General features: G+C 34.9%; 15 protein-coding genes across 24 annotated transcripts; 9 read left to right on the plus strand and 6 right to left on the minus strand.

Annotated features, from left to right (window-relative positions):
- Positions 1 to 6,870: 6,870 nt before the first annotated feature.
- LOC144573795 (ras-related protein RABE1a) lies at positions 6,871 to 10,662 on the minus strand. Of its 2 annotated transcripts, none has more exons than XM_078323547.1 (9): positions 10,526 to 10,662; positions 10,260 to 10,401; positions 9,663 to 9,735; positions 9,470 to 9,570; positions 9,073 to 9,138; positions 8,868 to 8,965; positions 8,700 to 8,762; positions 8,132 to 8,224; positions 6,871 to 7,167 (listed from the first exon to the last, which is right to left on the minus strand). In XM_078323547.1, the coding sequence occupies exons 2-9, from the start codon at positions 10,330 to 10,332 to the stop codon at positions 7,084 to 7,086; spliced, it is 651 nt and encodes a 216-aa protein (XP_078179673.1). In that variant the 5' UTR covers positions 10,333 to 10,401; positions 10,526 to 10,662; the 3' UTR covers positions 6,871 to 7,083. The 2 variants fall into 2 exon arrangements, with proteins under 2 accessions (XP_078179673.1, XP_078179679.1); XM_078323553.1 differs by having other exon boundaries at positions 10,521 to 10,655.
- Positions 10,663 to 12,105: 1,443 nt separating this feature from the next.
- On the plus strand, positions 12,106 to 12,816 carry LOC144547687 (protein MIZU-KUSSEI 1-like). Its single transcript, XM_078296375.1, has one exon. The coding sequence runs from the start codon at positions 12,106 to 12,108 to the stop codon at positions 12,814 to 12,816; it is 711 nt and encodes a 236-aa protein (XP_078152501.1).
- A 2,032-nt stretch (positions 12,817 to 14,848) lies between these two features.
- Positions 14,849 to 16,653, minus strand: LOC144573809 (histone H2A.1-like). The gene is made up of 2 exons (XM_078323565.1): positions 16,306 to 16,653; positions 14,849 to 15,372 (listed from the first exon to the last, which is right to left on the minus strand). The coding sequence occupies exons 1-2, from the start codon at positions 16,510 to 16,512 to the stop codon at positions 15,109 to 15,111; spliced, it is 471 nt and encodes a 156-aa protein (XP_078179691.1). The 5' UTR covers positions 16,513 to 16,653; the 3' UTR covers positions 14,849 to 15,108.
- Positions 16,654 to 35,355: 18,702 nt separating this feature from the next.
- Positions 35,356 to 40,922, plus strand: LOC144573864 (signal recognition particle-related / SRP-like protein). The gene is made up of 13 exons (XM_078323635.1): positions 35,356 to 35,498; positions 35,716 to 35,782; positions 35,874 to 35,984; positions 36,098 to 36,293; positions 36,596 to 36,681; positions 36,818 to 37,013; positions 37,350 to 37,461; positions 37,554 to 37,681; positions 38,344 to 38,547; positions 39,620 to 39,729; positions 39,816 to 39,945; positions 40,141 to 40,287; positions 40,408 to 40,922. The coding sequence occupies exons 1-13, from the start codon at positions 35,423 to 35,425 to the stop codon at positions 40,627 to 40,629; spliced, it is 1,785 nt and encodes a 594-aa protein (XP_078179761.1). The 5' UTR covers positions 35,356 to 35,422; the 3' UTR covers positions 40,630 to 40,922.
- Positions 40,923 to 44,654: 3,732 nt separating this feature from the next.
- Positions 44,655 to 48,017, plus strand: LOC144573817 (putative glucuronosyltransferase Os03g0107900). Its single transcript, XM_078323576.1, has 4 exons — positions 44,655 to 45,050; positions 46,007 to 46,846; positions 46,937 to 47,181; positions 47,390 to 48,017. Exons 2-4 carry the CDS (start codon positions 46,211 to 46,213, stop codon positions 47,838 to 47,840), a joined length of 1,332 nt encoding a protein of 443 aa, XP_078179702.1. The 5' UTR covers positions 44,655 to 45,050; positions 46,007 to 46,210; the 3' UTR covers positions 47,841 to 48,017.
- Positions 48,018 to 51,906: 3,889 nt separating this feature from the next.
- On the plus strand, positions 51,907 to 57,052 carry LOC144573871 (serine/threonine-protein kinase AFC1-like). Of its 2 annotated transcripts, none has more exons than XM_078323648.1 (12): positions 51,907 to 52,262; positions 53,200 to 53,380; positions 53,489 to 53,515; positions 53,774 to 53,927; positions 54,016 to 54,064; positions 54,180 to 54,294; positions 54,737 to 54,828; positions 54,926 to 55,061; positions 55,158 to 55,222; positions 55,326 to 55,423; positions 55,514 to 55,619; positions 56,672 to 57,052. In XM_078323648.1, exons 1-12 carry the CDS (start codon positions 52,143 to 52,145, stop codon positions 56,828 to 56,830), a joined length of 1,302 nt encoding a protein of 433 aa, XP_078179774.1. In that variant the 5' UTR covers positions 51,907 to 52,142; the 3' UTR covers positions 56,831 to 57,052. The 2 variants fall into 2 exon arrangements, with proteins under 2 accessions (XP_078179774.1, XP_078179781.1); XM_078323655.1 differs by lacking the exon at positions 56,672 to 57,052 and adding an exon at positions 56,462 to 56,530.
- Positions 57,053 to 60,443: 3,391 nt separating this feature from the next.
- On the plus strand, positions 60,444 to 63,766 carry MTP11 (Cation efflux family protein). Of its 3 annotated transcripts, none has more exons than XM_078323666.1 (6): positions 60,444 to 60,763; positions 61,222 to 61,337; positions 62,026 to 62,271; positions 62,463 to 62,543; positions 62,637 to 62,870; positions 63,276 to 63,766. In XM_078323666.1, the coding sequence occupies exons 1-6, from the start codon at positions 60,607 to 60,609 to the stop codon at positions 63,624 to 63,626; spliced, it is 1,185 nt and encodes a 394-aa protein (XP_078179792.1). In that variant the 5' UTR covers positions 60,444 to 60,606; the 3' UTR covers positions 63,627 to 63,766. The 3 variants fall into 3 exon arrangements, with proteins under 3 accessions (XP_078179792.1, XP_078179804.1, XP_078179800.1); XM_078323678.1 differs by lacking the exon at positions 60,444 to 60,763 and adding an exon at positions 60,819 to 60,917; XM_078323674.1 differs by lacking the exon at positions 60,444 to 60,763 and adding an exon at positions 60,919 to 61,042.
- Positions 63,767 to 65,810: 2,044 nt separating this feature from the next.
- On the minus strand, positions 65,811 to 69,803 carry LOC144573828 (ruvB-like protein 1). Of its 5 annotated transcripts, none has more exons than XM_078323586.1 (13): positions 69,598 to 69,801; positions 69,315 to 69,503; positions 68,854 to 68,985; positions 68,171 to 68,320; positions 67,561 to 67,602; positions 67,307 to 67,462; positions 67,085 to 67,219; positions 66,935 to 67,000; positions 66,743 to 66,849; positions 66,562 to 66,661; positions 66,389 to 66,480; positions 66,218 to 66,287; positions 65,811 to 66,102 (listed from the first exon to the last, which is right to left on the minus strand). In XM_078323586.1, exons 1-13 carry the CDS (start codon positions 69,676 to 69,678, stop codon positions 66,013 to 66,015), a joined length of 1,410 nt encoding a protein of 469 aa, XP_078179712.1. In that variant the 5' UTR covers positions 69,679 to 69,801; the 3' UTR covers positions 65,811 to 66,012. The 5 variants fall into 5 exon arrangements, 4 of the variants coding, with proteins under 4 accessions (XP_078179712.1, XP_078179729.1, XP_078179720.1 ...); XM_078323603.1 differs by having other exon boundaries at positions 69,315 to 69,475; positions 69,598 to 69,725; XM_078323594.1 differs by lacking the exon at positions 67,561 to 67,602 and having other exon boundaries at positions 69,598 to 69,803.
- Positions 69,804 to 76,690: 6,887 nt separating this feature from the next.
- LOC144573855 (ankyrin repeat-containing protein ITN1-like) lies at positions 76,691 to 79,184 on the plus strand. The gene is made up of 3 exons (XM_078323626.1): positions 76,691 to 77,191; positions 77,487 to 77,896; positions 78,199 to 79,184. Exons 1-3 carry the CDS (start codon positions 76,765 to 76,767, stop codon positions 79,030 to 79,032), a joined length of 1,671 nt encoding a protein of 556 aa, XP_078179752.1. The 5' UTR covers positions 76,691 to 76,764; the 3' UTR covers positions 79,033 to 79,184.
- A 9,263-nt stretch (positions 79,185 to 88,447) lies between these two features.
- Positions 88,448 to 89,783, minus strand: LOC144549660 (putative membrane-associated kinase regulator 4). The gene has a single exon (XM_078298434.1). It carries the CDS (start codon positions 89,685 to 89,687, stop codon positions 88,623 to 88,625), a length of 1,065 nt encoding a protein of 354 aa, XP_078154560.1. The 5' UTR covers positions 89,688 to 89,783; the 3' UTR covers positions 88,448 to 88,622.
- Positions 89,784 to 93,332: 3,549 nt separating this feature from the next.
- On the minus strand, positions 93,333 to 98,692 carry PAH1 (Lipin family protein). 2 transcript variants are annotated; one of them, XM_078323689.1, is made up of 11 exons: positions 98,552 to 98,692; positions 96,357 to 98,030; positions 95,505 to 96,121; positions 95,347 to 95,420; positions 95,166 to 95,250; positions 94,877 to 94,963; positions 94,715 to 94,787; positions 94,541 to 94,584; positions 94,248 to 94,376; positions 94,058 to 94,159; positions 93,333 to 93,648 (listed from the first exon to the last, which is right to left on the minus strand). In XM_078323689.1, the coding sequence occupies exons 2-11, from the start codon at positions 98,020 to 98,022 to the stop codon at positions 93,595 to 93,597; spliced, it is 2,931 nt and encodes a 976-aa protein (XP_078179815.1). In that variant the 5' UTR covers positions 98,023 to 98,030; positions 98,552 to 98,692; the 3' UTR covers positions 93,333 to 93,594. The 2 variants fall into 2 exon arrangements, with proteins under 2 accessions (XP_078179815.1, XP_078179819.1); XM_078323693.1 differs by having other exon boundaries at positions 96,357 to 98,115; positions 98,552 to 98,665.
- A 3,344-nt stretch (positions 98,693 to 102,036) lies between these two features.
- LOC144573936 (protein CANDIDATE G-PROTEIN COUPLED RECEPTOR 7-like) lies at positions 102,037 to 104,618 on the plus strand. Its single transcript, XM_078323718.1, has 3 exons — positions 102,037 to 102,673; positions 103,206 to 103,656; positions 104,078 to 104,618. The coding sequence occupies exons 1-3, from the start codon at positions 102,180 to 102,182 to the stop codon at positions 104,456 to 104,458; spliced, it is 1,326 nt and encodes a 441-aa protein (XP_078179844.1). The 5' UTR covers positions 102,037 to 102,179; the 3' UTR covers positions 104,459 to 104,618.
- Positions 104,619 to 113,369: 8,751 nt separating this feature from the next.
- LOC144573919 (uncharacterized) lies at positions 113,370 to 122,960 on the plus strand. The gene is made up of 17 exons (XM_078323700.1): positions 113,370 to 113,521; positions 114,122 to 114,280; positions 114,711 to 114,857; positions 115,467 to 115,604; positions 115,785 to 115,913; positions 116,079 to 116,225; positions 116,520 to 116,713; positions 117,156 to 117,253; positions 118,095 to 118,212; positions 118,689 to 118,870; positions 119,108 to 119,496; positions 120,280 to 120,492; positions 120,863 to 120,926; positions 121,447 to 121,505; positions 121,654 to 121,762; positions 122,211 to 122,324; positions 122,571 to 122,960. The coding sequence occupies exons 2-17, from the start codon at positions 114,131 to 114,133 to the stop codon at positions 122,690 to 122,692; spliced, it is 2,373 nt and encodes a 790-aa protein (XP_078179826.1). The 5' UTR covers positions 113,370 to 113,521; positions 114,122 to 114,130; the 3' UTR covers positions 122,693 to 122,960.
- Positions 122,961 to 129,518: 6,558 nt separating this feature from the next.
- LOC144549669 (uncharacterized) lies at positions 129,519 to 131,343 on the minus strand. Its single transcript, XM_078298445.1, has 2 exons — positions 130,893 to 131,343; positions 129,519 to 130,550 (listed from the first exon to the last, which is right to left on the minus strand). The coding sequence occupies exons 1-2, from the start codon at positions 131,341 to 131,343 to the stop codon at positions 130,516 to 130,518; spliced, it is 486 nt and encodes a 161-aa protein (XP_078154571.1). The 3' UTR covers positions 129,519 to 130,515.
- Positions 131,344 to 138,540: 7,197 nt separating this feature from the next.
- On the plus strand, positions 138,541 to 140,747 carry LOC144549678 (ABC transporter G family member 16-like). The gene has a single exon (XM_078298455.1). The coding sequence runs from the start codon at positions 138,696 to 138,698 to the stop codon at positions 140,745 to 140,747; it is 2,052 nt and encodes a 683-aa protein (XP_078154581.1). The 5' UTR covers positions 138,541 to 138,695.
- Positions 140,748 to 141,178: the final 431 nt, after the last annotated feature.

Below are 141,178 nucleotides of genomic sequence, written 5' to 3' on the forward strand. Positions count from 1 at the left end.
GAGTCAGTTTTATCTCTTTAAAAATATCAATTCTTATATTTCACCATCTTCGAGGAATAAAAAATTGACTCGTGAGAAAATAGAGGGAACATATTATAAAAAACAGGAATTTAACCATAAAATTTCAAACTCATTTCTACTTTTTGAATTTACACAAAGTAAATCAATTACATTCTAATTCAGCTGAAATAGAAGTTATATTCTTAGGATATGTTTGGTTGGCTTGAGAATAAGTTATTTTTGAGAACAAGTTATTTGATATATAACAGCTAGAATAGAGAGCCAAATTTTATTTGTCTTATTATAACAAATTATTCTCACAAAAAATTAGAATAAGCTATTCTAATAAGACAAATACTATTCTAAAATTATAACCAAACATACCATAATAAATTTTCCTATTCCTCTTGAGCTGAGCAAACCCTAATTTACGAAACGACCTCTCTAAATAGTAAATATCATTGAACTATCTTCGTTCTCCATATATATGCATGAAAATATTCGTCGTCATGTTACCCTTCGTTAATTCCTTCTGACAACCATACCAATAAGGTACAGGTTCATAGAATAACCCGCTCACCAACAGTTATACACCACAACCAGTTTAATTTCAGGTGCTATGCTATTGGTGGCTATATATATATTTCATTTATCCTTATTTTTCTTTTGTATTTGTGTGGTTGTAGAGAAGGTCAATGACCTCGAGCGTATTAATTTACAATGAATTCATGCCTGCTAGAGACTAAATTAAAGTTGTAGACTTTGAACCTACTCTGTTTTTAAATGTTTGGTTTGACTCATGAATTAATAGCCAGCTAACTTTAAATTAATTATACGTCCAAATTCATATATATATATCGAAAGAAGTGCATTAGGCTACTAAATTTCATACTCTCCTGTTATATTAATTAATAATGTATGGTTGTGTCATAAAGAAAAGAGGGTGAAAAAGAAAATATGCGGTGCCACACGAAATAGAATAAAGTCTCAATCGAATCATAAAAAATTTGGACCTATTTCAAATATAGGAAGCTCACTTAAGATTCGTACAAATTTATATTAAACGGACCAGATCTAACCTGGTAGAATCATAGAATCAGGTACCTAACATGATCTGTATTTGAAAATTTGCAGAGGGGGATAAATTCCTCTTCTAAAACCTTTCAATTAATTATCTCCCTTTCGAATCAATGTAAAATTAAGGAAGTTCATTATGTTGAAACAGATTTGTGTAGCTCATGCTAGAAGTATGTATTTATTTATTGTACAGTCAGTATTTAATTCAAAATAATCATGCATATTTGCTTTGGTTTTAATTTAGGTTGTCCAATTTTATATTCTAAAACATTTATTTCTCTCAAGAGAAAGATTATTATTTTTTAGCATATGTGAAAATGGCTTTAAGGTACATGCGCCTGTATATATCTCTTCAAACTTTCATTGTCATATATTTTTTTTATGTACATACCAAATATTTTTCACTGAAAATAATGAATATATAAAAGAGTTGTAGAACTAATAGGGTGTTCCTAAGTTCACCAATAAGTTACTTTGTGAACTCAATTCTAAAATCTATCAAATTAATTTTAAACAACGAATTCAAACAGTTGAAATTCTTCTATCTTACGAGTGATGTGTCTACATACAAAAAATTTAGAATTTTAAAATAATTTTGTATAGAATTTTGACCACTTAACTTTATATTAAATTAAATCGAAACATTAAAATTTTCACATGTAGTCACATCACTCATAAGGTAGAAGAATTTCAATAGTTTGAATTCATTGTTTGAAGCCAATCAGATAAGTTTTAGAGTTAAGTTCACAAAAAATACTTAATAAACTTAAGAACACCCTAATTCTACTCATGAAAGAGTGCTACAACTACCAACGAAAATAAATCTGCTGTGATTCTTTGGGATCGTAGGGACCCTGCAATTCTACATCTGCCCTTTTATTTATTTTGAGAGTCGTGCAAAGAAAATAATTGCTTTTAAGATCCGTAGATTCCACAAAATAGATGGTGAAATTAAAATTACAGAGTCCCTGCGATCCCAAAGAATCGCAGCAGATTTATTTCCACTACCAACTCACACCACAATTCTCTCCATACACCCAAATTATTACTAGCAGTATCGTACCTAACCAAATCCCCACTTTAGAGCATAGTATCGTACATAACCAAATCCCCACGTTAACTAGAGAAGAAAAGAAACGTACCGACGAATCTTGATCCAACAACCTGGTAGCATGCATGGCATGGCGTCAACTTTCCTCAGCTATTAATTCTCCAACTAAATGTATATTTTAACTTTGTAACTATGCCCCCCCCCCCCCCCCCCCCCCCCCCCCCCCCCTTTTTTTAAGGGGGGATTCCATGTATATCCCTCAAAAGTTTTAATATTACGTATTTATCCCTCAAAAATCAATAATTACATATTTATTCTTAAAAATTGTAGAAACTCACATATTTATCCAATCCATTATATTAAACACTAAATTTATATGTATTCCAATTTTACCCTTCTTTTATTTTCCCTTCTAAGATCAGTGTGTTAGAGAACAATATTAAATCGTACCAGTACCAGTACATAGCTGTACCAATACCCTCTTTGCCTGACTAATTTATTTCTCAATAGGAGCTTGTAGCCTAACTAAAGTATCTTGTTCCTCAATAAGTTTGACTAAAGTATCTAATTAGAGCGAAGCCTTCTGACAAATTTATTGTAGCTACTAAAAATATATCAAATTAGAGCTTGTCTTCTTGGCTTTCAGATCCTCATTGCCCTTTAATTGAAAAAAACCCGGTATCTATTGTGTTGTGCAGTTTCTGTTCCTGCATGAAAATAGAAACCGGTATTCCCTATATCCTTCCTTCAATGCCACTGCCATGTGCTATGTATCCCCTTGTTCCTTAACTGCCATATAGCACTTACTGGTACCTAACAAAAAATCATGATTGATACCCAACGTACGTATCAGCCTGGTAGCTAAATTGCAAATTAATGAAGGCTTAACAAGACAACTTCAGCCCTCCGAGAAAGTTTGAGAGAACAGGCGGGGCGGGAGATTATGTTAGCGTGTTTGGAGAGAAGTGGCATGAGGTTTTGGCGCTCCCAAGACTCAACAGATTAAAGGGAGAGAGGAAGAAAGGGTATAGTGGTCATTACAATGTTAATTAATATTGTAAAGTAAATTTTAATATTTAAAAAATATTATTAAATTATTTTTGGAGATATTTGATATATAATAGAGTTAGATTGGAGAAATATGTGAGTTTCTATAATTTTTAAGGATAAATATGTAATTATTGATTTTAGAGGAATAAATACATAATATTGAAACTTTTGAGGGATATACATGAAATTCCCCCTTTTTTTGTAAAATGCTAAGGCATATCGTCAACTACTCTCTGAATTCGGATCTGTAGACATGGCGTGATAATTCGTTAACTTGATTTGTAGACATTTGTACTCTCTGGCCTCTGGGACGTAAATGACAAAATTAAATATTTTGTTGTTAAATAAATTTTTCTACTGCTTTTCCATAAACAAAAGAAATGTTATGTTGTTACACCATAAGGAGTTTCTTTTAATTACACATGCATATTGATGAATATATTTTATTTTATTTGTTTTTGCTCTTGGTTTTTCACGGGTCCCACCAATTGCAAGAACAGGGCTTGCATAAGAATAACAAAAGTGAGGGTTAGCGAGATCATTGGAGCCTACACAGCCATAGATACGGTGTTTCTCCTCAAGTGGACAATAATACACATGATCTCCCCTCAGATGGTATAGCTCTAGTTCTCTAAATGGCCGTGGCAGCTCTGGCGTTTGGCTTAGAAGATACACCTGTAACAGATGTTTAGTGATGTGAAAAAACTTTTTTTTTAATTAAGGTGCCATTTAGAAGTTAAAATTGTATAAGAGAGATCATGTTATGATAAAGGTTTAATCATATATATACTGCATTTATTACGTTACAAAGTGCAAACTATACCCAAAAGTTTCTGATCAAGTATTCAAGTAGTGAGCAACTACCAGCATTTTTCAAAAAAAAAAAAAAAGTATTCAAGTAGTGCCCCCCATTTATAGAGGGGTAGCTAAATGTCAGCCGACATTAATTGAAATTAATTTAAAATATTGCGGGAATAGTCGAGCAACCAATTTGTTCAAATTGCTCTAGAATCACTTAACTGCTTTTCTGGAAATTAGAGGGTGGGCCTTTGGGAACTCTCTACATGTACCCGTCTTATTCAAGAAGACATGTAGTGTAAAAACTTGCTATATCTTCTCTGTTAGAGAACAAAGTCCCTTTTATAACCTCGAGCATGTTCACATCATGTTCATCCTTTTAGTTTAGCCACAAACTCACTATATATTCTGATAAGAAAAACTTCTATGTGAATGGTTGATAATCTTAACTTCAGTTAGACATTTTTTGGTGTGGCGATCTATTAGATGCTGCCAGGGCCTATAACCATGGCAGTGGATGAGTAGAGACGAGAGAGAGGAAAAGAAGAAAGGGGTGAGGGAGGAAGGGTATTTTAGTCATTAATTATTTGGAGTGGCAAAATTAAAAGTTAACTAAGTTTAGAGTGACATTATTACAATTTCTAATTTGGAGATGGCATTTTTCAAATTTGAAGGTTTTGGAGTGGCAAATAACCAATTTTCCTTAAAAAAAATAAAGTATTGACCGAACAAATTTGAAAACCAATTGAAGGAAAATTACATCTTTGCAAGACTTGGCAACTACATTGAAATGCTGAAAAAAAATGTTTCTAAAAAAACAATTGCACGTTATCTTCACAAAATGAAGATGGTAATTAGTAATTACTAAGGCTTATCAATTCACAACAATATAAGAAAGTAGACAAAGTCAGTAATAATTAATAAATGTTGAATATATAAAGAACTGGTCTTTGGTCAAGTGATTACAAATTTATGCAGGGGCAGATTCAGGATTTCTGCTAGGGAGGTGCAAGAAAATAATGAATTGGGTTTGAACAGTTAATCAGGTTCAAATCCATTAGCTAATTGGGTATTAGATAAAAAAAATGCTCTAATTTCTAATTTCCAATGCTTTGATTTCTAATTTTCAACACTCTGATTTCTAATCCTAATTACCAATTAGAATTCAAAAAATTTATCATAACTTTAACTCTAAATTTAACATTAAATTAAATACCAAAAGTTCAGAGAGGGGCAAAGTCGGACCAAACCTATAAATTTGTAAAAAAAATTCAAAATTTAGGAAGGGGCAGTTGCCCCCCTCTAGAATACACTGGGCCCGCCCCTGAATTCATGTAGGAGGTCATAGGTTCAAAATTCGAGTGAAAATCTCTTAAAGATATTAATAATTGGGTAGATTAACCCCTTTCCTTGCAAAAAAAAAATGTTGAATATATATTTCTCTAGAGCTCATGGTTTGATGAATTAATCTCTGACTCTCTATAGCTGGTCAATTAATACTTGAATAGTAGTACTGCTTTTTGGTTGTGAGATCAATACATGCTGTAAACAGTTTGTCAATGTTTAACCAACCAAGGTTGAATCAGCACCCCTACAGTGTTTCTTTTTCTTGTGATTTTGATCTCTTCGTTGAATTATGAGGGAAGAAAATGTCAACACCATAGGATGTCAAATCATATGTGAAATGTAATTAAATTGCTAGAAAAAGCCGAAAAATAAAGTCTAGATGCATTAAACATTTAAGCTGTACTTTATCACCTAGACTAATTGCATTCAATCCAAGCATTTAATCATAGAGATTTTTTTATAAAGCCCGTAGGCAGTTAATTAATATTTGCTGGTTGATGGTAGCCTGGTATCAGGGACAGGCCCAGGTACATTCAGGGGAGGGGACAGCTGCTTCTCCGGATTTCGAGTTTTAGTGGAGATCTAAACGTTCCGATCGGCTTTGTTCCCTCTTGAAAAAAATTTTGCCCCCCCTCTGATTATTTGATTTGTAATTCAGATTAAATTTAAACTTAAAATTAAAATAAATTTCTTGAATTATGATTAATAATTAGAATTATAGGTTATAAAATTAGAAATTATAAGTCAAAGTATTGAAAAGTACAAATTAAAGCATTGTTTTTTATCGAGTATCTAATTAGTTAACGGATTTAAACCCGATTAGTTATTTAAATCCGATTGCCTCCTGATGAAAATCCGAGGTCCACCCCTGTCTGGCACCGTGGTATAATACTACTATTTTAAGGCAGGAATCTGCTCTCGGTCCCATGATTTAACTAGTTCAACTTAACTGGTCTATCAAAAGAAAAGGTTAGAAAAATTAAATGCTTACATCAAATGAAGAGTTGAACAAATAAATTCTAATAGTTAATCTGTATCTACATCATTACTTCATTACGTGTGTATTTATATTTCCAATTTGTAATCTTTTCAGTTTGTTTTGTACATTATCAAGATATTGAGAAAATGAAATTGAAAAGTAGGGGTGCTTATTTTCCAAATAAATCGACATTTTAATTTGATAAAAAGCAAATTCAAAAAAGTAAAACTTGTCTGAGCCAACCTGATCTGAATTCGAGCTTTAGTCGTTTCATTTCTTCCGTGTTTAACAATAGGTCGTAATTGACACACAGCATATCCTTTTATGTTGACACTTCAAAATGAACAATTAGAATTGCATGTGCGCAAACTACAAAAGGACCAAAACGTACGAAATTGAATTCACCTCGCTTGAAGTTTACTACAAAACAGCACTCATTGAAAGACCAAAAGAAAAAAGAAAAAAAAAAGGGAAAGATAAACGCAGTGCACACTTACCTAAAAACACTGCTGTCACCGGTGAATCCTGAATGGCAAAAGAAAACACAAATACTAAGGAGATTCACCAATTGCAAAAACTACTACATCACATAAAAACCAAAAGTAGTTGTTGCAAAAGAATTGGAGTTTAGTGTAGAAACTACAAGCACAAGAAACGTATAGTCATAATAAGATTCGAGTACAAGGAATGTGATTTCCCTATAGCATGCAAATTAGAACAACAAATAGTGTGTCACATTTTAACCATCATATCCAATCATCGCTCGGTTCTTTAACGTTTCTTAAGAACCACAGCAAGCTGATCTTGTCGTAGCTGTAGTCTCGGCTGCCCCTTGGTCTGGTTTATTAATCTTAATGGTCTTTTCCTGAAAGCACATGAAAAATATGAAAATCACCATTTCCTAGTGTAATACTTTCAGGCTTTCTACCATACACCTTACAAAAATAGGAATTTACAAAGACCCCTTCCATTCATTATCTCTAAAGCAAATCAATTTAACCGTATACAAACGTAGAGAAGGATTAATAGCTAGTTTGCATGGAAATCCAGCAGAAATTAACAGGTCACGGCATCAAAAACACGGTTTCTCCCTGGATGGGTGTGCACTACAAGAGAGAGAGGACTGCAAAGATTTCAAAAGAAAAGAGAGAGAGGGGAGGTCCGGCCCCCAGAAATACTGGCATATGAGATAGCTCAAGAGAGTGAGCTATGGAGACAATACTGTTGAAAAATTGTTTTTTTTGTTTTTTTGGAAATTTCTGTTTTTATCCTCCTCTTCAATTTTTTATGGTGATTGTTTTTTTGCTGTTTTTTAGGCTATTGGGTACTTAGAATGGTCATTGCATGTAACCTATGTGGAAGGTGCATGATTGAGTTGTAATGAGACTGTTTAAATTTTTCTAATACACGTTGGCAGCATCTGCCAATTTTTCAAAAAAAGAACAGAGAGAGAGAGAGGGAGAATGGGGCAGTAGCACAGTTGGCTAGGAAAAGTTTCTAGGGCTGTTGGATGCCCAAAGGTCGAGGGATTGAGCCCCTCACAACCTTGCAGCCTCTGCGAAGATTTCAAAGAGAGAGAGAGAGAGCAGGGAGGGGGGACATCTGACTAGACCTGAAAAACCTAATAACACGAGAATATTGCGAATACTTAAGCCTGACTATGACCTAACTGGTATAATACCAAACACCTTAAGCAACTTCAGCCTGATCAAATTGAGATCCAAGATTAACTTACACTGAAACAAATTTATTTACTTGAATCTAAAACCATGTTTGACCCAGCTCAAATCATACAGCCTGTCAAGAGAGACAAAAATAAAAGGTCATACCTCAGGTTTAGCATCCGAATCAGCCAGCCTCTGCTTGATATCTCTAGCTATAGAAAAGAACACCTGCTCCACATTTAAATTTGTCTTTGCACTCTGCATACAAAAAAAAAATGAAACAATTCAATATAATAAAATGGAAAAGAAAAATAGGGTAGAACTTGCTGAATTATAAGGACGCGTTGAAAATTGGTCTCTATTGTTGTATTGCTGTTCAACTCCGCCTATGTAGTTTCTACGCAGCCTGTCCCAAGCCAGGGAAAAGGAGGAGGGTTCATGATAGACTTGGCGAGCCAGCAGTAAAAAAACAGCCTCTTTATTGAAATAAAACCCTCACGAATTTGGCAGTAGTACTAGGATGGGTGACCTCCTGGGTAGTCCCTGTGTTGCTGATTCCGGTTGGGTTTCATTTCTAGCCTACCCCAACTTGTTTGGGAGTAAAGGCTTTGAAGAAGAAGAATTGTTGTATTGCTGTTCAGTGCTTCACACCTGGTGCTCATATGAACCAGGTACAGATCAAGTAAATAATTCCTGTTACAATTCAAAATATATGTAAAAGTAAATTGCTTACAGTTTCAAAAAATTTAATGCCATACTCATCAGCAAGAGCTTGCCCCTTAGCAGTTGGAACAGCCTGCATTTCAAAAAAAAAAAAAGAATAACCAGAATAAAAAATATAATCAACAATCCTAAAATACGCCTCATAACAAAATAAATAAACCAAACAAATGAAACCCACCCTTTTGCTTTCGTCCATGTCAGCTTTGTTGCCGACCAGGATTTTGTTGACATTGTCAGAAGCATGTTGTTCAATGTTCCTAATCCAGTTTCGAATGTCTGCATAGTCACATAGGTTCAATTAGCAAACTATTTCTTCAGAAAAATGCAAATAAATAGGTTGTAAAATCCAAAAATGTAAAGATATTATCAAGAGAAAGCAGCACTGTTGAAAGACGACTCGTCAGTCACATCATAAACAAGCAAAATTCCCATGGCACCTCTGTAGTAGGCTGCAATGAAAAGAAAATCTTAGTTAGCCAACATCTAATTTAAACACACCAATTTAAATGTTGCACTACAGTCTGCAGAAATGACCTATGACCCATACAAGATCTAAGTATTGCTAGCAAATTGAACATAACAGGCTGAAAAAAAAAATTGGTACTAGTATAAACTGGTAGAATAATACTGTGTTGCTACAAGCATGTGCCTGGGCCAAAGGATCAGAACTAATCATGCCTGAGTTTTGTATTTATTTCCTTTTACCGGTTGTCACATACTTGTGTTAAACACTAGAAAATAAAAAAATTGAATATATTTACATAAAAGAGGAACACGTACCAGTAGTAATAGTTCTGAAACGTTCCTGGCCAGCCGTGTCCCAAATTTGAAGCTTGATGCGCTTGCCATCCAGCTCAATTGTTCTAATCTTGAAATCAATTCTACAAACAAACAAACAAACAAAATCGATTGAAATAAACACCGACAAAAAAGAAAAAAGAATACTAGAAAGAATTGATTAGAAACTACACACCCGATAGTGGTGATGAAGCTGGTGGTGAAGGATCCATCGGAGAATCGCAAGAGAAGGCAACTCTTACCAACACCTTGAGTCAAACAGAAGCACAAGTATTATTCAGTTCAACATGAATCTAGCATACTAAATTAGAAATTATTCCCCAAATCAACTTATTCAACTTTTTCAACTCCACTAATATGGTTTTAAATGTACAGATTGCTCTCAAATAAACTCAAATCCAATATGCCCCAGGGTCCTCAATTCTGTCTATAAAATCCCCGCCTAAGCATTAAGAGGTGGTCATTTCTTGACCTAATAGTTTTACCAATGTACTGAGAAGAAACCGTTCTAGTGGTCAATCAAAGAGAATGTTATCTCGACTCGAATTGATAACAAAAATGTACACGAGGAATAATTTTTTTAATTGGCATGATTCAAATAGATTAATCCAAAAATAAGATTCCTCAAATTTGATGATTAGTAATAGCGCAATTATCCTAAAATTCTAACAGGATCCACTATAAGCTACTCAAATGGTACAAAAATCCATCGATTGAGAGTCAAAATCGAAAAAAATAGGCATTAGACAACAAAATAATTCACAATCCATACCGCTGTCACCGATCAGGAGGAGTTTTATGAGGTAATCATAATCCGCTCTAGCACGCGCAGGTGGTGCCGCCATCGCAAATCAATTACTAAATCAAAAGATGCACGACAACCCTCGATCTAATAACAATCCCTCGCTCCTGAGCTGAAACTCCAGATCAAACCAAAGTCAAACTACAGATCGAATCGATCGATCTACGGATCGACCAAAGAAAAGGGGAGCAAAGATTGATTGAATCGGAGAGAAGGAAAAAATGAGTGTACCGTACAAGGGATGTAAAGGGGTCGTGAGATGGCACGTCGATTGAAACGGTCTAAATAACTTTATTTTAAGTCTAAGATTTGCGAACACAAGCTGTAATAGTTTGATCGATTCTTACACAGATTTTCTGAGTCCCCATCAACCTCTACATTAACGCACCATTTGAGTTTATCTTCTTACCGTCCGATCATAATTCGGTATGCACAGGACTCTTTAATATTCGTGCGGATTTACATTGAACGGTTTCGATCTAAACATAAAATTGGAGTTAACTCAGTGGATACGAATTCAGATTTTGTTGCAATAGCCTGTGTCGACCTCTTTCTTTTCTTCTCTTCGATCGAAACTAGATCGCTTCTCTCAGTCTCAGGTCCCAACGAGATCGAATTCGCTGTATCATCTAAGAATTACTAAAATTTTGTGTCGATGCTAGTGACACAAGGGACCTACAAAATTTTCTATTTGTTTTGCGTGGTTGTTCGGATGTCCCACATGTCAGTAAAAGACAATACAGTTTTACGTTCTGCGCGGCTTTATCAAATTAGGTCTTTAGTCTCAACGCGGTTTGATCACCGCCCGGTGCATTTTGAAGTTATTGTTTTAAGCACGCAATGCTTTATACTAATAGCTGATGTGGCAGTATTTTATTGGTGAAAACCATTTTCTTCCTTCAACTTCCAGGCATTAGTATTAGTGCGTGAGAAACAAGCACTACATTTTGACCAACTTCTTTTTATCTTTTATCCATTTTCACAACTTAATGGCTAATTACATGATGCCAAGTGGAATAGAATTTTTCTCTTTTTTTCTTTTGTAAGATTAGTTGCATTAAGAAAGAAATATGATGCTATTTCTTTTGAGAAAGAAATATGATGCTATTTCTTTTGAGAAAGAAATATGATGCAGGCGTTATTAAGCGCAAAAAAAGAAGAAAGAAAGTTGTAATTAGGGAATTCCAGCTGCCAACTTACATATCAGGTTATACCTATAATAGGCCATAGGGGCATCATCAATAGATTATAAAATTGTAAGAATGTCAACAAAAAAATTTATAAAGAAAAATTTGTAAAGACGAGATTGTCAAAACAAAAGCCTTCCTGCCTTGGGCCCAATTCCTGACAATTCGGGCCTACTTTGGTATTTTACCAAGTGGGTGTCTACAAACATGGATTGTAATGGGTATCCTCTCAAATACACACAGGTGTTGGTATAATGGTATTTTTTTTTTTAAAGGTTTGGTATAATGGTATATTAATTTCATGTGTCATTATAATCAATTAAATGTGGTTTGAAAGAATTTTGATATGATTTCATTATTAAAATTATAAATTTGTTCATTTTCATGTTGATTTGCATTTTTTTTTCTTTAGCTAACACAAGAAGCCAAAAAATACATATATATATTAATTATTAATCCACTCCGATAAAATGCAAATTCAAAAATTATGGAAACTATTTTCAAACTCAAAACAAGTTTCTCTCCTTAAAAGACCTCCTCTTAATGCCTGGAACATTTAGTCGCAGTATAAAACAAAATCACCTATTAATTAAGTACCTTCCAAATTACCTTTACAAACCAATCCAACCATGGAATGTATTCAGTATGGAGGTAAGAAGCGCCACGTCTTCAACCAAGAAGAGAACCAACCCGACCCGCAACGCTTCTTGGCATGTCATATGCTTCCTTCATGCCTGTCTCCTTCCGTTACCCGGCACAACAAACTGAAGCACCCCTTCCTCCTGCCGGCGTGTGCAATGAAAATTGGTTCATTCTTCTTTCGTAACGACAAGAAGCACCAACACTCCCATACTGAACCGGTGATCGGTACCTTATTCGGGGAGAAAACTGAACAGGGACATCTTCATTTGGTGATCCAAATCGAGTCTACATCACCACCTCTCGTTGTGCTTGAACTGGCCTCAAGCACCGACTTCTTCATGAAAACCATAGTCAATGAACCGCTGCACTTCTTTCTGACATGTGTCAAGAAATATACCAGTATGTCGATCTGGGAGGAGTGGAAATGGACAGAACATGCCAACGGTCGATCCATAGGTGATGCATTGCGATTGATCAGTGAGGTGACGAATCTTGAGTTTCTTGAAGTGATTAAGCATGTGACATGTGGAACCGGTGTGATACCAGATTATGAGGATAGGGGGCTAAAGGGGGAAATGTTTTACATGCGTGCGAAATTTGAAAGGATGATATGGTCGTTTGATGCCGAGTCACTTTCCATGGTTAGGTCAGACAGCATGGGTTGCGCAGATATCAGCATCTGTTTTAGTAGGGTTTAAGGAATTTCTAGTATTTATTTTCCTTTTTTTCTCTTTTCCATTACTGTTCTGTTCATGGTTCTTGCCTTCTTGGTTTTGTTTGGATTGTTAGTAGATAAGTTGAACATGGGGATCTGAGTTTTGAAGTTAGTAAACTTCTTATTGTGTTATTATGATCAAATAAACTTTCAAACAACATCTTGTTCTTCTTCTTTTCATTTTGTTTGTATTAATTATCTGATACTAACTTATGAAGGAATGTGGAAGTTTTAGGATCTACTTCCACATGTTTAATCATCTTAAATGCTTGCGATATGATATCGTGGCTCAGGGCGAATCCATATATATTGAATTGGGATCAATTGACCACCATTCATTTTCAAAATTTATGTGCATATACATGATTTTATATATAGTTTAAGAGTAAAATGTTATGAGTATTGTAAAATTGACTTCCATACATAGCATGAAAATTTTATATAATTGATCCGTAGCTTGAAAGTGATAGGAAACTCGTATTTGTTGGCAGTTGATAACTGAAGCTCATTCAGAGAGAGGCATTAAATCTGAAACACAATACCTATAGCATGGGTTACTAGCATGATTTTGCAGATAAAATCGAAGTTTTTCACATACAAAATGCAGTATTCTGTTAAAACCTGTGTACCTTTTGGTTTGCGTCCAAAGTAGTTGGGACTTGGAGCTTGGTTGTGAAAGGTACAACTTTGTCCGAATTAATTTTAAGGTATCAGTGATTAAAGATAAAATGTATATTGTATTGATACAGTAAATAATTTGTTTTATAAATTTATATAATTGCCTAACAGAATATGTACAAATTTATTGCCTAATGATTATATCAAATGTTTTGAGAGTCACTCAATTATTTTTTAACATAAAGGGCAAGTGTTGCTGGAAAAAGGATGAATCTACATTAATAGAAACAAATTTATGATGTGTATAAAAATAATTTGAAATAATACAATTATACAAAGATAAAGAAACAAGTACATTGTATAAACTTTGTTTTTTAACCGTAGCCAATATATCATTTATTCGGAATTAAATGTTACTGCAGAAACAATTTTGTTGGAAAGCAAGTACATCTTATTATATTTCAGTAAATCTTCTCTACTACAAACCCATGCAGTTTCAAAATTTAAATTTGAAGATATATTAATATTATAATAGGAGATCAATCTTTATTTCAATTTGAATGGCAAACGTCGCCGGAAAAATATTCAAGTAACAAGAAGAAAAGTTGATGACGGTATCTTCTCTACAATAGACATTCAAAAGAAAATAACACTATAGTTTTAGTTATTAGCAGCAGCAACAGCAACAAAGCTTTTAGTCCCAACTGGTTTTAAACAAGTCGGGATAGGTTAGAAATGAAATCCAACTATAATCTTGAGGAGGATTTCATTTCCATAAAAAGATTGTATTTTATGCTGGTTCACCACGCCTATCACAACCCTCCTTTTTCCTGGCTTTGGGACAGGTGGTGTAAAACAACACATGAGTTACAATTGAAAGTATAAAAATTTGAGAGCAATTTGAAACAATTTGAACAAGACACAAAATAATTTTAATGTCGCAAGCACAGACAACCTGGTATAGGTTGCTGGTATTATCTGCCAAGATTGCAACTTGCATAGAAGCCGCCGCTCACCAGAGGGTTACTGTAAATTTTGTCAGAAACTGATAAGAGTACATGCAGTTACCTGTTTAGCCCCAAAAAAGAATCAGCAAGAGATTTCATACATTCAAAATCAAAGAGGGCAAAGGCATATGACAGACAAACAGAAACCAAACAAAGGATTTATGTTTGACTCAAAAAGAGTTTATAAAAGAGTCAGAAAACATTCAACATCTCTCTACCCAAGAACAAAAAACCCTACAACAATCAGACTTCCAGTAGGACTGCATATAAAAATGCACTAGTAATACGAGGCAACTCTGTGTTTACCCGTTGGGTGCTCACACCAGCAATAAATGTCTACTGTAAATTACCTAACATGTACGACCACAGAAGAGCCCGGGAACAATAAAAGAACATCAAAGTTATTGTAAATTAAAACTAACAAAAGTTACTAACACCAACAAGAATCTAAACAACGAACACATACCATATTACAATAAACTTTCAAATTAGAACACAGGAAGAGAGAAAAAAAAATGTTAATCAGTCAAATGTTCCCCTTCTCTACTTCAACATTTACCCCTTGAAACAACCTAAACAAACACTCCACAAATTTAACGCATACAAACATCGATGAGGACAGACCCACAACTGAACTCTTAACCCTTGGTTTAGGCCTTCTTGGGGGATTTGGTAGTGGCTTTGGAAGGAGATTTCGACTCCTTTGGAGATTTGGGAGTATTGCTTTCCTTGCTACCAGATTTCTTTGGCAAAAGCACAGGGTTTATATTTGGTAGCACCCCACCGTGAGCAATTGTGACACCTTTTAAAAGCTTTCCTAACTCTTCGTCATTTCTGATGGCAAGTAAGACATGGCGAGGTATAATACGGTTCTTCTTGTTATCACGAGCTGCATTTCCTGCCAACTCCAGTACCTGTCAAGTATTAATGTATTGAATACCTTCAATCTTCAGGAGGATTGTGCAATAAAAACCTTTGCAATTTTGGCATTTACAAGGCTCAGTCCCGTGTTTCGGCAATAACACTAGATAAATAAATTCAGCTTTATGTATCCTAATCAAGTTATCTTTGAGCCTATAACGAGAATAAGGTTTAAAATGAGGATAAGTAGAGGTGCAAAAGCAAAAGCACAATTTGGATGCAACTTAAAACTTCATAACTGAGTCCCAAGTCTAACATTAGATTACATCAAGTCCGAGACAATTGATAAATAGAAAATTGAGCAAAATTTGATTAATATCTGGCCAGATCTGTTATGGTTATGAATCTAATTTGCAGCCTTGTTGCTAGCAACATAAGCTTGATCAATTAATTGAAGGGGTTAGACAAATTCATCGAGGAAAATCATCTGTTTATATCATTTGATTTTATTTTTAGATGGTTAAATGGTTGAAGTATCATAAAGTCTATATTATAATAGTACAGTTAACATGCAATGAAAGAAGCCATTGTAATCTCTCTCGCTAGTCGCTATTCCCTATCTTTCTATTGCTAACCTTAACCTTAGCATTTCTCCAAAATCTAAATTTCCTGACCTATTTACTCACACAGGATTGCCTAGCTGGCCTGTTTTTTAACATCAAGAGTACAACAGAATCACATGCTTAGAACAAAACTAAAATAGAGACATGCATTAGCAATTTAGCATCTTTTAGCCATGAAACTGTGAAACCACAGATCGATTTCCTGATCCCAGACTCCATTTTTTCGCCTGTTATATACAGTACTTCCAACTGAACACAAGCTATTTCACGAATTTACTAAACCTCGAGGGCTTTCCTGATAAATTAATTCTCAAAAGAAAAAAGTAAACTAAACCAATTACAAGGACTAAGTGAGAAATATACCTCAGCGGCAAGGTACTCCAGCACGGCGGCGAGGTACACCGGAGCGCCGCTTCCGACGCGCTCGCTGTAGCGACCCTTTTTAAGGTAGCGACCGATACGACCGACAGGGAACTGTAGCCCGGCTTTAACGGATCGGGTCACCGGCTTCTTCTTGGGCCCACCACCTTTCCTCCCTCCGGCTCCTTTCTTCACCTTGGCTCCTTCCATCTCTCTCTCCTTCCTCTATTTCTTTTTTTTTTTTTTCTAAGAAAAAAATCTCTCTCTTCTCTGTGTCTTGGTGTGTTTTTTTAGAGAAGACTAGTGGAACGGACAAGAAGCGGATCGAGAGAGAGAGTGTGTGTGTGTTTTGTGGATCGGGTGGATTTAAACCGTTGGATCGGGACCGATCCGTGGGGAGGGAGATCAACCAATGAGGTTTGAGCGTGAGGAAAGCTTGACGACTGTACTTGGATCATACCGTGCAATATGCAACTGAAATGGTATATTCGGTTGGTAGGAGCAGTCTTCTGAATAGCTAGTTATCACGCAGCTATAGTGGTTTTGGACCTAAAAAACTAAGCTATGGAGTAAAATTGTACTAATCGAGTTACTGCCGCTATAGCGTTAATAGTGGTCCGCTATGCTACATGGGCTTATGATTATGCAATTTTAATGAGCCTCAATGTCCAAATGATGCTTTTTTTACTTTGTCAAGCTATATCAATACAATGGAACATGTGCGGGCTATATTGTTATATCAATTAAATTTTATATCATGTATTAATATATGGTAGTGGTATATTTTGAATATAAAATATATCGATAGTTTTTGAATTATGGATATTTTGAATGACAATTTGAACTTTGTATCGGTTCAATATGAATATTAGAACTTCTTAATCAATTTGGTATTTTTTTTTCTTGATGAGACATGTTTACTATTAGTAGAAATATAAAATATAATTTTTGAAATAAAAAAACGCTATTTATGATAGCTTTCGCTATAGCTGCGCTATTCGCTAAAGCTTTTTTTTTTGTCTCCCCACTATGTTGCTATAAACGCTATTTAGAACCTTGGATAGGAGTATTGTAAATAAAGATATACATTTATTGGACGGATATATACTGTTTGGTGATTAATTACTAATTAGTATCTGACTGATTAATTAGATTTTGTATATAATTTAGTGTAATTATTTTAATAAATGAATAATTTTGTGTAATTATTTTAATAAATGAATAATTTTGTGTAATTATAATAATAAGGCTATGAAACTACCGGTAGCTAATTGATATATCTGTTACTCCATTTTGAGGCATTTGATTTGCTTTGAAATTCGTGCTAGTGATTAGGCCTTAAAAAATTAACGGAGACGGAATACACCTCTCCTCTCTTCTCGTTAGTGACTTTATTCATCTACCGATCCTTCTCCCTCATGTTGTCATTTCTCTCTGTACGCGTAACCCGCCAAAACCCTGTCTCTCTCTCGCGTCTTTGTTCTGTCTCTCTCATTCGATATCGTGTCAGGCTCGGCTCACTCCAGTGACCGTCTCTCTTCCTCCTTACAAAGAATTAAAAAGTACCATGCATGTAAGTCTCTTCCCCTCTCCCTCTCGCTGTGTTGAAATATACTAAATTGAAATGAAGAATTTTTAGTTGAAAATACCAATAAAACTCTTTTAACGGATACAAATATTTTGTTATATTTATAGATGACTTCTCTAAAACAACTTGGTTATATTTATTAAAAAATAAAAATAAAGTGTTTTCACAATTTTTAGATTTTTATAACTTCATAAGAAATAAATATGAAGCAAAAATTAAAACTTTTAGATCCGATAATGGAACGGAATTTATAAACCAAAATTTCTCAATTTTTTTCAAAGAAAAAGGGTTTTGCATCAAACAACATGTGTCTATACACCCGAACAAAATGGTGTTTCCGAAAGGAAAAATAGACATTTGCTTGAAATGACTCGGGTACTTTTATTTCAAAACAATGTACCAAAATCTTATTGGTCGGATGCCATTCTTACCGCAACATATTTGATTAATAGATTGTCAAGTGCTAATTTAGATTATAAGAGTCCATTAGAAATTCTTTACAAAAGAAAACTCAACATTGAGCATTTACGGATTTTTGGTTGCACGTGCTATGAACACAAAAATAAACAAGACAAGCGGGATTATACCTCAATTAAAGCAATTTTTTTGGGTTACTCATCACAAAAAAAGGGATACAAATGTTATGACCCAATAAATAAAAAATTGTACATCTCTAGAGATATAACTTTTTTTTGAAAATGAGCCATATTACAAAGAAAAAAGTAATGAGGAAAATATTGTAAAACCTCTTAAATTTTTTGCATTGCCTCATCTTAACTCACCAAGAGAAGAGGTAAGGCCGATAGAAAATGAGGTTGCACATGAATATAAAACCGAAAATGAAAATGAAAGTGTAAATGATGAAGAAATAGAGGAAATGTCTTCAAGTGAGGAAAATGGAAATGTTGAAGAAGCACCTTTGAGAAGGTCAATTCGAACAACACAACCCTCAATGAGGCTAAGGGACTTTATAAACTACAAGGTACAATATCATATACAAAATTTTATTACATATGGTAATGTATCCTCCAACTATAGAACCTTTTTAACCTCAATTGAGAAAGGACAAGAACCAAATCAATATGAGGAAGCCATGAAAAATCCCGTGTGGAACAAAGCCATGAAAGAAGAGTTGAAAGCTCTTGAAAAAAAATAAAACTTGGATAATTGTTTAATTACCAAAAGATTAAAAACCCATAGGTTGTGAGTGGGTATACAAAATTAAATACAATAGCGATGGTACTGTAGAACGGTACAAAGCTCGCTTGGTTGCGAAAGGGTACACGCAAACTTACGGTATAGACTATTATGAAACATTTGCACCCATAGCTAAAATGAATACCATAAGAATTTTATTTTCTATTGCGGTAAACCAAGGTTGGAAATTGTACCAAATGGATGTTAAAAATATTTTTCTTCAAGGAACACTTGAAGAAGAGGTATATATGTCCTTACCTCCCGGTCATGAAAAAGAAAAAAATTGTGATTTAGTTTGCAAATTGAAGAAATTAATTTATGGATTGAAGCAATCTCCAAGAGTATGGTATGACAAACTAAGCACTCATTTAATTTCTTGTAATTTTAAAATTAGTAGTGCCGATCATTCTTTATTTACTAAAATTGAAGAAAATAACACTACCATTATCATAGTATATGTAGATGATATTATAATCACCGGAAATAATCAAGAAGAAATTAAAAAGATAAAATTTCAATTAAGAGAAAAAATTTGACATCAAAAATCTTGGTTATTTAAAGTATTTCTTAGGAATAGAAGTAGCTTACTCAAAAAATAGATTATTTATTTCTCAAAGAAAGTACGCTTTATATTTACTAGAAGAAACTGGAAAATTAGCATGTAAGCCGGCCTCTGCACCTGTTGATAGCAAATGTAAATTAAATAACGAAGATGGGGATATTTTAGAAAATATAAATCAATTTCAAAGACTTGTTGGAAAATTAATCTACCTCACGGTAACCCGACTGGACATCTCATTCTCGGTTAGTCAAATTAGCAAGTTCATGCATGCTCCAAGAACACCACATTTGCAAGCAATTAATAGAATTTTGAGGTACTTAAAAGGAACCCCCGGTAAAGGTATTTGGATGAAAAATAACAATTCTAACGATTTATGTGGCTATTCCGATGTAGATTGGGCCGGAAGTTTTGATAGAAAATCAACAACTGATTTTTGTACATTTGTAGGCGGGAATTTAGTCACATGGAAAAGCAAGAAACAAAATGTCGTAGCACGATCAAGCGCTGAGGCGGAGTATCGAGCCATGGCATCAACCGCGAGTGAATTAACATGGATCAAGTAACTCCTCGCGGATATGGAAATAAAAATCTGAGATCCAATTAAAATGTTTTGCGATAATCAAGCGGCTCAACATATTGCATCTAATCCGGTGTTTCATGAGCTAACTAAGCATATTTAAGTGGATTGTCATTTTATCCGAGAAAAAATCCAATCCAAAGAAATCGAGACACCATACGTAAAAAGTGAAGATCAATTGGTGGATATTTTTACAAAAGGTTTAGAGCCAAAACTATTTGAAGAAAATGTAATCAAGTTAGGATTGATTAACATCTACACGCCTAACTTTGAGGGGGAGTGTTGAAAATAATGAAGCTTAGGATCCAATTAACCTTAGACCTGTTAAGGATTTACATCATTGGTTACTTTTAGAAATAAAAAGAGCAATAAATACCTCCACCTTTATTTAGAATATTACTGTTGTATAGGCACTCATTAGGATTAGAAATAGGCAGATGTTACTTTTTTTTCTTTTTTAGATATAAATAGGCTACATTGTAACAGCTTCAACTAAGAATGAAAAATTACAATTTCTCGTTCATCTCTCTGTCTCAAACTGATAAAATTCAACAAAATCAAACCAGAAGCCTATAATTTACCCACATTGAAGACTCTGATCTTGACGGGGATAGCTTTAGATGATCCATTGGTACAAAATGTCTGCTCAGAACATAGGGTCATTCAAACTATTGTTCTTACTCTTTGTGATCTGGATATATCAGAAATTTCGTCTAAAGTGTTGAAGAAATTAACCATTGACAAATGTTCTCAGTCAAAAACATGGAAAATTTCTTGTCCCCATCTCTGTACTCTTATCATTGAGTCACATGATGAAACTGCAAGGTTTGCACTTTGCAATTTGCAATCCCTCGAGTTCGTTAAGATTTATATGGATTTGGACAAGATCCATGGTGATCCAAACCTTTTGAGAAGTCTTTCCAATGTGAAGCATCTAAATTTTGGATTATGGGTACTAAGTTCAAGGTATACTTTCTCTTACTATTTTAATGAAAAATTTATTGGTTGCTAACCATGTTGGTTTCTTAATTAAGGTGATAATATGTGTCATAAATGACATGACAGACAAAACTGGAGAAAGAGATTTCTCAGTGTGGAACCTTAATGAACTTGAAGGAGTTAGATATTTACTACAGGGGTTTAATAGACGATATCGATTTTATAGTTGATATTCTCAACCACTCTTCGTCTCTGGAGGTTCTCAGTTTACAACCATACCAAGTAATTGTTAGTGTAATAATCTAGAAGTCAATAATACGATAATTTATCATAAAGCTTTGTTCATGAATTGGATGTTTAATTATATATCATTTTGTTGCCTTGAGTATTATTGTATTATGGATCATTTCGAGTTCATGACTGAAATTGTAAAACTCTATAATTAAGATGATATATACTCTTAAGAAGTCACTAACCAAGGTAATTAGCAAGAATACTAATTAACCGTTACTAGGTTAGTATGTGGATTAAAAGATGGTTAAGTTTTACAAACCATTGACACGAGATGTCATTTTAATCACATAGATACATGTTCTAGGAACATGATATTTGACAGACCCCGAATGAAACATTAAATAGAATTGTGTTCGTGTCATTAATGTTTTCATTCAGTGTTAAGGTCTAAAGTATGAGGTATTCATCTTTCCTACTAAGAAATGTATATGTGTGATTGTTATCAAACACTGTCGGTAAAATGCAGTTATAACGGTAGCTCTTCGGTATACATGGCTTAGCTGAGGTAGTGATGGTTTACCAAAAGTACTATTGTCCCTCGTATTTTGTACGAGCTATAGCATCACTGGGCCCCTTGGTAGAGTTAGATTATCTGCATGCGGTATAATTACAAGAGTAATTATATTTGATAATCTGCTCAAGATCAAGAAAAGATTAAGTTAGCAAGGATGACACACATCTAGCTTGAAACTGATCTAATAGCTATGTGACAAAAGAACTGACACAAGTAAATTGTTTACTGGATCGTGATATTGTACTGTACAGCATCATCTGTGTAATTGGATGGTCATGATGCATTTTGCCAGATGCCTCTCATGATTATAGAAGTTATAACAGTTTTAATTCTATTTACCAACATAACACAGATCCTATTGGGTCACACCATATAGGAGTTAATCGGATAATCTTATTGTGATTGATTATAAATTGGTTATGATCAATAGTAAGATGGTTATAATTAATTATACGTGTTATAATTAAATTATAAATGTCATATAAGATGACAAGCAAAAACAACGGTTAATTTATAAACGTACACGGTACATTGTATAAAAGTTACCGAAACAACAACTGCAAAAAATATAATTGTTCAGAATAATTATATGGATATTGATTTCGACCAAGGGCATTTTGGTCTTTTCACATGTCATCCTTATCCGCATGACACGTCATCATCCTTATCCGCATGACACGTCATCAGTCTTATCCAGATGACACGTCATCATGACATGTCATCATCCTTATCCACCCGAGGGTATTTCGGTCATTTGGCAACCGCCATATAACCCTATAAATAGGGGTGGAGGGGTAGAGAGAAAAACCACTAATTCACGTGTTAATCTGATTACTTTGTTAATTGAAATTTCTCTCTTTCTCGGTTTCTCTCCCAAATAGTGTTTCGGTTGAGAAAAAAAAGTTATACGTAGTTGACGCATAATCTTGCGAGTTGTTGTGAAGTATATTTACGGGATCGATGAATAGTGTTTTCCCGAATTTCGCGGTATGTCAGTTTTGCTTATTTGTGAAACTGAGTAACTGAAAATTCGTGTTTACGGATTTTCGTCTTTTTCTTCGTGAATAGTGTTTTTGCATAATTCCGCGGTTTATAGTATTTCTGGCAAAAGAAATAAATCGCTCTCTGGTTAGTCCTGGTGGATAACCTATAGAGGCACCATACGTTTGGTGCTCCGAGTAGAATCATTCCCGTGATGTAGCTCTACTCGCTCGATCTGCATTCCAATTGTGATTTGGAAACAAGGTATAAATATGTTATATTAATCTATTTAATTGGTAAGTAGATTAAAGTTTTAGAAATCAATCATGGAGTAGATATGTAAAAGGATTAAATTGGGTTTTGATGCCAAAGGAATACTGAAGGTGGACCGCCTTGGAAAGTTTCCTGACATGCCCCGTTTAATCCTTGGCTTAAGTTAGAAGTAAAATTTTTGTTTTACGTTCTTTCTGCAGCTTAAGTCTAAACGGGTTTTGGTTACCCTGAAACCCAACAGTAATGTCTCATCTCATCTCCTCGACTCCTCCCTTCCTCTCTCCCTCAGTTTTTATTTTTTATGGACTAATTTAATTTCTTTTACAAATATGGAAGCTGCAGAAATGTCAACCAAAAGAAGAGCTAAGCCAGAAGGGATTGGAAAAGAGTAGAGATGTGTTATCCAAGCGGGAATACCTTAATACGGTTAGGATTGTAAAACCAAAACGACAACCTGATATGGACGTACGGCGACTGATGAACAAGCTGCATAATCATATCAAAACAATTGGTTTAGTTCACATAATCGGCTGATGTTTCAATATTTTTTGTAAATTTTTTATGTTTTACATTTTGGCTGATAGATATTGAGGCGCTGTTGTCAATTTGCTCAAACTGACAGGGGCACTGTTGTAAATTTTCAAAATGTCTAATTTTTACATGACAGTATGGTTAGTTGCACAATTTGATTTCGACTTTGTACCAACCAGTACAATAAACTAAAATAAAAGGGATAGTTTGTATTATGGAGAAATGTTGTGGTAGTAGTATTCTTAGCAATTCTGAACTGGTACCAGAATGACAGATTCACTGTTTTTTCATCTTAATTTAGTCTCTAATTCCAACATCGTACCAGCCACGTCTATACTGTGATGCAACCCATGCCATTAGTACCTACCTAGCCAACCGAACTACACCAGTCAAGAATATGTACAACACATTATATTCGTTTACAAGCATATGTACATTAAAACACAATTAAAACATATGTACATTAAAACACAATTACATTCGTTTACAACACATTATACAACAAGAATATGTACAACAAAATTACATTTGTTTACAACATAAGCATCTGTACATTTAAACATTGTTGTCTACAAAAAATTACTGATACAACACATACAACAAAACTGAAATTAGTACAACACAAGCATCTATACATTCGTTTACAGCATAAGATTTGTTATCTATTATGCCTCTGTCTCCATTGCCTTCCATCGTCAGAGGACTTGGCTCCCAAATGCTTTACCAGTGCAGGCACTGCTCCAGCCTCCACAATCGTGTTCACAACCTTTTTTGCAAAAGCATAGAAAATTTGTGAGATTGACAAAAGATAACTCTGAAAGGCGGGCGGAGGAGGGATAGGAATAATTTGCATTGATTGTTATTTTAATAGAGTTAATCATTGGAGAAAAGAAATACGGCTGTAGTGTTGTGAAACCAATATTGGAAGAGATTTTTCTAAACTTAACAATTAACTAGGAATGAATTTTGCAAAATAGTGTGTATGTTTCAGAACTTGTATGGCTCGACTCAATCACATCCAAACAGACGTTGCCAAATAGCCAAGTCAGCCCTCGTGTTCACTTTCTTTTTCTAATTTTCTTATTTGGGCCTCGGCGTTCTTATTTGGGCCGCTGGCGTTAACTTGTCACAGCTAGCGCCTACCTCCTACCTTGGTTCAGGAGATGACACACTTTGCCGTACAATAATTTAGACAATGCATCCAAAGTTCATTTATGACTATGAGTGGGAAAAATGGCACGGCTCCACCGGCTCCATTACGGAACGGCACAGTTACGGCACAGAACGGCACGGCACGTGCTACTGTTTCGTGTCGTGACTCGCGTGTCGCGTGCTGTGATCACCCCTTGACATTTTAGTCATCGCATGGTACGCGAAAGATTCAGTCACAGCACAGCATATAATCACGCGAGTCACGTGTAATTAGAACTGTTAGGTCTTAATCAAATGATAAATCTTGAATAAACTAATAAAAAAATAGTTAAAAGTGAGAAACTTGACTAATTACGTTTGGACACAGCACGCGAATAGTCACGACGTGACTCGCGTGCCGTGACCACCCCTTGACATTTTGGTCACAGCACAGCATGGCACGGATCAATGTTCACTTGGTCACGGTACGGCACAGAACGAGACCAAAGTCACAGCGTGTTAGCCATGGCATAGCACGTTTTTTCCACTCTATTTATGACATTATTTTTGAAAGTTTTTTTTTTTTTAAGTTTTAGTTAATAGAAGCATCATATGTTATAGGCGCCACAGAGCAATTCATGTTAAAGAACGGCTAGGTTTGCTCAACTTATATCAGGAAGAGAAAATAAATATGCTGCAATCTAGAATCCAGTGAACAGTACCCTGAAAATTCATGTAATTCTGAATTCAGCCGTTGAATGTTTTTCGATAATGCATCTCAAAATAATTGGTTTTTCTATGCACGCATCTCAAAATAGTTCGACGGTTGGATTCGGATTGTAGAGATTTCAGAATAATTGTTCACTAGTCTCGGATTACAGCAGATTCAGATTCTTAGGAAAAAGGCTGAAAATGTAATATATAATATATATATGAGGAGGGTTCAAATGCCTCCATTTTTTGTGCCTCCATCATGCCTCCATTTTTAAAAACTTAAATAACTCAAAGTTTACAACTTAAACGTCAAAATAAAACCGTTAGATGTGATCTATGTTATTTTCTCTAAGTGCCTATAAAAAATTATCACATTTTGATTTTGCTTTTATATGAATCAATAAGTTGAAAAATCAACGTCTAGAAATTATCCACATTTGTGTACATTTTTACAAGCTCAAGATGACAATCAAAATAAAGTTGAAATGCCATAATTTTTTACATGTGCATAGATAAAATGATATAGTTCATATCCAACGGTTTTTTTTTTAATTTTAAGATTTAAATTTTGAGTTATTAAAGTTTTTAAAAATGGAGGCATGATGGAGGCACAAAAAATGGAGGCATTTGAACCCTCCTCTATATATATACATAGGGTCTGTCTAAATTGCTGCTGGCAGCATTTCAGCAGAGGTGCTGCCGGGGCTATATTTAGCCGTGTGATGTCCAAACAACAAATCCAAACCGTTAGATGTTTAATATATATTATAATCTACTTGGAGACAAAATTTTATATTTTTTGGAATTTTTTACTATATATTAAGCTGGTTTGAAAACCGCTGATTTCAGTAAATTTCTACAGCATTGAAATCAGCGGTTTTCAAACCAGCTTAATATATAGTAAAAAAATTCCAAAAAATGTAAAATTTGATCTCCAAGTAGATTATAATATAGATTAAACATCTAACGGTTTGGATTTATTGTTTGGACATCACAAAATAAAAAAAACAGCGGCAGCAAATTAGCCACAGCCTATATATATATATATATATAAGGGAGCATATTTTTGACAAATGATAAATTAGTGGTTGTTACGCTTTAGTTCTGGAGGTACACAGACTTCACTTTGATTCTGTATTGCTGGTACCGAATTTTTGTATCTGTATCGGTCAGGGATGATTAGTCCCTATCTGAAGGCAAAGTCTTTGGAATTTTTATAGTAATGTTACTGTGATTTTATTTTTATAGTAAAGATATACAAGTATTATTTATGGATTGCCTTTTTCCTTTCTGGTATCAGTCATACCAGAACAGGTATAGAAAATTACTTGGTGGTTAATAAAGTACATAATGATTAGTTTATTAGTGATAAGTAAAGTACCTGCTGATATTTGCTGAAGGTAAAAAATATTTTCACTACAACCTTTTTTAATCTCCATTTACCTGTTTGGCTTTATTATTCCACTAACATAAAATAGTTACATGCTAGGTAAAATGTGAAGGCAGCTAAGAAAATAAATTTCTTCATAATATAGAAATGATAATATTTAACAAAATGAAATTGGTTGCATTTGACAAATAATTTTTTACATATCTCATGCCAGTCTTAGAAATTACCAAAGAATAATGCCATTTAGGTCAGTGTATGAAATAACGCAAGAATATGACTAATCCATATAGTGTGCTAATTTGGAGCTATTGGAATAATACAATTGTTATTATTGTTATTTGAATTATATTTTTTTAAATATCGGGGTAGCACTATACCCAACATATTCCCTAAAAAAGAGAATTATGTTTGACTTGTATTTTCATAAAAAAGTTAAATACTATTCTTGGTTTGTGTTATTATCATGCATCCAAACATTAGTGCTAACTTCAGAAATAACAAGAATAACATTAATTTGAATTTGCGCTATTCTATTGTTTGAATGAGTTAGCAATAACATCATTAATTTTAGAAATAGCTCTATTCTTAGGGTGATTCAAACATAGAATAAGGAAGAAGAATAGTCACTAATCCAAAAACAGTGATAACTCCATGCTATTCTTGATTATCCAAAACGCACGTTCCGAAAATTTGTATTTAAAACAAAAACATCTACTAGAGAAAAATATATTTTTAAATTGACATAAAAACTATCTGATCGAATACAACAGTAAAATATGCACACAAATTTTGACAAAAAAAAACACTCAGTATAAAAATTGAATAATGAACTAAATTAGGTAGATCCAAAACAATATAAAAGTGTCTTTGCAAGCATTAAATGCATCATGTTGTATGACCCAATTAAAAATATTAATCATTAAATCGTACAAATCAACATATCGAGAAGAAGATAATCATACCGAGAAGACAAAGAAAGTCTTCAAAATCCAAAGAAAAAAGGATTAAGATTAAAAATTCAGAAAAAAGAAGAAGAGTGAAATCTAATCCTCACTAAGAAGATAATGTTCGAACAAATTAAATATCCAAGGAGTTCAAAAGAGACTTAAAAAATCTTAAGGAAAATTTGCCAAACAACTTCATTAATAATTATATATTTTTACTAGTAATAATGAGTTAGGCTAATATGACACTAGTGTTATATCAAACTAAATAACACCACATCTTAAACCCTTAGATCTGCTTTAAGATTCGTACAAAATGAAGTGCTTGAACAGTAAATGCGGATAGTACGAATCTTAAAGCAGATCTAAGGGTTTAAGATGTGGTGTTATTTAGTTTGATATAACACTAGTGTCATATTAGCCTAACTCAGTAATAATTATTTGGGGGAATTTCATGTATTCCCCTCAAAAACTTCAATATTACGTATTTTCCCCTCAAAAGTTTATAATAACGTATTTACCCATCAAAATAATAGAAACTCACATATTTACCCAAAAACAATAAAATAATAAAATTTGACATTTATAATTTACTAAACAATATCAATTTATAAAACATGACTATTATACCCCTCCTTTGTTTCTCTCCTTTCTCCAAAAGTTCCCAGGTGCCAAATCACTCTCTATTGTTGAACTTTTCTTGATATCTTCACAAGTTTCACCTTTGTAAATGGACACCGGTGAATGCTTTAGAGTAGAAAAAGTAACAAACCTACATGGCTTAATGTATCCATGTGGATTCAAGCTACCAGCAAAAGTAAGGCAATTAATACCACAACTTTAGAGTATAGAACATGAAATGCCGCAACAGAAATAGCTTGTTAATTCTTAGTTTACTAACTGTTAAACTTAACCCTGTAAATGCTTCTCAGATCTGGAGATTTCTGAACCCAACCTCCCACCGAAAATCTGAAAACAATTAAGGGACAATGATTCGATGTAACTCGAAATAATTCAGTCATAACTCCAATCAAATTTGCTGGGATAATAATGAATTCAAAATTAAACCGAACCACCTGTAAACGAAACCTGAAATTGACCCAAACCCAAAACAACCCAAAAATATTTAACTTAGCTTAACTTATCAACAACTAAACCCTCCTGCTGACCACCTTTTTAGGTTGATCTCATTCTCAGGTCAATAGTAGCTGCTTGGAGCTTAGGACATATAATTGAAAAGAATAGCTACATTGGCTTGAACTAAACAGATCAGAGGAATTAAAATTAAAACTAAAATAGAAAACAATTGAAAAGAAAAGTAAAGAAGCACCTTTTCTACGAGGTAATTTCGCTAGTCCCTTTAGGTCCCTTTATTATTGCAATTTCCTGACATTTTCACAAACACCTTATGTGCGACTCAAACACCTTAGTTATCAAAAAAATATGTTATATCGGTTCCAGTACAGGACTGGAATCATAAAAAAGTATTAGCCCAATATATTCCCAACTGTGAATTTCTTAATTCTTGTTCTTTTTATCATAAATCCAAGTTGCTTCTCTCAGTGAATTATTTAATTTAAATATGGTGCAGCTGAAGTATACAGAGAGTTGCTTGCACCTGAGAATTTTTGGAGCGGGTGGGCACGGAGAGAGAGAAAGGAGAGAAAGGAGGGGAGCTATAATGGTCATTTTTTATTAATTGATATTATTTAGTAAATTATAAGTGTTAAATTTTATTATTTTATTATTTTTAGATAAATATGTGAGTTTCTATCATTTTAAAGGGTAAATACTTTATTACAAATTTTTGAGACTTTTGAGAGAAAAATACGTAATATTGAAGTTTTTGAGGGGATACATGAAATTTCCCCTAATTATTTAATGGGCTGTTACAATAACACTGTGATTTGGAATTTATATTACCTGAGGTAATAGAATATTTTTGTGTAGATCTGATCATAATCAGGCCAAATATTAAAAAAAGTTAGTGTATTCTACCACATATCGAGTTGGTACAAATTATGATTAGACAGTTAAAATCTAAACATAAATATTCATAGGGGTGTCAACGGCTACAATATGGATTGGGTGGAGATATTTTTATACCCGTATCCATTATGATAATGAAAAAAATATGTACCTTTATTCGCCTTTTCGAATACAGTACGGGTCGAGTAAACGGATAAAAAAATGTCATTGATATTTCAATTTGTGCTTTCGATAAAATATTTTTCAAAATAAAAAAATAATAAATACAATTAATTTGTATTATGAAAATTTAATAAAATACAAAACTTTGTTGTATCATGTATCATCTTCATACAAATATATATCTATAGAAGTTGACTACTCTACTTGCATAAGCATATGATGGTATATACTTATAAGTCATTTTTTCGTTTTCAAAATCCAAAAAATCGATCTGAACCGTTAGATATGATCTCTATATTGAAATGTGTTTGGTGACCAAATTTTATATTTTTCTGAACCTTTTTACTATTTATTAAGCCACTTTGAAAATTGCTAATCCAACGGTGGCTTCTAATTTTACTGTTTTGTTAAGCCACCGTTGGATCAGCGATTTTCAAAGTGGTTTAATAAATAGTAAAAAAATTCAGAAAAATGTAAAATTTGGTCTCCAAGCACATTTCAAATACAGAGATCACATCTAACGGTTCATATCGACTTTTTGAATTTTGAAAACGAAAAAATAACTTATAAGCATATACCCTCATATGCTTATGTAAGTAGAGTAGCCAACCTCATATCTGTATATATAATTTTATTTTTAAAAATTATTTTATATGAAAACATGTAAGATAATGAAAAAAAATTATTATTCTTATCCGTATCTGATCTGTTGATGAAAAGAAAATCTTATCTTTACTCGTGTTTTTCGTATACGATACAGATCGGATAAACGTGTAAAAAGGTCATTGACACCCCCTAAATATTGTGTTACCACCAAGGATACGAAGTCCATTTTTTGACTGTCGATGTAACTTTCTTCCTCTAGAACTGCCCTTGCTTAATTTACAGACTCGTGCTATAATTTATGTCGAATCGAATCAATTTGCCATTTGCCACGTCATGTCACTAGTTATATCCGAGCTAACACCAATCATGATTTAACATGTGCGATGGCTTCTAAAATATCTCTTCGCCGATCGAACCAAACACATCCACCAAAATAATTATGCATCAATTACCAACAAAATAAATCTCCCCACGTGCATCCCATGTTCTAATGGCTCTGCTCCAAATTATTGGTAACCCCCATTATTTTCTTAAATCTTACCCCAATGTACTGGACACGTATCCTCTGCATTAACGTACCGTTTGAGTTAATTTCTGAACCGTACGATCAGAATTCGGGCCAATCCGGCCCAAGCCTATAACGCACGGGGCCCTTTAATATCAGTACAGATCTCAATCGGACGGTCCACATTTCAACTCAAAATTTGTGTTAATGCAGAAGATATGAATTCCAATGTACTGGTAACTGGAGTCTGGTGACCTCGGAACTTGTACCAGCTTCTACAGTTAATCTTTTAACCCATTCTAAATAAATTTCCCCTTTTTCCTCCAAAAAAAAAAAAAAAAATTTCCTTGCAGTGTGTTTCTGCTGACTTTTGTGTGTGCATGTAACTAAATTTTTTTATTGAATTATGAAGGGGCAAATTCAGGAATTGAGTAGATAACTAGGCAAGGAAATAAGGTGAACTTGTAAGAAAATAAATTTGATTCAAAAGTAGGCAGACGTATTCATTATTTTAAAAAAAGTACGTAATTAGTTTGTTCAATTCTGACTCGGTTTGTCATTATCAAGTTCAGGCTTAACCTGATTCATTTCATGTTGGTTCGGCTTTTGTAAGAAGAAGATTAAATAATTTTTCAGCTCTTTTACTATCTCTCTGTGTTCAACATAAGAGAATGAAGTTTATTGTAAGAAAGAAAATGATTTTTTTTTAGCTCATGGTTTATGCGTAACACATAACACCAAATTGAGGACAATTTTTAACTTATGTACGACTCCCGACACGAATGATCTATAATGAGCCAGCTCGACTCGTCTCGTCTCGTTGACAATTTTTTTTATTCTTGTGCTTAATTTCACGAGTTTATAAAAAATTTCTAATATATATTTTGTTTTAGGATACGAAAATAATTTTTTTTATCTAATGATTGCATTAATTTGAGCAAAGAAATGGTAATGAAATAGTGCACCAGGTTATATGACGGTGTTTTCATATGATAATACTAGGAATTTTTTTATCCGTAGAAATTATTAAAATCAGACGTACGAAAATAGAAAGAATGCATTGTTTCTAACAAATATAGAAAGATCTGACTCACTGAATCCGATCCAAATATTATGAATCAAACTCAATGATTCAGATCCATGTTTTTTTTTATTTTATTTTTAGTTTGGATCCGGACCGTCCGATTAGAGAAAAATCAAGTTTTGTGGCAGAAAAACATAATATTTGATTCTGGACCATTGAGCCAGATCCATATATTTTGAATCAGACTCAATAAGTCAGATCTTTCTATATTTATTGAAAACGAGATACTCTTTTTTATTTTTATGAGAGTTGAAACCCAACATTTGCTGATTGACTCATCACATTAATCATAAAAACAAAATTGCCACAGAAGATCTACACTCATACACCACCTCTGCTATAAATCAAGAGACCCCAAGCTTCCACTTTGTATCTCAGTTCCATTTCCAATCATATACCAGTATCCATTTCTAAATAGTAAGAAACAAATAATAATTATATTACCCATTGAAAAGTGAAGCAAGGAAGAGAAAGATGTCTCAGAGACCAAGTCGTCACCAGAGGAGAGCATCTCAGAGCGTGTTTGTGCTTCCTGAGAACTTCTCTGTCACTGAACAGGTGGCATTTGTCGATGTCGCCACCGAGCAAAAACCGGCATTCAATCGCTTGGCCAAGACGACATCAGCTGTGGCAATTTCTAATGAGGAGAAATCTGAGCTGATGAAGGATTCGTTTGTCAAGGATATTACTGCATAGTGCATATTATCTCTGTGCTTTATGATCAATTGGCTTTCTGTTATGCGGATTTTAATTAATATATCTGCTTGGTCTTTTGTGTGATACTGGTATTATTAGATTGATTTTAATTATTGTCAGATTTATTATTGAATAATCATAAATTTATATCGATCAATTAACAAGCAATCCAATAACATTTTTCATAATTATTTCAACAGAGAACAGATTACGGTTTGTAATTAATCCAATTTAAAAAAGTTTGTGAATATATTTGCAGTTCGAAAATTTGATTTTAAGGAAAAAATAATAATAAAAACTAGATTAGTACCCCTTTCTACTCAGATGAAAGTCTGATGCTCAGTCGGAACCGTTCGATCCATATCAAAATTTATGTGCACTTCATCAGCATGAATCTTGATGCCTACCGAATTTGGTCCCGCATCATCTGTGGATCTACCTACCCTCGTCATCCAATGTACAAAGGACCTTCAGATTGCGATCAAACGGCCCAGGCATAATGCAGATCGCTGTTCATTTGATGCTGAACTGTTAATGAACAATGTCTCAGGATATCCCTCATCCAGGAGTATTGTAGGTTACAAGATGTATTTTTAGGTTTCGTCTCGGAAGAAAAATCTTTATTACAAAAAAAATAAAAATAAATAAATAAAGTAGGGTAATTCTGTAAAAAATAAATAAATCCAATTAACTACTAATATTTTTCTTTTTCAAAACGTTAAATAATAAGTTGTACAGAAATTCTTACAAAGAAATACAAAAAAAATATACCGCTTTAAGATCACTTTCCATCTTACACACATCACTGTCTAAGGAAGAAAAAAAAGAGTTGGTAACTATATATAATTTTTGGTTATCAGGAAAGGGAAAAAAGAGAGTTGGTAGCTATATATAATTTTTGGTTATCAGGAAAGGAAATGAAAAACAAAAAAAATTGTTTATATATATGATATGTATGTATAATGTTCTCTGTGTAAAAGGTCGCATGTTCGAAATTTGGAAAAGATAATTCTATTTGTGAATATATTATAGTTGATTTGAATAACTTGACTTTCAATCTTTACTTGAAAATAAAATAAAATATATAAACAAGATAACTAGAACCAAATAATTCGACACTCAAGTCGTCGTGCGCTAAACTCGGTCTCAATCCAATAAAATTTTAACCCAACTATTTTAATTCAAAAGTGTATTGAATTCGAAAATAATCAAATCTGAAACGATCCAAGTTTGATATACATCCAACGTAATTCAAATTTGATATTCATCCAACGTAATTCAAATTTGATATGAGTGAGGCTACGGTACTATGTATGGTGCGAATTGATTTGTATTATAAATTAATATTTTTGTTTGTAAAATTTAAACAATCAATCTGAACGTTCAGCATATTTTCATATAAAAATGTATTTGTAGGTCAAATTATATATTTTTTACGATTTTTTTAGATTTGTAGGTCAAATTATAGATTTTAAAGTACATAAGTGTATGGATAAGTGTATGGATGAACTTAGACTAACTCGTCAATTTTAGATCTAATTGAGAATTTTTCATGGGAGGTATGGAGAAGAGATTGCCATGTTTTAAGACCGTGAGCAGTATTAATTATAGATGCGGAACATTGTTCCAATATGGGCCCGGTACAGTTGAAGCTTCAGCCATCTTTATTCCCCGGTCCAACTGGGCCTTTTGGGCCGAAAACTTCCACTAATAATCCAGGAAACTATACCTCTCCAAGGCCACCTTTCTTCCCAAAAAAGAATCGGCCCTTTTCTCCGCCAGTTCTGCCAATCTGAACGAGGTCGTGAGGAGCGGAATCAGCTTGTGTCCGATGGCCATCGGATTCAAAGTGGTTTCAGCGGGTTCTTTTACCGTCGGATTTGCTTTAGGATTCGTGTGTACGGATTTTAAAGCAGACGCAAAATTACGGGCGCGAACCCTAAAGCAGATCTAACGGTGAAAAAACCCGTTGAAACCACTTTGGATCCGATGGCCATTGGACCCAAGCTGTTTCCGGGCCGAAGGCTTTGATGGGGGATAGTCTGAAAAATGTTACTGGTAAGGGAGTTTCGGATGACGATATTATCGGATCCGAACTGTGAATAATAACATATTCTCGCGGTCACCTGACATTATCCAATCCGATCCGATCCGGCGTACATAACCCTCTCCATTATCGGGCCCAAGAAGAAAGCCCATGTCGAATGCAGATCCCTCCCCGTAATTATTGGATCTGGACCATTATTTTTAACTTTGCACGAATCTCAAAGCCCAATAACACTGCCCCTGCTGTAGCCCGAATCTCAAAGCGGCTGGAGTTAATCTCAAACTGTAAAGTGAATATCGGAGAGGATACTTGTTCAGCTCGCACGTATTTCCCCGGAACCCTACGTTTTCTTCGTTAGAGAGGAAGAACAGATTCGATCTATTTCTGATTAGGGAAATGTCGAAATCCAATGGCCTCTCAGCAATGGAGATCGACGAGGAAAAGCAGATCGGTCCTAAGTTTCAAATCAATGGTAAGTTCTACACGCTTTAGTTTTCAGTCGAAATCAGAAACTGAGGTTAACTTATTTCTCATCGTGGACGCGTTTGTGCACTTAACCTACAACGTCTCTCTTCCGAGTGCCATTTCATTGCCGGACCTTTTGTCAATTGGTCATAAATGTTAAGCTCTTTAGGTAATTATGGAACTGATCTGAGTTCTATTAATGAAAAATGCATCAAATTGCGCAGTTTTGCAATTGCTGAAGTCTGCTCAGATGCAGCATGGGTTGAGGCATAGAGATTACACGAGATATAGGTACTTTGATTTCTTCCACCTTTTGCTCAAGTAAATTCTTCTTCTCCGTGTGTTACATTCTATTCTGAAAGCAACATAAATTGCATTACAGGAAATATTGTACTGCAAGATTAAGACGGCTATACAAGTCACTAAAGTTCTTGCATGGCCGTGGTAAATTTACACGTAAAACTATTACAGAGGCAACTGTAACCGATGTCAGGTATATAGATTTCTTTCTCATATAGATAGTTCCCTCTCTCTCTCTCTCTCTCTCTCTCGCGCGCGCGCGCACGTGCTCGCTTGCTCACATCTGACGTAAGGTTATATAATTAGGTATCTTCATATTGTCTTGTACATGGCGGAGAGAGCATGGAGTCATGCAATGGAGAAGAGACAGTTACCGGATGGACCAAACGGAAAGCAAAGAATATACCTGCTAGGTAGGCTGAGAAAGGCTGTTAAGTGGGCTACACTATTCACACAGTTGTGTTCTGTTAGAGGAGATCCTAGGACATCTTTAGAAGCTGAGGTAATACCATTTACTATTTCTATTTTGTTTTTCTGATTAGCTGTTAGTGCCATACAAAAAAGTGGCCGTACTGGTGTGTATATGGTGCACTGTACCAGCACTTGGTTTTTGCTGTAACAACTGAATTTTTTCGTCTCTACTTTGGTTTGACTTGTGCTTTTTACTCATGGTACCCCGGTCTTTTGGTGGGAGGATGCATTGATCTGTAATTACTTCATAGCACTGATTTTCCCTTCTTGTTATACATCTTCAAAGTAATTATTTCATAGTGCATATTTTTATTTTTTAATTCTGTTTTTCAGGCTTATGCATCTTATATGAAGGGCACTTTGTTGTTTGAGCAAGATAAGAACTGGCAAACAGCATTAGTTAACTTCAAAAATGCAAGGTACACTTAAATTGCAAGTTTCCGAGTAGTTTATTTCATAATTTTGTTTGCTCTTAGTGATAGGGCCCGCTACTTCTTTCCTATATTTAGCATAAAAGTTACTTGGGTTTGCTTAGAGATTTGTCTTTTCTTGTAGAGCCGTGTATGAAGAGCTTGGTAAATACGGTACTATAGAAAACCAAGTATTATGCCGTGAGCGTGTTGATGAGCTTGAACCAAGTATCAGGTATTGTTTGCATAAAGTTGGTGATGCAAAGCTACAAACTTCTGAACTCCTAGATATAGGCAAAATGGAGGGGCCCGCATTGGATCTTTTCCAAACTAAATTAGAGGTAATTTTTTTTTCTTGAAATCGGAGCTAATTTTAATACTTTGTTGTTATGACAATGAGATAGATTCTTTTTTTTTCCCGAAAAAAATAGAATCACAAAATTGAACTGTTTGAATTATGGTCAATTATTCCATTTCATTTATTACTAAATTCCTTTTTGTAGTTTTTAGTGTTCAGGATAAAATCTATCCGCTTAATTTCTCCCATTGAAAAAAATGTTTTGTGCACATATTAGAAAAAAAAAACATATTTGCAATTTCATGATCATGTTGGTCCTTTGATTATCAACCTTTTTCTCAGTATTGAGGATGATCTCATACAAATTGTATTATTTAAGGCTGTTATGGAGGAGGCACGACAGCAACAGGCTGCTACCATGACCGAGTTCAACTGGCTCGGTCGTAGGTTTCCTATCAGCAATGCCAAAACACGCGTCTCAATTCTAAAAGGTACCTGCTTTATTTGATTTATATATCAATTTTGTACCCAATACTTTATCTTAATGACAAAGTTTGTGGTTCTATTGCAAAAATGTGATCAGCTCAGGAGCTGGAGAAGGAGTTGCAAAGCCCAGCAGCTGAATCACTTCCTTCAGAGAAAAGACTTGCAATATTCGACAAAATATTCTCTGCGTATCATGATGCCAGGAGTTGCATTCGGAATGACCTGGTATGCTAATTTGATAAGCTAGTGGTGTAGAAAACATTAACAGCCAGGCCTGGAATATGTTTTTGGTGACCGAATAAAAAAACATCCTGGTTTATTACTTAAATTGTTTTAACAATTTCATTCTTTCTTATAAGAAACAATTGTGGATAAAGCAATATTATATTTTCTTTTCTTTGATAGGAAAGGGCAGGATATTGAATTTCTGCGCCTCTAAATATATTAAAAGATGAAACTCAACTTAGTTGTACAAATATTGTATGGATGGTCAGAAGTTCCTGACCAAACACAACAAGTGTTAAAAAAAAGTTTAACAATCCAGTGGCACTGTCACAGTTCTCAGAAAAGAACTGTCAGTATCTCCTATAACAAATTCAAGCAATCCCATCTGTGTTTTGAATTAAATTCCAAATATTCTTGAGCTAAAACATTGCAAGTTAAAAGGCTTGAACTGAAAGGCTGTTTGTTGCATTGTGTGGCACCAAATGAGATTTGTTTATTTTACCATGTATAGATTATTTAATGACAATAAGTTAACGTTTGCACAATATTTAACTTATTATGCCGTCATTAACATTACCCAATAACAAACTTGCTAGATGAAAGCAAAATATAAACAGGTAGCATTTATTGTTACTTTAGAATCTAATCTCTTCTTAATTTAGGCTACCGCTGGGAATGCCGAGAACGTGAAAGATGAACTAACTGGGCTTGACAAGGCTGTTAGTGCTGTTTTGGGGCAGAGAACAATAGAGAGAAACCAGTTGTTGGTTACAGTTGCTAAAAGTAAATTCAGGAAGCAAACTGATAAAGGTGAGAAGGTTACCAGGCCAGAAGAACTTGTTCGTTTGTACGATCTTCTAATTCAGGTGTGCTGTTCTTTAATCTTGATTTTTTAATTGTGGTACTAACCTATGAACATTCTATTGGAAGAATAAAATCGAGACTAGTGGTGTATTTGGATTGTCAAAGGAACAGTTTAAGAATCGTGCAATTTGGATAAGTGTGTTAGAATAATGCGAAAAGAGTACTAGTTCGTATGGTGTGGAAAGAGTGTTAATTTTGTACTGTTCGGAATATTGAAAATGCTGTTTGGATTGTATAGTTGGAATAATGTTGGAGGGAATGAATAAAGTAATGGTATAGAGTGCTAATCTTGTGCAAATCCAGTGAAAGGCTGGCTTAGCTGAATGGCACTAACCCAGCACTGTTATTAACCTTTGATTGACTGTTTGGATTGCAAGTGAAACAGAATAGTGATGCTATTCCTGGAATAGAGCTCTTTTTTTTTGGCAATATGTATTTTTCAAGTATTTGTGTTTTGTGTGACTGACCTCTCCAGAGAACTTGAAAGATTGTTTAGGAGTAAAATGCAAACATTTTCTGGAAAGTAGTTAATTTTTCTAATATAGAGGGATGTTTCATTCATTTTGGGTTATAATATCAACCCAGCTGACTATATGTCAAAAGGAGATTTAAGAAAATTGTTAATTAGATAATACAATCATTAGATACTAACAATTTCATGAATACAACAAGGCCATTTACTCACTCGATAAAGAGAAGAGATCATACAAAAAGTTGTGTACCAAATCGATGTTAACAGATCGTCACCATTTCTCTATAATTTGTTTCCTGTTCATTCAGGTGAGGTATTAACAAATTTAGATAGGGGATATAATATATGAAAATACACATTGTGTGGTCACACTGGGATTTGAACCCAAGTCTCCACAACCACTAGGCTACAAGCACACATTTAGCATTACATGAGGAGGTCTGAAATATATAAATAAGAAAAATAAAAATTTAATTAAATTTCAATATGCATGATTAAAAATTTTGAAATCATGGGGGTGGCTAATCACCCCCTGGGCTATACCTAGATCTGCCCATGTCCATGATTCCATCTTAAACGTTTTGGTGCTTCTTTTTTGGCAGAATACGACCGACCTATCTGATTTAGTTAGCTCAGCAAGGGATAGAAGCCCTGAAGAGGCTGCATTTGCAGAGGAGTATATACTAAAAGGATCAGCTTTTAGGGCTGAGAGGTTCGTCTTACTCTGTCAGTACCCTTGCCCTATACATCACTTGCTTACGGAAGGTTCAATATTTATTGTTATTTTAATTTCCACAGGTGCTTCTATTTAGCCAAGTCATATAGTTTGGCTGGAAAAAGAACGGAGGCATATGCACTGTTCTGCCATGCTCGCTCTCTTGCCAATACTGCCCTTCAGAAACTAAATGGGGAAAATAACCCTGACAAGGTCCGTTGACTAACAATGAATACTTTTTTTAGTTAAATTTTCATATCTTCGTTTATTAGGTAAACTGGAGTTGGTTAGGTAGCTAAAAAAAAAAACTTAGATAAGGTAGCTATCAGGCCTACTACAAATAAGTATGTAATTAACAAGACGTGCTAACCTTGTATAATAGTTGCAATCGTTTATTTTGTTAATCAGGCTTTAGTTGAAGGGCTGAAGGCACTGATTGAGAACTGTAGATCGAACAGTTGCATAGAACATGCATCTGGGATTATGGAAGAAGAGAAGATTCCAGAAAGACTTTCCAAAGGAGTCTCCAGTATTTCTCTGAGTGGGGACAAAAAGGTGTTACTCTACTTCTCAGATATCTTTTTTTTTTCTTTTCTGAAATTAGAGATGATGAAAGATCAAATAATCAGTCTGGTATCTAGATGAAAACAATAATTGCCTTTTTTTTAATTTCAGATGGAGAAATTTCTCATGGAAATGCTGGATGAATATGAATCGGCGCTGGGTGAACCTGTCTCAAAAACTGTGCCAAGAATTGAGAAGTTCCCTCCAGCATTCACCTCAGTTGCATGCAACCCGATTGTACTTGACATTGCTTACAATTCGATCGATTTCCCATCTCTAGAGAACAGAATGAAGAAAGAAAAGAAAGGCATTTTGAGCCGGTTGTGGGGATAAAAAAATCTTCTCTTTTTGATTTGGTTTACTTGGGTCTTTGATCTTGATCTTATAACAAGAAAGGCATATCAAATTTTGTCCCCAATAATAGTGCGTTGTTGTGTCGATTCATGTTTTATTTTAGATAGTTTGTGAGATGCACAGCTTTGATGTTGAGAAGTATTGGGATGTAGGGATTTTTGCAATTCTAGTTTGGTTCTTTGAAATGGTTTTCAAATTTGCTAGAAATCAGGGGATATCAAAATGGCAATCGATTCCAATTTATTTTGGGATATCAAAATGTGTTTGGTCAACTCTTTGGACTCAGATTGTAGTTTGAAATGTACCTCTCCTCGTCAATACATCTTAAGATATTCTACTATATTAAGGGTTAGCATTTTTTGCTTAAGGTTGTTACTTTTAATTAGACAATTTGGGAGTTAATATCTGACACCGTAAAAGTCGATGGTTTTTTTTTCGTTGATGATTGGTGTTTACATGAATAAGAGTTGATGTTTATACTATTTTAGTATTTTTTTCAGAAAATGGAAGTATTTTTTGGGTCTTTCTTGTGCTGCAAACACATAGCTACTGTTCCGCAAACGAGCGGAATAGTACGAGCATGTGTGGTAATTTTAGGGATGTATGAGAATTTCATAAATAGAAAACTTTTTATTGAAATTGTTTTGAAAGCGTCCTGTTGGTATAAATATTAATTTTATTCACTTATTTATCTCAGTAGAAGTTTTTTATTTTTTTCAAAAGTAATACAAATTAATTGTATAAGAACATGCTCACATCTATCAGTGTTTTTTAAATTATTATTAATTTTAATTGCAGTCTTATGTTTTTTGTAAAAAAAGCTTGACAGATGTTGTCAAGCGTAGTTTCAGTCTAATTTCAATAGATATTCGAAAAGCGAAAAAGAGAATAGATTTGAACTCGTAATATTAGAAACACAGTATAATTTGTCCACTCGTACTAATGGTTTGTCGAGAACGTTATCTAAATCTGGCCGAACCATATCTACATTTTTTTTTCGTCGGACTTATTTAAGGACAATTTCAATTACTTGTTTGCTCTGATTTGGTTTTTGGTGTAACTTCTTATATGGTATCTATCTATAGATATAATTTTGGATGTCCGGGTTACTGTAGATGAACAGTATCACCCACTCTTTGTACCGTCCGATCCGGATCGCATGGTTGAAGATATAATTCTCTCTCGCGCTTACACCTCTCCTCTCTTTTTGGCTACGTGTCGATGCGACCCGTAGCGCTTTTTCACTGCAGCTCTCTCCTCTCTTCTTGACCACCGCTCTTCTCTCCCTCTCTCTCCGCCGACCATCTTCTCTTTTGATTGTCTCCTCCCACGAGCACACCTCTCGTCGAGGAAACCAGAAACCCTCTCCTCACTTCCCCTCGCACCGGAGCTTTCCATCCAGCTTCACCTCTTCGCCTCGCTCAAACCCAATTCCCAAACCCGCGACCATCTTCTCTTTTGATTGTCTCCTCCCACGAGCACACCTCTCGTCGATAATTCAGGTTCTGCAGATGTAGATGCTGGAACATAATAGAAAGTATATAGGGGCGTTGAGCTTATATTCAGTTCTAAAGAGTATATTTCTCCACCTGTGCTCTCGCCGACTTTTTGCTGATATCAAGGTACTTTTACCTAATTAGATCAGAAGTTTGGTGCTGAATCAATTGACTTTCTTCAATCAGAGAAGTTGTGAAGGATAATGCAGTTTCCTATGTGCATACGATTGAAATTGCAAATGAAAGGTTTGTAGAAATTTAAATCATTTTTCATTTTAATTGTATTAATTGACTCACCAAAAAGGTACAAAAGGGAGCTAAACACCAAATACCACAGGTTATGCATTTTATCCTCTTTATTTGTAAAAATACCATCGTCCCAGTTTCACTTTCAGGATAAGATATAAAGGAGCTGAGAGAATATCTTACCATTATATCTCACCAGCCGTGGTAGCAATTTGCTCGCTCCACCTCCTACTATATTCAGGTCAGTCTTCAAGCTCATCTAGCAAATTTTATCAAACAATTATATCCTCTGCATTAACGTCAGTGATGCAGACATGCTGCTAGCCGAATCCATACCCTCTGCATTAACGTAACTTTTGAGTTTAAGCGCCTGCTCCAGATGAGGGGAATGGACGGGAGAGGAAGGAACGGGATGGGAAATATCGGAGATTTACTCGTGTTCTCATTATAATTGTTATATTCTGAAATTTTAAAACATGATTAAATTACTAAATCAAATATTACACTTAAATAAAAAATTTAATTAAACTAACGACCTTTCAGATTTTTATTGATTTAAAAATTAAATTTAAAATTTTGAAATATAAATGAATTATGAAATTATATATATTAAAATTTAGAGATTTGAAAATAAAATAAAATATAGCATCATGAATAAAATTATAAAATTTCTGATGAACTTTCGAAATATTTCGTATTAAATTCTAGTATTAATTTCTTAACCTAAGTTCGTAATTGGTTTGAGTAAACAGAATAGATGCAAATTAATTTGACTCAAATCAAAATGCAACCTAATATTTAAAAGATATTAATTGACTGGGACATGGGCTCGTTTGATTAGATAGATTTTTGCTTCCCGTCGGGATCTAATTCGCACCATATATATCTCACCGAATTTTTTATTAATATCCAAATTTAATATTAAATTTCAAAAAATAACCGGATCAGTAACGTTTTTCGAAATCTACCCTTTCCGGAAATTTTTTTTTCCGGAAACGGTAGCTACTTCCGGAAAATTTTTTTCTGGAAATAGGCTAAATCCGGAAAAATTTTATAAGGAAATAGGAATTTTTTTTTTTTTTTTTTTTTTTTTTTTTTTAGGAAATTTTTTTTATAGGGAATTTTTTTTTTCAGTTTTTATTTATAATTTATTTATTTTTTGTATTTAAGTATTACAAATATTTAATATAGTTTTTTAAAAAATAGATGGAATACTATATAATTTGATTTATTCGAAGGACTGCTACAAATAATCCGGATCAATATTTTTCATGTCGGATTTTTTACGGCCGTAAAAAAAAATAATATAATATAATATATGCATATGTATATGTATATATAATATAATATATATATATATATATATATGTATATATAATATAATATATGTATATATATGTATATATAATATTTTTTATACGAGGCACTAAACGAGGGTTCCAATACCTCATATTTTATATCTTCATTTTCATATATATACATATATTATATTGTATATACATATATATACATATATTATATTGTATATACATATACATATGCATATATTATATTGTATATACATATACATATGCATATATTATATTGTATATACATATACATATGCATATATTATATTATATATACATATACATATGCATATATTATATTATATTTTTTTTTTTTACGGCCGTAAAAAATCCGGCATGAAAAATGTTGATCCGGATTATTTGTAGCAGTCCTTCGAATAAATCAAATTATATAGTATTCCATCTATTTTTTTAAAAACTATATTAAATATTTGTAATACTTAAATACAAAAAATAAATAAATTATAAATAAAAACTGAAAAAAAAATTCCCTATAAAAAAAATTTCCTAAAAAAAAAAAAAAAAAAAAATTCCTATTTCCGTATAAAATTTTTCCGGATTTAGCCTATTTCCGGAAAAATTTTTTTCCGGAAGTAGCTACCGTTTCCGGAAATTTTTTTTCCGGAAACAAAGACTCTTTCCGGAAAAATTTTTTCCGGAAAGAGTAGATTTCGAAAAACGTTACTGATCCGGTTATTTTTTGAAATTTAATATTAAATTTGAATATTAATAAAAAATTCGGTATATCTCATCTATGAATGCTTATTTCTTTTGAAATATCTCAACCATTCAAAGGCAACCAACACGGATCTTAAAGCAGTCCAATTAATAACCCCTCCCCTTCTTTCTCTCCTCTCTCTCTCTCCGTTCTTCTTACGCCAACAGCGCCCCCCTCTCCTTGTCCGTGAAAACCAACCCACAAAACCGCCCCCTTTCTCCTTCCCTCTCGCTGATGGAGAAAACCCCACCCCGTGCTCTCTCTCCCTCTCTCTGTGTCCGTGAAACCCCCCACTATAACAGCGCCCCCTTCCTCTTCTTTTCCGCCTCCTTTTCTCTCCCGTGAAACCCTAACCCACGCCCTGGCTCGCTGTCCCGCGGCCCCCCACCAAAAAAATCCGTCTCTCTTGTCCCTTCTTGGAGAAGGAAGAAAGGCACCCGAGATCTCTTCACCCCACGCGTCTGGGCGACTTTCGCCGCTGTCCGAACTGACCCCGCCTCTATTGCGTGTGGGTCTCGAGACCGGTTAGGAAGCGAGGTGGAGAAGGCAACTACCGACTCTCGCCACTACACGGGTTTGGAAGGAAAGCCGGTAACTTGCTTGTACCCTTCTTGTCATCCCTCTTTAATTTCTGTTTTGCCTTGTGATGGCCATGGAGTCGAGCCCCTCTTGAATTGTTGATTGTCGAAAGGGTCGATTGTTTGATGAAGGGGCTGACCCTCCCCTCTCTCTGACTTGTGCCTTGTGAACTCCTTAAATGAGTAACTAGGGCTTGAAATTTGAATCTAGTCGGGTTGTTGATTTTCTCGACTCAATCAAATTGATGTGCCTTGTGTGACTTTTATCAATCGAATTATTTCAAGGAACCGTGGAACTTGAATTGCTTAACTATCGAGTTTGGGTTGTTGATTTTCCTGACTCGGTCAAATTGACATCGGCTTATGTGAGGGCCTCTGTTTTACTTTTGCTGTTCTCTTGTCATAAGAAGTGCAAAGCTGTTGCGGATCCCTACATCGATCAAGAGCATCTTAAAGTGTTATTTCAGTATCTCTCTTCAGATCCACTTCCTCATGTTTCAAATTAATCTGTGTTTTGTTCGTACAAACTTGATCTGATCGGCTGTTCTTTTCACTCACGGTTTTGCTTGATTTTTTTTTTATAGTGAACAAAAGCGCAAAGGGCTTCTTATAGACCTTGCTATTAATGTATTTCAATGAAATTTAGTACACATGAGTAGGTAATAAATTCTTCATTTGTAGTTTGCCAGTAAAGCAACTCAGTAACTTACACGCCATCCATTCTCAATTCAATGGATATACCAGCTTTATTTGTGCTAGGCCAGCCTTCTATTGGTAAATGAGTAAATTTTTGTCCATCTGAGGTTTTTACAATTGCAGTTTTCCTTTTTTTTCCCTTTGGTACATCATACGTACAAAAAATAAACAGAAGAGTTAGTGTACTGGGATTTGGCATCTTGCCACTATTTTTTTTCCAATTATCGTTTCAATTTGTAATATTGCTTAGAGAGTTGGTGTATTTAATTTCAGGGAGGAGGTTTTTCTCCAAAGAAGCTTAGAGTGGTGCTTCTTGGTGTAGAGAAAAGAAGGAAGAAGAGGAAGAAGAAATCGAGTCCAAAATCACTTTAAAATCAGAAATTGATAACAGTAGTAAGATCTCTTTAGAAAGCCCCAGCTGGCAGCTTAACCTCTCACCCACCTCCTCGCTTACAACTATTGCTTTTGAGGTTCACCATGCCAGAACGCAGACCTCTCCACCACCAAAGAATGAAGATTTTCTCAAGAAGAACTTCTCACAACCATCTCTACAGGTACCTCTACTTGGATAAGTTCAAAAAGCACTACAAATGGATTCTCTGGCTTGCCTTGTCATTTTATCTCTTCCTTTCCAGTACCGCAACCTCTCCTCTTCTATTCTCCAACCACCACCATTTACCTCTCAAAAGAATCACTTTCCCTCAGAAGACAACAACAAGAGCCCTCGCCGAATCTCTCCAGTACTCTACATCTTCCTCCTCTCCAGTCAAAATCTATATCTATGAGCTTCCATCGAGGTTCAACAAAGACTGGTTGTCAAATCCCCGGTGCAGTTCCCATCTCTTCTCTGCTGAGGTGGCGATACATGAAGCTCTCCTGACATACCATGGCCGTGTGCTTGACCCAAACGAGGCCCATTTTTTCTTCGTCCCAGTCTACGTCTCATGCAATTTTTCTACAACTAACGGCTTCCCTTCTCTCGGCCATGCTAAGCCATTGATAAAAGATGCAATTAATATAATCTCTTCAAAGTTTCCATTTTGGAATTTGTCTCGTGGCCGTGACCATATCTTTGTCGCTTCGCATGATTTTGGTGCTTGCTTCCATCCCATGGTAAAATGCAACTAGATTACCAAATTACTTGGTCTACGTAATTGTAGATTTTAGAGGGCTAATATGGAAAAAAATTATATTTATTTGCAGGAGGAAGTAGCAATTGCAGATGGGATCCCAGAATTTTTGAAAGAGACGATACTGTTACAAACGTTTGGAGTGAAGAAGAAGCACGTGTGCCAGGAGGCGGAGCACGTGCTAATACCACCGTATGTGGGGCCCGAGGTGTCCGAGGAGTACCCCGACCCGGCGATCGCCAGACGGGACATTTTTGCATTCTTTCGTGGCAAGATGGAGGTTCATCCTAAGAACGTCAGCGGTCGCTTCTACAGCAAGTAAATTTTGCACACTGTCCTTGAAATTTTAACAATTTATAGAAGTAATAGTTTTGTCGGACCCGAAACTGACAGAAACTACTATATGTTGAATGAATTTTTATGTGGGTGTCTTTGGAAAGTTTCCAGACCTAATGTAATCTATCCCGCGGGGCAGGGAAAACGATTGTCGGATACTCGGATTAACGGTATTTTTATTCTATTGCAGGAAGGTAAGGACCGAGATATTGAAACGGTACGGTAACAATCCGAAATTTTACCTGAAGCGCAAACGATTCGATGGTTATCGCTCTGAGATAGCTCGATCCGTGTTCTGCCTGTGCCCCTTGGGGTGGGCCCCTTGGAGCCCCCGACTGGTCGAATCGGTGGAACTCGGATGTGTACCAGTAATTATCGCGGACGATATAAGGTTACCATTTCAGAGCATGATAAAATGGGACGAGATATCGCTGACAGTGGCGGAACGCGACGTTGATAAGCTGGAGTCGGTGCTGGATCACGTGGCGAAGACAAACCTTACCGCGATCCAGCGGAACCTGTGGGACCCAGTCAAGAGGCGGGCTCTGCTTTTTCACAGCCGTATTGTGGAAGGAGACGCCACGTGGCACGTGATACAGGAAGTAGCGGGGAAGCTTGACCGGTTGTTCTTTAGGCAGTGACCGACACTTGTAGGTGGTTAGCTCCTTTAAGTGTGATTTTTGCTACCTCGTTTGGGATAACTTTGTATCTTACACGCTCTTTGGAGATCATCTGTATGTTTGTGTGTGTGTGTGTCTAAGATATTTACAAAGATCAAGTATTATAACTTGAAGAGAGTTCCAATACCTCATGTCTTTCATACCTCATCATACCTCATATTGTATATTTTCGTTTTCAAAGTTTAAATTGTCGATTCAAACTGTTCAATAAGATATCCATAATAAAATATGGTTGGAATGAAATTTTATAATTTTTGAAATTTTTTTACTATTGTTTAAGATAGGTAGAAAATTACTTTTTTTTTAACGGTCTAAAAACAATGATTTTGTACCTATCAGAAAAAATAATAAAAAAATTTCAAAAATTATAAAATTTCATTCTCAACCATATTTTAATATAAATATCATGTTGAGCGGTTCGGATTAACAATTTAAACTTTGAAAACAAAGATATACAATATAAGGTATGATGAAGTATGAAAAATATGAGATATTGGAACCCTCTTATAACTTTATTCACAAAAAAAATCATTCGGTCAGATTTCGTATTTGTCACAAGAAAAGTATTGTTTTAGTAATTAGACTAAATACTATGAATGCAAAAATGTCAAATACGGACGGATAATAGCTAAACTGCATCGCTATCTGTTTTTTAGTTTTTGGACATAAATAGTTTTGGATATGAATACAAATTAGATTTTAAACGAATATGAATACAGATTAAATATTACATATACATATGTGGATACACATAGGAATACAATATACTTAGGATATAAAAAATAAAATCATCACATATTTCAGAAAAAGATGCATGCACTATATTTATAAACATCAACTCGATTATTTTATCATAATAAATTTGTTAGTCACAAAATTACACATTAACTGAATTTTGTTTTTTTTAGTGGGAGTAACTGAATTAATTAGTTAAAATGTACCAAGAAATTATAAATCTTAATAAAAGATGAAACATAAGTACGTGTAACTGAGTAATTAAATCTAAAATTAATTGGATTTATAATAAAATTTTATGTTACACTTTTAAACGGATATCCGAATATAAAATCGAGTAACGGATCGGGCGCCGGGGCATGTGGAGATGACCGAGCCCGATTCGGATTGGAGACTTGAACAATATGTATATAAAGCTAATTTATCTTCTCTTTATGATGGAAATTTTATGCTTGAAATTTCATTATCATGTAATAATTTCGAGGATGAGATATATATACTCGTAACCGTAATTAGATTCATAATTAATTCATGCAGATCAATATCAATTGCTATCTGAGATTGTGATCGAAAATAATGTTTATCCTAAATAAACTATGTCTAACAATAATTCATATTTGGTGTTGAATATACAGCCGTTGACCAGATCATTGGAAAAGATAATGACCAAACCAGAGGTAAATTGGAATAAGAATCAGGTCATTATATGCAAATATTTTCTCTCTCTCTGTTTTTTTTAGTAAAACTTAAATATTCACTAGTGATTTCGTAAGAATGGTACAGTTATTCAACGTTAAATATTTTGTATATTTAATGTTGAATACAATGCGGCCTCTTACACATAGTACATGTGTGTTTATTACTAGATTAGCTAGTGCAACTATTTATATATTTTTTTTTATTCGCTTTTTCCTTGTTCTTTCGCTATTAGTTTGTTTAAATAAAAGTAATGGTTTCAAATCTAGAAATGTTGTATTTTAGTAAATTAATGTTTTTCATTTCGGCTTTTTAAGAGCTGAAATTTTTATTTATACCATATTAAAAAAAAAAATCTAAAATCATGAGAATTTTGGAAAATACCAGGGCTCCTAAGCCAATCTGTAGCCTCATTTTTTGGAGCACATATTGCCTAAATACATTTAATATTACAGTGCATTTTTAGGATTTTGAGAGGCCACTAAGCCACAAAACATGATTTTGGAGGCTCTGGTATTTTTTGAAATCCCCCACAAAACATGGTTTTTTTTTCTCACATGAACAGTACAAAATCAGTTCAAAATTTTTTCAATCCCATTCCTATACCAATTCTCAATACAGAACCAGCCTTAAATTGTTAATTACTTGATGGATGACTTATTGTGAAATAAATCATTGGATGTTTCAATCATTTCATGATCCAATCATATTCAATTCTATAATTGTGATATATATGAGCGGTATAAATATCATTTACTCTACCAGCAATTAAGTTTCTCTTGCAAATCTTCAAAAAATTTCAACTAATGAGAACTATTTTCAATTAGTGGTATAAATATCTTTTACCTCGAGTTTCCTCCAATATATGATCAACATAAACAACAATATTTTTATTTGTTACGATGATAATAATATTATAAACTGTAATATGTTTTAAGCTACAAGTTGAATTTTGTTGTGGAGGTGGGGGATGCATGGTTTCAATATATTTTCTGTCGATTTACTGTTTTAAAAATTAAAACGATACTTCAAGAAATTAAGATGTTTTTTTTTTTTCAAACTTCGTTTAAAAAAAAGTATCAATATTTTTTTAAAATGGGACAAATTTTATAAAATAAATGAGAGGTTCCAATATCTCATACTTTTTATACTTCATTATATCTCATATTTTATATTTTTGTTTTCAAAGTCTAAACTGTCGATCCGAACCGTTTAACATAATATTCATATTAAAATATATTTGGAGACCAAATTTTATAATTTTATGAAAAAATTTACTATTCTTTTAGATAGGTATAAAATCACTGCTTTTAAACAGTCCAAAACCAGTGATTTTGTACCTATCTTAAATAATAGTAAAATAATTTCAAAAATACAAAATTTTATTCCCGAGTATATTTTAGTATGGATATTATGTTGAACGGTTCAGATCAACAATTTGGACTTTAAAAATGAAAATATTAAATATGAGACATTATGAGGTATAAAAGGCATAAATTACACTCTAGATTCGGTATACAAATAAATATATTTCTAAAATTTTACAAATTTATACAATAAAAATAACAGTATTAGTCGTGGAATGCGTATCATCTGCATTAACTCAAAAATAAATCTTTTAAGTTAATAAATCTCAACCGTCTAATTTTAAACGGAGTCAATCCGTTTCCTGTTTATGATCTATGGGGCCCTTTAATATTAGTGCGGCTCTAGTCTACCTGAATCTTAAAGCATATTAGATGGTCATAATTTATTAACTCAAAAGATTCCCTTTTGAGTTAATGCAGAGGATACGAGTTCATTAGTTGTGCATAGATTCTTATAGAGAAACAGAGACTATCGTAATTAAGAATTTTGCTTCTGTAATTCTTCATGTACACGAACTTTCTAAATTTAGTTCCAAATAAACACGAAAACCCTTCCTCAAAAAAAAAAAAAAAAAAAAAACATATACAGTATTTCAATCTTAGATGTATATAGGAGTGTTCATTGGGTCCGGTTTAGTCGGTTTTGAACTGAACCGAATTAGTTTGGATCAAACAATTCGGTTTTTTTGGTTTAATGGTTCACTTCGTTTTTTTTTTAAAACTGAATTATAACTTTGGTTCGATTTGAAAATTTTCAAAACCGAAATAACCAAATCGACCGAATTTTTATATATTATGAATTCGATCCGGACCGTCCCTGTTTATTTCTTAATTAATTGCTTTAAATTCGGTTTATTTCTTAATATAATTCTGTTTATTATAAATCATTTGCTTTAAATAAAAAAAATAATATATTTTGGTTTGAACCAAAAAACCCCAACAAACCGAAGTAAAACTTTGGTTCAGTTCGATTCAGTTGCAATGCTAAACCAATTCGGCTCAGTTCTATTTTTAAAACCGAATTATAACTTTAGTTTGCCTAATTAACCGAACCGAACCGATGAACACACTTGTTTCTGTAATTGTTTAACCACCACCTCCTCAAAAAAATTGTTTAACCACCTAAAGCGACTACCCACGGTATTACTGAAAACACGGTACCTATGGGACCCACATGTAAATGACTGAAGTTTGGCGTACACCGATACTCTAGGAGCACCGAAAAATTTGAATACAAAGAGTTGTAATTTCTCTCTCCCCCCTTTCCCCTCTCTCCTGCTCCTCTTCGAATCTTCGATCATTTCTCAATCCCAAATTTCAACTCGATATTCCAAGAAATCGACTCCGAAATATCAAGTTCCATCTCAATATTTAGTAGATCTGTAAGTTGCTATTGATTTTACACCTTGGGAATGGTAATTTAGTTAGGACTTTTGCAATTCAAGTTTAGATCTAAGAATAAGCGATGGAGACTCAGTGGGTAGCCGAGTACCCTCATCCGACGGTCGACAAGCGGCCACGTAAGCGGCCCCGGCTAGCCTGGGATGTGCAGGCTCCGTTGCCTCCGACGACGACGATACCTAAGGTTCACTTTTATTAAGCTTAATTATCTTTTTTGTTTGATTTGTAGCTATAGCTGTAATTAGTCAAAAATTGTACTTGAGGGGTTTTTCTTAGCTCTTCTCACTTTGGTCTAAGAATAGATCTTTTCTTTTTTTAGTGTAAGATATATTTTTTTTTTTGTCAGATTGTAATTACTGTTTGTGATTGGCTCCAATCTTCGTGCCAAAAGTCTGTAAATTAAATCCGTTTTTCCCTTTCTAGTTATTGCTTTAACATTTTTTGTTGTTTGCTTGTAAAGTTAGATCTAGATCTACATATTAAAACTAGGAATATAGTTGGTCCACATATAAGCCTTAAAATTATGAAATTTTTATTTTACCTAGCGCAGGCGTATTCATAAGATTAACAAATAGTTTAGTATTATTTATTTCATTTTCTCCCAGTAGCCTTTTTAAGAGAAGAATAGGAGACTTTAGTCTTAGTGATTTATTTTCTCATCTTCTTAACTGCAGTATAACAATCAAATAGCTAAACCTTTCCCATTTTAAAAGATAGAGGTTTATTGGTTTCCCTTGGCTCATGATATGCAACATAAATCTGAGAAACTTCTTTTTGTTCTCTTTGAGTTGTTTGATTTATTTCCATCAAAGAATGATTGGAGTACTTACCGTTTTATAGCTGGTCTTTTAAGTGGCATAGTATCTACTGTTGACATTTTGGGAACACTTGCATTTTTCATTGGAAATCACAATGTTCTAAACATTTCTTGGATTTCATCGTGCATGAACTTTTGAAGTTCCATGAGGAGAGAAGTGTTCTGGTAATTAGTTACACTGGAAATACTGTAAATACACATAATTGGGCCAATTTCTTGCAAGTACTGGAACTGGCCTATACCAAGGGGGTTTTGATGGCGAAATGTATTTCTAATATGTTTACGTGAATGGTGTTTCTTGCAGACAATTCCAATGTTCTACTGTGGACAAGAGTATGTGAGTGGTAACTATATACAAAATCCGAACCCATTTATAAATACAGTTTATTACAGTGGGCCTCCCAAGAATTTATCACCGCCATGGCGACCGGATGACAAGGATGGTCACTACGTTTTTGCTGTTGGAGACAATCTCACACCTAGATGTATAGTTCTCTATATTTCTAGTCCTGAAATGGATGTATGTTATTTGCATGCTCTTTTCATTCTAGAATTAGTCTTATTGCTAATGATTTTGCTTGTTAACTTTTCAGATAGGATACTTTCCAAGATGGGTGAAGGTTAGCATTCTAATTATTATCTTCCACGAATCATCTCTAGTACATTGCAAAACAGCCTTGAGTTTTTGTCTAATTCTTTTTTCTCTCATGATCTTGAATTTTCTTTAATTCATCCTTATAATTTAATGATGTAACTCAAGGAAGGTTTGTCTTTCCTTAGCCCTTACAAATTTGTTGACATAAAAACATTAAAGCACTTATTATTTAACAGTGATTTCCTCTATACTTTACATCTGTTTGTAACTTCTTATTTAACAGGGACATTTGGTCAAGTGTTGGAATGCTGGGACCTAGGTAATCAAGAAACAGTGGCTATAAAAATTGTGCGCTCACTTCAAAAGTATCGTGAGGCTGCCATGATTGAAATTGATGTGTTACAGAAACTTTCCAGACATGACATAACTGGATCCCGGTATGAAACCTATCTCCACTTTACCTGTAATTTATGAATATCTTTTCTTTTTGATGGGCTTTTGTACAAATTCGCTTTGTCCCTGCAGCTGTGTGCAAATTCGGACTTGGTTTGACTATCGTAATCATATATGTATTGTAAGTACATGTGTACTTATAAATTGGAAAACTATATATTATGCACTGATTTAAATTTTCTCATTATCCAACTTTTATTATTCTAACAATCTGCTGTTTATTTGTCATATAATAGGTTTTCGAGAGGCTTGGTCCAAGCTTGTATGACTTCTTGCGCAGAAACAGCTACAGATCTTTTCCTATAGACCTGGTCCGTGAATTTGCCCGACAAATCTTGGAGTCGGTGGCATGTAAGTAAATACTGGTTTTAAACCTAGTCCCCAACTTGTTTGGGACTAAAGGCTTGGTTGTTGTTGTTGTAGAGTATGATTATCATGAGTTTACTTCTCTTTTTCTTGTCTATCTTTGCTTGTATATAAAGACACGTAAATACGCCTGGTCCAAAAGTATATAATCAGTATACATGGGTTTCTGATTGCATGCTGCAACAACTCTATCTCTCTGTGGTAGCCTTTACAACAACCATAGTTTTGTAAATTCTCTTGGATTAGGAATATCTGAACTCTGGTTCACTAAAAATGCCAGAATAGACAGGTGAAAAACTCTATAATGTATATACCAAAGTAAGATTGTTATTTGTTTTTTTTCACCAACTTGATTAACTTCTCAATAAATGTATAACAAAGAAAGTTAGTTTTATCAATAAATTAACTTGGCTGGTATATGATATAGTTATGCATGATTTGCGTCTTATTCACACCGATCTCAAGCCGGAGAATATTCTTCTTATTTCATCAGACGCCATCAAGATCCCAGATTATAAGGTACAACTCTTCCTTTCCTAAGCACTGATGTGTTTACTATAAATTTGTATTGATTGTAACCTTTTCATTTAAAATGTTTTTCTCAAAATCAATAAAGGATGGAGCCTTTTTCAAGAGCCTCCCAAAATACAGTGCTATAAAACTCATAGATTTTGGGAGCACCACTTTCGAGCACCAGGATCACAGTTATATAGTATCGACACGTCACTACCGTGCGCCTGAAGTAATTCTTGGTAAATATTTTTCTGTGTTCTTACATCCATTACCATTTGTGTAATAAACAAGTTTGAAGAATTGATTCCGATACTTCTTTGGTTCTCAATTTTTAGGGCTTGGCTGGAACTACCCCTGTGATATGTGGAGTATTGGTTGTATACTAGTCGAGCTCTGTTCGGTAAATTTGTTTATGACAATTTCCTGAGGTCTTTGTTGCTGTTGCTGCTGCTGTGTTTCTTCTTATTTGGTTTATTTTTCTTTTTTAAATATGTATAAAATAGGGTGAAGCATTGTTTCAGACACACGAAAACTTGGAGCACCTAGCAATGATGGAGAAGGTTCTGGGTCCACTTCCAAAGCACATGGCTGTTAGAGCTGAGTGAGAACCCTTTACATGTCACTATCCTTCACTAGTATCTTGTTCCGATATTTTAAGCCCTGCAAATCTAATATGTTTTCATTTTCTCAGCCGGAAGTCAGAGAAATATTTCAGGAGGGGGCTAAGGCTAGATTGGCCAGAAGGGGCCACTTCTAGAGAAAGCGTGCGTGCTGTTTTAAAGCTGCCTCGCCTCCAGGTTATTATTGTTTCTATGATTACTATCCTTGTTAAGGGAGAGAGGAGCAGGGTGATTTCATACATGCCCCTCAAAAACCTCAAAATTATGTATTCCCCCTTCTGAAATTCATAATATCATATTTACCCTTCTAAATTCAAAAACTCACAAATTTACCCAATTTATTGAATTTTCTATTATAACTCATTTTAAATGCCACTGTATGCGTCACAAGTAAAATAATGAATCATTTGTCCTCGGAATTAGAAGACGGAACATTTTTCTCATACAGACTACATACTTTTATTTTTGTAGTAAAGGATAAAATAGGTACTTTATAAATTTAAAATGAGTTTTAATAGACAAGTCAGTAAATTGGGTAAATTTGTGAGTTTCTGAAATTTAGAAGGGTAAAAATGATATTATGAATTTTAGAGGGGGAAATGCATAATTTCAATGTTTTTGAGGGGTATACATGAAATTCCCCCTTGTTGTTATCATTATATCTGACACAAGTGCACAGAAATGTTCAGTGTAACCCTCAAAAAGAGTCTTGTCAACTTTTTGTTCATAATAATCCTCTTCATGTTCCTCCTAAACATTGCCTTGTGCTTGCATGTGTACCATTTTTGAACCAATATACTTTTTTTGAATATAAAATAGCCATACCTCTTTTTAAAGTTGTATGCATTTCCACTATGCATGATTTCAGGCGTGCTCATTCTTAGGCCTCTTTAGCCTTGCTCCAGACAGGGGTATGTAAAGGGAGGAGAGGGGAAGCATACAAAGTTTACCTGCTCTACACCCGATTTAAAAGTTACAAAAATATAATAGTTTGTCACCTCCCCTCCCTCTCAATTTAGTGTTCTGGAGCAAGTAAATAAGAGTCGGTCAGGTTATGTCACCCCTCCCCTCCCCTCCCCTCCCCTCCCTTTACGTATCCTCTTCTGAAGCACGCTCTATTTACTGCAGTACTTCTATTTTTATTTAAAAGTTAAGAGCTCCCTTTTTTATTTATTGATTATAATTACTAGTACTACATTAGTATTACTATTAATGTTATTCTTTTGCAGAATCTAGTAATGCAGCATGTCGATCATTCTGCTGGAGATCTAATAGATCTACTACAGGGTCTTTTACGGTACGACCCAAATGAGCGGATGAAAGCAAGAGAGGCACTTCGGCACCCATTTTTCACCAGGGGCTTAAATAGACGATCTGGTCCCTATTGACCAAGCAAAAAAGATAATGAAAATTATATTTTCCTCTTGTATTTTAAATTCATTTTGTCGGTGCATCTCTGGCTAAATCTGACGCCTTTTATGCTTGATACCAAAAAAAAAAAAAAATTGAACATGGTGAGCAGTGATTAGATTAATTGAAGGCCACGGCATAAGATTTTTACCGTGTATATATAGAACAGTTGTGACCAATGATGAATATGTGGTTTTTCATCCTTCTGTGTAACACGAAGTTATTCAAGTAACTGATAGCATCTTTTTACTGAGAAATGACATTGTTCAATGTTGAAGTTGTATGCCTGAAAAGTGGCACAAAAGAAAAGAAAAAAAAAACAGAGAGAGGGGCTCGGAAAAATGGGCTTGAGGGAGTCTCGACAATTGATTTTTTAGAAAATAGAAAATCAAATAATCTGAAAACATATTGATTGTTTTTTTTATTCCAAAAAAATTATGGAACCAAAATATTAGTTTGGTCTCAAGGAGATCAAAGTTGTAATTGAATTAATGGTTAGGTTCTATTGATTTTCAGTTTTTCACAGTAACCGCACCAGCAGCTACTACATTCGAAAACTATTGAAACTGAACTAGTAATTTGGTCCCAGTGCTTGTCACACATGCACAACTTTAGTGTCATAAAAAATCAGAGACTACTCGGACCGATTTGATTCGAAAACTACTTGGTGCCATAAAAAATTCGGATAGGACCGAATCAATAAATCAATTTTATTTATTTTTCAAAGAAAAAACACATTCAATCTCTTTTCCAATATATTTTTTTAAAAAATTTCTTTAAAAAGAACTCGTCTTTATCCTGTTTGTTAATGCGTGTAATAACCAGGATTTAGTAACATGCGTCCAAAATAGACGAATGGACTCGCTCGAATGTAAATTCGGGTCGTAGCAGGCTGACGCTGTTTAACAAGTTCTCAACATATTGATAATGGAAAGTGTTGTCCACGTCAGGTGAAATATGTGACAAACATGATTTGGTTATGTGATGTGACGTGATATGATGTGATTATTATTTTTTTTTTTCACGTGACATGAACAAAATGGTAGTAGATGGTCACGTCATGCGAATAGTTATGTCACGTGTGGTCATGTCGCGACGACACGTACCGTGACACTGTTGCTTAATTTACAGTGTTATATATCGAGTAAAACTAGGGTGTTTTTAAGTTCACTAAGTCTTTTTGTGAACTACATTATAAAATTTATGAGATTGACTTTAAATGAAGAATCCGAACCGTTAAAATCCATCTGTCTTACAACTAATGCGTATATATGTAAAAGATTTAAATTTTCGAATTAATTCTGTATAGATTGAAGTAGTAAAAGAACGTTAAAAAATGAATTCATTAAAATGAATTTATAAACCTTATAATTTTGACTATTCGACTCTTATACTAAATTAATTCAAATTTTTTTTTCATATAAATATATTACACAGAAGATAGTCGGATTTTAATAGTTTAAATTTATCATTTAAAATCAATATGATAAATCTTAGGTCACCTAGTTCTACTGTGTATATCAGTATATGATATTTGTCAGCCCATAAATAGTGTGTGCGCAGCCTCGACTATTTTAATGAAGTTATACTTTGAAGATGAAAATCTTGCTTTTATTTCTTTTAATCTTGTGACTCATCCTTTGTGGACCGTAATGATTCATTGTGACGATGGTAAATTTAGAAAAACGATGTTCCTGATTATTCTATGAATAAAAGAATTTCTTGGTAGCGATAACGTCATTAGCTTTTGACGGTTTTGCAACTGAAAAATGGTACATAAACCATAATAAAATTTTCTCATGTTTTAAAATTATGAACATGATACAGATCATAGTCACAAGATTCACAAATTATTTACGAATTAAATCCGAATAATTCGTTTTTTTAGTGATGTCGAACCGAACACTGAATTAAACCCGAATAATTCACAAATTTTACGAATTTTTCTCAAATTTAAAAATTATTCACGATTTTTTTTCGAATTTTTCTTAGAACAAATTTCTTTTTGCTCTCTTGCAAAATTGAGATCTCTGATCCGAATAATTCCGAATTATTTCCGAATTATATCCGAACTATTCCCGAATCACGAATTTTTGATCTCGCCGAACCGAATCCAAATAATTCATTTATCACTATGATACAGACAATGCAAAATAACATAACACATCAAATGTAAAGTTTGTAATATAAGCATGATCAATCTGTTCTTCTTCTTCTTGTTTTTAATCATTCTAAAATGAAATGAAAATAAAAAATAAATCTTTTTATTCATGGCCCATAATAATCTTATCTTATTTAAATCCATTCAAACCCGCAACATAGATTGCTGCTGGGATAGCGAACCAGAATATTTTCGTCTCGTGCTAGGTAGCACGAGCATCTTGACTCCTGGCACGTGTAGGCCCGTGAAAAACGAATTCGTATCCTCTACGTTAACTCAAAAAAGAATCTTTTTGAGTTAATGCATCTAGACCGTCCGATCAGATTTAAGATTCCTGCGAATTAAATCCGCACCAATATTAAAGACTCCTATGTTATAGGCGACGACAGGATGGACTCCGTTAACAATCGGACGGCTGGTATGTATTAACTCAAAAGATGCTCTTTTGAGTTAATGCAGACGATGCGGACTCGTGAAAAACATGCAGCCCTGTTGTCAAAAGCACGTTTGTAGGCTGCAGCTCAAATTATTGTTCCTTGTAGCCCTGGACTTCTTTATTGCCTCGAATGTAATAAGTTCTCTATGACAGGTGGGGCCGATCGAGATTCGTTGCAGGGATTTCCATTTTGCTCGGAATAAAATGGTCTTCTATAATGGGCTTGGAGCATACAGTACAATTTACACCGATGCCAATGACACATGGTTTGGCCTCTATTTAAAGCACAGGTAGCTTCCTATAATGTTCATATTCAGAAAAATACAAAATATTACAAATCCAACCTTTATTCTGGAATAATTTTTGCTAATAACAATAACCTTATTATGTTTTTTATTGTTCTAAAATAAGAGATTAGAAATATTGTGGTTTTTGCCAGGTCCCAAACCAAGGTACGCTGATTTCTCGTGTATGGTTCTGGATCCATCTAAGGTACGGATAAATGAGCGGTCTCTCATATGACGATCGGGATATCCGATAGGAATCAAGATGCTTGTATCTTTCGAATTCTATGGCTCTGAGATAACAGAATATTTATTTTTAGATCCCAAACGTTCGATCAAAATTCGCACGAATATTTATTACCGATCGGACGGTTTAGATCTAAACAGAAATATTCTGTTACCTTAGAGGCTTATGAGCTTATCTGTTTACTACTGTATTGTGGAGCCGATTATAATGAATTTTGGATTAAAATGACTAAAGAAAGGTATCTCATTTCATTGGGAGAGGGGGGGCGTCCGATGCCCATCGGACCACTTTTGTGTTTGATGGGTTCTCTTTACTGTCGGATTTGTTTTAGGATTCGTGTCCGCAATTTTGCGTCTGTTTTAAAATCCGTACACACGAATTCTAAAACAAATCTGACGGTGAGAGAACCCATCAAACACACAGAAGTTATCCGGTGGCCATCGGACAGCCCACTCTTCCCATTTCATTTCATTAAATCTATTTTCTTCGCCACTAAAAATCTAAAATGGGTGTTTGAAGGAAAAACCTTTGCAGTTCCCAGCAAGTAGGCAGAAGCCACCTTCATTCAGTTTCCCTGTTTGGTGTTTTGTTCCTTAAATCAGATCGAACTAGCTCTGATTGAAGAAATGGCGGAGCCGACGAATGACGGAGAAGAGCAAGAGCTTCTCCTGGTGGAGTCCGGCGAGAGAGAGCTCAACTGGAGGCTCAATTTCGACAGGCTCCGACCGTCGGATGTGCAGGAGAAGCCGCCACGTGGCCTCCATGACTGCCTTGGAGTGCTAGGTCTCTCTCTCTGCTTTTGTCCTCAATATAACATTCCTTTCTTTGATTCTCTGTTGTTTTTATCAAGTTTTGACCGACTGACGTCAATATTCTCTAGTAGCATGAAAAAATGTCACGTGCTTTGTCTCATAGAGGCTATTTTCTCCCTTTTTGTGTACAATTTCCTCATTTAGTGTTGAATTTTTGAATTCGAATGAAAACTTTGCTGTGAGGTGATTTTTTCATGAGGGCGTCTCTCAACTTTTAATGGACTGTTGCAAAGCAAGGAAATAGGCATGGGTAAATTTTTGCTGACTAATGATTTTTTTTTTTTCAAAATGTAGATGCTAGCCTTAATTGGCTTATTATAAATTGAAGTCTTTTCCAATGGTCTGTAGGGTTTTGACCAAATACAACAACTTATCTTAGTTCTTCAGACCTCTGGTTAGTATAATGCTTAATTTACAATTTGATTACAGCGACAGGAAGTGATGATGTTGTGGCTGAGTATTATCAGCAACAGGTTGAGATGCTAGATGGATTTAATGAAATGGATACCTTGGCCGAGCGCGGTTTCCTTCCTGGCATGTCCAAGGTTTGTTTCATTTGTTAATACTTTGATTGATTATAATATTGGCAGAATTATTTCGTAATTTTGTGTTTCTGATGAGAACCCAGAAACCAAAGAGATTCTAACCAAATTTCCCATGCACTTGACCTGCTCCATGTGCAATGAATTATTTTAGCCATTTAAGATTTGCTGTTGACCTTTCACTTATCTACATAGGCAAATCGAACATTAAATGCATGTGGTCATAAGGGGGAGTGTTAATAAAGGGCCCTAGTAACAATCACTCAAATTTAATTTTGATATCTATGAAGCAATAGCAAACTCTAAAGATAGTGTGCAAATGGCAAAAACTCAAAAATAAAAACGTAACTATTTCATTGGGGGACCAATTCTCATGGATTTAATTACCTATAACAATTCAACAAGTGTACTCATTCTATGTGATAAAACCATAGAGGAGGCAATTGCCCCTAAACTCTGTTTAATAATGTTAATTTGGTCAAATATACCTTTAATGTTGCTATCCGTTAAAGACATATTTGCTTGAACACCAATTCTAGTGTCGCTGTAAGCCGTATGAGCTATATGCACTCTTCCACTTACTCTATCATTAGTTTTAGACGCCAAATAATATTAAATGCAGTGATATATCAAGTGCATTTTCAGCCTTATTTCTACACCAACAACAAATTATAACTCTTTTCTCTTATAGGAGGAGCGCGACAAGGTAGCCAGAAGTGAAACTTTAGCCATACGCCTATCAAACATTGCGAATATGGCATTATTCTCTGCTAAGGTGTATGCATCAGTTAGGAGCGGTTCACTAGCCATTATAGCCTCCACTTTGGATTCTTTGCTTGATCTTTTATCGGGTTTCATATTGTGGTTCACTGCCTTCTCTATGCAGACTCCCAACCCATACCGTTATCCAATTGGCAAAAAGCGAATGCAACCCTTGGTCAGTCTTGCCTATGAAATATTTCATTTATTTTCAATTCTGTTTTTTTTTCCTTTCTTACATTGAAAATGCTTATTATCAAACCAAGTGAAAAACACGTCTCTTCAGAAAGTAGAATGCACCAACAACTTAATAAAGTTTTTAATATAAAATATAAGTACCTTATGTGCTCACTTATTTTGTATTCTCAGGGGATTCTTGTTTTTGCCTCTGTCATGGCAACTCTAGGTCTTCAAATTATCCTAGAATCTGTCCGCTTACTCATATCTGATGTAAGACACTTCATAATTACTTCAAAAAGTTTCTCTTTGGAAAATTAATTGCAATCATCTCACATTTCATGAACCTTGTAAAATTTTATATAGGATGATGAGTTCAGTCTGACAAGAGAGCAAGAGAAATGGGTGATTGGTATAATGCTGTCAGTGACACTTGTCAAGCTTGCACTCATGCTGTACTGCCGTTCTTTCACAAATGAGATTGTGAAGGCATATGCACAAGACCACTTCTTTGATGTGATCACAAATGTTATTGGCTTAGTTGCAGCGCTTCTTGCAAAATATGTCATAGGCTGGATTGACCCAGTTGGAGCCATTATTGTAAGTACTCCTTATTCTTCATTTCTTATAAAATGTCACAATGCAATAGTAAATAGAAATATTTAGATCTAGCTAGTACTTTCTTTCATGCATATTTGATTCTTCTAGAGCTTTTTTATTTGTCAAAGAGTATCTTTTGTCCTTGGGAAAAGTATTCCACTGTGCACCAAGGCATTTCGTTTCAGTTTTATTTTGTTCTATGTTCATCAAGTGTGTTCTCTTTGTTTGAAACTATTATGTTCGCTTTTAAAGAAACAAATATACGTCGTATATATTCCTTCTTTTTATCAGGGAGTGTTTACCAGGTTACTACCAAAGTCTCCTAAAACCTTGAAATATTTATCAGTATGCTGTCATGTTTGTTGTATGTCTTAAATTCTGAACTTTTTATTACCATTTGGACAGCTGGCTATATACACGATTCGTACCTGGTCAATGACAGTACTAGAAAATGTGAACTCTCTGGTGGGCCAATCCGCATCTCCCGAATTTCTCCAAAAACTGACATACCTGTGCTGGAATCACCACAAGGCAGTCCGACATATAGACACGGTGCGTGCCTACACCTTTGGGTCCCACTACTTCGTGGAGGTTGACATTGTGCTCCCGTCAGAGATGCAACTTAGTGAGGCCCACGACATAGGCGAGGCACTCCAAGAGAAGCTCGAGCTCTTGCCAGAGATCGAAAGGGCCTTTGTGCATTTGGATTATGAGTTCACGCATCGGCCTGAACATGCACAGACTTATCATACATAGGTTTAATACATTCATTAAGAAATCATTTATCTAGGGACATGCAAAAGTTGGTATGATTTGATGTCTTGAAATACAAGATTTTGAGCTATTTCTTCTGACAACTATTGCATTTTAGTTGACTTAATCTAATGTTTTTACGTGAAGACGTGATGCCTGATTCAGAATGATACTAGATACATGCATCAATGCTCTGCTTACATGATGAGATAATATTGTTTAGAACATTTTGCTATAAATTTGGGAACATGGATTCTAATTTAACCTGCTGTACGCCTGTACCAGTTGCTAGCTGATATAAAGGGAAATTTGACTATTCTCTGGAAAGGTGTTCAAGTGGCAGATAATGATTTTCTTGGTCTGCTTGTTTCAATTTTTGCTGGTGTTCTTGAAGCAATCTAATAGTAGATTTTAATGTACTTTCGATTATTATCATTTTTTTTATCAGGGACAATTAGAACTTTGAAAACTGCAAATTTTCAATTGATTACATATTATACGGTAACATTTGTAATACATCTTTGAATTTCAATTGAAGCCTATAATGATTTACATGCTAACATCAACTAAGCATTGTAAGTGTCAATTTTTTAAATACTGTACTCTATTAATTTTTTGCAAGTACTTTATTTTCTTTAGGAAAATATCTATGCTAAGTAGGTATATGATCCTTATTTGTCCAAGTATTATAATAGACAAATGTCCAAACTTCGAAACTTTAGTATGAATCATTGAATTTTTATTTTTATTTTTATAAGCATTTACCATTATACAACAAGCGTAACTCCTTAACTTAGCAAGTATAATCGTGTATAACAGAGTTTTAACTAAATTCTGCAAAGTCCGAATCATATACTAAATTCAGGCTGACAAATAGTATCAAGTCTTACTTGCAACTCTTTACCATGTATTAACAGAGAATTAACCCAAATTTTGTTAAGTGCACGATGCTTTTAGTTCATCAAACATAAAAACAAGTATTCCGAGGTTCCAGCACTAAAATTTTATGTGACAAAAATATTATAATAGTGAGGATTGAAGTAACAATTGAATAAAAAGAAATGCCCTTATTATGATTTGACACATGTCATGTTGAATTTTTTTAAGCTTATCATGACTTTTGAAATTTATGACATTAGTATTTTCTTTTGAAATGTTTGGTAATTTCTATATTTATTTGTTAAATACATGCATTCACAACAACATTTAATTGTGTGAGAACATACTGGCATTGAAGCATAATATCCAAATCAGTGTTATCAGAATTAGAACGAATTGGTCAATTCAACTGGAAAAAACCGATCCAGGTCATCTGTCCAGATTGATTCGTTTAGAAGACCAATTCTGCTGTTGAACCGAAGAAATCCGGTTTAATGAACCTTTTTTGGATAAAAAGTTAAAAACCTATGACTAATGTGCGGTTCAAACCTTTTTTTAGTCTTTTTATACATTAAATGAGAAAGGGACTAACATCGAATAGTTTTTTTTGTTAATTGTACATCGAATAGTTATTGATAGGCTCTGTACATGCCTATAAAGGTTCAAACTGTCATATTCTTAGAAGAGAGAAGAGAACTGAAATGGAGGGGTGGGATCCGAGTGGACGCGGGGGACAGACTGACGGAATCGCCTTGCCTCACCTCTGAGACTCTCAAAACGGGTAGGGTTTTCTCTTTCAATACAAGATGTATATGAATTGAAGCATTTTGACGAATATGTTATACATTATCAAAATGGATTAAATCCGAATTTTGGTACTGCAAATACTGATAGATCTTTCGGATCCGAGTAATCATATGATTCATATAATATGAGATAAGCTAATTGTCCTGAAAAAAAAGATAAATACACTTTGGCTTGCCAAAGAAAAATTCAAATGATTTTAATACTAGTTCTGTTTAGCCAATTAATAAAATAAAATCCAAATTTGATATATTTTTTTTTGGAGCAGGTCGGTCTAGTTGGATAATTTTTTTTTACCATTTATAAATTAAAAACAGGAAAGAAAACATGACCCGTGATTTTTATGGAATCGGGATATAATTAAGCAACATGAGCTCCATCTTTTTTTGTTTAATTAGGCACAAGTATTTTTCTTAAGCCCTAGCATCCAACACCAGCAACAGTGAATATAAAGTAAACAAGCTCCAAAGTTCTGGAAATAACAACAGCAGATAATTGAAATTTGAATATAAATTAGCATTTCTTGAAACTCCAATGAGAATACATCCTCTAATCCATCAACCAACTTAAATAATAAATATCTTAAACCCCAAAAAGAACCTGTCAAAGAATACCTAAATACTACAAAAATACAGGCTCCTGCATGCCCCATAAATTGTACAACAAGTAAAATACCACATTTTCCATCAAACAGGTAAAGGGCAATTTAGGTAATATATCTCTCTTGTTGCTCCTGTAGTAGTTTCGCAGAAGTTTTTGCATCCAGATAGAGAGAACTGACTTCCTCTATATCAGCCTATTAATTACAAACAATTAAAAAATGCACGAATAAACATTTGGAAATGATTTTTTTTTTTCCAAAAATCCTCAATCAGTGGAATATTTTGGATAAATATTGAGAGAGTATATACCTTGCAGATTTTGTCTCTTCCATTAGTCTTCGCTACAATGCTAGCCGGTGATAGCAGCTGAATCGAATGTCTGTAAAAAAATTATGTAAGAGGATCAGAATTATGTTCCTGTAAAAGCATAGATACAATTTCATATTTTAAAACAGTAAGATAACTAAATTATTTTAGTACCGTAAAGAGGCACGCTGTCCAATTTCTCCCAGATAAGCAAGGCTTTCCTCATCAATCTCAAGCTCTTCAACTTGTGCTCTAATTGCAAGTATCTACCCAAAAAAGATATTTCAAATAAAAATAAAAGATACATTGATCTTACAAAATAGTACCTTAAGTATAAAGATATTAACCTGAATCATTTCAGTTGGGCCATATGTTTCCGTTCGTATTATTACTAACCGGTCTAGCAAGTCAACTGGTATGCCATGTGGACTTGTCATGTCAGTTCCTCTGAAAAGACATGAGAATTATAAAATTACGATGAGAGATATAATTAATTTCAATATACTGCTGTTAATATAATTGTAGTACCTAACATTGCAAATTCCTCGGTTGGTAGCAAAAATCACTATTGGGGCTAATGAGCTTTCCAAAGCACGATTAAGATATGAGAAACATTCGATATCCAACATATGAACCTGTAAAGAAGACTCAAATGACAAAGCGCACGAAAACAGGAACTTATAGAATTTTATTACAAAAAGTGAAAAGAAACAAAGATACCTCATCAATAAACAGCACACCTGGGACAAGCTCAGCAACTCCTTCATCAATGTATCTATTCACCACCTAAAATAAATTATACTGTAGTTATAGCGATGAAATCTTACAAGTGATATTTAGAATCTAAGATTGAATATAAATAAATTGAACCTTATTAATCTCCTGGCGTAGTTTGTCTGTGACTTCAGTTTTTCTTGGTTTCATCATCTGACCCATTAGTGATAAAATATCCTGGCCTCCTTGTGGCCGTGCATTCGCCGAATCTAGATCATGCAGTGTTACGTCCTTTTCAGGAGAAAAAAAATGTTTAGCTTGTTATAAAATTAAGTCTTGTTATTTTCTTCTCCGTAATTTTTGCAGAAATATTTATACCTGAACAACTTCCTTTTTCTTATGCACCTCGCCTTTGGGAATTGGTACATACTCCTCTGCTTCGAGATCAAACTCAGTTGCAAATGCATCACATCTGCCAACTCTTTTTACTGCACCACTATTTGCTTCAATATAAATCACATCACCTACGGCAACCTAGGCATACATATATTTACGTAAGAAATATGGTCAGCGCTATTGAAGGAAAAAGTGGACAGGTAATGAAGAGAGAAATTTACACACACAAAAAAAAGAAAAAAAAAAAGCAATCCATATTGTAGATAAATCGTAAAAGCCTGCATAGTAGAGGATATTCAGAAAAGGATCCTCTCTGTTAGGTTTTTCTTTAACACACCAATATTATACTTTGAAAACTAAATTAACTACAAGATATGATACTTAATATAAAATAACAAAGTTCTCTAAATGTTAATCAATAAAACATTTATGATTGAAGGACGACAGACTATATTTTCTATTCTTAACACATCATCTAAAACTGACAATATGCAATTCAACTATAATTGACCGAATAGTCTAACAGTGCTGAAGCAAAATCTAGAATCTCTCCAACAAATTCTACAATTTATTTTTATAGAAAGAAAAGTGAAAGAAGGCCAGGCACATATTACACGAAAACCTTTTTTAGGAACTCAGTCTACCTTACTGCTCTCTGTGGCTTCTGAACCTATGGTCTCACCTTTTGTTACACTTCAGCACCAGTAGATACCCATTTCCTTTTTCCAAAACAATAGGGTGCTATTTTGCAAATACTGGAAAGGAGGGCTTTTATTGGCAATACTTGGTCAATATAAGGATTCTTCATGTAACTTTCTCTAAAATAAATGAGAAAAAAAAAATTACCTTTTCCTTGATTAAGGCATCATAAATAGTAGGATCCAGCTTCAATTGTTTAGTACCTTTAACAGTCTTCAAACCGATAATCACATGGCTAATGCTCTTTCCATAACCACCTGTTGTACTCTCTGCTTCTTCAGGAGAAAGCTCGGTCACCTAATATAGAAACAATTCTTGTTCATATTTATTATAACCTAAAAAGGGGTTTCTAATATAAGTACAAATGAAAGTCAATAATTTCCTGCATTTGCAAAGAAACATAAAGAAAATTCTTTTCTCTTTACAATTAATAGCATCCAAGTTTTGCTTTATTTGCAAACAAAATCCAAAGAACATTAAGCAAGGCTGGGCAAAATGGACCTAACTAACCTGAGATTCTCCATCAACTAAATAAAACTTGTCAATTGAAATTAAACTAACAGCTAAGTTTAATTTGCTTAATTTTATTTATTTCTGTGCTTACCAGTGAAAATATAACCCCAACCTCAACGTATAAACTAAACCAAAATAATGAGAATAATGCAACACTAAAGTTCAGTTTAATTGGTGCCAGTTTAATCCATAATTAATGTGATAAAAACACTCCAAAGATTTGGGCAAAAATTAGTCAATAAGCAATAGAATCAATCGCACTAACCTAACGGATAGTTGTCAGCTACAGAATGAAAAACTAAAAAGAGATAAATTACCTCCCCTTCGTAGACCTCTTTATTTTCCTTAATACGTAATCCAATAGCTCTCCTGAAATGTTCCATGAGAACCTCAGTTTTCTTTACCTCAGTTGAGTATACCTCCGATCCAACCATTGGGCAGAATGGGACCTTAATAAGTACAACAAGAAAAATAATATCAGAATTAATCATCAGCCATCGAATTTTTATGGAAATATGGTCGATAGAGGCTGCTCAAAACAGCATCAGTATCAAGTTTGGTTCTTTTCAATGCACGAACTTTGGAAAATTGCATGTCCAGTTCAACTTAGCACAAAAACTGAATATTTTTATAACCCCACTTTCAGTACCCTTTTTATTTTATTTTTTTCTGTGAAGCATTTTATCAAGCACTTCACGTGCACGGTGCACCAAAGATTCCAACCTGGTAACCAGAACCAACTCACATTCATATAATTAGTATAGAAGTAGCGTGTTACCTTGCTTCCGAGCTCTTGAGCGATACCAAGTGCAAGCGCCGTTTTGCCAGTACTAGGCGGTCCAGCAAAAAGCAGAGCTCGTCCAGCCATTTTCTTCTGCCTTATCATATCCACAACCAGTCCCGACGCCTGTCGTGCCCCCACCTGTCCCACGAACCCTGCTGCCATAGGAATCGCGGTTCCATTGACCTGTAACGAAAAACCAACACAGAATTAAACTCATTGAATTTCTCGCTCCATGAATATAAACCCTAGTTGAGAGGACAAGAGAAGAAGGAATTACATCAAGGCCAAGGCCTTTGATATGGGTGTGAGTCGCGATTCGTTGCTTCTTTGTGGTGGATTGAATCTCTTCGATTCTCATCGTAGGTGTTTTTTTGTTTGCGTCTTTTTTTTTTTTTTTTTTTTCTTTTCCTCTTTCTCTATTTTTCTGTCGCTTCTTAGAACCTCACGGTGGGGTTTTGCGGGAGAACGGCGCTATTTTATTGTTCGGTGCCTATTCCGAATGCTCACGATAGTTTTATTGTTGCTTTGAGATTCGCGCTTTAAGGATTTCAACGGTCGCGATTTTCACCAGATCAACTCAAATTTCGAGATGTCACTGCAGATGCGAATTCCCGGCCGAACTGGGTAATCTGTCGACCTGTTCGGCGATAAGTGGAATAGTGAAGGAATTGGATGTACAAGAATTAGTATAAGAATAGAGAAATTGAGGCTAATAAATGAGAATAGAAAAATAATAATGATTTTCAAATTAGTATGTAAATGATACTATTCGAATCAAGGTTCTAAATAGCGATTATAGCGGCATAGCAGGGAGACCAAAAAAAAAAACTATTGCGAATAGCGTAGCTATAGCGGAAGCTATCACAAATAGCAATTTTTCATTTTCAAACTTTATATTCTATATTTCTACTAATTATCAACATAATCAATATTAGAGAATTGATGTAACAACTAAATGACAACTAATCTAAGTCTATACTTTTTATCAATTACGCAAATAAGAATGAAAAAAAATCTAAAAAGTAACATTATTTAATAGTTTATACTTCATAGTATTACATATTATAATAGACAAAGAGCAATTAATTTTATAAGGTAAATGAAGTCAATATACATATTTAAACATTTTATAATTATAATAATAATCAAAATCAGCTTTCAATTGAAACGAACGATAATAATTTTACAAATGAATACTATTAAAAGAGTAATCAAAATGAATAATTAGTATTTGAATATTTCTCGATATAAAATGATAGAATAAATCACAAATAAAAATAGAAGCATATAGTTTGGTTTGGTATACTTATCGTAGAAGACCATGTAGCATTAGAAATAAGAATAGAAGTACAAAAGTCCATATAAATTGCAAAAAAAAAATCATGTAGCATAGCGATAGCTATAGCGGGTCTCATATAGCGGTAATAGCGGTCAGCTATTATAGCTATAGCGGTCGTAGCTGAGTTAGCGCAATTTTATCTCATAGCTTAGCGTTTATGGTCCGGAAAAGCTATAGCGTAGCTATAGCTAGCTATTTAGAAGCCTGATTCGAATTAATAAAAAGATTATTTAAATTGTAAATTTGGAATAGTGAATAGTTCTAATTGAGCAATAATAGTGATAATGTGGTGGTAATTAAGAGGAAAGATAGTTAAGAGGGGTCTCAAACGAATTGTAATAATATGGAGATAACAAAAGTGGTGTCAAATGATATTTTCTCTCTTCACAAACGAGAATAACATATTTTTTTTAGAAGATGAGAATAGTATGTTAAACTAAGTGCACCTCTAATTGAACAAAACTTAAATTAAATTGCAATTGAAAGTAAATATATGAGTTTAGATAAATTTGACAAGCGGAATTTTAACGGAGTTCGGCAAAACAAAGGCCTACGTCTCCGGTGCTTCGCAACCTTGAGTGGTGCGCCTTTCTATTACCCAATATGAAAGGATTACAACTTGTGAACCGTTGAGCCCTTACACACCAAGCGGGAAGTCAAACGGTCAACTCAAAGAGATGAGAACAAGGTCTCTTAGTTCAAGCTACTCAAGAGAAACACTCAATAGATCACTCTAACCTAATATAATTTGAGATTAATGAAGTATGTTTGAGGTTGTTGAGAGATTTTGAAGTTTTAAACTCTCACAACAATGGAGTAGGCTAAGCTCTCAGAAAATTTCTTTTTAGAAGATTAGGGTCGGCTTAGATGATTTGAGAAGAAAGCCCAATCACCTATTTATAGAGTCAGCTCAGAAATGAGCTAATTGTGCTAAAACGTTACAACGTTTTTCTTTTGCGATTTTTAGGTTTTCAAATTGACTAACAGCTCAGCTTAAATGCTCACAAACGTTACAACATTTATAAAACGTTACATAACGTTTTGCTCTGTAACATCTTGATCAAAAACAAGATTTTTGAAATCCAATTTTTTTAATTAAAACGTTACAACGTTTTGTGAAAACGTTATAACATTTTTAGGACTTTTGTACAACTGAATTTTAGTCTCTTAATATCCTTAAAACGTTACAACAATTTTGCAAAGCGTTATAATATTTTTTAGAGGATTTTACAGCTGGATTTCGTGGTCCTTTAACATCCTTAAAACGTTATAACGTTTATATAAAACGTTATAACGTTTATATAAAACGTTATAACGTTTTATGTTTTCTCTGAGTTTGATCAAGCTTTTACTTGATGTTTTTGACAGGAGTAAAACGTTATAACGATTTACAAACGTTACATAACGTTTTCTCTGTAAAAACAGCCTCAAACATGCTTTACTATTTATTAAATATTACAATTTACATTCTTGACGAATATCTTCATGATTTCTTCAGTCCAAGTATTATATATTGCAATTCCAAGTCTTCTTGAACCTACATAATCTCAAAGTAGAAGAAATCGTAAAATTCAATAATTATATGTTTTTGCAAATTAGTCAAATAGACATAAAAGATTATTGTACAAACAACATAGTAGTTGTTCCAACATTTTCAAAAAATAGAAAATTAATGTTGTTATAGCTATTTTGAATAACAAAGGTATTCTGAATAGCAAAAGTGTCATTTCTAAATAGTAGTTATTCTCAAATAGCAACTAGAGAATTTATAGAATTGAAAATTAATCACTTATTTCCCTATTCTAATTGTGTTCACAAATAGAGTTGATGAACTTAGGAACACCCTATTCTTGTGTCCTTATTGAGTTTTGCTAACGCTCTAATGACTTAAACACTGTTAATAGATTATAATTCATATTCAATAAAATGTGGAATGCAAATTCAATAGATAAATTATGAAATAAAAATAATATTATAATTAAATGTTAAACTGACATTAATGATAGTAAAAAAAGTTAATTCAAATAAACACTACATTGTAAACTAATATCTGACTTCATATGACTATAAATACCTTTTGATTGCTCCATAACATACCAAAGCACATAATGTATTTCCATAACTAATATCTGACTTCGTTTTAAAACTTTCGACACTTTAATAGTTATATTGACTTTCGATGTAATTCCACTCTTCGTTTTTTTATAACATTTTTTACAACTAGAGCTAACATTAGCTAGGTTCAGATGAAACTGGATCTAGCATTTTTTTACAACTGGAACTATAAATTGCTCATATTTACAACTATAAATTAGCATAATGTGGAGCTAATATTATTTAAGTTAAGTTCAAATGGTACTGATACATGTCAGAAGCTAACATACATGCATCTAGTGTCTTTTATTATAAATTTAGGCATAGTTTTATGTTAATTTCTACCATACTCAAAAGATCTTTCACAGATTTGGTGCCAATACATGATTTTTTTTTCTTTTCTTTTAAGTTTTGACAAATTAAATTTCTACTAGTATTGAATTATTACTTATGTATCAACCAAATATTTTGATAAAACCCACATCAAACTATAGTCTTTAGATAAGTATAAAAATGGAAGAGAAAAATCCACATAAAAATATTTTGGTAAAACTCGTGTCAAAAATAAGAAAAAAATGCACTGTATGTCAGTACTTCTCGCTAGAGTGGCTAGATGGCCTTCATTTTTGATGATTTACGATATGATAAAATTAATTATCAAAGTATGAAAAGGATAAGCATTAATATGAAATGTTTTCCAATTTTATTTTTGGTTTCTTATTTGTATACCTCCAATTTGTAAAATAAATCCTCACTACTAATAACATGAATGTTTTTTTAGCATTCAATCACCTATCTGTCAAGAGAGGATCTAAGCCATCCATTGAATAAATCTGAGCCGTTGATCAATATCATACTTTAATCTCAGCCATTAACATTTATTTTGAGCTTTGATTTTAGAACTACTAATGTGTGGTTGTAATTTGATGTAATTCAGTGTAATTTTTTTGTTGTTTTATTTTTGTTTAAATGTAATCACTGACAGCCACTGTCAATTTCTAAAAAAAATATTTATTTTGATGTTAAGCATCTATTTCATGTTGTCAAGCGTGTAGAAATCTAAATTTAATTAGAGACGTATCCGCCACCTGAAAAGATACATAGAAATTAGGAGGACTTTCTATCTCCACGTGTTTCTTACTTTTTCCTTCCCGAAGCGTTCTTTTTTCTTTTTCTATTTTCCTTCTCGACGACGCCACAGAGAAGAAGATACATAGAAATTGGGAGGACTTTCTATCTCTTTTTTTTCCTCTTTTTTTCTTCTTGGTTCTTCGATCTCTCCTTTGAAAAGAAGAAAATTTTCATGCAAATTCAAATTGGGAGGACTTTCTATTAACATGATGACATTAGTTTTTCGATCTCTCCACAATGGATTTGACAGGTAATTTCTCCGCTATTGCAAGTTCAAATTCAACAGACTCTTCTGTCTTTCTATATCAATCAAATTCACTGCTCTCAAATTGCAGATCTGATTTTTCATTTGCGATTTGCATTTGTACAATCTCCCTCTTCACTCAAACCAGAGGTTCCACAATTAGCAAAGAAGCTCAACCAGGTATTTGCTTTGTTAACGTTTTGAAGAATTTTAATTTTAGTTGGTTACATTGTAGTGTTTGGCCTTACTATTGTGCAGTTGTTGTATTGTGTTTTATAGAAGCTCAATTTACCCTTAGTAATGCAGTACAACACTAAAAAATTCTGGAACAATGACAAAATTTAAAGAAGAGTGGAAAATCAACCCTTTGTGATATCCAACTGACAAATAAAATCAAAATTAACAAAAAAAATCAAAGTTATAAAGAGTTATGACATCACTTCATAAATATATCAAATGTTTTATTTTTTGGCATACACTCTAAACAAGAAAACTTTTTCTTTACAAAATTATTTAAATCAATATACTAAGATTCCTAAAAAAAAAAAAGAGGACTGTCCATCCCACAAGCGGTCCGCTAGTGCTGTGACCCACCCGTGGGATGGGCGGTCTGCTTGTGTTTTGGGCCGCGCGTGAGCCTGGCGGTTGGGGCATTTAAAAAAAAAAATCCAATGCAGGGTTATTTTTAAAATTATATTTTTTTAAGAGTATTAGTAAAAATGGCCACATCGTGAGATATCATTTGAAAGAGAAAATCAAACATACTACTCTTCTAACCTTTGATTTGTTATTTTATCAAATAATCACCGAAAATCGGCTTTAAAATTGACGGAGGAGAAACTCACTTCCCCGTTACTATACAAAAAAACTAACAAGAATAAAAAATCGCATTCTATTCTCTATTTCATCACAAAATTCAATTCCATTCCTCACTTGAAATTGGAAAAGATACTATTTCATTTTCTCTAATCCTCTCAATTTTCGATCTGTCTCTCAGCCGAATGGCCCGAAGGGGTTTTCTTTCCGGAATTTTATTAATATTAAAAAAATTCAAAATTTACAAAATGCACCCAAATTCAACTTATCTCTAGATCTACCCAAACCATAAAATTTCGGATCCAGAGGGTCTCTTTCCAAAAAATTATTTTTCAGATTTGTGGTTCCAGGAAATAATTTCATGGATTTAGGATTTTTTTAATTAAATAGAAAATATTATGATTTATGTATTTTTTATTGAAATATTACAAATATTTTATATATTTTTTAAAATGTATGGAATATTATATACTTGAATTTTTAAAAAGACTGTGGCAAGTTATCTGGATCAACATTTTTCATGCCGGGTTTTTTGCAACTGTAAAAAAAAATAATATATTTCTGTATGTGTTATTAGAAAAAAGAAATAAAAATATTTTGAATCTGAGTTATTGATTCCGGTTTTAAAATCACCTATAAGTAAATAATAAAATATGATTTTTCTATTTTCCGAAAAAAGACAAAATGTTAGACCGAAATAATTTTGATATCAAACTTTTTTTCTTATTATGCAGATTTAAATATTTGATATTATTGATATCAATATCTAATATTTAGCATCACATCATGCGTCAAGGATATTAGACGTGTAGGTGCCGCAGGAGATTAAATACTCCCAACCCAACTCAGCCAAATTCATACCAATCTCCCATTTTTTATTTTAATTTATAATTTCAAATTCAGTTACATAAAAAAAATTATTGGAAACGTATACAATTAAGTTTGTTTTGGGGAATTTTTGAGTTGGATTTCCAAATTTAGGTACGAATTAAAAAAAGAAAAAAAAGAACACTCATAGGCATGTACAAACAGATGTGTCGATACATATCATGTTCTTAGTAGTGTCATACTCGATTTTCATATTATTTAAGATTTAATACGACACCACTAATTCAGAATACAATACATACATACACAAGCCCGATATGTATCCGGATACCCGCTACGTGTAGAGTAATAGCACACTAGCCTCCAACCATCACACTGAAGGACACAAGAAGACCAACTTCCTAATGAATTCGTATCCTCTGAGATATCTCAAAATTTGCGTGACTTTACAGAAATTTCTAACCGTTTAAATAAGTCCTACACGAATCTCAAAGCACAAATGATACAGGCCCCGTGCGCTATTACCGAATAGGAACCGAACACGTCGGTCACGCAAAAGTTGTGATATCTCAGAGGATACGCACCCCTTCCTAATTCCTACTATCGAGTCAGTTTGGTCGAAGACAATCTAAAGAAAGGACCAGAAGTGGGTCCGGCGGCCTCATCCTTTGCTTTCCTGCTGCTGAAAAAGCAACTATACATAATCAAATCCATCCTTGTCTTCTTCTACCTTTTTCTTCTGTGTTTTCATAACAGAAACGGGTCATTTATCAGGCATTTTATACATTCTTTGCACAATTGTCTACGCGGGAATATTTACAGGAAATCTCAATCCAAACTGCCGTGCCATCTTTTCTTTCTCAAACTCTCCTTCCTGCCTCTTTCCTTCCCCCGCTTTTTCTGTCGCCACCTCGCCGTATAAAAACCCTCTATGATAACCTCTGCCTTTCTCTCTCAAACTCAGCACGCCATTAGAGACCTCAATTGCAGAAATGTCTCTCGAGATAGAAGAAACTACTCCATGTGAGCTAGCCCCGTCTCCACCTCCACTGGTACTGTCCACCTCCAGCAAAACCATGGACAGGAGAGGAAGCATGAGCAAGTATGTGCGCCAAGTAACCGGACGTCACAACGATAACGAGCTCCATGTTGCAGCACGCCAAGGAGATGTCATGGCTGTGAGGTTGATTTTAGAGGGGATCAGAGATCAGGCTGAGAGTGAAGATGTTGCGGAGATCCAATCGTTGGTTGCAAGTGAGGTGAATGATGTGGGAGATACACCGTTGATTGTGGCAGCTGAGAAAGGGTTTGTAGAGGTGGTGGTGGAATTGGTTAAGTATTTAGATAGAGACGGTGTGGTGGTGAAGAATCTCTGCGGGTATGATGCGTTCCATGTGGCGGTTCGAGAAGGTCATCGAGGTTGGATTTTTTTTTCTTTTATTATTTCTTTGAATATGAATTCAATTAATGAACAAAAGTTAACTCTAAAGCTTGTCTTACAGAAGATTTATAATAAGTCACAGATTAATTAAGTCATATTAGAATATTTTAAGATTGATTTTGAAGTACATAGCACTCTTTGTTCTAATTATTCCATGCTAATAATTAGTCTTGAGTTTACTTTTTAATCAGTTCATATAGTTAAAATTTTGGTTCATTTCATGTAGTTAAAAATAAGAAATACTCCTTGATTAATGTTTTGTATTTTGTACAGCCATTGTACAAGAACTTTTGAATTACGATTCTACGCTGAGCAGAACATTTGGCCCATCAAAGGTAACCCCACTCATATCAGCATCGACACGGGGACACCTTGACACAGTTGAGTTACTACTTGAGCACAAGTCGGACCTATTCGACATATCAAAGGACAACGGCAAAAATGCATTGCATTTTGCGGCTAGACAAGGCCACATAGAGGTGGTAAAGGCGTTGCTCGAAAAGGATCCACAACTAGCAAGACGGACTGATAAGAAGGGTCAGACTGCATTACACATGGCTGTAAAAGGGACGAGTTGCGGTGTGGTGAAAGTGCTCGTAGATGTCGATCCTGCGATCGTCATGTTGCCCGATAAGAACGGCAACACGGCATTGCATGTGGCTACGAGGAAGAAGCGAGCCGAGGTAATTTACTGTTTTTGCTTTGTCATATCCATGCTATATATGCTATATATTGCAGCAGTTATATAAAACACAGGCTTGTTTGAAAAAGAAAAGAAAAAAGAATGACCTAAAAAATACATAAGGTTACAATGAAGAACAAAAATAAAAATTAAATGTAAAATTTGGGTGAATTATGAGCCGGTTTTCTCCTCCATTCCGTTCTCTTCTTCATATGTTGACCCAATAAACCATTTGGCCCAATTGTGCAAAATTGCAAAATGAAACATCAAACTATGCTTAAAAATTTTTGGTGCATCATGCAGATGGTAAATGTTCTCCTGCTACTACCTGACACACATGTGAATGCGCTAAATCGCGATCACAAGACCGCGTATGATATTGCTGAATCCCTACCCCTCTCCGAAGAATCATCTCAAATAAAGGAATGTTTATCCCGATATAGCGCACTCAGAGCAAAGGAACTTAACCAACCCCGAGATGAGCTCGGCAAAACCGTTACTGAGATCAAGAACGACATGCATACACAATTGGAGCAAACACGAAAAACCAACAAAAATGTGCATGGAATTGCTAAGGAACTCCGCAAGCTGCACCGTGATGGCATCAATAATGCAACTAACTCTGTGACAATTGTTGCTGTGCTATTTGCCACTGTGGCATTTGCTGCAATTTTCACTGTTCCAGGTGGAAACCAAAATGACGGGCTTGCGGTAGTGTACATGGCCACCTCATTTAAAATATTTTACATATTTAATGCAATATCACTATTTACTTCTCTAGCGGTGGTGGTCGTGCAAGTAACACTCGTGAGAGGCGAGACCAAATCGGAAAGACGAGTAACCGAGGTGATCAATAAATTAATGTGGTTAGCATCGGTATGTACCACAGTTTCATTTCTTGCTTCTACATATATTGTTTTGGGAAAGAGATCTCTGTGGGCTGCAATACTTGTTACACTGATTGGAGGCATGACAATGGTCGGCGTGCTCGGTACAATGACCTATTATGTGGTTAAGTCGAAGCGGGTCCGAAATATAAGGAAGAAGGAGAAAATTTCTAAGCGTAGCGGGTCCAGCTCGTGGTACATTAATTCCGACCTGTCAGAATCTGAGATGAAAGCTATATATGCAATCTAAAAGTAGATTGTTATAATTTATCGATGCCAAAATATTTGACAATAAACATGTTCAATTTCTTCTTTCGTTTAATTTGTATATAAGAATATTCCAGCTAGATTAACAATTGCAACAAAAGGTTTCTCGTTTTATATAAACAAGTATTCCATCCATTGTTCTTCTTTTCTCTTATGGGCCTTGCACTATTCTCAATCGCTATTATAAGTTAGCATTTTAGTATTTTACTTATATTGGGCCGGGCCGAGATATAAGGCTGAAATATTGTCAACCCAGAAAAAGTGAACTGACGCCTATGGGCCTTGAAAAGAAAATAAATATATAAAAAAAAGTGAAATGAAATGAAAGAAAATTTGTCAAATATATTCACTGAAATTATTGGATAGGGTTTTTCAAAGTCTATTATCTACACGCATGTATAGACAGTTAGACACTCACCAAAAAAATACAGATTGACCCATCTAAAATCGCCATTTCGAGTCAAATAATAGTTACACAATTACATGAAAAATTATTTGTTATCAGAGTGTGCTATGTATTCATATTTTCGTTTTTAAATTAAGTTTAAATAGTCAATTCGAACCTCTCAGTATGATATTCATATAAAAACGTACTTTAAATTAAAAATTTACAATTTTAGATTGATAAAAAAAAAATCATAAGATTTAAAGATTCTGAACCATCCCAATGCAGTCATTTTCTACCTATCTAAAAAATAGTAAAAATATGTAAAATTTAGTCTTCAATATAATTTTATATGGAGATCGTGTTGAGCGGTTCGTATCGACCATTTTAACTTTAAAAAAAAATTTCAAGATATGAATTCATTATACAGACTAATATGCACATTATAAATTATGTTAACTAACTATTTTTGTCAATTCGTCGGAAGAAAAAAAATGCGAAAGAAGTGTTTACTCTTCTTGAATAAATTCAAGTAGAATTTTGGGTTAGACCATCAAAAGGTGAAAATATATAGGATGAATGAATACTGTAGTTAAATAAATAACTTTTCTAAGATCTGAACTAAATTTCCGATAAAAAATAATATAAAAAATAATTTACATTTTTTTTGTTCCTTTTGGGTTGGACTTATATTCTTGCACTAAAACTGGAGTACCTAACTACAAATAAATATCACTTTGTTTACAAATAAGGACGGTGCTAGAAAATAGGATTGGGCATAATTATATAATTATTTTAAACATAAATATATTTTTATAATTTTTTGAAAGAAAAACATAAAAAGAAAACATATTTGAAAAAAAGGAGCAATTAAGTTACCATCCAAAATATTTCAGTAACATGCATATATATTACTTGTAAGTTACAATTAAAAACCTCATTTATCAATACTGAAAAATAAAGCCTCAAAAATAGAAATAAGAAAACCATAATATATTATTTAATTAGTTAAGGTGGCATATTGTATATTCAAAAAAGTTTGGTACATGCTAATATGCACGAGGAAAACTAGCACGCAAACAATAGTTTACACTTACCGTGTCTGTAAATTTGAATGATTTCAATGTCTAAAAATATAAAAATTCACAGAAAAGAACGAGGATGGTGGGGGTCCAGATCCCCTAAAGTAATTCAATTTTTGAGTTTAGATCGGGACTGTCCGATTCGTATTTGGGCCAATTCGGCTCCGAGGTGGAGCGCATGTGGCCTCTTTAATCTGATAGCTTGATTCAAATTGGACGGTTCAGATCAAAACTAAAAAAATGGATTACTTTAGGAGATCCGAACTCAGATGGTGGTAGCATGTGACGTATCAACAGTTACATAAACATGATCTCTTCATTTTTCGCAAAGCGGATGGAGCCGTGGAGTCCAATGTCCTATGAGTCAGTATAAGATTTATGTTTAGATCTAAGAACTAGTCTTTGGTCTAGTGGCAAAGACACGTGGTCTCTATGTGAGAGGTTATGAATTCGAAACTCAGATAGATGAAATCATTTGTTATAATAACAAATGTATTAAATAGTTGGGTGGCTTGACCTCCAACTTTATTAAAAAAAATATATTTATATTTAAATCTGAACCATCCGATCTGAAATAGAATGCACGGAGTCTCCTTTGATATTTGAGCGGATTCTTATTCGGAGGGGTGTGGATCCGAATCCGAATCCTACAAGGTAACTCAAATTTTGAGTTTGAATTCACACAGTCTAATCATAATTCTAACCAACCTGACAAATATAAAATGCATTTCTGAGTTTGGCTAGTATAACATCGGTGTCATTTCAACTTATATAACACCAATTCTAAAATCTATCAAATCGACTTCAAACGGTGAATCCAAATCGTTCAAACCGATCTACTTCATTAGTTGTGCGTTTACATGCAAAATTTATAACTTTTCGAATTTATTTAGTATTAAGTCAAGCGGTCAAATGTGTGAGTTTTTAAGTTAATTTTAATACATTAATTTTTCAATATTTTTACCGCTTGATTTGATACTAAAATGACTCAAAAATATAAAAAATTTGTATGTAAATGCATTACTCATAATGTAAATCGGTTTGAACGATTTGAATTAATCGTTCGAAGTCGATTTGATAGGTTTTAGAATTGATATTATATAAGCTGAAATGACACTGATGTTATATAGAGGTGCTACTTTTACCCGATTACCCGGATCCGATCCGGAACCGAACCGGATCCGACCCGGAACCGACCCGGATCCGATTAATTTGGATAGGGTATGGTTTAAAAAATATAACCGATTAAATTATGGGTATGGGTACAAAATTAATAATTTAATATCCGACCCGGATCCGAACCGGAACCGATACTGTAATGTGTAGGATATGGGTATCATTTAATTATCCGACCCATAACCGGACCCGACCCGATACCCGTATAAATACCCGATAAAATATATATTAATAACTCTACATCAAGTTTTTGTGTTAGATAATATATTTCAGCTGAGCTATAATTTGATAAAACTTAACCAAATTTATGCTACTGTTTTACACTACCCTTTAATTACATCCTTAACTAGTCCTTTAATTACGCCCTTTAATTTTTGTTCTATATTATACACATGTGACACATGACACATGATTGTCAAATTTATTCTTCCATAACCAGCTTATTTTATACCTTTTTCTTCTATTACATTCAATTCATAGATTTTTTTGAATTATAGAAAAGAAAATCATCATTTCTAATATTTTACTTTCTAAAAATTATATCTCCTCCATCCTCCTGAATTCAAAAGCTATTAACAAAAAACTGAATTCAATATTTTTTGTTACACCATGAGTACTCCAAACAACCAACAACCAACTAATAATTTAGAGTTATTATTTTTATTTTGCTATATAGCATGATATATTTTATTATTTATAAACATGATTAATAGTATAATTTTTATTTTGCAGTAGTTTTTAATTTATATTGTAATGATTTATTATATGAGATGTTTAAGAAATTATAATTATATTTAAATATAAATAATTTCTCAAATACTTTGAAGTTGTGATCTATACCCGCTCTGGATCCGGAACCGCCCCGTATCCGAACCGGACCCGATAATCCACAAACAAGTTACAGATATCTATCTACCCGGAACCGAAAGACTGGACCCGAAATATCTACGGGTAGATAGGTATCCAGATCCGGACCCGACCCGATTTGAAACAAATAAGTATATGGATCGAAATTTGGACCCGAACACTTTTAGGGTCCGGGTCCAAATATAATAGTACCCGGACCCGACCCGACCCGATAGCACCTCTAATGTTATACTAACCAAACTCCTCTTTAATATTTGTATCAAAGCAGATTACAGCGTCCGGATAAACTTAAAATTTGAGTTACCACATGCGATATGAATTCAGGGCGGGGCGGGAAGGGCCGAATTTTTTTTATATACCATAATTAAAAAATATATATAAACCAAAACACCTCTTTTTTGGAAGAATTTCATTATTTATTCATGCCGTATATTGGACCTGCGGTCTCATTTTGGAGGGACTGCAAAGCTAATTTGTGACCCCACTGCATGTTACAACAACTCAAAACAATCCCTGCGGCTCTTTAAGTGGGGCCACAGATTGGCTCTGCGGCCTTAATAAAAATGAAATTCCCTCAAATAAAGGTGTTTTGATTTATTTATTTTTTATTATGGTATATAAAAAATTTCGGCAGGAAGGGAGTTAATTTATAGGGATTGGGGAGATTTGGATATGAATCTCAACAATTTGCGCGAATTGTAATCTTCACAAAATTTGGCCCGTACGAATTATGTACTGAACGGATTGGGGAGAATATTTTGCATCATCACAATTTGAGAAAGAGATGTATATATTTATTGGAGTAAAATTGGGTGTTTCTATGAGCTCTTTTGTGAACTCAATTTTAAATTTTGTCATATTGGTTTCAAACGATGAATTCAAATTATCAAAAACTTTTTACTTTACGCGTAATGCATTTACATGTAGAAATTTAAAAATTTCGAATTAATTTAGTGTAAAGTCACGCGGTCAAAATTAGAAGGTTTATAAATTAATTTTAATGTATTTATTATTTGATTGTTTTTTCTCTACTTGACTCTTTACAAGATTAATTTTAAATTTTAAATTTTATGTATGAAAATGCATCACTCGTAAGATAGAAGAATTTCAACTGTTTAGATTTGTTATTTGAAACCAATTCGATAGGTTTTAAAATTGAGTTCACAAAGAGATTTGATGAACTTAAGACCACCTAGTTTTACTCTATTTATAACCAGATTGTTAATTAAAATGGAATTTTAATTTAATTGGTTTTCATTCTTCACGTACAAACTACATATGTATCACATATGAAAGATATGTGAGATTTTAATTATTTTCATATTAGTTATCCATTGATTACATACCAATATATTATTAAGAGAGAAAGACAAATTAGGTATTAGTATAAGAAATTATATTGAAATAATTGTTCTTAAAATAGTACCTCTTTTTTCCGAATCAAATTCAGTTTGATGTCAGCAAGAACCGTTCAATTCACATCAAAATTTACACAGACAACTTTAATATTAATGTAGATCAAGCAGACAATATTTTACTCAAATCCAACGGCTACAAATGAACATTAGACCGAATTTAGTCTGATGTCCACCGAACCGCTCCTATATACAATTTTTTTGATATATATTTCTTTTCATCCGTACCCTCATTATCCCAAGGAGATCAAATAATAAATTAACACAAGTCAATACATATTTTTCCAGGTACATAAAACCAACACAGTATACATATACATTATCTCATATATATTTTACTTAACTATGGATGCCAGATATGCAGAAATGGTATAAAGTTGGCCATGTTTCATGCATTGTGGGACCTTAGATCAAGTGCTCAACAGCATTAGTGTAGGGGGTATCTCTGTTTCCCTTTGCTTCTAAATCTTGTCGATCCTTTTTGGTGACATACTTACATAGTTTAAGGTTTATTTGTCTTCATTTGGGCTTTTATTTTTTCTTTATTGGGGATTTGGGGTGGTGTGCTTTAGTTTAAAGCCAAGATATGGGGTGGGTCCCTCTAGTTTGGTTGTGGGATTTGGAATTTTTTTTATTGATAATTTGTTTTGGTTTGGTTTAGATGCTGACAAGGGGGTGGGCTTCGCTATCAATCATTTTTTTATTTTACTTTTTATTATTAAAATCAAATAGTATTGGTATAGTTCTAGCATAATTTTAACATGTAATTCTAGATTGTATAGTATATATACTTAAAAATTTAAGTTGTAGATATGCTCTCAATTATTTGGACGTATTATTGAGTCAATTTTAAAGAAAATTATTCTTTCGTTAAATTTTAAAATCTTTAATGTAAAATTTTAACAATTTTATGATTGAATTTAATGCTCATCCTATCTAAATATTTTGTAAAAATATTCCCTCCTTTCTCATTTTCGTTGTTTGAATCCCTTAACATGCTATTACATATTTCCACATTTCCATTCCTCTACTTTTTTCTTTAAGGTTACGCAGGAACCCTTTTTAATTAAAGGCAGCAACATCGGTTGCAATTTCTTACCGATAACAAAAACCAACATCAGTTAATTGTCTTCAAACCAACAAATATATATATAGGCATCTGACCAAATTCGGTCTAATATACAGTCAGAGCCGGTCGATAAGCATTAAGATTCGCATGAAAAGCTTTAACCTCCATAAATATCAAGTACATACAAATCTTGATGCCGATCAAACGGTTCCTACCTGTTGGGTATAGTTTAGATGCATACTGGTTAAGCAATCTGGTATGCACATGTCATATGTCATCGCTGGTACAGTTTAGCTAAAGTCGAATTATTAATTAATGGGCATATAGTCAATTCCCACTAAATCATTGTAATAACCAAAATCAACAGGTACCAAACAACAGTGTATTTTAGTCTTGTTATTTTATTTCTTGTTTCCTTAGACACGCCATGAAGAAATATCAGTGTTATATATATATGAACCTGAATTATTAAATTTTGTTCCACAGCTTGTGTTATATGTTCAGACAACAAATTTGGAAAAAATGATTTAATTCATGATTTAATCACGATGATTATCAAAAGGGTCAACGAGGAGCGTATATATATATTTTGGCCTTCATCTCACATAAATTAAAATTATAATCATGATGTTATCATTGGAATAAACAAATTGTTATACCACATTTCTTAGACGTATAAAATTCATCTAAAAAAAATAGAGAAGAAAAGAGACTTTCCCAGTTTATTTATCATACCATTGATTAACAAATCTGTGTACCAGTACATGCAAATTGATTGTAGTAATGTATTAACAAATCTGTGGCCCATAAAAAGAACAAAATATTTTTAAAATTTTCTTTCTTTAGTTGGTTTGTTCGGTAGCTAATTAATACTTACTTTTGTGATCTTGATAAACTAAAGTACGCTATTAATTATGTTTAACACACCTCTAATGCACCTTCATATAAATATAATTATAGTTTAAAAATCCACAAATCAACTGTGAGCAACAAGGCATGCATGCTATAATTATTTAAATTTTCTTGCTTTTATATCTGAAAAGCTTATGATCTTTTAACAACATGCAATGTTTAGCTATATTGCACTTCTCTTTATATATTGCTAATGACTTAAGTGCTATATTAATCTTGTATGTACATTAATCATACGTGTCCTTATGACACCCAAACTAGAGACCAAAATCCTTGGTATCAGATTATTTTTATTTTATTGTTAAATTAACTTGGCACAATAGCAACTATGCAGTATATATTAATTATATAACAACAGGCTATCCATATAGAAGACTTGTCATTAATTATGTTATAATTAACTAGGTGTTTTATAAATGATGCATGCATGGATAGACTAGAAGATGTGAATTAATAAACCGTATGAAAATTTGATACGGATATCCAATATCCGAATATCCGTGTGGATATGGATATGGATATGGTTTTAAATTTTAATTATCCGTATTTGAATAGTAGATATATATATACTATATAGTTTAATATATATTATGAAAAAAATTATGTTATTTACTATTATAAAAAGCAGATATCTGTATCCGTATCCATCTAATATCCGATCCATATCTGTATCCGGAAAATAAAAAACGGATACAGATATATGATTTTACCACTATATATCCAATCCAATCTGTTTGCACCCCTATGTATATCGACAATGGAATATGTTTTTTTGTGTGTGTTTTTTATTGTTTTCCTATTTAATCATTTTTGCAAAATTCTTAAGGATTCATTTCACTGTTGAGATTCTTAGGCATGCTACTGGGAGAAGGTAGGCTGGAGGCAGATTGATTCTCAATTTCTCATTTCCTTAAATTTCTGATATAAAGTTTGATTGTTAAAGTAGATGTTGATAGTATACTATGAATGCAATATATAATATACCATATGTTTCTCTTTAGTTAGTCAAGAAGCTGGTATACCAATATCCAGTCTTAGCACAAAATTTCTTCTCACTCTGACAATAGAGTGGTATTTTTTCAATGCTCAACTACTTAACAGGTATTGCATCTTCATAGTTGGCTACTAGTCTTTGAAAGTTATCTTGCTTTGTTTTTAACCAAATAATAATCACTCAAATTGGCCAATGCAAACTAGCAAGAATAAGGTTCAAGCAATGGCGTAGCCAGGATTTAAGTCATGGGTGGGAAAAAGGTTTCGGGTTATCGGGTTACCAAGTAAGTGGGCAAATTTAACTTATATACTTGAATCAACTTTAATCAATCTCACCAAATTCTAAATCAGATTTAAATAGAAATTAAGAAAAACATTAACACTCAACAATTTTAGTCAATTATTAGTTGCAGTTTGCAATTTAATTCATTCGATTGGGCTGTAGTATTGAATTGTGAAAGAACAGGAGTAGGCAATTTAATTTTCAGGAGTAGACATGCCAACATATTTATACTTCATACCCAATTTTAAAATTCCAGGGGTGGCTCCCCACTGGGTTCAAGTCCCGTAACAGCTAAATAACAGAAATTACCTTGAAAAGTTTTACAAGATGCAAACACCTTTGTCCATTTTCATTGCAAAATGTGCCAAATTGATCCTCCTTTCTAATGTTTCTATCTCGAAATAAATGAGAAAGGAAGAGGAACAGTTGGGATGTTTTTCAGAAATTTACAAGTGCAAGTGTTATTATATGGTACTGCTTTAGAGGATTATGTCATATATTTCTCAATTATTAGGGGTATGTATGATACTACATGAGTGAGTCTATGGTACTATGCATATCACGGGTTGTTACCGTGCTATGACTCTATATTCGATTTTTCAAATCCTAACGGTCGATCCGAACCATTCATCTTGTTCTCCATATTAATATGTGTTTGGAGACCAAATTTTACATTTTTTGAAAATTTTTTATTATTTTTTTAGATATTTAGAAAATCACTTGATCTGAAAATTCTGGACCATCCAAAAACAGTGATTTTCAATAAATCTAAAAAAATAGTAAAAAAATTTCAAAAAATGTAAAATTTGGTCTCCAAACACATATTAATATGGAGAACAAGATGAATGGTTCGGATCGACCGTTAGGATTTGAAAAATCGAATATAGAGTCATAGCACAGTAACAACCCATGATATGCATAGTACCATAGACTCACTCATGTATGATATTTGAATGTTGACTTGGGTTACATCTCTGAAATTACTGTGCAACTTATTCGAGTCAATGTGTTTGGTTTTTCTTGAAAACTAAATATTTATTATACCTGAAGTAGAAAGAAGATACGGTAGAAACATTTCTATTTGATTTTGACTTAGCCATGATACTAATTATCAACTAAAAATTGCAACTAGTTACAACTCCATGCCATCCAGCAAGAATATTATACACTGTCAAAGAGGAAATACAAGTATAGAAGATTTTAAGCAAAGAATCAGATTCTAAAATTAATTGCTGCTCTCTCAAGTTTTCACAAGATATTCCTGCAACTCAACATATAATAAACAACAATACCAGTTCTTGCATAAATAAACAACAAATTAGAAGCGTGCAAAATTCAGTTTACTTGTATTTTCACTTAAAAATTGAAAAAAAGTTTTACAAATTTAAATTTCAACCCATACACATATCTTCCTCTTCTAATTCTTCGCAATCAGCTGCAATCTTCATACCAGTTACAAAACAGAACCCGGTATCACTCATACTCTTTCTAACAGAGGCCAACTGCTGAGACTTCTTACAATAAGCTATGGCACCTTGTATTGGATTTTCCATCTCAGAATTTGCACTACTGCTCCGCTTCAGCACGGGTCCAGTACACACTGAACCCAAACCGTTAGAGCTCGAACACGAAAACGAAGAACAGTTTGAGCTAGAACATGAGGAAGAAACAGAGGAGAAAGAGGCTTTGTTCAAAGAGTTTCTAATAATTGCACTAGAGAAGGATCTTCTATGGCCTCTTTCTTCTTCTCCAGTGTCAAATTTTGTAGAATTGTTACAATTGGTACTAGAGGCAATGCACCTGTCTCTCCTAATTTGGCCAAATGGATTCTTTTTCCATGCCTTTAAATACCCATTTGAGTACTCTTTGGGCTTTGAAATGGTATATTTATCATCCGAAACAGCCAACTTGGTGCCGCCAGTGGTGAAAATAGATTTGAGGTAAGCTTTTGGAGCTTTAAGCTTACTACCCAAATTGAGTTGCCTAATGAACTTCAGTTTCTTGGACCAAGACTTCTTTGTACCGGTTTCATTACCGGCCATACCAGAGGAACACTCGTAGAAGCAATCCTCAGTAATCAGTTCACCACTGACATAACATGAAGTAGCAGGAGAAGCATTACATGACTCAAATGGGGTTGTGCTTGTCGTGTTACACAACGGAGTACTATGGTTTAAATGAGAGGTTCTTTTGGGTTTTTCGAGCAGCTTTTCGACCATTTGAATACGAGGGGGGAGGTGGAGAGGGAGAAGCTTTCCTTTGTAGAACAATTCATCGGCCGGTGAGGGAATTGGTTCTTTCTCAAGAGGAGTTGTTGAGTTATGAAACTCAAATTCTCTCGGGTTATGAGGTGGTGATGATCTCTTGTAGTAGATTAATGTGGCCGAGGTGATATCTATGTCTATATATTCTTCTTCCTTTACATCATCATAAGCTGATATGGTGGTTTTTGCCATTGTTTTTTTGCTGGTATACTCTTCTCTCTATATCCTCACAAACTCTATTTATCTATTCTCTTGTCTTGTTTGGTGGGTATCTATGGTGCCTTTGGAAGAAGAAACAGGAGGGAGAGAATCGCATGCTTTAAAGCAAGGATTGGGACCCATGAAATTAGAAACAGGAGAAACTATATTAATATGTAGATATTTAAGTATATAGCTGATACTGAGATAGGCATCCAAGATAAAAGAAAATATACATATTTTATTAAGGGAGACATTGGGGTTAGTATTAGACCCCACCTTTGTCTGTCTTAAGCTCACAATTAATTAGTTAATTTATTTTTCTTCCCTCTATCTTTTACTCCTCTTACACGCGAGTTCGGATCTTCTGCATATCTCAAATTTGGAGTTCTGAATCCATACCGTTCGATTAGAAGCCAATGCAGATCGGACGATCCATATTCTTTCTGCAGTAGCTCAAAATTTGGCTTAGATGATACAAATTTCTCTCATACACAAGAATTAATATTTGGTCTAGTGATAAAGGCACATGGTTTCTATGTGAGAGATTATAGGTTCGAAATCTAGGTGGAGAAAATTCTTTATTATAATAATAAATGTATTAAAGAGTTTGGCTAGTATAACATCAGTGTCATTTCAACTTATATAACACCAACTCTAAAACCTATCGAATCGACTTCAAACGATGAATCCAAACCGTTGAAACCAATCTACTTCATTAGTTGTGCGTTTCCATGCAAAATTTATAACTTTTCGAATTTATTTAGTATTAAATCAAGCGGTCAAATATGTGAGTTTTTAAGTTAATTTTAATACATTCATTTTTTCAATATTTTTACCGCTTGATTTGATACTAAAATAACTCGAAAATATAAAAATTTTGTATGTAAACGTATCACTCATAATGTAAATCGGTTTGAACGGTTTGGATTAATCGTTCGAAGTCGATTTGATAGGTTTTAGAGTTGGTGTTATATAGGCTAAAATAACACTGATGTTATATTAGCCAAACTCTGTATGAAATAGTTAGATAGTTTGACCTCTAACTACTCAAAGAAATATATATATCTCTCTCACACACTCTGTTGTGGCGCACACACCAATACAACAATACTTCATTCTTTTTTTCCACTAGAAGTAATATTTTGAAGAGTGAATTCTACATGAACTTTAAAGCAAGAAAAGATGAATCAATAGAGAAAAACAAATTCTAGCACTATAATTAATTTATGGTCTTAATTTAAAATAAAGAAAACTAAACGTGTGTTTTTTTCTTCGAAAGGGTGAGGAGAAGAAATTAATAACCAGGATAATGTATCAGACAGCACAACACCTTGGTGCAATTAAATAAGAGATAACTATTTGTACTTTCAATTTTTTCTGACGCTTGCTTCCTTTGTTAATTTATAGTAAGGTTTTCATGCTTCCATTTTGCATTCATCCCCTTGTTCCATGCATAGTAATATAGCATTAACTGAAGACAAGTCACAAGAGACATGTTGTTGTAAAGTTTGAAATTTGAAAAGAGCTCATGCCCCCAAAACATGGAATGATGTGCATTAAAACATTAAATATTTCTCATGTCCACTAAAAGAAACTTGATGCTGACTTAAACAGTAAGAGAGCAGCTTCTCTTAATTACTTGTTCTAGCCTTCTAGGAGTTCAAGAGACAGTCTACCTATTTAATAAGAGTGAGTCTATGGTACTATGCATATCACGGGTTGTTACTGTGCTACGGCTCTATATTCGAGTTTTCAAATCCTAACGGTCGATCCGAACCGTTCATCTTGTTCTCCATATTAATATGTGTTTGGAGACCAAATTTTACATTTTTTGAAATTTTTTTACTGTTTTTTTAGATATTTAGAAAATCACTTGATCTGAAAATTCTGGACCATCCAAAACAGTGATTTTCAATAAATCTAAAAAAATAGTAAAAAAATTTCAAAAAATGTAAAATTTGGTCTCCAAACACATATTAATATGGAGAACAAGATGAACGGTTCGGATCGACCGTTAGGATTTGAAAACTCGAATATAGAGCCGTAGTACAGTGCCAAATTGTAATATGCATAGTACCATAGACTCACTCATTTAATAATCAACAAAAGTAGAATAAAATTAAGTGCCCTTATCATGACAAAATTTGGAATTTATATATCTGAAAATAAGGAAGAACTTGCCCCAAAAAATAAAAGAAAGAAAAAGATAGAATTTTTTTTTTTTTTTTTGTAGTAGTAGTAGTAGAAACAAGAGAAAACTTTAGAAGATGCATTGGTTTGTATTAAATTTATTTTGTAAGGATGGAATGTCATTTTCTCAAGACATTTAAGAGAAGAAGCTGATAAGGAAGCAAAAACCAGAATACCAGTAGTCTGGTGTAATTCTGTACAAAAAATAAGGATTGAACCATCAAACAGCTGTCCAGTTAATACTTGAAAATGTAGAATCCTTTAATTCGCCTCACCTTATATATGCATTCCGATTAGGGATGCATATATAAGTAAACCGCTCAAATTCAATAACTCGCTCATTTACAACTCGAATCAGTTCCAGCTCGAGTTGACTTACTTGTTTAATAAATGAACTGAACTTGAGCATGCCCAATCCGCTCATTAACAACTCGAGTTACACAAAATTTGTATGCCCTTCTAAATAACTCTAAAGTTGTTGTTTGGATTTTTTATTTTGTTAGTTGTCTTGTTAATTATGTTTGAATTGTTTGTGTTTAGATAAATTTTTACTAAATCAGTGTTGTAAATAATGGTATGCGGTCGTCGGACGGATAGGGTACCATCAAGCGATTAATCGAGAATAATCGGGTGATTATTCAGAAAAATTCATGACGGTTTAGTCACTGCCAACGACTAATCGGCCGATTAATCGGTCTAAACAGACTTTTTTTACAACACTGTACTAAAATCATTTGAATTGTTTTTGTTTAGATAAACTCCTACTATTTTGTAATTATAACTAAGAAAATTAACTAGTCAAACGAGTTGTGAACCAACTCGAGTTGATAATAAGTTGAACTCGAGTTGACTTTACAGCTCGTTACTAAATGAACTGAGCACGAGCTGGAGGTAACTCGGTCAAACTCGACTCATTTACTTCCCAATATGTTTGTTACTTTGTTTACTAGTCTAAAAACAAGTAGTTAATTATCAGGACATTAAAAAAATAGCTCATGATTTCATAAAGTTAATTATCACCATTTTCACCGCGTAAATGCCTGCGCGCCTAACAAATAGACCAAACCATAAGTAACTAGAGACAAAAGGTGGTGGAAAAAGAAATAGAGGCTAACAAAAGAGAAAACAAATTGCAAGCTCGAGGCAGTTCTTTTGCCTCTCAATCAATAACTTAAGCACAAACCTAAATAGCGTCAAGCTGTTCCTAAAAGTAACCTAAACAAAATAAAAAAAAAAGTACGCGCTGCTCTCTTTTTGTACTGTCACGCTTCTCCTGTTTCTGTATATTAAAAATTTGCAGTCTATAATGCTACACCTACCTTTAGGTGCATGTATAATTAATCAAACAAATGTACTCATCCAAAATTATTTATTGAAAGGATAGAGGAAAAAGATAAAGAGTAACATGACTAGTTAAAGTTTGCTTTACAAAGAGTCAAACGACGGTTTTTACATCTTCATGTGAATGAGAAATATACACGGTAATCATATCACAGAGCTACCAAAGAATTATTCATCTAAGTGTCAACTGGTTCGACCTAATTAATGCTTCTAACAAAGGAAATACAGGAAAGAAATAAAGGAATGAAGGGGGAAAAAAGGAAAAAATTGAGCTTCTGTCATTGTGCCAATTAGTTCGACCTAATTAACTCTTCTAATCTCTTTTAAAATAGGATTGAAGTAATTAAGCCGGCACGACTCAAAATTTTCAGTCTATGCTTGGAAGTGGCGTCTTCCAATAATTCCATGCATTATAATCTTCCTGCATTGCATATTAGCAAAACACTTAATACAACAACCTTGTGTTGAAAACCACAAACAGCACCAGACACTACCCCAGGTGGCACATCCTATAACTCCATTGATAGACTTATCAAAGGCCAGAAATTAGAAATAAATCCTCATTAACACAAGAAATCCATGAACACCCAAAATAATACAAAAACACAGACAGTACATCAATATCAGGAGAGACAAAAACAAAAAAACAGAACTCCAAAGAAATTATTTATATTGATACCAGCTGGTACAGGTGGTGGTATATATTCCGAAATATCATGTGTAAAACAAGATAAACTGTTGAAAAGTAATGCGTCTTTTCCACCTTTTTTTTCACTCCAAATGGTACAAGATATTTTTTACATAAAATTTAGTGAAAGGATAAGTTCTACCTGCTCAACCAAAGAAGTACTGGGAGGAAACATGTCATTGACCAGAGTGTGCAATGAGGTATAAGATTTCACGTCAGTAAAATTATTTATGGCCACTTCCCCCTGTTAGTTTATATTAACAATGTTATTATTCTAATTTTAACTAATTATTATATCACCCAAAAAAAAAGGAGAGTTTGAATCAGAATACCTTGGGGTTGATGATAAAAATTTTCCCTTTGGGGATGCCGATTTTTTTATAGCTGAGCTCGTCGGTGTCTCTGTTGCCAAAACCAGCATAAAAAGGATTGTAATCTGACGGGAAAAGTGCTTTTATATCCTGTTCAAACCAATGATACCAAAAGAAGAGAAATCAATATTTGTAATATTTCCATAAAAATGAAATAGATCGATGAGATGACAAAATAGGAATTGCACAAGAATCTTTATATCTTTATAGCTACAAATAAAAATCATAGTTTGAACGTATGTTTGATATATTACCTCTAAACATGCAATTTTGAACTCATGAGGAGCTCTGCGTATAACTGCTCATACAAGAAAAAAAAGGGGCAAAAAAATGAAATGATGAGCTGTGTAGAAATTTACAAATTTTTGAAACAAGAACAAAAATACAAGATAATCCAGGGTTAAAAACTTCAATAATTAACAAGATACCTTCTCGGTAGAGAGAAGGGAACAAGCCGTCAGGAGATATTACAACAGGTCCACTAGGCAGTGCTTTCCCATCCTATAAAATGAAAGACAAAAGAGCAAATTCTCGGTTAAACCTGAGTAGTTTTCAATTCCATTTAATCAGAGCAAAGACACATTATGCACCTGTTTGAGATTGAGAAGAAAATTTCTGGTGAGGTACGCCTGAACTATAGCTCTAGCACTCAGAAATAGGAGCTGATACCCATTTTCCTAAAGCAGATAAATATTAGAAGTTACTGTCCAGCTTCATAGAATAAAAATACTACAAGGGTAGAATACAATCTAAAAATGTCGTCTTGTTCTCTTTAATGAAACAGGTGGTACTGTTATGTACCACTCTTTTCAAAAAAAGAAAAGAAAAATGAAAATTAATCAAAGACAAAACAATAATAAAGTGAGTTATCTCCCTTACTTTTATTGCTGAAAATAGCCTTGCAACTCCAGATTGCGTCCAATCTTTCCCAACAAGAGGCATGAACTGACCAAGAACATCTGACCTAAATTATCAAAATTTCAAAACTCGAGCTTAAAGTGTATCACTACAAAGAGCATCTGATGCAGTTACAATCATAAAATAGAATTAAATCACTTACTTGGTAATAGTTCCATCAACATCAGAAATGACTATGCGAGCATTCCATTGCCACAAGTATATGTGTGCATCAACCTGGCACAACAAAAAATTGATACTTAAACCCCAAACCTACACTTAATTAATCTTTTAATAACAGGATTATCAATTGAAAAAGACCTCTTGTTTTCCCAGCACTCTAGTGGAAAAGCTAAAAGCCACCAAATTCTGTCCGTCCTTCAAATTCAGTGATGCTATCTGCTCATTCGTCGGGGTATTTGTTCTCACAAATTGTTTCCTTGGAGTTGAACCACCATTATTATCATTTTTATTATTACCACTAGTACCAATACCACTACCAAACTCAGATGCCTGGTCGCCAGTTGGGCTCTGAAAAAAAGACTCTGAGTCGAGAAAAAGATCATCAGCTGAAGACGTGCTATCAGTACGCTGAAGTGATCGCGACATCCTAAAAGGGTTCGACCAGAGCCGCCAGCGCCTACTGACAGAAGGCGAAATTCCAATTGTATCCTCTCTTTCTTCTACAGGGATTGCATCTTTCAATTCAGGTGAGAATTTTGGGCCGAACGCTGCTCTCCCGAGGACTATGTGGGCTGCCTTGTTCCACGGGAAGTAATTATCATCTATTTTGATGATCAGATTAGAGTTTTTTATAATTGACGGCCCAGATGATCTGAATTCCACTTCAGAAATGCGGTGAGTCTCAAAGATATCTTCTGCTGATGTTCGACCCATGCCAGGACGTAGCATGTTCCCACAAATTGAAATCTCACAGCCTGTTGTATATAGAAAAAAAAAACATTTCAAACAATAAATATAACAGTTAGAACTGGCGTAAGAATTGTAATTAGAGCTAGGACTTTGTATATACTCTTTTTCCTATCAACACAAATGTTAGTGGCAGAAAAGCCAACTAACCTTAAAAAAAAACAGTTAGGACTGAATGCAGATATTTGTGACGGCAAGAAACTAGATTTAGAAGTACCAAAAGAAAAAAATAATATAGGTTACCTAAACCAGAAAATTTTGGCGACTCGGTATGTCTTGTCTGATTGAGTTCCTCTTCATTTCCGGTACTTGCTGTAAGAACGCTTTCTGAATTTTCAGTTTCATCATTACCTGTGTTAACTAGGCACTGATCTTCTTCTTGAGTCACCACAGTATCTGAGTTCTCTCCAGTCAACTCAGTCTCCAGATTTTTTCCAGTCACCTCATTTACTGGTTTTTCTCCAGTCACCTCAGTCTCTGGATTCTCCAGTGATCTACTTTCTACGGTCATGGTGTCAGGTTCCTTAACCGAGTCAACACCCCAACCATCAATTTCTTGCGTATTCTCAACATCTTTCTTTTCATGAGAGTGCACAGATGAATCCTTATGGGGCTCAACATCTTTCTTTTCATCAGTATCTGGATTCTCTCCAGTCAACTCAGTCTCCAGATTCTTTCCGGTCACCTCATTTACTGAATTTTCTCCAGTCACCTCAGTCTCTGGATTCTCCAGTGATCTACTTTCTACAGTCACAGTGTCAGGTTCCTTAACAACCGAGTCAACACCCAAACCATCAATTTCTTGCTTAATCTCAACATTTTTCTTTTCATGAGAGTGCCCGGATGAATCCTTATGGGGCTCAGAACTAGAGATGTTTTTCATTTCTTCAGATTTTACTTCATCATCATCCATAATTGGAGAACTTTCATCTCCCAAATCAGCACCGGGCTCAGAAGTAGATTTTTTTTTTATTTCTTCAGATTTTACTTCCGCATCATCCATAACTGGAGAACTTTCATCTCCCGAATCAGCACCTTCCATTTGAGCTGACAGATCGACACAACTCTTAAACTGCTCGATTTTATCCAAATTCAAACTAGTCTTTTGTGGTGCATCGATTACCTCATCAACAATGACTTTGCAGCCTTCTTTCACATCTACTGTTTTGTTTCCAGTAACATCCAAATCAAAAATTCCATGTTCCCACACATCAGAGTTACCAGCAAAGTCACCACTGGTGCTCTCACCGGGCCCCAGATGGAACTGGGGGTGATTAAGCTCTAAATTCTTGGTTGTTTCTTCTACAGAATTTATTGGTGCAGTTAAAACATGCCCATCTATACTAATCAAAACCACTTCAGAATTAGACCCATTAGATTCTTTCACCCTTTCCTCAACCTCCTCTAGGCTCCCGTATTGGTAAGATGATGAACTGGATTGACCCGGTTGGAAACTGTAAGAGTGCTCATCAATTCCCTCTTGATTCAGGTCAGATGGATCTGTTTGGTTTGATTCTTTCATGGTTTCTTCCATCTCCTCCTGAAACCTAGAAGACTCTTCATCCCTGCCTTCTTGGATCGAATTGGTATGAAAAAATTGAGGTTCGGGCTCACTGCTGGATTCGGGTCCCGGTACAACCTCTCGCGTGAAATAGGCTTGACCTGAGTTATCAAGGTACATGTGAAAGGGGGCTTCTACACCATTTACTGAGATTGTGACTACCTTTTCGGCACCTTTTAGTACACCCTGGAATTTACCAAATCTGACGTACCATGGCGTGCTTCGATAGGTACCATCCTCTTGCTGTACCACAATGACATCTACAGCCCCACCGAAAGGATGGAATGGGGTTGCAACAGAGTACACTCCTTGTGATATTAAACTACCGAATTTTCCCACCACATTCATCTCGATTTCTGAAATAGTTCAACAAAAGTTTAATTGACAACCTTAGGCTTCAAAGATTAATTTTTTATCTTTCAGGACTGGTTACAGAATTCACTGAAATGTGCGAGGAAAGGAAGAAGTTTAGGTATTATGCAATTGTAGGCTAAATTTATAGGTCAGCTGTACAAATAAACAATCATGAAATTGGAAATTATATGTATAAAGACTTCCAAGATCACTACTAAAAAGTTCAAAAAGTTCGTAAAGAATGGGAATCAAGAATTTCACTACACTGACTCAAACGGAGGCACACTATAAGCTAAATCAACAAAATTCTTGCTTATCTGCAAATTACCAATAATCTACCGAAATCCCACTAAAGGCTCGATTCCAATACAAGACCACATTTCAACACGATTCTTTCTGGTGAGCATATAAGCCATTTTGCGATTGCATTCGTTCTGAAAAATGGACTATATCATTGCACCCAAATTTCAATCAAAGAGAACTACCAAAGACAGCTAAAGAAACAATTAAACAATGAACTCACCAAAGTACGCAAGACTATAAAATCCAATCTCTCTTCAAGATTTCTCTACTTTTTCTTCTCATACCAGATGTCGATATCGTCGAGGAATTGAATTTAGGTAGAAGATTAAGATTTGATAATTTGTCGCGCCTCAACAATTTATACGTAATTGATCTACTCCCTTCAATTTACAAGATACCCTCTCTCTTTGAATTATTTACGGCATTACCTCTTCAAGAAAACAATCAATTAAGACTTCGTTACTCGAAAGAGAAACCGGATGCTCATTATTTGGGGATTATAACTTGTTATGGAGTGCGTATTCTCTGAGATATCTCATATTTTGCGTGACCGACGTGGCCGGTGCCTATTCGGGGATACCGTAGGGGCCACTATTATTTGAGCTTGAGATTCGCGCAGAACGTATTTGAACGGTTGAGATTTTCCAAAAAGTCATGCAAAATATGAGATATATCAGAGGATGTGAATTCCTTGTTATGTGGGGTAGGTGGTTGCCTTAGGTTGGGGTAGTTTGGGTATTTTCAAAATTAAGTAGGAAAATTAAATACGGTGACTGTAACAGTTAGGCCCGGTTTCGAGCGGTGGGAGAGAAGGGACCTAGCGGTAACTTTACCTAGAAGGAAGTGTCTTGGTTTTTCTTGTTCTTTAGGCTTCTTCAGTCCTCGAGTTCGGATCATCTAAAGTAACTCTACTTTTGATTTTAGATGTTGACCGTCCATATCATCAATATTCGTGCCAAATAATATTTGACGGTCTTCATCGAAAAGCAAAATTTGGGGTACTTTAGATAATATGAATTCTCAAGACTTTTGTTGCTCAAGTAAGGTGTGGACGTGTGGTATTATTTGCATACACGGGAAATATTAGCTCATTTTCTTTTTTGATTGAAATAAAATATCAGCTCATCGGCGTACGAAATTGGATCATGCTGTCATACTCGTGTCGGATCTTCTGTTGCACTGAGTTATTATTGATTACGTCTTTTTTTCTTTTTGCATGAATTCACTAGTCAATGTTGATTCATAAAGACAGAATGCGGTAGAGATTATTTATTTTTTTCATCAATAAAACTAGGTTTTTTTTTTCTGAAGTTTCTCTACTGTTAGTAGTATGTACAAGTACGATCGGATATCAAAATAAATAAAAATAAAATTGAGTAATCAAAGTGAGAAAAGATTACTACCTGCTTGCTTCTTCTTTTTTTTCCTTAATCAATCACAAAAATATTAATGTAGCCAAAGCTCAATATTTCAATAGTTTCAATTTAATATAGCTGGCAATGAATATCTAGTCTTAAGATGCTATTTATATTATTGCACTATTATTAATGTTCTTTTTAGATTGTGTAGTATTGTTTTAGTAGTTCTTTTATCAGTCAGCATAATCAAAATCAAGTTTCTATGTCTACTAGTTAAAAATAGAGGCAGGAATTTTTACCATCAACTCCAATGTTACGAGTCTCTATATAATACGTATATCATAAAAATAACTTGATGAGAGTCGATAGTACACAAAATCTACTAATATTTTGAAAGCGAATCTACTAATATTTCTAAAAAAGTTATTATAAATATAATACTTATATGTGTACTTTTATAGAAAAATAAGTATATGTTGAATTCTATTCATTTCAATTTCATCCAACTTGATACTAGTAATTTATAACTTTATATTTTATTGAAAATAAGAGAGATTTTTTTAGAAAGAATCATATAACTAGCCATCTAATATTATGCGGCTCATCATATGATATGTAATTATCATGTTAATTGGAAAATTTCCCTTTAATTAAAGTTTAAGTTCTTGTAGAATATTGTAACAAAATACGAATAAGTATTATTTTTATGAACATAATAATGCATTAATGAATTGAACTACTATTCCTCTAATATTTGTGGAAAAGAAAGACATGATTTAATTCTTTATTACAAAAATTTGACTCCAATCAATTTAATTTGACAGACTATAATGATTGTTCCTTGGTGACTACATAAAGAGGCTCGGAATATCCGACCACACAAGATCTAGACTGAATCAAAGCACGTGCTCAACTCAAATTCCTTGTTGCCTTCTAGAATGGATTATGCTCGGATGCTCTTTGATTCCTAGTGAGTCTCGAGCGTTGACTTGTCAAAGGCAACGTTTAACTAAAGTTGCCCCCCACACGCTTTAATTATGATACAGCCTGGCCAGCTGGCCCGTAAGAAACAAAGACTAATCCCTGCTGCATTTAATCCAGCATTTAATGCACCAACCGCAGTACCTGCTCCATGCAACAGCCCTTTAAATATAAACTCGGCCCGCAAATGTCTTAATTTTTTAAGCCTGATAAAGGCCCATTAACTAGGCCATTAGTGAGTTCGTACTGATTTTCTCAATTTCGGACCGTTGGCATTGGAATCCGTATCATCCCAGGTACCTGAGATGCAAGTTATAAATCTGAACCGTTTTTTCATGTGGCACGAATCTCTAAGCAGACCCCTACAATCCCAACCAGTTCCGGATTGAATTTGGCCCAACTAAAATTAATCTAGGTCGTCCATTATTTTCAATTGTACCTCAGGTACCTGGGGTGTGGGACACGAACTCTTGGCATTGTCCATTGAATTTGTATCCTGAGTTGACTCAAATTTTGAGTTAAGATCTGGTGTCCGATTTAAATCTGCACTAATATTAAAGTGATCGTGCGTTACAGGTATGGACTGAATTGATTAGAATTCTGATTATATGGCCGAAAAATTTAACTCAAACGGTGTGTTAGTGCAGAGGACATGGAATCTTGTCCAATCGTGTCAGGTGAGAACAAGTATCCTCTCAGGTTCTGTAAAGTGGAATCCACAACTTAATGGTTCAGATTTACTTCAGTCAGATCAAATTCAATCTTATACTTATTGAAAATGTAAGTCTCCTCTAAAATTTATGTTAGGTTAAAACAACGGCCCGGATCCAATAATTTTTATTGATTTTCATTTTCGGTACCGGGCGCACAAGAATTTGGATTGTATGTATCCATTGTTCGATCCACGTATCCGGATTCACTGAAAGCTGCGTCGAAAAAATCCAATCGGTGGTATTAACAGAGTAATTTTGCTTCTTACAGCGCAGGTACCATAATAAGTTCTGCTTTGATTCTATAGTTAGTGAGCTGTATCAAGTTAAAACAGCTCTGTTAAAATCTTGAACCCTTTTTCGGGGCTCAGTCAAACCGGTAATTCCTTTCCACAATTCCCGTCGTCGATTGAGACGAAGACTAGTGAGGGTCAGACTCAGTCAAGGCGACTAAAGCATTTACCAAAATTAGACCCGGTGCATGATTAAATTAGTTAGCACGAAAACGATGCAAACCAGACGTACGATCAGACAAAGTGTAATAAAAACTCTTAAATTATATACCAGGTGCAGGTAATTTATTACATTTAATCTCGAGAATTTCTCAGTTGCTCCCTGATTAAATACTATGATTAACCTTTCTAATCTTGTGCTTCTAGAGCAACCATTACTTTTTTTTCTTTTCATCCCGCGTAACAAGTAACAACCAAAAGTCTACCCGACTGCGTTCTGCCCCTATATTCCATTCTTTGTTTTACCAGTTGAATCTCTCTCTCTCTCTCTCTAGATCCAAATCGCCATGGCCAAGCTCAAGAGCTTCGTTCTCCCCTTTCTTCTCCTTTTTGTGCTCCTCCCATTGTCACGCGCCGAGATAAAGAACCTCAATTTCAATGGCGACTCGCGTAGCTCCATCCTCTTCGAGAAATTCGGATTCAATCATCATGGGACAGTCTCGATCGCCTTGTCAGATGCCTCGTTTGCTTCTGCGGATCCTTCTATGCTGGGTTTTTTTCTCTTATCCGACGAATCTCTCTTTCAGGCGATCTATGAATCTCAGAACAATGCTTCGCCTGAGAACAATCCAAGCCCGAACCCTAGCTGCGTGCTGTACAGTCCTTATGTGAAACTTTTGTTTACTTTTAGGGAGCTCACAGCGGCTGGGACTTTCAATAACTCCTTTCCAGTTACACATCCTGATGAGTATAGTCTATTCTTTGCGAACTGCGCGTCGGGCACGACCGTCTCGATGAAGGTGCACACGGAGATGTTTAATATCGATCCAGATAGTACAAAGTATGAAGCTTTTCTTACTTGCTTGAAAAAAGTCTCAATTTTTGTTTAGTTTTAGAGATTAATTAGCAATTTAATGATAGTCTAGGAATATATGAACTTCAGCACAAAATATTTGTTTGACATGTCGATTAGTTAATATTGCTATACATTATTGTCCTAGGTTTTCTTCACTTTCTTAATGAACTAAGCATAAAAATTATAGTAAGGAAAATTTGTTGCCTTTTTTTTTTCATCACTTCTTTGCAACTGAAGGAGGTGCTTTGAGTATGGAACTAGACAATTACCTGATAAGCTAAGATTTTTCTAGTTGGCCAAACGCCTATCGTCTTTTTGACCATAACTTTCTACTAGTTTTCACTAAAACCACCTCAACCTTTTCACTGGGCTTAGTTTTTTTTTTTTTTTGGTTCCTCGGTGACTCGGTGTCCAATTAAGTACCAAACTGTGCATGGAAAATAGAGCATACTGGCACAGTATTATGTTACAGTAAAAAGTTATTGATGCGAATGAGCTCAACATCTTATTCCATCAGGAACTACCTGTCAGTGGGCCAATGGGCTGTACCGTCCATCTACACTGTCTCGGCAATTGCGTACTTCATTTTCCTAGCTGCATGGCTGTACATCTCTCTGATCCAGAACCGCCACACTGCTCACCGCATCCACCACCTCATGTCGGGTCTACTACTAGCTCGATCCCTCTATCTCCTCTCAGCCACTGAAGACCAGCACTACATACGGGTCACCGGGTTGGCCCATGGCTGGGATGTTGCCTTCTACCTCTTCCAGCTCCTCAAGGGTGTTCTCTTGTTTGCCGTTATAGTGCTCATAGGGACAGGATGGTCTTTTCTCAAACCCTTCTTACAGGATAAGGAGAAGAAGGTCCTTATGGTGGTTATCCCGCTCCAAGTTGTGGCAAATATTGCTTCTGCGGTGATTGGCGAAACAGGCCCCTTCATCATGAATTATGTCACATGGAACCAGGTATTGAGAAGTCGGTAAAGGTGCCTTGCCTGTGTTGTCTGTTGGCAAACTGGTTTCTTACTGGATAGTCTGATCCTCTGAGGTTAATTGGGTTCAGAACTTACCTAAAATAAGGAAAATTTGAGCAATCAAAGGTTATCTTAGTTTTGTGTTACTGGGTATATCCTTTGTTGTCTAGTGAGCTACCAAAAACCAGTCCTTTTTTTTTAGAGTAGTTTAATAACTCTGGATCTGTATCAGTCTGGCTTATACTCTTAAAACATTTTATTGTTACTGATGTGATGTTTGGTACCAACTAATAGTGTACATAGCATGACTTACTGTACTACTATTAATCATAATTCCTTTTCCACTAGATGAGTTATATCATTGATGGATTCAATTTGTTTTGTACTCATGTATTATTGTTGTCAACAACTAGATATTCCTCCTTGTTGATGTGGCATGCTGCTGTGCGGTGCTCTTCCCCATTGTGTGGTCGATCAGAACCCTTCGCGAGACCTCAAAAACTGATGGTAAGGCAGCCCGAAATCTTGCAAAGCTGACCCTATTCCGCCAGTTCTACATGGTAGTGATTGGATACCTCTACTTCACACGCATAATAGTATATGCTCTGAAGACAATAGCATCATACAAGTACCGGTGGGTCAGCGTGGCAGCTGAGGAGGCAGTCACTCTTGCATTCTACCTCTACATGTTTTATATGTTTAGGCCTGTTGAGAGGAATCAGTACTTTATGCTTGATGAAGACGAGGAGGAGGCTGCTGAGCTGGCGCTTCGTGAAGAGGAGTTTGAGCTCTAGATATGTCAATGCAGTTTTTGTTTCACGTCAGTCTTTTTTGTACTTCTATTATATTTATTTTGTCAGATGCAGTTACGTGACATTTGAACATCTTCAGTGCAAATTAGATATTACAAATACAGTTGGCATAATTGTTTCTTTCTATTGTTTATTTTATATTCATTTGTGTTTTAGTGGGTTTCATGAGTGAATCGGGGACTACTTGAGGTATTAACATATATATTTGGTGGCTAAAACTAGATAATTTGTAATGCGTCAAGGTACCAAGTGTTTATAGTAACCTGCATGCCTTTATGGATATGAGTCATATGACAAACATCACATGTATCCTTCATTTGATTGTTTTATCAATAAAAGCAGAGCTAGTTCCTTTCACCCATCTTATGCAGAGTTATGCATTGAGTGTGAACTTGAGCTGTTTAAATAAAACAAGCTGGAGAAGAAAACAAAAATCAATGTATGAGAAGTTTTTTCGGGTGTGTCTATTCTGTGGTAATTTAGGTCATGCAATTGATGAATGTTCGAAATCGCCTAATGAAGTATAAAATGTTGTATTATTTGTTGTTATTTTATGACACATTTTGTTGTCATATTTTTTTTTTTTTAAAGGCTTGGTGGTATTTGTTGTCATATTATGACTCTTTTTATTATTATATAAAGGTTATCCTCTTTTTATAATTTATATCCATTTGTGTATAGAATAAAATTGTGACGAGTACGTAACTAAATAAAGTTAGACTCCTACACGTAAATAAACATAAAAAATATGCATACAATCAAAAGAAGGCAGACTATTTGATCGGAGGGCTGATATTCAATTTGAAATTTTATATTTTAATCACAGCCGTTGGCGAATCAGGACATTTACGTGCTTAATATAAAAAGAGATAATAGTTGTGATATCACCGAAATTTGTAAATATACCATACAAAAAAAAAAGATAAATAGAAAAACTACAAATTTGGAATAATTTAAAAAACACCACGAATGCAACATGAGGTGGATGCCACAGATTGGGCATACGCAACGAGAAGTTTCTCGTTGCGGCCATTAAATGGTGGTCTCAACGTGAGGTTGTGTCCACGCTTTTAACATGGCCTCAACGTGAGGTTACGTCCATATATGTTCTATTTTTTTTAAAGACAGATTGATATTTTTAATTTTTATAACATTTGTATGTAGATTTGTTTTTAAAACATATGCTTTTTTTTTTTTTGAAATGTAGAATTGTTGTTTATTTCAATTGTTTTTTGTTTGATATGTGGTTTACTTGAAATATCATTTGTTTGAATGCGATAGAATGATATTAAAATTAACAAAAAAAAAGAACGATAAGAAATACGAAATAATTAAACAACTAAATAAGTAACAGTACCAATAAACATCAAATGTGCAATAAAAATAAACAATCTCTCCGATAAAACAACTAACCATCTATAAATGTAACACTAACTATCTGGAGTGTAACTCTAAGTCACTTTTTTGATCCTCAACCCCTCCCCAATCTCTCGATATGAGCGGGGAGTGATCAAGAACCTCATTCCATTCCTCCTGAACCTTTTCAATCTCTGGCAGACAGTGATACGAGAAGAGTTTCAATGCCTCATGTCTTTCATAATTATACCTCATATTTTATATCTTCATTTTTTAAATCTAAATTGTCAATCCGAACTGTTTAACATGATATTCATACTAAAATATAGAAAAATTTTACATAATGCCCTTATTTTTCAAAACATAGAACAAAATATCCTCCTTCCAAAATTCTTAACAAAATACCCTTATGGGTCCCATGTTCTCCCCCTCTTCTCTATTTACTCCCCTCTATTCTTTGTTTAAATAAAAATACAAATGTTATCTCATTCACAATTTGAATCATTTTTTAACTTTTATAACTGATATTTAGAAATAAAAAAATAATTGTAAAATTTTATTTGCTAAAATAAAAAAAGAAAGAAAGGTTGTATGTCTTTTCTTTTGTTACAGTGAATAAATTTTATCTTATAGATGACCGGTCGGATATGAAAATAATTGAAATTAATGTTAGCATCCCCAATTATTTATATTTCAACTCAAATATGATTTAGGCTGGTTTAATATCACATTTTTTAATGGATTTATTAATTATTTTAGAAAACATTTATATTCTTTAACTATGTTTAAATTAATTAAGTGTAGTGAGATAGTATTTGGTAGAACATTTCCGAAGAAAAAATAGGAGCAAAAACAATATGATTAAAGGAATAGAAAAAGAGAACGTATGCTTTAGCACATTTAATTGATAGTTTTTAATTTTCTTAAAACAAATCTGAAAAAAAAAGTTGTGCGCCCAGAGTACAAAAATATGATTCTTTTTTTAAGTATTCATTTTATTGTAATTTTTTATTTGAGGTTCAATACTTATAAATATTATAACTTTAATATAGCACTGAAACCAAATAACCTACACAGTTAAAAAATCAAATCTTCAATAAATGAATTGATTGTCTTTTTCTTGAGAAAAAATATAGAATTGTACTAATGGTACGGTCTAGATGTTTTCGGACAAATCTATGGTCACGAATAGTTTTTTAGCATATATGTAGTCAGTGTGAGAAATAAGATCTGAAAAATACTAGAACTGCACTATTGGTGTGGTCCCATAAACCTATTGCTGGTGAAACTGTCCCACTAGTGTGATTTCATCAATTCTTTAAAGAAGAAAATCGTTCAATTTCTTCCTGGAATATTTAATTTTAATTTTGAAATTAAAAAAAAATCACAAAATGAGATTGTGATAAATCAATGTATGAGAAAATCTTACAAAATATTATCTTATACAATAGTTGAAACAAAATTCTCTTCCCTTAAATATTTTTAACAAATGCTCTCCTGGATCCATGATTAACATTTATCATTTTCTACCCTTCTTTTTTCATTCCCTTTCACAAAAGAAAAGACATACAACCTTTCTTTCTGATTTTAACAAATAAAATTTTACAATTAATTTTTTATTTCTAAATGATCAGTTATGAAAGAAAAAATTGTGAATTTGAGATCACATTTGTATTTTTTATTTAAACAAAGAATAGAGGGGAGTAAATAGAGAAGAGTGGGAGGGAGGTGAAGAGAGGAAAAATATGGGACCCACAATAATATTTTGTTAAAAATTTTGAAAGGAGGGTATTTTATTTTAAAAAAGAAGGGCATTACGTAAAATTTCCTCTAAAATATAGTTGAGATGAAATTTTAGAATTTTTGGGATTTTTTTACTATCTTTTAAGATGGATAGAAAATCACTATTTTTTTAACGGTCCAAAAAAGTGATTTTGTACATATCTTAAAAATTAGTAAAAAAAATTCAAAATTATAAATTCCATCCCCATACTCATTTTGGTATAAATATCATATTGAGCGGTTCGGATCAACAGTTTGGACTTTGAAAATGAAAATATAAAATATTAGATATGATGAGGTATTCTCTCCTCCATTAATATATATAATATATTTATATTTTTTTATAATTATCTAACCGGGTAACGGATACGGAATAAATTTTACTCGTACCATATCTGTTTAGATAACAAAACAAATATTTATCTGTACCCGTAACCGATAAATTCATAAAAAAAAAATCTTATTTGTACTCGATTTATCAAATACGGTATATATCGGATAGACAGATAAAAAAAATATAAAAAATTGGCATTGACACTCCCCGAATTTTTTATTAATAGAAATAAAAAAAATATATTTAAAAACAGCCTGACTTTAATTTTTTTGCGAAAATTAGGTAGATCGGGTTTACTAAACCCGTCCCACCGGACGGGTCCAATTGACCCGTCCCGGTTAATTGTCGTTAATCCTTAACCACCATGACGGAAAAAAAAAAAATCCCTGGCCGGGTCCTCTTAACCCGTCCCACTCCGTAAAAAAAAAAAAAAATCCTGGACGGGTCCTCTTAACCCGTCCCCCACTTCTTTTTCACCTTCCCCTTCCTTCTTCGTTCTTTTTCCCAGCAGAACGGCTCCCAGCAGCTCCGCTTCGTAGGCAGAGGCAATCGGCGCATGGGACGGACTAACGCAACCCATCCGGAAATTTTGTAAAATTTTCCTCTGCACCGCCTCTGTCATCTCAAACTGTCTCTGTCATCAATTATTTCAGGTTTGTTTGAAATATAATTAAATTAAATTAGTATATAAATGCGTTAATTTCTAATTTGATTTGTTATCAAACTATTGATTATTGTAAACTTAATTAATTTGTTAATTGCATTTTAAAAGAATTCATTAGGAGTGTTCGAACGGTTCGGTTTTGGATCGAACCGAATTAGTTCGGTTATTTCGGTTTTGGATCGAACCGAATTAGTTCGGTTATTTCGGTTTATTGGATCGGTTCGGTTATTTTGGTTTATTGGATCGGTTCGGTTATTTTGGTTTATTAGATCAATTCGGTTGGTTTTTCAAAATCGAATTATAACTTCGGTTCGGTTCGGTTTGAAATTTTTTTTGAAACCGAAATAACTGGTTTATTTCTAAATAACTTAGTTTATTTCTTAATAGTCCGGTTTATAATCAATTGTTTTAATTAAAAAATTAATATATTTCGGTTTGAACCGAACAAACCGAGCAAACCGAAATAAAACTTTGGTTCGGTTCGGTTGCAATGCTAATTCGGGTTGGTTCGATTCTATTTTTAAAACTGAATGATAACTTTGGTTTGCCAAGTTCGGTTCGGTTTCACGAATATCATGCATGCAGAATGTCATTAATTTTTATTAGTGGTTAGTAATTTTAGTAATTTATTTAATAATATTCTTAATTTTTATTAGTGGTTTGCCAAGTTTGGTTTGGTTTGGTTTGGTTCGGTTCTATTCTTAATTTAGTAATTTATTTAATAATATTAGTGGTTAGTAAATTTAGATTGTTATTATTATTTTTTAAATATCATGCATGCATAATGTCAAGTAGTCGTGATCCGGGTGGCCCTTCACATGCTGCTGCACATGATGATTTTGGTTTTGAATCAGCATGGTCAGCAAATAATTTTAGCAAATTATTATGGATGCCGCATGACCAACATAAGGTCTCACGAATCCATGATGATGTAAGTTACTCCATGAATCATATAAATTTTTTTTTTATAGAATGATATAACTAATTGAATTACAATATTTTACTTTAATTAAATTGTATAACATTGACAGGATTACAGAGATGTAGGAGTGGACCCTCGAGGTATCCAAGTTGGCGATATACAATATTATTGTTGGGGTTTCGGCGGTGCTGTAACCAAAACCCGTTTAGGCTTAAGGTGCGGAATGACCGTAGAACAAAAATTTCTACAGCCAACTTAAGCTCAGGATTAAACGGGGTATGTCAGGAAACTTTCCAAGGCGGTCCACCTTCAGTATTCCTTTGGCATCAAAACCCAATTTAATCCTTTTACAGATCTACTCCATGATTGATTTCTAAAACTTTAATCTACTTACCAATTAAATAGATTAATATAACATATTTATACCTTGTTTCCAAATTACAGTTGGAATGCAGACCGTTGGAATGCAGACCGAGCGAGTAGAGCCTCACCAGGGAAGGAATCGACTCGGAGTATCACACGTGTGATACCTCCATCGGTTATCCACCAGGACTAACCAGAGAGCGGTTTATTTCTTTTGCCAGAAATACTATAAACCGCGGAATTCTGCAAAAACACTATTCACGGGAAAAAAGACGAAAACCCGTAAACACGAATTTTCGGTTACTCAGTTTCATCAAATGAGCAAAACTGACATACCGCGAAATTCGGTAAAACACTATTCATCGATCCCGTAAATATTCTCCACAACAACCCGCAAGATTATACGTCAACTACGTATAACTTTCTTTTCTCAACCGAAATACTATTTGGGAGAGAAACCGAGAAAGAGAGAAAATACCGATTTGATTCTGCACGAAACGATACAAGTGAATTAGTTATTTTTCTCTCTACCCCTCCACCCCTATTTATAGGGTTTAGGGTCGGTTGCCAAATGACCAAAATGCCCTCCAAGTTCGGCCTATTTACAAGATATGCCATCGAATGGATAAGGATGATGACATGTGGATAAGATCGATGACGTGTCATCTGGATAGGATCGATGACACGTCATGCGGATAAGCACGAATCTGAAAAGACCCGAATGCCCTAGGCCCGAACACAAATAATGTTTGTATAATTATTCTGAACAATTATATATATTTTTCTGCGGTTGTTTGTTTCGGTATCGATGACGTGTCATCTGGATAGGATCGATGACATGTCATGCGGATAAGACGAATCTGAAAAGACCCGAATGCCCTCGGCCCAAATACAAATAATATTCGTATAATTATTCTGAACAATTATATATATTTTTCTTGCGGTTGTTGTTTCGGTAATTTATACAACGTGTCCTGCACATTTATAAATTAACCGGTTAACTTTTATACAGCGTGTCACACACGTTTATAAATTAACCAATGTTTTTGCTTGTTATTTTTACATAACATTTATAATTTAATTATAACACGTATAATTAATTATAACCATCTTACTATTGATCATAACCAATTTATAATCAATCACAATAAGATTCTCCGATTAACTCCTATATGGTGTGACCCAATAAGATCTGTGTTATGTTGGTAAATAGAGTTAAAACTGTTTTAACTTCTATAATCATGAGCGGCATCTGGCAACACATCATGACCATCCAATTACACAGATGATGCTGTACAGTACAATATCATGATCCAGTAAACAATTTACCTGTGTCAGTTCTTTTGTCACATAGCTATCAGATTAGTTTCAAGGTAGGTGTGTGTCATCCTTGTAAACTTAATCTTTTCTTGATCTTGAGCAGATTATCAAATATGATTACTCTTGTAATCATACCGCGCGCTGATAATCTTACTCTATCAAGGGGCCCAGTGATGCTATAGCTCGTATAGAGATACGAGGGACAATAGTACTTTTGGTAAACCATCACTACCTCAGCTAAGCCATGTATATCGAAGAGCTACCGTTATAACTGCATTTTACCGACAGCGTTTGATAACAATCACACATATACATTTCTTAGTAGGAAAGATGAATACCTTATACTTTAGAACTTAACACTGAATGAAAGCATTAATGACACGAACACAATTCCGTATAATGTTTCATTCGGGGTCTGTCAGATATCATGTTCCTGGAACATATATCTATGTGATTAAAATGACAACTCCTTGTCTATGGTCTGTAAAACTTGACCATCATTTAATTCACATACTAACCTTACAGCGGTAATTAGTGTTCCTGCTAATTACCTTGGCCAGTGACCTTTTAAGAGTATATATCATCTATATTATGGAGTTTCACAATTTCAGTCATGAACTCGAAATGATCCATAAATGCAATAATACTCAAGGCAACAAAATGATATTAATCATCCAATTCATGAACAAAGCTTTATGATAAATTATCATATTATTGACTTCTAGATTATTACACTAACAATTATACTCATTCTCAGAATATCCAAGTTGGCGATAAATTTCACCTTTCACATCATACCAACCGTATTCATCAGTCACGCTCAATGAGAATCGAGGACTAATACTATACTCTACTCCTTTATGACCGTGTCGTATTTCACCACCAAAATAAATTCTCAGCATCCACATGATTAATTATTTTTATAAATTAACATGCACAATAATGAATAAATTACATGTTATTATTATTACATTAATAAAAACTAATATTAATTAAATTATTTTACAAAAATTACTGAATGACATAGCAGAAAATAATAAAATTATTTAATTAAACAAATATAAAGTTCAATAATTACGTAAAAACAAATTAAATTTCATAACATTTTAGTGATACCTTACCAAATTTACCTATTGAAATATATTCATAACTAATATTAATTAAATAGAAATTACATATTATTAACCTACAATAATGAATAAATTACATATTATTATTATTACATTAAAAAAAACTAATATTAATTAAATTATTTTATAAAAATTACTGAATAATATAGCATAAAATATAATTAAAGAATTACCTGTTTGAAATTTAATTTCGCTATTAACAACAACAACTTCTTTCTGTCTGCTGCTATTTGAGTGATGTCTCCGTCTGAACGTCTTGCCTTCTGTTTGAGTAGAAATGAGAACTTTTCTCTCCGTCTGAACGCCTTGCCTTCTGTGTGAGTGGAAATGAGTTAAAAGCGTGCCGGGAGAGTATAAAACAAGCCGTCCGAGTTTTTTTTTTTTTTTTAATTCGGGACGGGTTGTGTAGTCCCGTCCGTTTTTTTTTTTTTTTTTTTAAATCGGGACGGGTTTTGTAGTCCCGTCCGGCTTTTTTTTTTTTTTTAGCGAATTTAATTAGGGAGTTGGATAACGATGATTAACCGGGACGGGTTGTATAATCCCGTCCGGTGGGACGGGTCCTCACAACCCGTTCTACTTAGTTTTGGAAAATATTCAAAAGTAATGTTCTTTTTAAATATTTATTTTATTTTATAATAAAAAATTCGGTTGACACTCCTACGGCGGTACGGCCTACCCTCAATTGGAAGCTCCAAGATATAAATCGAGCGCAAGTCTTGAATTTCTCTCGCTACCCTCAATTGTATTCTACCCTTGAATGAATCCAAGACCCTGTCTGCGCTGTTGTTGGGACTTTAATGCTTATTCTCCTTCCATCTCAAATCGGATTGGTTTGAATTCTGATCGGACGGTCCTGATCTAAAGTAAAAAATCTGAGTTACTTAGAATCCGGACTCTTAGATCACCCACAAGTCTATTTTATCCGAATTTCGAATCCGTTCGTTCTACTTCTACCACTTCTCATTTATCGCTTAACGGCCCTCTTTACGCGAATTCAAATTTCATTCTTTTCGAACCCTAGTGCTCTGATCTGAAAATCTCCTCAAAAACCCCAGTGCACTCCCCTTTCGCTTCGCCGGGCAGGCCATCGGAGCTTCTTGACTTCTCCCTTCCTCCCCTTCGGTCTCTTCGTCAAGTCTCTTTGTGCTGGAGCTCATCCATCCTGCAACCTCAGGTGCGTCCTCTATCTTCTTATTTTACCCGATCTAGATAGATGGTGTTTTCGTCGAGTGCGCGATCATGACTGGGCGTCAAGGGCACGTAGGCGGTGAATTGGGTTGAAAGTGAAAGTCGTCAAAGGGAGAATGGAATTTCTACAAGAAAAACCAAAACCCTCAGCTTAGATATCATCTGCTCTTTTCCTGGGCCAATGAATTCGTACTGGATATTGACTGGCACAAAAGTAGGGATAATCTAAAACATCGCTAGTGTTCTTTTATACTCACGTCAAACGTTGCCCTTTTTTCTCGTCCACTCATCTTTCTTTATCAAAGCTGGAATCTTCCTTGAGAACTTATTGACTATCTTTTCAATTTCACTCTTTTGCAGGTGTGAGCTGTGACGAAATCAAGCTTTTATCCCTCCCACTCCCTGTGGATAGGTTTTCTTGTGTAATTTGTAAACTAAGCTTATTGGTAGGGTTTTCTTTTTACCCGTTTCACTGAATTCTTTCATTTTACTTACTGTTTTTTATCAATAAAATTCAATTCCAAATAAACTCCTTTTGTGTCTTTTTCATTGAATTTAATTATATTCTCATTAGCTTTCTGATCAGTGTAGATTAATGGAAGAAGGGTACGATCCGCTCTCGCATCTCTCCACTGCATTGTCTCTCCTCCCTCGCACACTCGCTGAGATCGGCTTCTCCCTTCCCATCGCCTTGTCGGAGGTGGGCCAGATGGATGCTTTTTTCGACCATATGTACAAAGTGATGGTACTCTTACCTTTATCTCTTCCTCTGCATCGTGATCTTATATCTTGATAGATTTTAATGCCCTTGAAGTGCCATAAGTAACAGTCATTTATTTCTCTATTTTTCTGATCTGATAGGTGTATAACTTAAGCTCCCAGTTTAGCTTTGATTTTGGAGTTTGTTTGGTTTTTCTGGAAATGCACATGTAATTTTAAATCCATTAGATATCTTTCTTGCACCCGCGCCCTTACTTTCCCTTCATTACATTTGTGTGTAAAGTTTGCCTAGCAATGAATTACTGAACAAATTCAGAAGGGAGAGACAAGGACTTAAAAAACAAATTTGTAAACTGATTTCATATAATCTAATGTGTGTAAAGTTTTTGCTTTATCAGTTTATAATTAGTGGGTCATATAATCTAATTTGTAAACTGATTTCATTTTTATGTCAGCAAAAAGACCCAAAGTCTGGCAACAAGAGCCTTGAAAAATGTCCAGGCCCAAATCCAAACACCACAGAGAAAGAGGGGGATAAAGCTGGGAAAAAATGTTCTGTGGGGCAGAATCTGGTCTGCAATTTAGCATCCTCGGAACCCATGGTAAGGCTTATCCATGCATATGATATTCTGCTTGTTACTGAAACTTATACACACACACAGAAGGTACTTTAATGTACCTGGGGTGGAGGCAGAATTTTTTACTAGAGGGGTCAATACACAAATTACTGATTATTTTTTCTTAGAAAGATATGGGGGTCAGTTTTAGAAAGTCTGTAAAGAAGTATGGGGTTCAGATAAGCAATCTATAACATTTTTATTTAAAATATGTCATTTGATTGAATTTACCAAATATCAGGAAATCAGGTGACAGTTTCCGTTGTGTCTGAGAGGGCTAATAATTATTTATACTCCACATCGTCACCTTTAGAATTGATAAAATATTTGTTATCTTCATTTGTTTTTGTGTTCCCACTGTGCTTCTTTTCCGAACTGCTTCCCTGTTATGATATTTTATTTGTGCTTATCCAAGTTAGTATGTAAATTCTGTTGTGGAGCATTAATTGATGAATTCCCTTTGTTACCAAACCCAAAGCACATTCAGAAAGAGAAAAAGGGATTATAAATGAATTGGTCCAGTTATTTCTGTTCAAGTATTGAACTTGTACATTACATGTTTAATTGAATCACTGACTTAGTTTTTCATGTGAGCAATTGAAGCAACAGCGTAGCACTGTAAGCTATGATGGCAAGCCGAGTCCAAATCCACAAACCATAGATACAGATAAAACTGGAAAGAGTTTTGAGGGCCAACTACTGGATGTAAAATTGGAATCCTTAGAATCCACGGTACGGTTCCTCCATGTGATTTTATGTTACGTCCGTTTATGTTTCCCGTTGAGTTACCGAGCATTCGGTAGAAGGAAAAAGAAAAAAGAACTTTTTTAATCAATTGTTTTGTTTGTCTCGACTTTTGGCTAAGTGTGTTGTAAAAATGCTAATTGAAGTGCTGTAATTTATTGTATGCAGCAGTTGGAGCGACGACCTCGCAATAATAGCTGTGCAGACGAGTTGAGCCCACTTTTAGACAGCCTGCAGACTGAGAGGTGTGATACCAGAAATAGTAACCAGGGACTAAGCTGGGATGTTGTAGACATGGTAAATTCTCATAACTAGGAAAAAAATGTTTTTTTCTCTAGTTGATAATTGAGGGGATCTATTTTTAGAATGTGATTATTTTTTGGGTCTCTCTTTTCATTGGCTGTTTGAAGTTATTGTTGATAGACAGCTACTTAAGACACTATAATTCAATGTTTATGTCAGGAAGTGGAGCCCCAACCTGGCATTAGCAGCCATCCAGACAAACCGAGCTCAAATACCAACAGCAGTATGGTAGAGAAAGACAAAACTGGAAAAGATAGTTATGAGGGAAAAAATAGGGATCCAAATTTTGAATCTAATAAAGCTGCAGTAAGTTTTCCCTTTCCTTTTGATATTCAGATTTGAGATCCCTTTCCTCAATCAGAAAATGATTGCAATGTACATATTTAATTTTTTAAATTGCATGCTTAATTACTACTGTTAATTTTCACATTGCATACCTTTAACTGACATGTATAGGATATTATTGAACAATTTACTAGGTTGTGTGATTTGGTTACCAAGCAAATTTAGACAGAAATAGAAGACAAGTGTTGTTCGAGTCCATTTTGTTTGTTTTTTGTTGATCAATTAAGGATTTTTGCTTTTACTTTTTCATGTCAGATGATGAAGCCACGGCCAAGCATCAGTAGTGATTCACACAACCCTAGTCAAGCTCCAGACAAGACAACGGTAGAGAGGGAAATAAGTGGAAAAGTTAGCTCTCATCCAGAGCTGATGGTTGAAGATAGTAGAGCACGTCGGAGACTTGGACTTGGACTTGTTTATAATATAAGTCCATTTAAACTAATACAGAAGTGAGTTATTTACTTTAAAAAAAAAAAAAATTCTTTTTGGTTCTGTTCTTTGTTCTCATTCCCTCTGATTTGCTCTGAGAGTGCAGATTTAATTAGACTTATTTTTGGCAGGAACTATATTGTGAATACTGAGGTTTTACATAAATGTCATATCATAATTTTGTGGATACTTGGGTCTCAATCTCTCTTTTACTGAACAATGGTAAATAGTTATCATGATATAAAATATATTATAGGCAGTGACCTGTTATAGCAATCACAGTACCATTTGTGCAGGTATCAGAGTTGTGGTACAAGCTGTTGCTAAGTGGTACCACATCAGGCACAAAAAAGATTTCTTTCGAGTCCCTACTTGCATACATTGTCCTGAGAATACTTGGCTGATGTTCTTTTTGTTACTTGTTTAGATGTAAGAGTACCTAACAATAATATAAATGAATAGGAATGAGAAGGCTAAGCAGGTCGTTCCTGTTGATTTCACAGTATTGGATCACATTTCAGATCCAGATGCCTTCATAGAGAAGGCCTATGAACTGGAAGGTAATGCTAATGTTTGTGGTGTTTATTTGTAGGTGGTCGTGCAACGTTTTGAAACTACACCAAGAATTGTAGATAATAACATATTTTTAATGAAAATATATTTCCAGTTGAAAGTCAACAAATAGTTCCCTTAGTTTTAATTAAATCCCCCGTCCCCTACGGAAAATCCAGCTTGAACTATACTGAAATCTGTAAGGTAGATGCTTAATGTTGGATTTATTATAAGTTATGGTTTGATTTGGTCAATAGAGAAAAATTAGGTGCAGCTTAGTTACTTATGCTGGACATAACCTTGACTTTATCTATTTGGGTTTTTTGCAATAAATCCAAAAGAATCAAAGATGGTGTTATGTTTGGGCAGGGTGGGCATTTGCTGCCACTGGTCCAAAGTGATTGTTATAACCTGAAGAAGTATTGCTGTAACAGAAACTAATTATAAGATAGTCTTTGTTTCCAAAATAATTGTAAATTTATGCCCTAACCTGAATTTTTGCCTCACCTGTACTCTATGCTGGATCTTCCCCTGAAAAAGGATGTTAATTTTGTATTTGAATATAAGAGTTTCTGAGTTTTTATTGTAAATACTGCAAAATTTAGCATTAGTGGCTTAGAGCTCATTTTAATATTATATAGGTAGTGTATATCAACAATAGCAGAAACTGGTCATTTTTTTTGTGTGTGTGATAATAATTGCAGTATTTTGTTAGTAAGGGCTGTTAATGCTCAATTGACCCAGTTTCAGGAAACCCTGTAAAGTGCTGGTTGCAGGAATTATTTACGACTAATTTAATAAAACATCAATAGTTGTATCCACTATCTTATGCTCTTGTATGGAATACAGCTGCTGTGGCAGAGATCCAGAGGCTGGGTGGGGAAGCAAAAATAATAGGAGAAAGAGTATTTAAGGCGGTGGAGGATGATCAGCCAAGGAGGTGTCGTCCTGGACTAGGACTTCAAATGTATACATCAGTTTCTCATACTCTCTCATTAATAAAAAAAACTCCTAAAGTTCATTGTATGGTGCAATGTTACACAAAGTAGCCTGGTATAAACTTATTAAATCACAGATCTGTATTTGAAGGAAAAAAGCCTCAGATAAGCACAAACTAAACCAAAAGCGAACAAAAAGGATTTTTATTTGTATTGGCACCAATCATGGTTGAAACTTTCTTTTTTTATTTGAAAAAGCTTGTAGTCATGGTTGAAACTTGCTCATTCATTTCTTGCTCTAATTGTCAGATTTTTTTTTTTAATTTGTTGAATACTTGAAATAAACAGTTTGCCTACCCCAACTTGTTTGGGACTAAAAGGCTTGGTTGGTTGTTGGTTGTTGAAATAAACATTTTTTTAGCTCCTAGCTGTGTTGTAATATCTGTCAGTTTTCCTAAGTTATATTATATTTTTGTTCTCTGTCCTTTCTTATATTTTTGAATAGGGAACGACCTAAGTTTGTCCCTCTTCCAATGTGTCCTTTACCTATAAAAGTTCAGTCTGCATGTACATGCCGAAACAGTGCTCCAGCACAAAGCACTGGACCCCCTGAAACTACAAAAGTGACAGATTTCTCTGGATCACAAAATGAAGCTTCATCAAACATTTCTAATGCAATCAATGAAGGTTTGATTTCTTCAATACCTGCTTTGTTATATTCAGGATTGCAGTATGCTCAGTGACCTAAGGCTGGTCACACAGGTTAACTCCTGTACAAGACTACTCTTGAGCTAAAATGGTAGTACCCTTAATATAGGAACCTTTTGGAAAATAATTTTAAGCCGATTGAAAAAAATAACAGTGTTAGGTAGATAGGCCAATTTTCTCTCTATCTAATTTTTCTCCACCATTCAACATAAACAGTGCCAGAGATGTATGCGTCAAGTTCTTTTCAGAATCTGTTTTCAAATCTGGAGAGCATTCCTGACGATGAAGCGAAGGCTGTGGCAATGGTTTTTGACTTGCTAAACCTTAAACAGCACGTGATACCCTCTTTGGTCATTCCCGAAATACCAAAATTCTCCAGATTGGATGTTGTAAGGTCCCCTTGGAGACAACTTCCATCAATAGAGAGATTGAGAGAACTCAGGGGAGAGGACCCATTGGTTGCCTTTCAAGAATTAAAAAGGAAATTTTTTGGAAGAAGTCCAGCTGCATATAATAGTGATGATGATACCAATCCACTACCCGGGGTTGGTTCTGTCAGGAGTCTGAGCACTTCACCCGGCTACCAGTTTAGTTTTGAAAATGAGGCTAGTACCTTTTCTCTCTGCACTTATATACTTGTTAGGTTTATGGTTTTATTTATTTGTATGTATGACACCATCTCATGCGGGACCTTCTGGTAGTCCTAATGTAGAAATGGAAGAGTTTCCTTTTCAAAAAAAGGTACGTGGTTAACATTTTTCTTTTGAAGGTTAGGGGGCGAAATGTCCGCTAACAATTTGTATTAACGAAAGAAATGTTTACAGCCTAAGTAGATATTACAATCCAGTTATAAAGTAAAAAGTACAGCAAGCATAGTCCAATAATAACTCGCAAACCCCGCCCTTGGACCTGAATTGCAGTACTGAAGCTGTCTATTAACAGTGCCGGTACCATTGGTATATTTCAAGGGCCGTGCCCAACATCATGCAGCCCATATTGTTGTTGGAGAAGATCCTCACATTCTCTATCTCCACCCTGCCCAATATTGTGCAGCCCATATTGTGTTACGTATTGGTTGCAACAATGCACTCCTGTTAGCCACCAAATAGCATCTATGGTTTCCAGGTTGTTTACTGGCAAGGAGAGATTGTAGTGTGCCAGTAGCCCTCTCCAGAAACATGAAAGGGAAAGTAAGATGAAGAGAAGGCCGTGGCAATGAGATTTAAAATGTTAGCTTAACCGGAATTTGGATTGTTACCAACCAGCAATAAAGTACCAACTCTGACCTGATTAGCAAAGAGCCCACCATACTTAGCATTGATCAAATTAGTTTTGTTGGGCCACATTGTGTGTTTTTTGTCTAACATTAAATTTTATATTTATTTCAGGTTCCTGAAATGACATCTGAAGCAAGAGGTGGCAACTTATCAGATGACGACGACGCTGGCAATGACATGCCAGATGAACCAGAGATGCATTCACCATGGGATAATTCACCTGTCAACACAGAAGAAGTTGCAGTGTCTGGGATGCCAATGGAGAATCCGCCTGTCAATATCGAGGTGTCACCATCTGCTGTGCCATTGGAGAATCAGCCAGAGGTATGATAAATGAAATCATGAGAAAATTCAAAGAACCAAATTTGTTGTTCATTTCTTGCTCTCAAACCACACATCGTACCTTTATATTACAGCCTCGGTTGGTATTACCTAGTCCGGGTTAAAGATTTCTAGCTACTCTTTATTCAAATTCAAACAATGCATTCTATCTACTGGAAACATGTTAACCTTGGATAAACCCCAAAAGCAAACAATTTAAAGAATTTATATCGAGTTTAATGAAAAATTTGGAAGGTGACTACCTACTACCTCAAAGAAAAGAGAGATTCAAACAATGCATATTTCTTACTCTGTGCCACTCAGGTCCTTACCAACCTGATCTGTTCTTTTACTCAAATTTCTCTTACAACAGGAAGAAGTGGTCAGAGAAGAAGCTTCAAGTAGAAAAGGCAAGAAAAGGGGGCTTGAACATGCAGGTGAATCTCTCAAAACTAGATTCTTCAGATTCCGTCGATTTTGGTTAAATGAAACCCCATAAATTCATTTTACACAAAAGTGTAAATTGGAGACATTTGAAGCATACAATGTTACATAAGCAAAATATTAGTTATACCAAGAGTAAATTACACAATGGTTCTTCAAGTATTACATAAGCATACATTTGATCCTCAAAAAGTTTCAGAAGTACCATATTTATCCATTACAAAGCTATCTGGTTTGGACAAAATGAGAACCAGTATCATAATTTCAATTTGATTTTGTCCAAACCAGATTGCTTTGTAACCAGTTCATATAAACTCAGAACCCTAAAATTAACCCTTTTCCTTTGTTAGCTTAATTTGGAATCTGGACAAAAAAGAGACTTTGTAGAAATTGGGGCACATTTGTGAAAACTTAAGTGTGTCTAAACCTCGGCCTCCATAATGCATGTTATTTGAAAATGCTATTATATTATGCTGTAATTAGGAACTAACATTTGATATAATGTATCAACAGACTCTTCGTTGGACATACATTCTGAGATTCTGACTCCAATGTCAGATAGAAACACTATGGTTTGTGCATTTACCTCTTATCATTATCTATTTTAAATTTTGTGGCCTCTTGTGAGCATCGAAAATAACAGACTGGCTAAGTAATCCTTAATTTTGTTGCTTTGACTTTATATTATATCATCATGACTTCTTTTTTTATTTGATGCAGGCACAAGTAGGTGCTGGTGTTGTAGAGCCTCCTGAAAAGAGAGATGAGGAAATTGCACCTCCAAAGAAAAGAAACAAAAGACAACCGAAGAGGAGAAGCAACATGGAAAGTAAGTTTATTCTTCTGTCTGTATTGGTTTTTGCGGTGCTCCTTCAGACTAGGCAATGGTTGAGGTCAGGCTATTTATTTTAATTTGAAAACAAGAATGGTCGGGTCCAATTTGACATTCTAGTGGGTTCCAGAAATATTTTCTCTAACATGATCCACTCTAGTGGTTCTTATTATTTCTATCTATGTTGTTGGGTCACTGTCAGCATTGAGAAGTTCTCAAAATTCATAGGTAGTGGCATATGGTTTGGCTTCTACCTGTCTTAGCATGGTTGAGTCAGGCCAAATTTACTCCATGCAACATCTCTGTAATGGGATATAATGCTACATCTATTATATAATATTTCATTATGAGAAATAAGGCCTTATAATGAAAAGACATGCTTAATTCATATATATTCTTTTATGATACTAATGAGATAATTTGCTTACCTACTAACCATTTGTAGTTGTGGAGGGAGGTCTCGAGGAGGTGGGCGGTTTGAGGAGGAGCACCCGAATCAGGTCCAGGCCTCTCAGGCATTGGATGGGAGAGCGCTTACTTTATGGCCGAGTTGATGATAGTGAGTGTCTATTTGCACTTGATTTGTTCATTTCCCATGTACTTCTATAATCTTGATCAGTTTATGTTTCACCTTGCCTACTACACAGAATTATAAACACTAAATTAGGTGAAGTAAAACATGCCTTGTAATTGCCCTATAAATGTTATGATGTACTTATTTAATTGTTATCTATAGATGCATCACAACCTAGCATCCATCAACGGATTGTATATGACTTATTTCTTTTGTCATGTACTGCTTTAGAATTCCCTGCTGCTGTTGGTGTGAAGGAATGCTCTCCTGCTACTGTTGGGATCCGAGTGAAGGTGAGGTCATTCCTGTCAGATGAGCATGCTGACCTCATTGCACAGCTAGCCAAGTACTGACATCACTGAGGTGTTTGTTCCTTGTGGGGAATGTGATATACGAGAACTTTTTTTAATTGTTTAGAATTGGTTTGTCTGATAACATTTAGGAAGCAACTATCTACCTATTTTTCTTTGAGGGTTTAATTTCTTATTAACCTGTAAGAAAAATATTTAAATGGTTGTATAATACTAACAATGGTTGTGCAAGTCTCAAACTTGATGCTGTCTAAAAATGTAATTTGGAGTTCAGCTGTAAAATGTATTATTTAACCCAATGTTTTTAAATGCGGTTCAGCTGTAAAATGTATTAATTTGAACTAGTTTGAATCGCATCGAATCGAACTACTCGAACTTGAACTCAAACTGAGTTAAGTTTGATTCGGTTAGATTCGTTTGCAGCCTTAGGCTTACGCCAATGCTTCTTTACATGGTTCGCCAAGTGAGATTGAAATAACTGAAAGTCTGAAATTATTATTATAACTCGTGTTCAGTGGATCTTATTACAAGAAACATGGTTGCATTGGTTCTTGTGTATCTGCTTTGATGTCAATTTGGATGGGTGTCTGCTTTGAGATTTGGTATCATATAAGATGTGTCTGTTAAGAGAATCAATCAGAGACGGCACAATTCGTACCTACATCCACCTCTATGCACACACACTGTTTTTTTTTATTTCATTCAAACTTATTTCTTACATAGAGAGAGGCCTCCTTTATAGAACATAGGCAGGCCATTATTCTTTTCCTTATTTTGTAAAAGATAATTGGTAACTAATCTAAGATACAAAAGAAATAAATATGCAAAAGATCCATCGCCCCTCCCTCAATAGGCGCCTCCACAAATTGCCTTCCTTATCTGGTGCCTATTCCAGCTCACTTCCACACTCCTCCTCAAGTTGGATGGTAGATATCTACCATTCCTAACTTGTCGAGTGAGCTGTCAAAAATTTTCGTGGACACTGCTTTGGTCAACACATCTGCCAGTTGATCTTCAGACCTTACGAAAGGGAACAGTATAATTTTTTCTTCAAGATTGTTCTTTATGAAGTGACGATCAACTTCTGCATGCTTTGTTCGATCGTGTTGTACTGGATTGTGAGAAATATCTATTGCAGCTTTATTATCACAAAATAATTCCATCTCCTCCTGAGGTCCATACCCAAGTTCGGTCATCAGTTTTCTTAGCTACAACAAATCACAAAGACCCTTCGACATTCCTCTAAATTCAGCTTCGGCACATGAGAGAGCCACCACATTCTGTTTCTTGCTCCTCCAAGTTACTAAATTTCCTCCAACAAATGTGAAGTATCCTGCCATTGATTTTCTGTCTGTGACGTTTCCTGCCCAGTCTGCGTCAGTATAGCATGTAATTTTTAGGTGTTCGGTTTTCCTGAACTGTATCCCCCTCCCAGGGGACCCTTTGAGATACATGAGTATTCTATACACCGCTTCCATATGTGTTTCGCTTGGAGAGTGCATGAATTGACTTACCATACTGACGGCATAAGCAATATCAGGTCGAGTATGAGATAGATAAATCAGCTTCCCTACTAACTTCTGGTATCTCTCTTTATCAGTTGGTACTTGGTCTGGAACATTCCCTAATTTCAGGTTCTGTACGGCTGGGGTGTCTGCTGGCTTGCAATCGAGCATGCCTACTTCTGCAAGGAGATCTAAAATATATTTTCTCTGGGATAAAATAATTTCGTCTTTGGATCTGGTAACTTCTATTCCTAGGAAGTATTTAAGGCCACCGAGATTTTTCATCTCAAATTCTCTTGATAGCCTTTCCTCCAGATTTTTTATCTCAATCGTGTCATCTCCTGTAATCACCATATCGTCCACATAAATAATAAGTGCTGTGAGTTTTCCATGGTTACGTTTTAGAAACAGGGTGTGGTCTGAGTCACTCTGTCGGTACCCATACTCCTTCATAACCCTGCTAAACCTTCCAAACCACGCTCGTGGTGATTGCTTTAGGCCATATAATGATTTCTCCAACTTGCATACCATTGATTCGGGTCCAGAGTGTGTATAGCCGGGAGGAATATCCATGTATATTTCCTCTTCAAGATCCCCATGCAAGAATGCATTCTTCACATCAAACTGATGTAGTGGCCAGTCACGGTTTGCTGCAATAGACAAAAGTACTCGTATGGTATTTAATTTTGCAACAGGAGAAAAAGTTTCTTGAAAATCGATACCATAAGTTTGAGTATATCCCTTTGCGACCAATCTAGCTTTGTATCTTTCAATCTCTCCGTTCGCATTGTATTTCAGAGAGAATACCCATTTGCAGCCCACCGTCTTCTTCCCCATTGGGAGTTCTACTAATTTCCACGTGCAATTTTTCTCCAAGGCCTCCATCTCTGCTTTCATTGCTTCGGTCCACTTTTGGTCTTTTAGTGCTTCTTCTACTCTTTCTGGGACGCTTATTGTTGAAACACTTGCAGTAAATCCTTTCAGTTTTTCGGGTAGGTGTTCTCCACTCACATAATTGCTGATTGGATAAGAGCAGCTTCTTCTATTCCATTCATCCGGAATAAAGCGTTTTGGCGCCTTCCCTCTATTGTACCTGTGGGGCAACTCATAATCACTTAAAATCTGGTTAGTATTAGAGTCAAGTTCATTTACCTCGGGCAGTCGGGTATATCCTCTGGAGCCGGGCCTTGTGGTAAAGGGGAGATTTGTATCACATCATCATCTTCCTCATTTGTTTGAAAACAACCTTCAATATTCAGATCTGAGTCCGATACACCCTTTTTCCTTCTAGTGTAGTATTTCAGGTTTGCTTCTGAATTATTCCCACAAGGTTTTCTAGATCGGGTCAGCTTTTCTGGTCGGTCCATGGTGCTTGGGTCAGAAAGACGCACTGGACTTGAGTTTTGATCCAGGTCAGATGAGGCTTTGGCTGGTCTTGGACCGAGGTCAGGGCCAAGGTCTGTTGGGCCCGAATCAGAGTCAAGGCCCGAGTTGGAATCAGGTTCATGGCTTGTTGGACCCGAATAGGAAACCTGGTCCAGGCTTGCTCACATCATCTTCCTCATTTGTTTGAAAACAACCTTCAATATTCAGACCTGAGTCCGATACACCCTTTTTCCTTCTAGTGTAGTATTTCAGGTTTGCTTCTGAATTATTCCCACAAGGTTTTCTAGATCGGGTCAGCTTTTCTGGTCGGTCCATGGTGCTTGGGTCAGAAAGACGCACTGGACTTGAGTTTTGATCCAGGTCAGATGAGGCTTTGGCTGGTCTTGGACCGAGGTCAGGGCCAAGGTCTGTTGGGCCCGAATCAGAGTCAAGGCCCGAGTTGGAATCAGGTTCATGGCTTGTTGGACCCGAATAGGAAACCAGGTCCAGGCTTGCTCACATCATCTTCCTCATTTGTTTGAAAACAACCTTCAATATTCAGACCTGAGTCCGATACACCCTTTTTCCTTCTGGTGTAGTATTTCAGGTTTGCTTCTGAATTATTCCCACAAGGTTTTCTAGATCGGGTCAGCTCTTCTGGTCGGCCCATGGTGCTTGGGTCAGAAAGACGCACTGGACTTGAGTTTTGATCCAGGTCAGATGAGGCTTCGGCTGGTCTTGGACCGAGGTCAGGGCCAAGGTCTGTTGGGCCCTGTCACACCCCAAATCCCGGGTCTGACAGCCTGCCGCGTATATCTATTAAGTGTCACATATAAATACACGCAAGGCAGTGGATCTTTTCATATGCATTACCAATATCCTCATTTGCTGCATCCGTTTAATAAACCTGAAAATAACCCAAAGGGTGGGGGTGAGAATATATCCTCAGTGCGAAATTTGCCACAGTTTAGATTATTGGACTTGTAATCAAACTCTATATTCAAAAATGAAACCCAAACAATAACAATGCAAACAGATATATATAATCATAAATAACAGTATGCCAATGCTCGACAACACTTAATCAACCTGAAACACAGTTCACGGAATTTCCAAGATGAATTTCAAACACAACATATATTTGGCTTAACTCGATTCATTAGGGCTAGTAGCAACTACAGATGTTCTTTCGAGCTGGACCTTTATCAAACCCACATCTGTAGGGTTACAGACGCCTACAGATGGCCAACCGCTGGACCCTTTATCTGACACCCATCTGCAATCGCTTGGTTTAACAGTTTATTAAGGTCTGGTTCGAATCATATAAAGAAAATCCTCTTTGGAATCATTCCAATAGTCGTAATATTCAATTGATCTTCCAAATGCATTAACACGTAGGAGAATGCCACTGAGCCATAGACGTTACACATGTCACCCACGATCTCAAATCACATCTCATAACATAATCACCCTCCCTCGTCCCAACCGGTACTGGGAACATCGAGGGCCGTTCACCTAAGGCCATTTAGGATCCTGGGAATCCAAGTCAGCATACAGCCCGACTTGGCAAATTCATTGGATCCAAGTGCTTAACTTCGTAAATCCATTCACATACATATCCAAATCGTGGTGACTTTCAATCGAATCAGATCATAATAGATCGACACAACCTACAACCATACCAGCATGCAAATCACTCAAGTCACATAAATTCGAATTTAATTTGATTGGGATATGCAAATGTTTTACACAATTCAATGATGCAATCAATGATATTCAACATGACAAACGAATACACAGTTTAATTACTGAAAATAAAGTATCAAACAAGTCCAAGAATCCCGCACCTGATTACGATGAGCGTACCGCTTAAATTATGGTTCAGGCGTCTCGAAATGCCTCGCAACGTCTTGCTCGACCGAGCCTACACCTATATTATACGTATACTTGGTTTAATTCAGTTGCATTATCAAAACTTAAATTTCAAGAGCCGTCTTTTAAATCCGTCAATTCTTTTATACCTTTCGGCTTATTTATAATCATTTTAATTCAAGTCCAATTCCATTTGTCAATTTTAAGTATGTATGTACTAAAGGCCTAAAGCCCTTTATCCAATTAATTAACATTTTCAACTTGGCCCATGTTACAATACAACATGAATTCGGCCCAGTAAGGAGAGGTCGAAAGTTACAATTAATTCACATCATTTTAAAGTCGAATTCACCACAAGGCATAACAGTTTTGCATTTAGGCCCCTCTCTTAAATAAATTTCTACAAGGGCTGGTTTCTCACATAATCAACCAAAGTTTTGCAATAATTGCAATATGGTCCCTGTCAGGTCAAATGCTGGTAATCATGCAAAATTCAGCACCATACCAGTAGTATACTGGGCTGGTACCACTGGTACCAGCACTTCGCCATTCATACAACACAACACAGCCATGCACAATAAAACCAGCAAAACAGAGACAAGCATAGGTCAAATACAAGGCACCACATTCACTAGCGAAACCAGACAGACAGACCAGAATCAGATCAGCACCAACCAGTAAAACGGAAACAGACATGTCAAAAGCAAATCAGCACCAACCAGCAAAACAGAACATCTCACAAGGCACAAGCCACAAGTCAGCACCTTTGCCGGGAAAATCAACAACCCGAGCAAAAAGGTGTAATTACTACAATTCCCTCAACAAAAATACAATCAATTTAAACAAGAGGCTCGATAATTTATCCGATTAGAGCTAGCCTGGTATGGAGAGAGCAAAGGGGAATCGACACCGGAGCAATAACAACCAGAAATTAGCACGGCTCAGCACCAACCAAGCACCAGAACAGCACCAATCAAGCACCGAGGCAGCACCAAGCCATCACCAGCACGGCACCAAGAAAACACCGAGGCAGCACCACACCAACACCAGCACAGCACCAAGGCAGCAAATGGAACGTACCAGCGGGACCAATTTGCAAGCATGAGGCACAATCCGCATTTCTAGGGTTTCGGATTCTCACGAAATTAGCGGCAACCGGTGCAAAAGAGGGAGAGATAAATTGGAAGAGGAGTTCCACGGGTTAGAGAGAGAAGAGAGTGATATTTTGGTGGTGGTGGCGTGGGTCAGCGAGAGAGGAGGAGGTGTGGTGCGGAGGGGCAGTGGAGGCAGAAACTGAGAGAGAGAGGGGGCGGGCTGGGGTTTTCCGAACCGAGAAGGAGAGAGAGGAGAGGGTGGGGCGTGGGCGGCTCACCGGCGACGGGAGGGGGCGGAGCCCCTGTCTCTTTTTTTTTTCTTTGGCGTAGAAGAAGAAGGGGACGGGTTCGGGAGAGGGGGGGTCTGTCACGGTAGAGAATGAGAGAAAGAGAAGGAGAGGAGAGGTGTATTAAAGGGGATGCTTTAAGATCCGTGCTGAAATAAATCTAAGGGTTCAAAAATTCTGAAATTCAAGTATAGTCTCATTTAATTGATTTGTGGTCCGTTTCTTTTATAAATTCGAGTCGAAGTTTCGTAAAATTTTACAATTAAATTCGTATGTATATTTCGGACCTTTATTTGTCAATTTTAAAATCTAAATAATCCGTTATCAAACAATATATATATATACACACATTCCTAACTAAATCTCTATAATTTCTTAACGAATGAGATTTGTAAATTTTATAATTTATTCGTACGAATGATTTCGTATAATTATATTCTTACTTAGAATTAAATTATTTATATTATGAAATTTTAGTTTCGTTTTAGTCGGTCAGAAAATTTCTGAACGATCGTTAATTTAATTAAACTTTTTATTTAAGCCAAATATTCGATTTAGAAATTTAATCATGTTTTAAAATTTCGGAATGTAACAGGCCTGAATCAGAGTCAAGGCCCGAGTTGGAATCAAGTTCATGGCTTGTTGGACCCGAATAGGAAACCAGGTCCAGGCTTGCGCAAGGATTTGGAGGGCTCCCAATTTCACCATGATTAGTAGCAAATAGAAAAACATTTTCATCATGATTACTCTCCTCCTGAAAATGATTTTTGGTTGTCCCGTAATACCCTTCAGTTTCTAGAAAAGTAACATCCCTTGTTATATAGATACGTTCAGAGATTGGGTTGTAACACTTATAGCCTTTTTCCTGGAGCCCATATCCCAAGAAAATACACTTTTCAGCACAAGGATCAATTTCCGTTCTTTGATTTTTGGGGACATGAACATAAGCCACGCACCCAAATATTCTTGGTGGTAGTGTTAAGATCGAGGGAATAGTTAAAAAAGAAGAAAGATTTTGTAACGAAGTTTGAAATTTTAATAACGCAGATGGCATTCGGTTGATTAGTTATACGGCAGCCATGACAGCATCATCCCATAATCGTTGAGGAACGTTGTATTCAAACAGCAGGCTTCGCGCTGTTTCCATAATATGCTGATTTTTTCGCTCTGCTACTCCATTCTGCTGCGGTGTTCCGGCACGTGAGGTCTCATGAATGATACCCTCATTTACAAAGAAATCTTTCAATGTTTTGTTCACAAACTCTCCACCATTGTCACTTCTAACCATTTTTATGTTCTTTCCAAATTGAGTCTGTATCATTTTTTGAAACATTTTAAACACATTTTCAACTTCATCCTTAGTTTTGAGAAGGTAAATCCAGGTCATTCTCGTACAGTCGTCAATAAACAGCACAAACCATTTATTTATGTTTTTTGAACTAATTGGAGCGGGACCCCACACATCAGAATAAATTAAATCAAATGAGAAGTTACTCTTACTCAAACTGCTCGAATATGGAACCCGATGACTTTTAGATTTAATACAGATTTCACATTCAAATTTAAAACTAACACAATTCTCAAACAATTCAGGAAATAATCTCTTCATATACCCAAATGAAGGGTGACCTAACCGTTTGTGCCAAATTAGCACTTTATTTTTACTATTAGCAGATAAACCCGAAACACTACAAGCAATGGCACCATTCATGTCTTCCAGGTGATACAATCTCCCCATTTTTTTACCACGCCCAATAATCTCCTTCGTGAGGATATCCTGAAATAGACAGAAATCTGGGTACATTAGTACTGCACAGTTAAGATCTTCACAGAGTTGCCTAACCGAGAGCAGTTTGGTGGAAAGAGATGGAACCAGAAGAGTGTTTGTCAAATTCATAGAAGGGGATATACAGACGGTTCCAGCACCTGTTACTGGACTTGATTTTCCATTTGCATTCACAATTTCCCTTTTTCTGGGTTCTGTGTATTCCACTAAGTCTGTTTTTGAAAACGTCATATGGTCTGACGCACCTGAGTCGATTACCCAATTTTCACAATTTCTTTCACAAGTACAAAAATCCAAAAACTGAATATGTGTTACCAATACAGAAAGAGTTACCTTCATCAGATTTTACTTTCTCACCATCAACTAGAGGGATTGAGGAAACATTACCACCTGAAGCTAATGCCGCCTTTCCTTTGTTGCCATCATAGGTCTGCTGCTTCCTCTTCTTTAGATCTTTGTACCAATCTGGATATCCCTTCAACTTGAAGCAGTTCTCCTTGGTGTGTTTGGAGCCGCCACAATGAGTACATGGTCCAGCAGGAGGAGGTCGTGGGTGACTCTGGTTCGGCTGGTAGTGGTTCTGGTTCAGCTGGTAATGGCTCTGGCTCGGTTTTGACAGGGTCAGATTTGCTTCAATTGGTTCTCTCTCTTCTGGCCTTCTTCTTTCACCGACTAGCATTGCCATTGGAGTGGTTGTCTCCTCCTTATTGAGCATGACACTCTGCCTTATATCTTCTTGTCTCACTCTGGAAAACGCCTCTTCAACAGTGGGAAACGGATCCATGCGAATTACTTCTGCCCTCACGCTGTCCAGGCGGTCATCAAGGCCATCGAGGAAGAGATATACTCTATCTTCCTGAACAATAGAGTTATATTTTGCTATATCTACCGCTTATTCCATTGGGTTTGGGCGTCTGAAATCGATTTCTTGCCAAAGTTCTTGCAACAGGTTATAGTGTTCTTCAATGGGTTTACCCGACTGTTTGAGTCGAGCCACTTTCCGTTTGAGATTATACACTTGTGATTTATCATGACCATCAGAATATGATGTTGTGACAGCTTTCCACACCTCCCTTGCACTAGGAAATCGTATGAAATTACTGATCAAGGCTAGATCCATAGAATTAATCAACCAACCTTTGACAGTAGAGTCTTCTACTTTCCACTTTCGGTATTGTGCATCATTCTTAGTTGGAGGAAGAATGCTGCCATCGATGTAGCCGGTTTTGTCCTTGCTTGCTAGCTGCATCTCAACCACCTGAACCCACAACCCATAATTCTGCCCATTGAGTCGAACAGAGATGGGTGGAATTCCGGTATCATGTGCTGGTGCAGGGTTTGATACTGGTGGCAGTACTACCTGCTGTGTCGGCATCGGTAGAGGTTGTGACAAGAGTTGTGTAAGTCGTTCCAGAAGGGTAAGTGCATCAGGTTGCTCGATTGGTTTCTTAGGTGAGGTAGACGGTGTCATGGTGGTCAAACAACCGGTCTAGATCAAGACCGGTTCAGGGGGTTCTTTGTTGTTGGTTTTCGTAGGTTAATAGTAGTAGCACCTCAGAATCTTCAACCTTGGTGCTCTGATATCATGTTAAGAAAATCAATCAGAGAAATTGACACAGTAATTTAACGTGGTTCGGCACAATTCGTACCTACATCCACCTCTACGCACACACACTGTTTTTTTTTATTTCATTCAAACTTATTTCTTACATAGAGAAAAGCCTCCTTTATAGAACATAGGCAGACCATTATTCTTTTCCTTATTTTGTAAAAGATAATTGGTAACTAATCTAAGATACAAAAGAAATAAATATGCAAAAGATCCATCATCCCTCAATAGGCGCCTCCACAAATTGCCTTCCTTATCTGGTGCCTATTCCAGCTCACTTCCACAGTGCCTTCGTCAAATGCAGGTTCTCCGTCACCTTTTCTCAATCCATATTATTGAAGATTTTTTATTGTGATGCTTTTGGCAATTTTATGTTTCAGAACTTGTTGCCGTGTTCCTCCGATTCAGATTTTTAAGCTTTGTCGGTTTTACTCTGTGGTTTGGTTAAAAAAGCTATAGCTGTGTGATCTAAAAGTTCATATCCATCATATAATTATTCCTGGTCGTGTTTCCTCGGCCCCACTTGTTTGATGATTTAGCGTCTCTTTTCTTTTGTTTAATATGTATTGATCGTCTGATTTGAATGTATTAAATATAGAGAAGTGGACATGTTTTTTTCCATTTTTTTTATTCCAGAAGAACATCAAATATCAGGACTAAAAAGGGAGGAAAAGTGCTAATTTTTTGGTGCCAAAATCAGGACTAATAGAAGTACATTTTAATAACCATCTTGCAAAACATGAAAGAACAAAACTAAAAGGTTGGACACATAAACACATGTAGCTTTTTTTTTTTTTTTTGGGTGTGAATCCGTAGGTTTTTATTGATTAAAGCATGAGAGTACATGAATATGTAAGGCATGTTACATGATTGCAATGAAAAACACAATGCAACAACTAAGAACAACAAACAGTGATCTGAATAGCAAGGAAAGAAGGCCCTATTATTCACTGCAAACTGCTAAGGTGCGAAGCCTTTGTTTAAGATGTGAATCCTTTGAAAATAGCATAATTAGATCCCTGTTATAACATACTATGTTCCTGACCGAAACATATGTGGTCCTAGCAGTTCCTGAGGTGCATAAAAAGTGCCTTGTTCTGGAGAGGCCAAAACAGAGTGTTCCTTGCAAAAACAGGGACTGAAACCTCCTGTTTCTTGCTGAAACTTAGTTGTTTCGGAATGTTCGTGGGAGTGCAGAAAAGGTGCGGTTCTGGAAAGGCCAAAACAGAATAGTCCTGGCAGAAACAAAGGCCGAAATATCCTATTTCTGACCAAAACATATATGTTCCTGGCTGTTTCTGGGAATGCAGAAATAGTGCCTATTTTGGGAAGGCCGAAACAGAGTGTTTCTGGCAGAAACATTGGCCGAAACATCCTGTTTATGGCCAATTTTTTCTATTTTTTTTAATTTTTAATTTTTAATGTTTTTTTTAAACAGGACAGCATTCTGCAGCAAATGAAAAAGAGATATACATCACTCATACCTCCTACAATACAGAGATTCCTAGTTACTAACTATATCCTGAATCCTAGTCTGAAGAGGGAAAGCGTATAGCCAAACACATGTAGTGCCTACATGCACAAAAAAAGGGGGAAATTTCATGTATATCCCTAAAATAATTTGAAATTACATATTAGCCCCTCTAAAGTTCATAATATTATAATTAACCCTCTAAAATAAAATAAAACTATTAAATTGATCCAATTTATTGCTTTTTTTTTATTAAAACACATTATAAATGTAGCCTGTTTTGAAGAAATGTTCATCCTGCTACTTAATCGCTGAGAGGGCAAATGGTTACTTTTTTTAATTATGACGTACACGCAAGTGTTTAAATATCATAGTGTATGTGTCACACATAGAGAAATTAATCATTTGCTCTTGGAAACCGATCAATTAGAAGACTAAACATTTTTGTTACACAAACTACATATATATATATATATATTTTTAATAAAGGCTAAGATGAGAATTTATTAATTTAAAATGAGTTCTAATAGAAAATGCAATAAATCTGAAAATTTTGTGGTTTTTATTAAATTAAAGGGGTAAATGTGATGGTATGTATTTTAGAGGGAGAAATACGTAATTTGAAGGTTTTTGAGTGGCATGCATGAAATTCCCTCAAAAAAAAATTATTTCAATTGTATTTTGATATGAAATAAGAGTCTTATAAAATCATAGTAAAATATATTAAAATTTTAAATTCTTCAATTCTTCAGATGAAGCTCAAAATTTCATTTTTTTTTTTTTATATACATATATGCTAATAAGAACGCAGATATGGTAATTTGCATCTATTCTTCAAATTCATATTACAAATGTTGATATGGGTTCGCACAAATTAGTAGAATACATCAAATTGAGATAAATTTCGTCAAAAGTTTGTCAATGAAAGTCGGTAATGGAAGGGTTCTATGGGTATTGGATCATCGGTTGATCGGAACTGTTCAATTTGCATTAAAATTTATAAGAATGGACTGACAATACAATACAATACAATACAATACAATACAATACAATACAATACAATACAATACAATACAATACAATACAATACAATACAATACAATATAATTTGAATTGTTTTGATTAATATTTTGGAATTTATTTAGTCCGGATCAATTTAATAGTTTTTGAGCCAGGTGGGATTTCTTTTACCACACGTATCTACATGTCAATACGAGTATATGCTATTGAATGATACGTAATATTTGAAAAAAAAAAAAAAGGTATTATGAAGGGGAGAAACTTACCAAATTAATTTATTTATGATTAAGTTGGTACCTACCCAACACCAAATTGCCGTTGAAAACGGAACCCAAGAAATACAGATTGAATTTCGTAGAGAAAATTACCTATCATATCGCAATTGCCTACTAAACAAATATTAATTTACATGCAAATAGTCTTTTAATTTATAACTTAGAAGAAAGTGTGCTAACCTAAGCTTTGCAAATGTCCTCAATTTGAGACCAGTTCCATACTTAATTACAGTATTTGCAAATTATTCGTGAATAATTCGTTTTGTTGGTGATGGTGAACCGAATGCCGAATTATTCGGTTGACCGAACTTTGACCAAATTATTTGTGAATTTTACGAATTATTCGTGAATTTTTATTGAATTTTTCTTAGAATTTTTTGTTTGTTTTTCTTATTTTTGCTTCCTTGTGGAACTAAGATCTCTGATTTCGATAATTCTGAATCATTTTCCAATTATATCTGAATTATTCCTGAATCACGAAATTTTGACCCAACTGAACCGAATCCGAATAATTTATTTGTCACTATGGTTCCACAAAGTCTTATTGGAGAAGCATTTGTCACTATGGTTCCACTAAGATTTTTGTCGGATGCATAGTGGATCCCCGAAGAGCTGCTGATCGGGCTGTCAAGGAAGCTATATTATGGCTTCAGAATTGCTGATTAGTTGTTAATTGTTAGCTGTGTTGTTTCTGTTTTTTTCCCTTACTGATAGCTTCTATCAGCTTTTCAAAAAAAAAAAAAAAATTCAAGGAAGAATTTATGATGCAAGAGTAAGACCTGTGCTTCCGATTTTTTTATTAATAGAAAAATAAAAATATCGAAAAAAGGTTGGATTTCTATGAAATTTCAATTTGTAAGAAAAACGGAATCATTTATCCGGTCAATCTGTCACGTCCAATTAATGAATCGCTATTTAATCGGTAAAAAAACAATTTAAATCAACGGGACAAACCGTACCGTCCAAACCCAGATAATTTTTTGGATTGATCGAGATAGACAAACGGTGCATGTAATAAGAAGTCTGGTTCCTTCAATTTTCTGAAATTTTTTTCAAATTATACCAGATGTATATCTAAGATAAAATCTGAACATCCTGGAACAACCTAGCCATACGATACTGGAATTCCATTGATAAATCGACTCCTCAACAATATCAAGGATACAAAAGATCTTTCATGGAAATATGGTTTTGTGGACTAGCCATTGTCTGGTTGTATATTAGTGTATGTGCAACCAAAATAGACACCTGAGAATTTGTGCTCATAATTGAGGCTAGAAGATGCCAAAAACACCAGCTGTGCAAAATTTGGCTGTGACTCATAATTGAAGCTAGAAGATGCCAAAAATACCAGTTGTGCAAAATTTGGCTGTGACTCATAATTGTGCAAAATTTGGCTGTGACTCACACCAAAACTCAAAAAGTATAGAAATATCAAAATACAAGTCTGGACGGTACAGATTATTCCATCCAAGGATGGTTTTTTTTAACCAATTCATTAGCGAGACAGTTATATTAATTAACTTTTTCTGATATTTTTTATTTTAATTTTCTATTAATAAAAAAATCGGAGACTTGTGTGGTACTTTTGTGTGGCTAGAAGAAAATTACCCGCCTACATGACAACATAATTGATATAAAAGTTATTGCCACAGAGAATCTGTATTATGATTTAGCCTTTTGAGTTTGGTAAGGTGTAGCTCGTCTAAACAAGACTAGAATCTAGATACGGTTAGTTGATCTCCATTCTCCACCTTTGTTTTATTTATTTAATTTAGTTGAGTTCTTTGGTTCCTGGTTTCTCTCACATTCTCAGTACGGCTGTACCGGTCTACCACACAAATGTATCCAACCATACCAATTTTGAGCTTTTGACAGTAATCCAATACACGTGTGATCTAATTCATAATTGCACAATGCATATTATTAGGATTATAAATAAAAATCAAGTAATATAAAAAATAGATTATTTTTGCAAGTCAAAAGGATCTCCAGTTTTAAGTTTTAACATATACTAATATACTGTAATAATAATAAAAACGTTATAATTTTTAGAATTGGTGATTTTTTTTTTTGCCAAAACATATATATAAATACATAAGAATATATATACAAGAAATTTCTATGCGCGCGTATGTGTAGTTGTGTAATTGTGTGTTTGTATATATATAGAATTCATATCATCCAAGGTAACAACATATTTCTGTTTAGATCTGGACCGTTTAATCAAAATTTGCACGAATATTAAGGGACCCTGCGCATTTCACTCTGGATCAGATTCTGATCGAATGGTCCTGATCTAAACAAAAATATTCTGTTATCTCAAATGATATGGACTCGTATACGTGTCTATATATGTTATCTGTGTAGAACTATGTTTATTTCTTTTAAATATATCTACATGAGGAGGGCTCAAATGCCTCATTGCTTTCAGGCTCTAATCATGTTTTACATCTTTATTTTTGATTTTAAAGTTTAAACACACGATTTGAATCGCTCAATATAATATTTATATTAAGATATGTACAAGATTTTATATTATTTTTGAAACTTTTTGTTACTATTCTTTAAGATATGTACAAGATCACTATTTTTCATACAAAATTAGACCATCTAAAACTAGTGATTTTGTATCTATCTTAAAATAGTAAAACAAGTTTCAGAAATAATATAAAATTTGGTCTCCAAATTTTTTTTATATATAAATATTATATTGAGTAATTCAAATCGTATGTTTAAACTTTAAAATCAAAGATAAACATATAAAATGTGATTGAGGTATGAAAACAATGAAACATTTGAACCACCCTCCTGCTAAATACCAATTACAAATTTGACAGCTATTAGAGAGCGCAATTTCATAGATCTCTTTTCATAGACATTAATTAATTTCAAAAACAGGTTTTGTGTGTGATTCGAGACCTCAACGCAATTATCAATGGTCAAAACACGGCAATTAATTACCTATTGATTTCACACTAAAAAGTTAGATGCTCGTCAAAATATTTTCCATTTAGAACAATAGAAATATGAATTCGGTCAATTGATCATGCTCTGCAAACTGGTCAACAAAAGAGTTCACAATCATAGTCCAATAGTTCCATTGTTAACCATCTAAACCAAATTACCTAACTAAACCTGACAACCCCCTGCCACGTGGCAGTAAGATAATCCACCAAGGAAAATCCACACACACCCTTCCAATTCTCACAGTTAGGCGGCGTAGCTCACCTCCTTTCAATCTATCTCTACTCTCATCATAGTCTCTGATCCATTAATAAATCTTTTTTCTAATTCTAGAAACCTTCATAAATCTCCATAGTTAAAGAACCCACATTCCCTATCCCTTTATAAATCATAACACCATCCCTCCGCCTAATAACTGCTCTCTCTCATTCCCCCATCACACCGCATTATATTGCTATTCCCTTAACACACTCTAATAATGAATAGCGCCTCATCCTCATTTTGCTAATTCCCCCCATTTGTACTTATTTTTAACAAGCTATCATTTTTCTCCTTCCTCTATAAATTTACACTAAGACTCACTTCGCCATTTGAAAGTTAAACCAAGAGATAGATAATTAATTAACATGGCGAGGTTCATTGACAAGTTGCCATTTCTGGAGGAAGCAGATTCACCCGATGATGCCACTTTTAACAACAGCCGAGGTCAGGTTCGGGGCCCGTCTCTCGCTGAGCTATTTAAACTTGTGGGCGACACGCGGGACACAACCAATGTCGACAAAGCTGATGATGCCATGCTATCACCGGAGGCTTACACTATAGACCTAAGTGATACCGGCGTTTCTCGTCCGGTGACTTTTGTGTTATCCTTCTCCAACCTTACCTACAGTGTGAAGACCAAACGACACAAGAACAATCATGTAGAAGCTAATGCCGCTCTTACCCCGGTGGATCCTGACTCTGCTGGTCGTACCAAAACTTTACTTGACTCCATTTCAGGTGAGGCCAGAGATGGTGAGATACTAGCTGTGCTTGGTGCGAGCGGCTCCGGCAAATCAACCCTAATCGATGCCCTCGCGAACCGGATCGCTAAAGGAAGTTTAAAAGGATCTAGAACCCTAAATGGTGAACCCCTTGAGAGCCGGCTTCTAAAATCAATATCAGCATATGTCATGCAAGATGATTTGCTATTTCCAATGCTAACTGTGGAAGAGACTCTCTCCTTCTCTGCCGAGTTTCGCCTCCCTCGAACCCTCTCTGCCTCAAAGAAGAAGGCGCGTGTGCAAGCTCTAATTGATCAACTTGGTCTCCGTGCTGCAGCAAATACAATCATCGGTGATGAGGGGCACCGTGGTGTGTCCGGTGGAGAGCGTCGTCGTGTTTCTATTGGTACCGACATAATCCATGACCCGATATTATTGTTCCTTGATGAACCAACCTCTGGTCTTGATTCAACCAGTGCCTTTATGGTGGTGAAGGTGCTTCGCCGTATCGCACTTAGTGGAAGTGTCGTGATTATGTCCATTCATCAACCATCATACCGAATTCTGGGGCTGCTAGACAGGTTATTGTTCCTCTCTCGGGGCCAAATGGTGTATAGCGGTACACCTGATATGCTACCATACTACTTTGCACAATTTGGGCGGCCAATGCCAGAGAACGAAAACCGAACCGAATTTGCATTAGATGTAATCCGTGAGCTCGAGTCATCCCCGACAGGATCAAAACCATTAGTCGATTTCCACTGTACATGGTGCCTCCTCAATCCATCTGCCACCAACCGATCATCCATTCAAAGCCCCACGCCACTTACTCTAAAAGATGCCATAAGTGCGAGCATTTCCCGTGGCAAGCTTGTCTCCGGCACTGACGGTCCTGTTGCTAGTGATTCCACCATGCGAACCTACGCAAACCCGTTCTGGGTTGAGATGGGTGTGTTAACTAAGCGATCTTTCATCAATACATCCCGCATGCCGGAACTCTTCATCATAAGGCTTTTTGCGGTGGTGGTCACAGGCGGTATCCTCGGCACAGTGTTTTGGAAGCTTGACGACTCACCCAAAGGGGCGCAAGAAAGGCTTGGGTTCTTTGCCTTTGCCATGTCAACCATGTATTATGTGTGTGCCGATGCATTGCCTGTGTTCATCAATGAGCGGTTCATTTTCTTACGGGAGACGGCCTATAATGCGTACCGCCATTCATCCTATGTGCTTTCTAACATGATTGTTTCCTTCCCTCCTCTCGTGCTACTTTCCATAGCGTTTGCTGTCACCACCTTCTTTTCTGTAGGTCTTGCTGGAGGATTAGAAGGTTTTACCTTCTATGTGCTTATTATTCTCGCTTCTTTCTGGTCCGGGTCGGGTTTCGTCACCTTCCTCTCAGGCGTAGTTCCTCACGTCATGATCGGATATACTATAGTTGTCGCAATCTTGGCATATTTCCTTCTTTTCTCAGGCTTCTTCATAAATCGTGACCGTATCCCAGAATATTGGTTATGGTTCCATTACCTCTCACTTGTCAAGTACCCATATGAAGGTGTTCTACAAAATGAGTTTGCCCGGATAGGCGAATGTTTTGTCAGAGGCACTCAAATATTCGACAACTCTCCTTTCGGAGAGATGCCACATCAGATGAAAGAGAGGGTTCTAAGTGCGATAAGCGGGGCCCTCGGTGTAAAAATCACAGATCAAACGTGTGTCACGACAGGTCGGGGTGTTCTGAACGAAGTGGCAGTGACACAAATGGGCAAATGGGATTGCCTCTTTGTAGCAGTTGCATGGGGTTTCTTGTTTAGGATCTTGTTCTATTTCAGCTTGTTGCTCGGTGGCAAGAACAAGAGGAGGTAAAAATATATATATAGAGAGAGAGAGGGATTTACTGTTTTTTTTTTTTGGGCCTTTGTTCATTTTTTGTTGAGACATATGAAACAGAGAAAATGCTTGTAGAGAGGCAGTGGAAGATAAAAGAAATGAAAGAGAGGTTATGTCAGTACCATCTAACTGGTAAACTGGAGATATCCATTACCATCAGATTTAAGAACTGCTCCATGAGCCTTCAACCATTGTTCGAACGCACTTCTATCAGTAGTTTCGCTCTCCTTTTCCAATGAATTTTTTGCCAAAACCTAAAACCCGTGCAACATACCTCACTGGTAGTGTAGGCTGGTATGCTTTAGACATTGATTTCACAGCCTCAAATCTCATTTCTCCACATACAAATCTGAACATATCACAGAAATCAGAAGTAAATGCTGGCATATACCTTTGTTGGTATTGAC

Source organism: Carex rostrata, chromosome 2 (assembly GCF_964058835.1).
Source record: "Carex rostrata chromosome 2, lpCarRost1.2, whole genome shotgun sequence".
Classification (NCBI taxonomy): domain Eukaryota; kingdom Viridiplantae; phylum Streptophyta; class Magnoliopsida; order Poales; family Cyperaceae; genus Carex; species Carex rostrata.

What these genes read in the sequence shown, in the direction of transcription:
- LOC144573795 (XM_078323547.1), bottom strand. Translation starts at nt 10,332, where the DNA reads ATGGCGGCACCACCTGCGCGTGCTAGAGCGGATTATGATTACCTCATA. An exon ending in ACATGGACGAAAGCAAAAGG is followed by an intron (nt 8,763 to 8,867) that starts GTGGGTTTCATT and finishes TTTGAAATGCAG; the next exon opens with GCTGTTCCAACTGCTAAGGG. An exon ending in ATTCGGATGCTAAACCTGAG is followed by an intron (nt 7,168 to 8,131) that starts GTATGACCTTTT and finishes ATGTGCTTTCAG; the next exon opens with GAAAAGACCATTAAGATTAA.
- LOC144547687 (XM_078296375.1), top strand. Translation starts at nt 12,106, where the DNA reads ATGGAATGTATTCAGTATGGAGGTAAGAAGCGCCACGTCTTCAACCAA.
- LOC144573809 (XM_078323565.1), bottom strand. Translation starts at nt 16,512, where the DNA reads ATGGAAGGAGCCAAGGTGAAGAAAGGAGCCGGAGGGAGGAAAGGTGGT. An exon ending in TGGAGTACCTTGCCGCTGAG is followed by an intron (nt 15,373 to 16,305) that starts GTATATTTCTCA and finishes AATACTTGACAG; the next exon opens with GTACTGGAGTTGGCAGGAAA.
- LOC144573864 (XM_078323635.1), top strand. Translation starts at nt 35,423, where the DNA reads ATGTCGAAATCCAATGGCCTCTCAGCAATGGAGATCGACGAGGAAAAG. An exon ending in ACGCGTCTCAATTCTAAAAG is followed by an intron (nt 37,462 to 37,553) that starts GTACCTGCTTTA and finishes AAATGTGATCAG; the next exon opens with CTCAGGAGCTGGAGAAGGAG. An exon ending in GGGAAAATAACCCTGACAAG is followed by an intron (nt 39,946 to 40,140) that starts GTCCGTTGACTA and finishes TTTGTTAATCAG; the next exon opens with GCTTTAGTTGAAGGGCTGAA.
- LOC144573817 (XM_078323576.1), top strand. Translation starts at nt 46,211, where the DNA reads ATGCCAGAACGCAGACCTCTCCACCACCAAAGAATGAAGATTTTCTCA. An exon ending in GTGCTTGCTTCCATCCCATG is followed by an intron (nt 46,847 to 46,936) that starts GTAAAATGCAAC and finishes ATTTATTTGCAG; the next exon opens with GAGGAAGTAGCAATTGCAGA. An exon ending in AGCGGTCGCTTCTACAGCAA is followed by an intron (nt 47,182 to 47,389) that starts GTAAATTTTGCA and finishes ATTCTATTGCAG; the next exon opens with GAAGGTAAGGACCGAGATAT.
- LOC144573871 (XM_078323648.1), top strand. Translation starts at nt 52,143, where the DNA reads ATGGAGACTCAGTGGGTAGCCGAGTACCCTCATCCGACGGTCGACAAG. An exon ending in AGACAATCTCACACCTAGAT is followed by an intron (nt 53,381 to 53,488) that starts GTATAGTTCTCT and finishes TTAACTTTTCAG; the next exon opens with ATAGGATACTTTCCAAGATG. An exon ending in ACTTTCCAAGATGGGTGAAG is followed by an intron (nt 53,516 to 53,773) that starts GTTAGCATTCTA and finishes CTTATTTAACAG; the next exon opens with GGACATTTGGTCAAGTGTTG.
- MTP11 (XM_078323666.1), top strand. Translation starts at nt 60,607, where the DNA reads ATGGCGGAGCCGACGAATGACGGAGAAGAGCAAGAGCTTCTCCTGGTG. An exon ending in TGACTGCCTTGGAGTGCTAG is followed by an intron (nt 60,764 to 61,221) that starts GTCTCTCTCTCT and finishes ATTTGATTACAG; the next exon opens with CGACAGGAAGTGATGATGTT. An exon ending in TCCGCTTACTCATATCTGAT is followed by an intron (nt 62,544 to 62,636) that starts GTAAGACACTTC and finishes AATTTTATATAG; the next exon opens with GATGATGAGTTCAGTCTGAC.
- LOC144573828 (XM_078323586.1), bottom strand. Translation starts at nt 69,678, where the DNA reads ATGAGAATCGAAGAGATTCAATCCACCACAAAGAAGCAACGAATCGCG. An exon ending in CTCAAGAGCTCGGAAGCAAG is followed by an intron (nt 68,986 to 69,314) that starts GTAACACGCTAC and finishes GTACTTATTAAG; the next exon opens with GTCCCATTCTGCCCAATGGT. An exon ending in GTGTGCTGTTTATTGATGAG is followed by an intron (nt 66,850 to 66,934) that starts GTATCTTTGTTT and finishes TCTTCTTTACAG; the next exon opens with GTTCATATGTTGGATATCGA.
- LOC144573855 (XM_078323626.1), top strand. Translation starts at nt 76,765, where the DNA reads ATGTCTCTCGAGATAGAAGAAACTACTCCATGTGAGCTAGCCCCGTCT. An exon ending in GGTTCGAGAAGGTCATCGAG is followed by an intron (nt 77,192 to 77,486) that starts GTTGGATTTTTT and finishes TATTTTGTACAG; the next exon opens with CCATTGTACAAGAACTTTTG. An exon ending in CGAGGAAGAAGCGAGCCGAG is followed by an intron (nt 77,897 to 78,198) that starts GTAATTTACTGT and finishes TGCATCATGCAG; the next exon opens with ATGGTAAATGTTCTCCTGCT.
- LOC144549660 (XM_078298434.1), bottom strand. Translation starts at nt 89,687, where the DNA reads ATGGCAAAAACCACCATATCAGCTTATGATGATGTAAAGGAAGAAGAA.
- PAH1 (XM_078323689.1), bottom strand. Translation starts at nt 98,022, where the DNA reads ATGAATGTGGTGGGAAAATTCGGTAGTTTAATATCACAAGGAGTGTAC. An exon ending in GTTGATGGAACTATTACCAA is followed by an intron (nt 95,251 to 95,346) that starts GTAAGTGATTTA and finishes TTGATAATTTAG; the next exon opens with GTCAGATGTTCTTGGTCAGT. An exon ending in TTCTTCTCAATCTCAAACAG is followed by an intron (nt 94,788 to 94,876) that starts GTGCATAATGTG and finishes TTCATTTTATAG; the next exon opens with GATGGGAAAGCACTGCCTAG.
- LOC144573936 (XM_078323718.1), top strand. Translation starts at nt 102,180, where the DNA reads ATGGCCAAGCTCAAGAGCTTCGTTCTCCCCTTTCTTCTCCTTTTTGTG. An exon ending in ATCGATCCAGATAGTACAAA is followed by an intron (nt 102,674 to 103,205) that starts GTATGAAGCTTT and finishes TTATTCCATCAG; the next exon opens with GAACTACCTGTCAGTGGGCC. An exon ending in ATTATGTCACATGGAACCAG is followed by an intron (nt 103,657 to 104,077) that starts GTATTGAGAAGT and finishes GTCAACAACTAG; the next exon opens with ATATTCCTCCTTGTTGATGT.
- LOC144573919 (XM_078323700.1), top strand. Translation starts at nt 114,131, where the DNA reads ATGGAAGAAGGGTACGATCCGCTCTCGCATCTCTCCACTGCATTGTCT. An exon ending in TGGAATCCTTAGAATCCACG is followed by an intron (nt 115,605 to 115,784) that starts GTACGGTTCCTC and finishes TATTGTATGCAG; the next exon opens with CAGTTGGAGCGACGACCTCG. An exon ending in CATTGGAGAATCAGCCAGAG is followed by an intron (nt 120,493 to 120,862) that starts GTATGATAAATG and finishes CTCTTACAACAG; the next exon opens with GAAGAAGTGGTCAGAGAAGA.
- LOC144549669 (XM_078298445.1), bottom strand. Translation starts at nt 131,343, where the DNA reads ATGGATCCGTTTCCCACTGTTGAAGAGGCGTTTTCCAGAGTGAGACAA. An exon ending in GAAAGTAAAATCTGATGAAG is followed by an intron (nt 130,551 to 130,892) that starts GTAACTCTTTCT and finishes TGTCTATTTCAG; the next exon opens with GATATCCTCACGAAGGAGAT.
- LOC144549678 (XM_078298455.1), top strand. Translation starts at nt 138,696, where the DNA reads ATGCTATCACCGGAGGCTTACACTATAGACCTAAGTGATACCGGCGTT.